The sequence below is a fragment of the Schistocerca gregaria genome, chromosome 1 (assembly GCF_023897955.1).
Source record: "Schistocerca gregaria isolate iqSchGreg1 chromosome 1, iqSchGreg1.2, whole genome shotgun sequence".
Taxonomy (NCBI): domain Eukaryota; kingdom Metazoa; phylum Arthropoda; class Insecta; order Orthoptera; family Acrididae; genus Schistocerca; species Schistocerca gregaria.
In genome coordinates this window covers 164,705,672-164,834,823 of record NC_064920.1, presented here as the reverse complement: position 1 = coordinate 164,834,823, position 129,152 = coordinate 164,705,672, and the positions used below count along the sequence as shown (strand labels likewise).

The window sequence follows — 129,152 nt, the reverse complement described above, 5'->3', positions numbered from 1 at the left end:
ATAGTCCATTTTCAATATTTCGCGTAATAATTGACCAAATTTAAAAATTTAACGTGCTATCATAATCTGCTCATTAAGAGTAAGTTAAGTTTAACACAACACGATAAGTATTAGAATTAAGTATTTGTCTTCAAGCCGATGGTGCTCAAATATTCTAACTTTGTTCATCCATTACTCGAAAATGATAACACTAAGCGACTTCCAACAAACTTCAAACCTTAACGGGAACTTTTTCTCAATGACAACTCCCATAAAATGATGGAAAGAAAAAAATTTATCGCTTACTACATTTTCGCTGTTCATGTGCTCAAACTTCAGCATCTTCCACGACATTTTGAGTTTTTACTTCTTTGCTACTAACGCCATTCGCAACAGATGTTGCGTGTAGTATCTACATACATCAATGAATGCACTTGTAGCATGATATCACTATACAGCAAATAGTTCAGGATACATGACGTCAGAAATAATGAGACGTGCCAAAAAGGCGCTTCTGCTTAAAATAGAGCGCCTGTCCTATAATCACCAAGAAATTCATAACGAAAGCACTTACCTACTTGCAACAAACTGTAAGCATAATTTCAGTCCTTTACTAGACTTTTTCTCAGTTACTTGCTTATCGTCAAGGAAGATGGAATCAGACCGCTATTATAATTGTTGCTGTACAATGCGAAGAACTCGTGGTCGACCTCAGCCGGGGCTCCGATCAGGGACTGTGTGTTGTGTTGTCCTAATCATCATCATTTCACCCCCATCGACGCGCAAGTCGTCGAAGTGGCGTCAAATCGAAAGACTTGTATCAGGCGAGCGGTCTACCCGACGGGAGGCCCTCGTCACATGCCATTATTATTATACTGGTACCACATTTAAATAGGTTACGTGTTAACTTCTCCTCATTTTATTGCTATTGATTTTTTATTTATTTCACTACGAAACAATTTATAAAAATTAAATGTAGTTCATAAAACTACATAAAAAGTTACTTCGGTATTTAATTACCATGGAAGGAGACTTAAAAATGGAATGCATCGCATCAGCAGCAGCAGTAGCATCCTCTGGAGGGTCAGGAACAGAAGAACTGGATTTGTCCGCCGCGAATATAATTGGGTTTTCTTAATGCTGGTGAGCTTACAGTTTTTTCAGTACGAACAAAATTTATGCAAGAGCTGCTGCTCCTCATACACTAGCTGGCAAGCAAACATCCATTAACTGTGGAAGTAACGAGCCTATTCCTATTTTTCACTTTTATAACATTCATCATACTAAAATTTCTTTCGCAGTCAGCATTTGAGTATGGAAGGGATAAACATGAGAGTACAAACTATTGTAGGGCTAGGAATTCTCTTTCGCCAAATAAACTTTTTATGTTGAGTATGTTACCCCAAAATACGTCCCCTGAACAGTTCTTTATATTTTCTTCTATTTTTACGATAGGACGTTTTCTCCAGTCATCATCGATGCTTATCATCATCTAGAGGCAATTTTCACATAGGAGGTACAAGAGAGAGAGTTTTTTTCTTTTTTTCTTTGTTTGAAACGTTCTGTGTAGGAGTCAAAACTGCAGGCAATTGCTATAAATCATCATCAAAGTTATATTCTTTTTCAGTTCTGAACATCCCGTCTACATGAGATGATCTGTGTTAAAACTCTTTCACAGCATCCCGTGTACTGTATATTTCTGCTTTCTGAATTTCCTTCAGAACTTCATCTCATAAATACATTTGTCTGTCAAAAAGAAAATAACCTGTTGTTTGCGTCATTGTCGACACATGTAGCAAAACAATATTTCCTTGTAACCTTCTACGATCTTCTCATCTAAGTCAGTAATAACAACTTTACCACTCTGGAAATACTTATTTAAATTTGTGAATTTCGGTAAATTTAGACAAAAAATAAATAACATATTTTTAAAAAATTATTATTGAGGGATCGGTGAATTTCTTCTGTTGCAACCAGCCTCACCTCTAGGTATTTAGAATTACAATAGAGACGCAAAGCTTTCCACCGTTCTGAAATTCTCGCTACAACAGCTCGCAAAAGTAACCGCCTAGTCTCTGATGGATGCAACAATTTATGAATTTTTATATCTAAACACGTTTGAAATTCATGAAGTTGTCTCTGTGTCTTGGATTTAAAATGGTTATGAATATTCCTATTTAGGTCTTCACAACGTCTGGGAAGACATTTACAAACTTTACTGGCACATATGTGAAGCGAGTGAAATAAGCATTTGCGAATCATTAGTCCAGGACATTCTTATGGTAACAACCGAGTGGCAACAGAATTTCTTAACACCATCATAGAATTACAACATCAGAAGCAAATTCTATAATACTGTTTTTAGAAACATTTTAATCAGAAAATGAAAGCATTACTTTGCCGCGCGGGATTAGCCGAGCGGTCTTGGGCGCTGCAGTCATGGACTGTGCGGCTGGTCCCGGCGGAGGTTCGAGTCCTCCCTCGGGCATGGGTGTGTGTGTTCGTCCTTAGGATAATTTAGGTTAAATAGTGTGTAAGCGTAGGGACTGATGACCTTAGCAGTTAAGTCCCACAAGATTTCCCACACATTTGAACATTTTTTTTGAAGGCATTACTTTAGAACAAAGGTTTTTTTCGTTGCACCTCTGTTTGCCTTATCGCATTCACTCTGCTTAAAAATTTCACAGCGATTCCAAAATTTAGTTCAGTTTTATTTGTGTCTTTATCAAAATATCTAACCACGACACACGACGTTTTAACGGATCCAACGTCCGTTGACTCATCACTAAGAACACTGAATTTTGTACGTCTTAGTTTTCCCGCAAGTTCGTTCTTATCACTCTCTCCTATCAAGTTGTTTACCATATGGGAACATTTAGTGCGACTCTGATGTATAGCGTTGGTGATTTTAGAATCAAGAAGGCAACTCTTTAACTACTCCCGCCAGGTGATCTGCAACATTGAAAAGAATATTGTGTTCTAACACGAATCCTGCCAATCTAATTTCAGGAATGTGATCCTGATTATTTAAAGACACATCAGTTGTAAGTGATTTCACAAACGTACTCAAATTTGTCTCGCTTTTAGATACACTTTTGACATGATTTTCACTTTTAGAATGTTTTTAAGACATCTCAGTTCAGACAAAAAGTTACATTACAGATTCTACATCTAGCTCTTTCAGAGCTCGATTCATTAGCTCACAGTCAACCTTCATATTCAGGATCAGTTTCCCAGATTTTTCTATATTTTTGTTTTCAGCTCTGACATTAAAACACGCCCGCTGATGTAGTTTTCTTGGGAGTACTAGAACCACTATCAGTGTATTCTTTTTCCATTGACACAATTTTGCACTACCGAGCACCATATAAAGCACCCACTTTCCTCACTTGAGCCAACATGTTAACTGTAATCGTTTTCACTTATTTATGAGCAGGGCGCAGGTCGCAAAGCAGTCTCTACGGTGATTTCCCCAGGGGATTCAACTCGGGGAATAATCTAAGTTGACTTACACAGCTGCTGCATAATGAAATTGGGGAATCCCATGGCTGGACAATTGGCATTTAGGGTGGTCAGAATAGTATTTGTGAAATAAATTGTCAAAAATTAAATAAATCATAAAAATTAAAGTAAAAAAGATGAAATATTAGAAACAGTAAGCGTTTCAAAAGCCCATACAACAGACGTGCAATCCGAAGGGTGAATCGTATTTTTTGCACCATCTTGAATTATCGTAAATGTACAATCCAGATCGTATGGTTAGCAATACTGTAAATTCATTTATTGCCCTTGTTGAGTTTAAGGACTGAAGATACTTTGCAGATGATGGTAAAAATCAAAATATATTTTTATATTACCAGTAAACAAAAAAAATTGTAAAAAAGTCGTCACAGAAATACAAAAACAATACGATTAGCACAGATGTTTTGTACAGGGCGTCCGAAAAGTCTCTCCGCTGCAGCGAGCTCCAAGTGTCTCGCCTTGCGGTGTATGTAAGGTTGGCAGCACATTCGTGTTGCTGTATAAGCTAGGCACCAAAATTCACTGTAGTATTAGTAGTAGTAGTTGTAGTAGTAGCAGCAGCTTTATTCATCCATAGATCTCTTTTTACAAGGGTATAGGACATGTCAAAGTATTTACAAGTTTAGGCCAGTTTAAAATAAGCTAATTTGTATACACATATATTTACAGACTTCTAGTTCGAGACAATCATTAGATTTTCTCCTGGTATACAATACTTTTTTACAAATAACTTATTAAATAATGTAATGCCACACTGTTCACTCATATCTCACTATCACTCACTGCACACACTATACACACATTGTTTCATAACACACACACACACACACACACACACACACACACACACACACACACACACACTGGTGACCTCTGGGCCATTTTCAGCACCGCAACTTCCCATTTGCTATCCTGAAAAACTAAGTCAGCATCCCTCCATAATGAGTGAGATGTTGAGCTCAGAGAGAGAAAGAGGTGTTAGTATTGTGCTATGTATAGCTTGGGGGTAAGTATCTCTAGAAAGGAAAAAACAAGGGAAAAAAACATAAAGTGAAGGTGTTATGTGGAATGTTGGACGTTGGATGTTTTATAGGCATTATTATTATTATTATTATTGTTTATTTGTATAGCTTTTTTTATCAAATGCCTACTTTGTTTTATCTAAGTAATTCCTCAATGTATAAAATGTATTGCATAACAGGTACTTTTTAGCTTCCTTTTTAAATAAGTGTATTTTTGCAGTTTCTTTAATATCTTCTGTTAATTTATTGTACAGTTTTATTCCTTGGTAGGAAATGCTGTTTTGAGTTTTATATTTATTGTTTATTGCAAGTGGTTGCAGTTATATTGGGAGATGAGATTCAACATTATTACAGTTAAAACAATAAAACTATTTAATTTTATGAATTACAATTAAATACACTATTCTCACTAATATCACAGTAGGTGCTAGAAATTCTCTTTCTTGAAAGCATGTTTCAACATGTTTACATTTATTTGCTAACACCTTTGCCAATGTTTCACGTGTAATCAAATGCAGACAATCAATTATCGCTGTCTTCAATTTATCTATTGTCTTTGGATTATTTTGATACACAAATGTTTTAGCTGTACCCCAAAGGAAATGGTCAGGAGGGCATATAAGATGAGCACGGGGGGCAGAGACCTTTTGTAATTACTGTGTTTCGAAAGATTTCATGTAAAAATCGAGGGACATGTATGTCATATGAGTAGCAGCATTGTCTTGTTAGAAAATTGAGTGAGTGTTCTCATTTTCATTCACCAGTGTCATTAATAGATGAATTATACTGTAGCAATCAACATTGAAAGTGATAGTAATATCACAATTCGCACTCGTGCTATGGCAACCCACACTCCTATTTCCTCTGCATGCAGTGGTGTGTCTCTTAAGTCATGTGGATTTTGGGAATCGATGCAGCCAGATAAGTGAAACCAAACCTCATCAGTGAAAAAGGTTCAATCTAAAACCCAATTTCCATGTTGATTAACATGTCGCTGAAAACATTCACAATACGCTATTCCTTTTGCATAGTCCATACAATATAATTGTTCCACAGTAGAAATTTTACATGGATAAACTCTCAGGTCTTTGATTATGGCGTTATGTGATTTTGTACAAGAGACTTTAACCTCTTGTGATCATCTCCTCGCTGATTTTATTACTCTCTGCAACATGATGTATGAAATGTCGTCAAGCTTTGGATGGTCTGTTAATATTGTGGGTCTACAAGTTTGTGGTGCATCATGAATTGAACCTGTATTGTCTAGAATTGGAGAATTAAATCACTTGCGCTGTCACGTGGACATCTTGAAGCAGGAAAATGCAATCTAAATTTCCGCCTCACATGCTCCATCAAGTTTTCTCCTGCATAGAAAACCTCTTGCACTAAAAATGCTTTCTCTGCAACAGTAAGCATTCTCACTACAATCAATTTACACAAGAACTAGGCAATAACACAACTAACTACTGCACTGCATACAGAACACTACCAACTCCACCCTACTACTGCAGGCCCACGGAACACATACAGGCAAAACTTGAATGTGCTGCCAACCTTATGCCCCCCGCAAGGCGAGAGTAGCAGGCAAAGCCAATCCTGGTGCGCTTTTGATATCAAATTGATGTACTAATTAATTAAATTCATCAATTAAAACACCCCTTCCACTTCCCTCTCCCTTACTGTTCTGCTAACTGCTTTATGGCCATTGAGGGTTGATTTATGACCCCTAGATATAATCAGACTTTTTGAGAAACCTCACTCCCTATCCTCCCCCTACCACTCTGGAAAAAGGGACACTAGTTCAGTTCTGAGCCCCTGGGAAATCCTGCAGCTCTTTCCTCCCCTCCCCCACTTGCCCCCTCCCCTCCCTCTTGTGGAAATTGGTGGTTACTGGTGCAGTTAGGTCAAAATCCTTACTGCATCGATCTCACAACCCACCAGTAGCACAAAAATAATGAGGTACTTTTGTAAGTAGGCTGTTTAGGTTTTCTTATTGGTAACGCCGCCGCCACGTAGCGCTCTGTATAAAAATCACTGGCTGTGCTGTGCGCAGTCTGTGTTTGGTTTGCATTGTTGTCTGCCATTGTAGTGTTGAGCAGAGGCAGCTGGATGCTAACAGCGCGTAGCGTTGTGCAGTTGGAGGTGAGCCGCCAGCAGTGGTGGACGTGGGGAGAGAGATGGCGGAGTTTTGTAATTTGTAAGACTGGATGTCATGAACTATCATATATATTATGACTATTAAGGTAAATACATTGTCTGTTCTGTATTAAAATCTTTCATTTGCTAACTATACCTATCAGTAGTTAGTGCCTTCAGTAGTTTGAATCTTTCATTTAGCTAGCAGTAGTTGCGCTCGCTGTATTGCAGTAGCTTGAGTAACGAAGATTTTTGTGAGGTAAGTGATTTGTGAAACGTATAGGTTAATGCTAGTCAGGGCCATTCTTTTGTAGGGATTATTGAAAGTCAGATTGCGTTGTGCTAAAAACTATTGTGTGTCAGTTTAAGCACAGTCGTGTATAAATTTTTCTAAGGAGACGTTTCACTTTTGATTGCTTGCTCGAATATTTTGCAGGAGATATCTCATCAAAGTGATTGACTATGTGGAAAATTGCAATTTACAGGAAAAACACTCATCATATGAATGTCTTGTGTGCATGAACACATGATTACAAAAGCACCCTCCTCAAACACCACAACACATGTCTGGTGAAACAAAACCTTCCAATCGCATCTTTGAATAAGCTGTAGGGAAGTTGCACTGACCGCCTCGTGTATTCCTGCATGCACAGGTTTGTAGAGAGGCCTACACACAGGGATAGCTCATGTGGTGCACAGACCAGAAGTTGCGCTAATCCCAGAACAAAGTGTCAGGTGTCAGCAAACATTTGTGCCTTTGTGCTGACAGATAAGAGGTGGCAGGAAGCACTAGCTTTCCAGGGAATAACATATCACAAAAAGGATCACTAATAATGACCTAAACATTACACGAGGATCACAAAAAATCCCATCTAACACCTATACTGCAAATACTCTATAAAATGTGCACCCACTAACAGCTCCAAGCAGATGCATGGCTCTGGAAAACTGCACTTTGCTGGGACTGTCAGAACAATATGTCTGCATCCGATGGTGTCTGGAAGCCTTTTGCCTGGGCCTGTGCACAACTAGCGAGAGATTCCAGTGCCCCAAGTGACATTGTTGGCAACTACTTACTAGTGATCAGATAACGAAGAGTGACATGGTGCATCCCCATGTGTATGAACATAGGAAAGCAAATCAAGTAATTAAATTTCAAGGACATTCACCATATATTGGGAGTCTTGTATGCAGAGATGATTGAGAATACAAGCACCACCCTCCATGCATTGTCTGTAACCAATGTAATCAGGAAGGCAGCGAAATGCATACTGAGCAGCAGTCTGCTATTCACCATCCAGGGGGCGCCTCGAGCTTCGCCACCTGGACAGTCCTGCGACCACAGACCAGAAGTCTGCGTCCTTTGATATTTGGTACCTGGGAAACATACTCTCAAGTGTCTACTTCCTGTTTGTGAGTGAACCCCCATGTCAAAACACGCATTTGGAGGTTTTCATTCCTCCACAGAATACCGCATTCCTATTGGTTAATGGTTAATCAGTGAAGGTAAATAAAGTCTACCGCCTCCAAATTCGGCCTCATTCTACTGTCATCCACAGTTTTGTTTCTTTCTTCATCATTTTGCTTGTTTCCATGTTACTCTGATTGCAATGAAGCACTTTTCAAGCAGCACCAACAGCAGCAACCAGTGGCTACACCAAATGCCAGAGGCAAGGATAATAACCAGGTTCAAAATGGCTCTGAGCACTATGGGACTTAACTTCTGAGGTCATCAGTCCCCTAGAACTTAGAACTACGTAAACCTAACTAACCTAAGGACATCACACACAACCATGCCCTAGGCAGGATTCGAACCTGCGACCGTAGCGGTCTCGCGGTTCCAGACAGTAGCATCTAGAACCGCTCAGAGACACCGGCCGGCAATAGCCAGGTAAGCACATATTTAATTTCATAGCTTGGGGTAGGATTTTGCAGAGTATATTTTCATAAAAAAACGTTTTGTAGTGTCAAATCACTGTGTGTTCAGATTTAGAAGTACATTTTCGTAAAAAAGTTGTGTAATATCAAATCACTGTGTCTTCAGATTCTGAAGTTAAAAAAGTGTTATAACATGTGTTCTGATTTCACTGCATTTATTCAGATTTCGGTGTTAATTTTTTCTTGTTGTTTCAGCCTACATCCACCAAATCATGAATCAGCTGGACGCTAAGAGGGTGCAGTGGCAGAAGCAGCAGCATCAACATCGTAAGTATATATATTTTCTTCTTCTTAGCACTGTGTATACGTAACATGTTGCGGTTATTTAGTGGTCAACGAGTCTGAGACATATCCTTTTCATTAAAAAAATTTCTTTCTAAAATTTCATCATATTCCTACGTATACATAATATGTTGCTGATACTCCACGGCCAACGAGTCTAAAGCATATTCTTGTTGTTGTAGATGAGTTTGAGGATCAGGAGCAGGGAGGGACAGAGGCTGTGATACAATCCACATCACATCTATCCTGCAAGTGTGCATTCTAACAAAATGTTCATAGTTGTATTTATGTGTACGTTTTTATTAAATAAATATGTTGCTGTTGTAGGTGATTTTGGAGATCTCAGCTGATAGATACACAGTGGTTTGGGTGAGGAGATGTCTGGGTGAATGGACAAGATGGAGAAGTAGGTGTGTCACTGTGAGAAGATGCTGGATGACCTGAGCGATATGTCACTAAGCGAAAGTGGTACAGCTAATTTATACATGTACTTGATCTACTTATAAATAATCAGTGTTCTCTCTTTCCTTGCAGCAGCAGGCGATGTCTGAAATGTTGTACTTATTTTTCGTTATTCATCTTTCAGTACCCGCATCTGTGGGATAAAGGCAGTCCCCACAATATGCTATGGCACCGATATTGGGGGCAGTGAAGAAAGAATCATACTGACGAGGTCCGGTGCAGCATGCTCCACTATCTAAGATGGACCTTGTCACTGGGCACGAAGCCGCATCAGCCACAGCCACAGCTAATGCCACTCCCTTGCCAGCTCCGCTTTGATGTCCATCGTCCAGCCTATCTCTAGCAACTGGTTCAGGGTTGTAGGAACAGCAACCATCACTGCAGCCGCAGCCAGGCTGTTCACACTGGGGCAATGCACAATTTCGCCCGAACCGCCAATGCAAGGTATGTACATCTTCCTGCTCCTCACCACAGCCGGCAGCAGCAGCAGCATCGTCATCAGCTACTTGAGTTATAGTAATAGTAGTAATAATCCTGCAGCTCGCACAATGTTCATTGACAAAAAACTGAAAAATAACTGTGCACCATGTGCGCCAACATAAAATTTTATGTCAGAAATGTATATATTCACCTTACATGTCATGTAAATAGTTTTAAGTTTCGTCTGCTGCTAGCCATCCAAGAATGATTAGTTTTTAAGTGCAGATGTAAATATACACATAGTTCACAGTCCACCAGAATTAATGTTGTATAACAACCACGTAACTGCTATTATTGGGACTGTTGCAATGTAAGAATAAAAGTATCTCTGCATTAGATTTTAGTATAGATTTATATATCTGAAAATTGTAAATATTTAAACCAGTAAATTTTCTTGTTCTTGTGTAAAAAAAGTATCTCTGTGTTGAATATTACAAGCAATTTGTACCTCAAGGACCATATGGTATCTCAAGTATCAAATTGGATCTGTGAGAATTGAAAAAATGAAAAAATCGTTACTGTACATTTTTTGTTGTTGTTTCTTATAAAAAAAACCTATCCCAATTGTATATATAAAGGATCTGCAAGACACAAATGTCATTTGTTTTGAACATGAAGGTGAAGTTTAATGTGGCAGGTAACAAAATATATAGAATGGTTGCATAGGATTGTGCCTATAGTCTACCACAAATTGGCTTATAGGAATAGGAGGCACATCACCATGTTCACTTCCAAAGACACATAGCAAACATGTCTAAAATTGTATCTCCAGTGCTTGAACCATAGACATAGTATGTGGGCAAAGCTGTATATAATAAAGTGGGAACAGGGTGAAGAGAAATTATACACAGATAGTGAAGTAAAAAAATCATTTGTTTTTCATCCAATTTAAAATTAATTTTACATTTTTATAAGAAGACAAAACACTATTGTTAAGAAAAAAACAAATAATATCTACTATTTCGATTCATTTATAGACATTTAGCCGCAAGAAGAGTTACAACAATAATTCACCCAAAGAAGACATGTGTCCTATCAAGACTGTAGTACCTACTTATGTGGGCATCTGCGATATATACAAGTAGCTGCATTAAGCATCCGCCCATCAGTTGAGGTTCAGATGCAATGTCGTTTATTCTGACTTTAAAAAAAATGATCGACAGTCTTACTCCCCAATTACTTCCCATCGATTTGTTTAAGGAATAGGGAGTGGAATACACAATGGCATTCTGAATGTCACAGAGGTTAACAATAAACTTCATCTGGAAATTAATGCTGGAAAAGAAAGTGCGGAAATAAACTTAAGAACCAAAGGAACTGGTAAACCTGAGTAATATCGTGTATGGCCCCCCACGAGCACGCAGAAGTGCCACAGCACCATGGGCATGGACTCAACTAATGTCTTAAGTAGTGCTCAAGGTAACTGACACCATGAATCCTGGAGGGCTTTCCATAAATCCATAAGAGTAGGAGAGGGTGGAGATCTCTTCTGAACAACATGCTGCAAGGCATCCCAGATATGCTCAATAGTGCTCATGTCTGGAAAGTTTGGTGGCCAGTGGAAGTATTTAGACTCAAAATAGTGTTCCTGGACCCATTCTGTAGCAATGATGGATGTGTGGGTTGTCGCATTGTCCTGCTGGAATTGCCCAAGTCCATCGAAATGCACAATGGACATGAGTAGATGCAGGTAATCAGACAGGATGCTTACGTACAAGTCACCTGTCAGAGTCGTATCTAGATGTATCAAGGGTCCCATATCACTCCAACTAAACACGCCCCACACTGTTACAGAGCCTCCACCAGCTTCAACAGTCCTCTGCTGACATGCAGAGGCCATGAATTCGTGAGGTTGTCTCAATGCCCATACATGTCCATCTGCTCGATACAATTTGAAACGAGATTCGTCCAACGAGGCAACATGTTTCCAGTCATCAACAGTCCAATGTCGGTGTTGACAGGCCCAGGCGAGATGTAAAGCTTTGTGTCATGCAGTCATCAAGGGTATACGAGTGGGCTTTCACTTCCAAAAGCCCATATCAATGATGTTTCGTTGAATGGTTCACATGCTAACACTTGTTGATGGCCTAGCATTGAAATCTGCAGCAATTTGCGGAAGGGTTGCACCTCTATCACATTGAACGATTCTGTTAAGTCATCATTGGTCTCATTCATGCAGGATCTTGTTCCGGCTGCAGCGATGTTACAAATTTGATGTTCTACCATATTCCTGGTATTCAAAGAGGTAGTCGACCAAAGAGGGAGTGAGTCCATTTTTTAAATACGGATTGCCTACATCAAGGCCTGGTATGCACTCAGGGGCAAACCTATTGTTCTCCTTTGATTAACAGGTACTTAATCTATTGCTCTCCTTTGCTTGACAGGTACTTAACCTATGCTTCTCCCCCACCCTCTCCCACTCCACCTCCCCCCCGCCCCTCAGGAAACCTCACCCCTCGCTGTTACAGGTCCACTTTCAGGTATGAGTTATTGGTTAGCCTCTCTCACTCCTATCAATTTTTTGACTACTGAATTCAATTGATCAATTAATTAACCTCTCGTCCTCTGGTAAAGCCCCTCCCCTCCCTCCCAGAAATTGGCAGGAAAAAGATTAAGTTGATCGGTCATTTGGAGAGCATTCGGTTGCAGTGTGTGGAATATTGTTTAAAAACTTTAGACAATATATAGAATTTTATTTAATTATTTATGACAGTGTATGGAATATAGTATATATATTTAGTTAAAGAATTTGTACCGAAATCGATTCCTGTGTATGGAATATATGGAAATTGGTGGAGAGGAAGGATCTCATACCATGTGTCTAATAACTGTGTATACGACACATGGACATACACAGACATACAGAAAACAGAGCAAACGCTCTGCAAATGTGGAATATGTGGGTGGAGGTGACTGTATGCATTCGAGTACAATGCTATACTATGCCTCCTGATCAGAAAAATAGTGAATTTGCGCTAGGTATTGGCAGCTGTACTGCATTTACAAGCAGTTTTAGAACATGGAATGAGGGGTTATATCATGATCACGTGGATAGAAGTGACATAAAAAATCGACAGAATTGCGAAAAATGGTAGAAAATACGTACAAATTGAGGGAAAATACGCTGAAATGGGTGGAAATTGAGGACGTGTTGGCGCAGGACAATTCTTGTGCATGGGGACAATTATGCGACAGCAAAAGGAATCTGAGAAAACGTCGTCATTGAAGGGGAGGGAACCAGGGAAACAGTTACTTTTTTTCTGTCAAGGTAGCATACTGTATGTCTATTGAGGTAACAGTGATACACACGAGTTGACTACTGTGTTTGTTATTTTAAGGAAAACAGAAAACCATCCGTCTCATGTGGATGCATGCATCTGCGTTAAAGGATAACGGAGAGTGGACGGGGTGATCGATTCAGATGGAACTGTAACGAGGTACGATTTAATGGCAGACTGATGATGCATTGTAGAGACGGAGAGAGATGTTGGCGCAGGTCGTTGGACCATTTTTTTCAGCTGTTCTATCAGGATGCATCAGTCATGTGACATAGCCTGCATCGGACTCACATACAACCACATGTTCGGTATTTAACTTAGAGCATTGTCTACTTGTGACCAGTAACAGCAAACCTCTCCATCATCACAGGACTTCCATCTCATGTGAGATGAAACGTGACCATCCTGCTTCGACACATTCCTCTAAACAAACGAAGATTTATGCGATGTACTCCATCCCCTTGTCACATCTTGGGTATATAATCGATACTTCAGTTTCATAACTAAGATGATTCTAAGTTAGCGATAGGTGTTTGTGAGATACTGCAATCCTCATGTATACATCTGCTTGACAATGTCCTGTTTACAGAGTTAGTGGCGGCGTGGCGTGTAATTTCACATTTCGGACGCCACTGTTATGTGTTTATCCGTGTCCTTGTAAGAGGTATTCTCCGTTACTGACAATCATTTTATATGGGTCTGATGCAAGCATAGCATAATTTCTGAACCGTGATAGGATGCGGACAGTGGATGCTATACAACTCTGGAAAGCTACATTGTGCATGTATCACACAGAATCGATATTTTAAGGACATAGTTTTTTCATTTTACAGTTTGTTAACATAGTTTATCGTAGAGAAGCCTGCAAGAAGGATGTATGTCATGCGCTGGAAATATATTTCTTACACTGGAATGTTAACAGCGCTGCATTCTGCATGACTGATGGGTCGGAAACTGAAGCGATCTAACATTATAGCCTGTTCTATCTGCAGAACCATGTAGCCGTAGAGTGTGTGTGTTCATGTTCCCACATACCAATACCCTCCTGGTACAGATCCCAGACGGTAGAACAATAAAGTTGATTGTGTAGTTGATCTAGGTAAAATGCTTCGAACTCCATGTATCTGGAGCTCCATCATGCATAAAAATCACCCATTTCTTGTTCTTGTTAACCGTCTGTATTACATCATGACATTTTCAGATCTATTACTATACACCGATAAGGAGTGCTAACCCTCTCAACATGGGTGGATCTGGAGAAATCTTGTGCACTTGGATGGGGGAGGACTCCGCAAGCTCCCTTCATTCACGAGATGCGGAATCTAGTGGTCTACTTCTGGTCAGCTGCAGATTAAATGAGTAACGGTTCTGCAGAGTGGATTGGTCAAACAAAGACAGTGCGAGAGGGTCTTTCAGTCTCTAATTCTATCCTAAGACTGCGAGAATGCTCTGTGACTCCCATCCATATAGAGACAGATCATAAATTAAGCATTATGCTGAGGTGCTAGAAATATACAGAGCACTGTCTAGTATACTTGGATAACGCATACGTTCGAGAATTAACAACGAATGGACGCACTGCACAGTCATCTATCTACATTCACAGTGATACTCAGGAAGTAGAGAAAGAGCAGTTTAGCTATGATTCTGAAATTGGGAAGCATGCTGTCACATCATTGGTCAGTGTTGAAATTACTGTAAAATTGCTCAAAATATTTGCACTGTCAATTGTGTTGCTTATTATAACATTACCTCGATGGTGTCTCTTCCATTCAATCTGTCCACTGGTACACTGCTGGTTACCACATAATGATTGGCTGACACTGCTTGTTTGAGTTGGAGAAAGAATTGTGGTGGAGAGGCAGCACCTTCTGGGGATGGCTAGCACCGAAACAGTCAACGCTTACATGACTGCAGTATGAGGAATCGCTTGAAACGGAACGGCAGCTATTCCGTCACTGTGACAGATGAGTTTAAATGCAGATGTCGTCAGTCACCCTCTGACAGCAGTTTGGAAACTCTCCACAATGCCACCAAACTCTTCCAGTTTACTGATGTTGTAACTGTCTTTTATTTAAAATCATCCGGTGTGTGTGTGGTGTGTTATGGTAGCAGCAGTAGCAACATGACTTATACTGTACGTTCTGTGAGAAGCAATGGATCAGAACGTGTTAATCTCAGTTTAGACATGGCCTTGTACAAAGCGTGTTACAGCAGAAAAAACAATGTTTCAAACAATGACACAGGGTCGCAGGGAGGGTCTTTTCGACTTATGGTATTGTTTGTGGGATACAGTCATCCTCCTAGAGGCGATACACCTTTACACTGGTCCATGCAATGGATCAATAGCTGTATATTTAATAGGGTTGTCACATGTGTTCTATGTCGGAAAGCAGATGGTATTTATTTTAGATATATGGGATGAGAGAGATGCGGTAAAATTCTTATTGAGTCCTCTATCGGATGAAGTTAGTGGAGCTTTTATAGTTCATAATTTTTCTCTGTTGGATGGTACAGAATAAAGAAGATATCATGTTGGGGGGATAGACATGAATGGGCCCTGAGGGATGTGGATCTGTAGTACTTGTATGTAGTTTGGGCATGCACCACAGTGCAGTAGCAAAATTGTCATCCTTGTCCCAGTACCCATTTCCATTAAATGGCAAAAACACATTCCTATCACAGGAACTCAGCTTAGCCGGTTTTTACATGGGTTGTAGAAGTTGGTACATATAACTTTCTCCAACTTCTACTCAGTTCCGACTTACATTGGAATGATCACATGCACAAGGCTGCAGGGTTGGTAGCGCATAGTCTGAGGGGCAGTTGCAAGATGCATAGGGCCACCTAAAACCACGTTGGGATCTTACTGTAGCAGACAGGTTCGAGAAAGGTGACTCGTTTCGAGATATGAGAGTTCCAGATATATGATTCACTAGTGACTGTAATCATTAAAGGACTTCTCCATAGCATGCAACACAAGCATATGATTGAATGGAAAGAATTGATTCCAAATCCCAGACAGCATTTCTACCGAAAGCATAGTACTAGGGATCTGAAAAGTTAGTGTACAATTCTTACGACCTCAATCAGCACACCATCCATTACCATTTGTGATCCTTCTCAATCAACCACCACCTGTAACCCAGTCGATACATCACCAAACCTCTGACATGGCATCGAGACAGAATGCATTACAAATACTGGAGAAATATCTAGTGGCGGCGGCGTGAGAGAATTGCAAATACCGGTTTCATACCATGCTCCTTAGCTGAATTACCTCCAAAATTCGGTAATTTTATTGTGAGGTTGCACCGCCGGCGACGTGTAACTGGACTGTTGGTCTGATACTGTACACTCCGGCGATCACTGTGTATAATCAGTGTCACAGTATTTGTCTGAAAAAAAAAAAACTTCATTCAGAGGTAATGCCATATGTATATTTATAAGGCTAATATAGCTTTTAACATAGATACTTGTATGCATCTGTAGAACCAAGGTCGCTTGTAATGGTAATATGGCTGTGTTTTCTAACATCTGGTGGTTTGTAAGATGATTGCGCCTCTCTTTCTAAGACACAGTGGTACAACTCGCAAGAATACTTATGAGACATGTTCACCCATCTATGATTTTCGGTCAGTATTATTTTGTACTGCCAGGTATCATTTATTGACGAAATATTATACTTAGTAGTAGGGGAGGTGTGATAGGTTCGCCTTGAGCGTCAGGCTTATAAAGTATGTGACTGTGTTCTGATATGTTCAAAGGAAATGATTATGTCCAGTCGCAAGGAAGGTATGGATTTGACGTGGAATACTGTGATACCAAAGGGAAGAGTGTGTCAAGTCACGAGAATGGTACAGATATTTCTATTTATAGAACCACTGCCATCAACAGGGTGTATTTCCGATACTTCGCTCATTGTCGAATGTAGTTGAACTGAGACCACAATCGTAGCATTTAATTGTAAGTATAGCGATCAAATATATATGTGACCAATGATGTAGGGTGATTCTGTCTATGTATGATTGGCGCGGTGGTCTGTGGTTGGAGTGATTCGAGTTTCTAACTAACAGCAGGAGCCATCCAAATGGAGAGGCCTGTTGGGATGCAGGAATGTAGTTAACTTAACCATGTCGTCCTCTAGACGACCGAATAGCAGACTAATACGTAGTATGTGTTGGACAGCTTTCCTGATCGTGTGGAAATTTGAGAAGCTTCAATATGGACATGTGTTTGCGTTGGACCATTATTCCCTTCCATGTAAATTGTCCGATTGACTGCTTCTTCACGTTTCCCATCTTTATTTGGTTGAGAGAAGATCGAGCGGGGTGTGTGTTGAGTGCATCTATCAGGTGAAAGACGAGTAGAGGATACGTTTGCTGGTTCTCTAGACATGAGAAACACCTTAGTTGACTTTATAAGGATGATTTGTAATCTATTATATCACCGACAACGGGATTCGCGAGTGAAAATATCAGTTTCCTCTATTTTTTTCGAGTTTTCAAGTAAAGGTCATCACAGACGGGGTAAGTTTCTAGTTGCTCAATGGCTCACAATGATTTCTTAGTTGGTGGAAAATTGCGTGATCTGGGTGGTGGAAGCTATGCATGGTATGCAATGACACCATTAAACCAAAAAGACTCTAACTTTTTTTTTAAACTGTAATTACATCCTTTATTCATCGACAAGTATGTGATGGCGGGAGGCATTCTTGCAGTGGTGCAATTGTGGATATATCATAAATTTTTTATACACCTGTAATTGATAGTCAGAAATGTTACACTGCTGCTTGAACTTAAAGGGGCTATGGCTTTAGTTCCAACATACGTTTCTGGGAAGTAATCAAAGTACTATTCATGTAAAAACAAAAAAAATACGTATGTCTAGTCATAATGGAGGGCTAGATTGGATATGGTGAATTGTGATTTCAATGCACTGAGGAGTATATCTGAACGTAAGTGATGATAGATTCATTTCGTAAACAGCTGTGCAATATAGCAATGCGAGTGTTCAACTGGACCTGCTATAGTGTACAAACAGGACGGGTAATACGGCTGTAACAATATTTCCCCTCATCGACAGCCCTAAGTGTACCCTCGCATTTTCCTTGTTGTTCTATCGATATTGATGTTGATTACAGTACACCAACCCACATTGGTGCTGTCTTTCCAAGCATTGCATCCACGGGTGCAATATTCATTATCACATAATGCCAGATGCCTGTCCTTCATAACACTTGTTTGAGAGAATATTGGCAGGGTGCAGCACCTTTCAGAATCGCTGATTCGAAGACTTTGTCAGATAATTTCCTAAGACGGCGGAGAATCGAGATATATAGCCGGTGTGAGTGTAGGCATACCATAAGTTTTTTGGCCACTGTACAGATATAAAAGATAAGTGCACTGTTTGTGTAAAGTATCTATACATTGCAGTGTAATGTTGCTGTGGCTTATGTTGTGGCATGACCACAAGGGTATGAGAGAGATTTTTATGTGGAAAATTATGTGCACTTTAGATACTGAGATTCGTTCTAGAACTCTGAAAATGAGCTCTTTCCCATCAGGGAGGAACCTTGTGCTCTTCAAACTTATTAAATAAAGAATATCCAGCAATGTATTATTGACACTAATCTGAATTTCGCTACCTAAAGTCCTTCCTCTTAAACACCAACTCAGTGTTTTTCCTGCCAGTTTCAAGCTGGAAAGGGGGGGGGGGGCAGAGAAAGTGAAGGGAGGGCTGTGGATTTCCTAGGAGGGGGAAAAGTGGCTCAGAATGGAACAATTGTCCTTTCTACAAGAGTGTGAGGAGGAGTGGGAAGGAAGGCATGGAAGGGTCCTCGGGAGGTCATAACCATTTAGCAGAACTATAGGTTAAGGGCTCAATTATCAATTTAATTAGTTAGCTTACTAATTTGATATCAAAAGTGCACCCCAGGATTGCCTTTGTCCTACTACTTACACTGACTTCACACTTTGCAGTGTCTGCACTACTGTTAGGAAGCCAGCTCACCCAAAGAAGATGCGGATACTGTCTGGCATGTTGGAGAAGTTGGTTGCCACTTGGGAGAGCCTCTCCCCAAAAAGTCTCAGAGAACACACAGTAACACATAAGTATGTCATTGTAACAGCGGCTGAACAGCTGCTCTGTGAACATTCTCTGTGTGTGTCTATATTCCCTTAAATCCAGAGTGGGTATTTTACACACTCTGAAGATTTTGAGTTGGTAAAACTACCCACTATTTCCATAGCAACTACTGGCCGGCCCTGAACAGGTGAAATTTAGGGGTCATGTGCTCTGGAGCTTCCTGTTGAACGATGTGCGCTGAATGATGTGCTCGACTAACTTGTGCCTACACCAACATTGTACTCTATTGCTAGACCCGCCACAGATTGCACCTTCCTAGTTTCTCCGCATTCTGTGATGAAGCATAGGCATCCAATGCCTTGTCACCTACTCATGGTTTCGTCATACTTCAATCACTTTACGCACAAGCCCACAACAGTGTCACGCGAACCTGTCTATAAGTAATACACCACATTTTTTACGCCAATTGCGGTTGAAAAAACGCGGAATTTGTTGTGGGACATCGTGCAATATTCCTGCTTCAGCTCCACTGTTTGCGAGATGCTTGGTTCCAGGCGCCAGAGTATAACAATCTGTCCTTTGCCAAAGTCACTCATGTAAGTGGATTTCTCCGTTGAGGGACCATATCGTCGATGTAATAACATCCTACTCCTCTCTAATCCGCTTACCCTATGAGGGCAACACGTTTTTTCGACCAACTGCGGATGAAAAAACGCGGAATTTGTTGTGGGACATTGTGTAATATTCCCGCTTCAGCCCTTAAAGTTGCATTAAGTTCGGATTGATAGTGATGTTACACAAAGCCGTCAAAACGAAGTCTGTAATGGAGGTGCATTACAAGCAGACAGCTGAGTTCTTTTTCTACAGAACACCAGAGCATTGCAGATATTCATAGGCGCTTGCAGAATGTCTGTGGAGACCTGGCAGTGAAGAAGTGCATGGTTAGTCACTGGGCGAGGAGTATGTCATTACCGTCACAAGATCACGCAAACCTGTCTGATGTGTCATGAGCTGGATGCTGACACACAGCTGTGACTCCTGCAGTGTTGGAACATGTGGACACTCTCATCTGAGGTGATCGAAGGATCACAATCAAACACATTGTTGCATGACAGGACGTCTTTGTTGGAAGTGCTTGCACACGTGTCCATCTGTGGGGTACCAAAAGTTGTGTACCTGCTGGGTTCCTCAACACCAAACAGAAGGCCGTAAAAAGCAACGAAAGATCGTCTGTGGGGAATTGCTTGACATTACAAGGTTGATCATGACAATTTTTTGTTGAACATTATCACAAATGATGGAACACAGGTTCATCACTTCGAACCAGTCACAAAACAGGAACACACAAAGTGACACCGTACCACCCCTCCTCCGAAGAAAAAGTTCAAAGTTGCACTGTAAACCAGTAAGGTCATGGCATCTGTCTTATGCGACTCTGAAGGGATTATTCTGTTTGATGTCCTCCCTCATGGTGCAATGATCAACTCAGAAGTGTATTGTGCTACCCTCAGGAAAATGAAGAAACGACTTCGGAGTGTTCATCGCCACCAAAATGAAAATGAACTTCTCTTTGTCCATAACAATGCAAGGTATCGCACAAGTCTGTGCATTTGAGAGGAGTTCGGAAAACTTCATTGGACTGCGCTCCTCATTAACCCTTCAACTCAGACCTACCTTCCAAATTCTATCTGTTTGGCTCAGTGAAGGATTCACTCTTTGGGAAGCAGTAGATGGATGATGGCGAGTTTACTGATGCAGCAAAGTATTAACTCAGACATCAAGCAGTATAGTGGTACCAGGCGGGCATACAGGTCCTCACAGTATTGTGGTGTAAGGCCGTCACACTGAATGGACACTGTGTTGAAAAATAGGGTTTATATCCGAAAGAGTGGAGAATAATATATGGAGCATTGGAACCCCGTGTAAAACAAACATGTCTTCAGAAAAAAATGTGTATCATTACTTATTGAACACCCCTTTAACTTATGTTACTGCATTATGTGCCCACAATGACCCTAGGCATGTCTGTCTCACAGTGGGTATAATGTGTTGCCTCATAATTATAGTTTCAACAACGAATATTCAACATGTACACAGAAGTGCTGCACAAATGGTGACAGATGGTGAATCATGAAAAAGTGTCGTTGAATTGCTGTAAAACCCGATCTGGCAGACGGTTGATGCAAACTATCTCATGAAAGCCTTCTTACTAAGTTTTGAGAACTAGTATTAAGGGAGGACACTGTGATTATTCTACTAACACCAATCTATTGGTTACAAAGTGTCCACGAATGCAAGGTTGGACTAATTACCATGAGTTCAGAGGCATACAAGCAGTCACGCTTCCTGTGCTCCATGTGTGAATTGAATGGGAAGAAATCCTAATATGTGGTACACTACCATCTGATGCACAGTCCGATTCACGAACGATGGCGGTTCATGCAGATCAAGGCATGGAAAAGATTGAATTGGTGCCCATTCCAAGTGACGGTTGCAGTACTCACATAGAAACACATTGCGTTTGAAGAAATCATATAAGCTAGAAATCATGTCTCTTGCTTAGTTATGCACAATCTATCGCTTACCACTGCCACCAAAGATGACAATTCACAACAAATTTTTATTTATTTATTTAAATGTCAAATTCCGTAGGACCAAGTTGAGGAGCAAATCTCCAAGGTCATGACGTGTCAGTACATGAACTTACAACATAAAAAGTAATAGCAGATAAAAATAAATGTTCATGAACCTGAAAGAAAATCAGTATATAAGTTTAAGCAAACGCTATCACTAATATAACGAGAATCATCTTAATTTTTCAAGGAACTCCTCGACAGAATAGAATGAGTGACCAATGAGGAAACTCTTCAGTTTCAATTTGAAAGCACGTGAATTACTGCTGAGATTTTTGAATTCGAGTGGCAGCTTATTGAAAATGGATGCAGCAGTATACTGCACACCTTTTTGCACAAGAGTTAAGGAAGTCTGATTCAAATGGAGGTTTGATTTCTGGCGAGTATTAACCGAGTGAAAGCTGCTTATTGTTGGAAATAAACTAATATTGGTAACAAGAAACGACAATAAGGAATTTACATATTGAGAGGCCAATGTCAAAATACCCAGATTCGTGAAAAGAGGTCGACAAGAGGTTCGTGAGCTCACACCACTTATTGCCCGAACCGCCCGTTTCTGAGCCAAAAATACCCTTCTAGAATGGCAAGAGTTACCCCAAAGCATAACACCATACGACATAAGTGAATGAAAATAAGCAAAGTAGACTAATTTACGGGTCGAAATATCACTCACTTTCGATACCGTTCGAATAGTGAAAATGGCAGTATTAAGTCTTTGAACAAGATCCTGAACGTGGACTTTCCATGACAGCTTCCTATCTATCTGAACACCTAGGAATTTGAACTGTTCAGTTTCACTAATCATATGCCCGTTCTGTGAGATTAAAACGTCAGGTTTTGTTGAATTGTGTGTTAGGAACTGTAAAAACTGAGTCTTACTGTGATTTACCTCCCCCAATGAACCATGGACCTTGCCGTTGGTGGGGAGGCTTGCGTGCCTCAGCGATACAGATGGCCGTACCGTAGGTGCAACCACAACGGAGGGGTATCTGTTGAGAGGCCAGACAAACGTGTGGTTCCTGAAGAGGGGCAGCAGCCTTTTCAGTAGTTGCAGGGGCAACAGTCTGGATGATTGACTGATCTGGCCTTGCAACATTAACCAAAACGGCCTTGCTGTGCTGGTACTGCGAACGGCTGAAAGCAAGGGGAAACTACAGCCGTAATTTTTCCCGAGGACATGCAGCTTTACTGTATGATTAAATGATGATGGCATCCTCTTGGGTAAAATATTCCGGAGGTAAAATAGTCCCCCATTCGGATCTCCGGGCGGGGACTACTCAGGAGGATGTCGTTATCAGGAGAAAGAAAACTGGCGTTCTACGGATCGGAGTGTGGAATGTCAGATCACTTAATCGGACAGGTAGGTTAGAAAATTTAAAAAGGGAAATGGATAGGTTAAAGTTAGATATAGTGGGAATTAGTGAAGTTCGGTGGCAGGAGGAACAAGACTTCTGGTCAGGTGACTACAGGGTTATAAACACAAAATCAAATACGGGTAATGCAGGAGTAGGTTTAATAATGAATAGGAAAATAGGAATGCGGGTAAGCTACTACAAACAGCATAGTGAACGCATTATTGTGGCCCAGATAGATACGAAGCCCACACCTACTACAGTAGTACAAGTTTATATGCCAACTAGCTCTGCACATGATGAAGAAATTGAAGAAATGTACGATGAAATAAAAGAAATTATTCAGATAGTGAAGGGAGACGAAAATTTAATAGTAATGGGTGACTGGAATTCGAGTGTAGGAAAAGGGAGAGAAGGAAACATAGTAGGTGAATATGGATTGGGGCTAAGAAATGAAAGAGGAAGCCGCCTAGTAGAATTTTGCACAGAGCACAACTTAATCATAGCTAACACTTGGTTTAAGAATCATGAAAGAAGGTTGTATACGTGGAAGAACCCTGGAGATACTAAAAGGTATCAGATAGATTATATAATGGTAAGACAGAGATTTAGGAACCAGGTTTTAAATTGTAAGACATTTCCAGGGGCAGATGTGGACTCTGACCACAATCTATTGGTTATGACCTGTAGATTAAAACTGAAGAAACTGCAAAAATGTGGGAAATTAAGGAGATGGGACCTGGATAAACTGAAAGAACCAGAGGTTGTACAGAGGTTCAGAGAGAGCATAAGGGAACAATTGACAGGAATAGGGGAAAGAAATACAGTAGAAGAAGAATGGGTAGCTCTGAGGGATGTAGTAGTGAAGGCAGCAGAGGATAAAGTAGGTACAAAGACGAGGGCTGCTAGAAATCCTTGGGTAACAGAAGAAATATTGAATTTAATTGATGAAAGGAGAAAATATAAAAATGCAGTAAATGAAGCAGGCAAAAAGGAATACAAACGTCTCAAAAATGAGATCGACAGGAAGTGCAAAATGGCTAAACACGGATGGCTAGAGGACAAATGTAAGGATGTAGAAGCTTATCTCACTAGGGGTAAGATAGATACTGCCTACAGGAAAATTAAAGAGACCTTTGGAGAGAAGACAACCACGTGTATGAATATCAAGAGCTCAGATGGCAGCCCAGTTCTAAGCAAAGAAGGGAAGGCAGTAAGGTGGAAGGAGTATATAGAAGGTTTATACAAGGGCGATGAACTTGAGGACAATATTATGGAAATGGAAGAGGATGTAGATGAAGACGAAATGGGAGATACGATACTGCGTGAAGAGTTTGACAGAGCACTGAAAGACCTGAGTCGAAACAAGGCCCCCGGAGTAGACAACATTCCATTAGAACTACTGACGGCCTTGGGACAACCAGTCCTGACAAAACTCTACCAGCTGGTGAGCAAGATGTATGAGACAGGCGAAATACCCTCAGACTTCAAGAAGAATATAATAATTCCAATCCCAAAGAAAGAAGGTGCTGACAGATGTGAAAATTACCGAACTATCAGTTTAATAAGCCACGGCTGCAAAATACTAACGCGAATTCTTTACAGACGAATGGAGAAACTGGTAGATGCAGACCTCGGGGAGGATCAGTTTGGATTCCGTCGAAATGTTGGAACACGTGAGGCAATACTGACCTTACGACTTATCTTAGAAGAAAGATTAAGAAAAGGCAAACCTACGTTTCTAGCATTTGTAGACTTAGAGAAAGCTTTTGACAATGTTGACTGGAATACCCTTTTTCAAATTCTAAAGGTGGCAGGGGTAAAATACAGGGAGCGAAAGGCTATTTATAATTTGTACAGAAACCAGATGGCAGTCATAAGAGTCGAGGGGCATGAAAGGGAAGCAGTGGTTGGGAAAGGAGTGAGACAGGGTTGTTGCCTCTCCCCGATGTTATTCAATCTGTATATTGAGCAAGCAGTACAGGAAACAAAAGAAAAATTTGGAGTAGGTATTAAAATTCATGGAGACGAAGTAAAAACTTTGAGGTTCGCCGATGACATCGTAATTCTGTCAGAGACAGCAAAGGACTTGGAAGAGCAGTTGAACGGAATGGACAGTGTCTTGAAAGGAGGATATAAGATGAACATTAACAAAAGCAAAACGAGGATAATGGAATGTAGTCAAATTAAATCGGGTGATGCTGAGGGAATTAGATTAGGAAATGAGACACTTAAAGTAGTAAAGGAGTTTTGCTATTTAGGAAGTAAAATAACTGATGATGGTCGAAGTAGAGAGGATATAAAATGTAGACTGGCAATGGCAAGGAAAGCGTTTCTGAAGAAGAGAAATTTGTTAACATCGAATATAGATTTATGTATCAGGAAGTCGTTTCTGAAAGTATTTGTTTGGAGTGTAGCCATGTATGGAAGTGAAACATGGACGATAACTAGTTTGGACAAGAAGAGAATAGAAGCTTTCGAAATGTGGTGCTACAGAAGAATACTGAAGATAAGGTGGATAGATCACGTAACTAATGAGGAGGTATTGAATAGGATTGGGGAGAAGAGAAGTTTGTGGCACAACTTGACTAGAAGAAGGGATCGGTTGGTAGGACATGTTTTGAGGCATCAAGGGATCACAAATTTAGCATTGGAGGGCAGTGTGGAGGGTAAAAATCGTAGAGGGAGACCGAGAGATGAGTACACTAAGCAGATTCAGAAGGATGTAGGTTGCAGTAGGTACTGGGAGATGAAGCAGCTTGCACAGGATAGAGTAGCATGGAGAGCTGCATCAAACCAGTCTCAGGACTGAAGACAACAACAACAACAACAACTGTGATTTAACGTTAGTTTATTTTCTACAAGCCATGTACTGAGGTCATGTACTGCTCTACTTGAAACCGAGTCAATGTTGCACACAACATCCTTTACTACCAAGCTAGTGTCATCAGCAAACAGAAATATTTTAGAGTTACTCATAATACTAGAGGGCATAGCATTTATATAAATAAGAAACAGGATCGGCCCCAACACCGATCCCTGGGGCACCCCCCACTTGACAGTACCCCACTCAGATCACACATCACAGCCGTTATCAACATTGTGAATAATGACCTTTTGCTGCCTGTTGCTAAAGTAAGAGGTGAACCAATTGTGATTTACTTCCCTTATTCCGTAATGGTCCAGCTTCTGGAGCAATATTGTGTGATCAACACAGTCAAATGCCTTTGTTAAATCAAAAAATACTCCAAGCGTTCGAAACTATTTGTTTAGCCCATCCAGTACCTCACAGAGAAAAGAGAATATAGCGTTTTCAGTTGTCAAACCACTTCTAAAGCCGAACTGTACATTTGATAGCAAATCGTATGATATAAAATGATCAATTAACCTTACATACACAGCCTTTTCGATAACTTTTGCAAACACTGATGGCATACAAATAGGTCTAAAATTATCTACATTCTCCCTTTCTCCCTTTTTATAAAGCGGCTTTACTACTGAGTACTTTAATCGCTTAGGAAACTGACCATTCATAAAGGAAAAATTACAAATATGGCTAAATACAGGGCTAACATGTGCAGCACAGTATTTTAATATTCTACTAGACACTCCATCATAACCATGAGAGTCCTTAGTCTTCAGTGATTTGATTGTTGTCTCAATCTCCCTCTTGTCTGTATGACAGAGGAGTATTTCAGACGTCAATCTCGGAAAGGCATTTGCTAAGAAATTTTTTATGATTTCCTGTAGATAATAATTTGTTATTTAATTCACCAGCAATGCTCAGAAAATGGTTGTTAAATACTGTACATATATCTGATTTATCAGTAACAGAAATATTATTACTGCAAAATGACTTTATATCGTCAACCTTGTGCTGCTGACCAGACACTCCCTTCACAACTGACCATATGGCTTTAATTTTATTCTGTGAATTAGCTATTCTATTTGCATACCACATACTTTTTGCCTTGCTGATAACATTTTTAAGCACCTTACAATACTGTTTGTAATGGGCTACTGTTTCTTGATTGTGACTACTTCTAACATTTTGATTTAATTCCCGCTTTGTTCTGCATGATATCCTTATCCCACTAGTAAGCCAACCGGGCTGTCCATTACTGCTAGTACCCCGTTTAGAATGTTCTAATGGAAAGCAACTCTCAAATAGCATGAGAAATGTTGTTATGGAAAGCATTGTATTTATCATCTATATTATCGGCACTATAAACATCTTGCCACTCTTGTTCCTTGACAAGTTTCGAAAACTCTCTATTGCTGTTGAAGTAACTTTCCTACGTAGTTTGTAATTAAATACGACATTGGTTATAGTACAAAAACCTTTTAGTGTTAAAATTTGTGCATCATGATCTGAAAGGCCATTCACCCTTTTACTAACAGAATGCCCATCTAGTAATGAAGAATGAATAAAAATATTGTCTATGACTGTGCTACTATTCCCCTGCACCCTAGTTGGAAAAAAACACAGTTTGCATCAGATCATATGAATTTAGGAGATCTACCAACATCCTTTTTCTTGCACAATCATGTACAAAATTAATATTGAAGTCACCACATAGAACTACTTTCTGATACTACCTACAAAGTTAATCAAGAACCCTCTCTAACTTAAGCAAAAACGCTCTGAAGTCGGAGTTAGGGGATCTATAAACAACAGCAATTAGAAGTTTAGTTTCACACCCCGCAAGGAACTCCTTGAGAAACAGCCAGCTAATCTGTAACCTGGTAAAGGAAGCCTCCGAATTATCAAATTATTTAAATGGTGCTCTGCTATACCAATAATTTCAGAGTTAACACCTATTAACAGTTCACTAACTTTATCTCTAATACCTCTTATATTTTGATGAAATATGCTAATTCCTTCTCCACTTGGAAACATTACATCCTCTGGAGATGAGCCCTTAGTTAGAGGTATTTCCTTTAAGCAGGTATACCTATCAGCTGACTTCAGTCTAAAAAAGGTGCAGCTCTAACACCAACTACTATAGGAATTTTTCCATGAGTGATACCACTACCACCACCACCCACTACACTGTCACCTATAAGCTAAGCCAGCCTCCCCTTCCCATACCTATTGAGGCGCAGGGATGCCTAGTGAAACCTCATCTACTGATTGACCCAACTGGCACCACAGATATGTGATCCATGCCCTCCGCCATCAGTGCCCTCCCCAGCCCCACATTAACGCGCCTAACAGCTGCATTAAGGTGTGGCCGATCATGACGCTGAAACAGCTGCACGAAATGCACATTAGTACCACCAGTTTGAGTAGCTATCTTAACCAAGTCACCACTGACATCATATTCCCCGTCCCTATCGAGACTGTTTCCTGCTCCACCCACTATCACTTTCTGATCCTCTTTCGTAAAATGTTTACATAACTCCCCTATGCTTTCAGTCACCTGAGCCAACCCTGCACTAGGCTTCACAATGCTGGTGACCTGGTACTCACTCCCCAACACTTCCTGCAACTGCTGGCCCACACCTCTACTGTGGGAACTACCTAGCAGCAGAACCTTCTTTCTGCTAGACTTTGCAACTAACCTAGGCCTCCTAATTGCTGAGGACTGCTGCAAGTTACCTACATCTACGGCTACACGAGGCTCCTCTTCACTCAACTCTGACAGTTGGTCGTATCTATTGCATGAATGCAAAGTAAAACTATCTGAGTACCTCCTCTTTCTAGCTACCTTCTTGCCAACTGCCTGTTCCCATTCCCCACCACCCTTCACCCTCCTCAAACTATCTAGTTCCTCCTTTGCGCATTGTAACTGCACCTGAAGGGCACAGATCTTACGCTCCTGCTCCTCTATTAACTTGTTTCTACTACAGATTCTACATTCCCAGGAGAGGATCTCGCTAAAACGACCACTGGCTTCCCCACTGCCTTCTCCCCAATGGAAATACTTTGAATAAATCCCACACCATAATCCACTACTCACAAACCTACGACAGAGCCCACACTTTTCACTCATGGTAAATGTTACAGTTACTGAAAAAAAAACTATATGTCTACGTTATCAAAGTTCAGTTACACCAGTAGAACTATTTAAGAACTAACAATAATGGTCTCGAAATTCTCTGCCTACTAAGAAAGCAGCTACTTGTATTAATATTACTACAACACAGCCGATACCAACACCAGCAAAACTTCACAAAATTATTAGCTACAACCAAAAAATTAAAACTACCACTGTAACACTAAGCGAAGTTAAAGCACTATATGTAAATTTTACTGAAATATTTCACTAGAAAGAATAATAAATGTCAGTTGAAAACTAAAGCACGAAAAATACTTAAGACTTCAACACACTGAAAACTCTCTAAAACACAGCGAGCGAACGATTACAAAAGTTTATTAAGTCGTTATTTCGCCACAAACGGCACGAAACACCGCTAAAAACTATTAAATTTAATAACTTTATTACAGAGCACAAATAAGTTTGTCAGAACTTAACTTATAACCGCTACAGCTGCAGTGCACGCCTCAAAAATGCATCAATATTTCATTAAACAACTCGCTACGATCACGTTTAATATTCTCACTGGCTACGACATTCACAGAAGAGCTGTCTGAACACTACTGATCGCTCATTGGCTCTAGGAGAATGTTTGACGTAGCTGCGCAGAACAAGCCATCGTTCATGACTCCAATTATTGTGTTTGCAACATACAAATGTAGACACAAGCTGTGGTTTCCTACAAAAATTAGTGGTCCTCCTTTCACCTGCGGTGTATCTCTCTGCAGCAGCAGCAGCAACATAAATTCACCATTAATGTTTCAAATAAACACTTGCATTAAAATGGTCCATATACGTACAACAGTAATGACCCAGTCTTTGTGTAATGAGAAAACAAACAGGGTAGACCCTAAGTCACCTAACAGTTCCTGCTAAGGCTGTGACAGTACACTATATTTTCTACCATGGTATTTTTACTCTTTGAGGTTCTGCTTTGCTGCCTCAGAGCTGGTGGAGTTCTTCTCCTAGGTAGACTAGATCAACATCCCACAGATCCCTGTGCATCCTAAGTTATGAAAAGGTGTGCAGAAGAAAGAATTTTGATGATACTATGAAAATTTTATTTACTTAGCTCACCATTAGCTAGTGTGATTTAGGAAATGAGGAAAAATGAAATGAAATGATTGTATGGTATTGTTGGCTGGAAGGCTCCATTTGGGTTCGGCCGCCAAGTACAAGTCTTATTTCACTCGACGCCACATTGGGCGAATTGCATGCCGATGAGGAGGACAACACAAAAGCCAGTCCACAAGTGGAGAAAATCTCCAACCGGGCCAGGAATCGAGCCCGTGCCCACTGCATGGAAGGCAAGCATGTTGCTCCTCAGCTAAGCAGGTGGACAGAGAATGAGGAGAATCGGGTACATTGAGATATTAAGCACACTTAGTTGTTACCAAATTATACCATAACAAAATGGAACATTTTAGTTTCTTATGTATCTGTACTGTAAAAGTGGCAGTTCTTATCATGATCTTTGTAGAATATTATGTACACAAGAAGCGATATTATAGTCATCTAGCCTATCATTTCCAAGTACCTTGAGCATGAGACGTCATCTCCTCAAGGGAAAAGAGTTAAAAATGAACAAGTTACGAAGAGCATAAAATGTTGTCACATACTGTTTTCTATTTTTTTAATGACCATCTTGTACATCATACATGCGAATAGTGACTCTAATTGGTATCCTAGAAACCGACAATGCAGGTATCATAATTTCACCACAGTATACTGATTTCCCCATAGTTTTTCCTGTATGTGCAGATAAGAATAAAATTGTGACATGCTGTTTCAGTTACCTTGGTCAATGATACAGGAGTTCTGGAAAACACGGGGAATACATTTCCCTGACTATCCTATACCTTGAGGGCACTTTTGCGTTTATACAATATGTAAAATGTTTTCTACAATGATATTTCAAACTCTTTTGTTTCTCCAGATGGGCGACTAGTAAATGAGCAGTGCGAACTGATTTTGGAGATAACGAAATTATATTATACTACAAAATTATGACGGTCCCTACAGTAGAACTTCGCAGCTTGAATTTGGCGGTATGTGACTGTTGCTATCTGTCGTTAAGCAGTTTCTATTTTGTGCTCGAATCTTCGGCAAAAGGGAATTGTGAGGCACCAACGTTGAATTACAGTCAATTTTTTTGGGAATCTGATGGTATCAAGTAAGAAAGGGTGATATTAAGGACAAGCCTTACGAGATTGACCAGAAAATGTGAAATTCTTAATCGCCGAGCGACTTGCAACCGTCACGTTTTGTTGTGTGCTTATTGGTCAGGAACAACTTTCAACAGTTGGCACTACACGTTTTCAATATTTTCGTACTGCTTGAAGTACATGACACTACTGTCGAAAGAGAAGATTAGTTTTGATGTTGTGAATGTGGGCTGCGTTACATTTTAACAATGGAATTTTCTGACATTCCGTCGTGTTTACAGGATTTTAATGATTTGGGTTCCGATTTTAAAGTACTAGAGGTAAGTTGTGTACTTTGTTCCGTTTCAGTTATTCAGTGGCTGTTTGGATGTATCGTTAATGTGTAGTTATCCAAGGCAAGACACTGCATAAAATATTTCCTAGTGTTGGCGCCCGATTAATGTATGTCAGCCCATCGGGATTTGTTTTATGAAACAACGAATTTTCGTGGTCTCAAGTCAAAGTCTTGTGGCTTCACTTTTTAGACTTTAATTGTAAGCTCTGCTAAGCTGTTTTATGCTTACATATTGAATTTTTGCTGAGATTCTTCATTTGTACAGCAATCCAACAACTGTTCGTGAGAAACACAGTCGCTATCGATTCGATTCAAATTAAATACCAAATTTTTTGTAGTTGTAGTCACACGAACGGTAAACATGGTTGATTAAACAACTGGGATTAACAAAGCTAAAATAATTGAAGCTGTAATTGCAGTTGTGTTTATTACTGTGTATAGTACATAATGAAATTACTACAGGTTCTTTTTCTAGGAACTTAATCGAGAATATCTTAAGAAGTTGGATGAGGTTTCAGACCTGCAGGCAAAATGTGTGAAAGAAATCAATCACCAGCGATACCGAATGAACATCATTAATCGCTCTCTAAAGAGGTAAGGATCTGCATTGAAGTGTGCACTACATGAAATTGTTAAAGGTTTTCATGTAATGCATGTTTGTCAGGAAATGAGCAATAGCAAAGTCTATTATGTGTGCCTTCAAATTCTTTAGTGACTATGAACCCATACTGAACTCAGTAATGTTTTGTTGTGAGTAGCTTACAGAAATGGAATACTGCCAGTCTGAGAGACTTGATGGATTGACGGGGGCATTGGAGAATCATACAGCTCTGTGGCTGTTTCTGTAACTGTTGGGTAGGAATGCTTCAAGAATTGTAAATAAATTACTTTTCCAAGAGCTCATAAGCAGATCAAATATAATTTTGAGGTATTTACTGTACAACTGCACGAACAGGCTTTCAAAGATTAATGTAAAGGTATATACAGATTACTTTCTCATGGCGTAGAACCAGTTCTCTGAGAACATAACAGGCCATAACCTTAGAAACACATAGCTTCATCTGCTACTACTTAAGTTTGGATGATAACTTTGAGAGCTGTAGGAGCAGAAGATAATTTAGTGGAGTTCATACAGTTAAATAACATTGAAAGAGAGATAGTAGATCTATCACAAATGAACAGGAAGAGATGGTGTGATCTGATGTCTGTGCTGACTTCATGATAAACGATAGACAAGACAAACCTTACAATCTTATGAGTATTGAAGGAATGTGGCATAATATCAAAACTTTTTTTAAAATGAAAGATTCTGTACACAAAGAGTTCACATATAAGAAGTAATAAGGTCCTATTCTGATAGAGAGGTATGGCATAGCAGTGAGCTGCTGTAAATACTTACAAATGAGAGCAATTCCCACTATAATTTTATAATGGGATATTTAATGCAAAAGGGTGAATAAAGAATGTTCAGTGGTTAACTTGGTGCACAATACCAGAAATGGATGAAGTAATGGAAGTAAAAATGCAATTTTGTCTAACAGTGGGGAAACAGAGATGTGATCTCGGACTAATAAAGGACGATGTAAAAATAGATATAAAGATAGAAAGAAGCAGATTGATTACACCATAAATCAGATATGTAAGTAATCAACAAACTCAGGTTATTTTTGTGCAAATGGTGGCTAAAAAGCAGTACAGTTTCTTATAAAATAATATTGAAACTATCGGAAGACAATTAAACTGAATCATTTCATTTTAACAATGATCTTAAGTTGTATACATGCTGCAGCTTTCATATGTAGTTCAGTGTTCTTTACTTTTTTGTATAGGTATCTGTGCTGGAGTACAACTTATTCAGCTTTTACAGGAAAAGTGGTAACTAGAACCGGCATATATATGTCATCAATTTAATAGACGATTCTTTGTGTTATCACTTTGAAACTTATTCTGTTTTGCTAAATTTCTAATGAGTTTCCTATGGAACATATAGGGGTTCTGCCACAGCTGCAGTCTTAAGATACAGTGATACCCATGACATAGTTGCAGTACTGTACCCCATATGCTAAAACAAGAGCACTAATAGCTGGCAGAGACAAGGCTCAAAAGGCTACCTTCATACTGCTTGAAAGCCACAGTTGCTTAGCACTGAAGTGTCATAGAAATGTAAATAAAATTTCCATGATTGGGTACGTTAGGTGTTGGTCTAGGGAAAGCGTCTTTGATTAAACATCTACGTGTCCTCGGTCCCAGGTTCAAAACCCTCCACCACATAAATTGATTACAATCAGCATTTGGCAGCCAAAGACTTCCGGCATAAGACAGACTCTCATTCTGTCAATGGCTTTGTCAAAGAGGGTTCAGGGCAACTCTTCTCCTTGGGATGGTCTGTAACTGAAAAAGTGTGGTGGTGATCTCTCCATTGACAAAAGATTCCTCGATAGTGCCCCATACGGATCTCCGGGAGGGGACTGCAAAGGGAGAGGTAACCATGAGTAAAAGATTGAGAATAATCATCGAAGGGATAAAATTCTACAATTTGGGGTATGGAATGTCAAGTTTTAATGTGATAGGGAAGCTAGAAAATCTGAAAATGGAAATGCAAAGGGTCAATCTAGATATAATAGCGGTCAGTGAAGTTAAATGGAAAGGTTAATATCGACAGCAGCAGAAAATGGTATAATTGTGGTAGGATTCATTATGAATAGCAAGGTAGAGCAGAGAGTGTGTTACAGTGACCAGTTCAGTGATAGGCTTGTTCTTGTCAGAATCGACAGCAAATCAACACCAACAATGATAGTGCACATATACGGGCCAATGTCGCATGATGAGGATGGAGAGAGAAAGTAAGCATATGAGGATATTGAAACGGAAATACAGTACATAAAAGGAGATGGAAAATACTTACGGGGGACTGGAATGCAGTTATAGAGAAAGGAGTAGAAGAAACAGTTACAGGAGAGTATGGGCTTGGGACGAAGAATGAGAGAGAGGAAAGAGTATTTGAGTTCTATAATAAATTTCAGCTAGTAATAGCAAATACTCCCTTCGAGAATCACAAGAGGAGATGATGCACTTGGAAGAGACCAGATGATATGGGAAGATTTCAGTTAGATTACACCATGGTCAGACAGAGATTCCAAAATAGGTTACTGGCCTGTGAGGCATACCCAGGAGCAGATACAAACTTGGATCACAATTTAGTAGTGGTGAACAGTAGGCTGAAGTTAGAGAGATTAGTCAGGAAGAATCAGTATGCAAAGAAGTGGGATACAGAAGCACTAAGGTATAATGAGACATGTTTGAAGTTTTCTAAGGCTACAGATATCTGTAAGTAGCAGCTCAATAGGCAGTACAGTTGAAGAGGAATGGACATCTCTTAAAAGGGCAGTCACAGAAGTTGGACAGAAAAGCATAGATACAAAGAAGGTAAGTGCAAAGAACCCATGGGTAACAGAAGAAATACTTCAGTTGATCAATAAAAGAAGGAAGTACAAAAATGTTCAGGGAAATTCAGGAATACATCAATACAAGTTACTGAGGAAGGAAATAAATAGGAAGTACAGTGAAGCTAAGACGAAATGGCTGCATGAAAAATGTGATGAAATCAAAAAAGAAATGGTTGTCGGAAGGACTGATTCAGCATACATAAGTCAAAACAACCTTCGGCGACACTAAAAGCGAGGATGCTAATACTAAGTGAAACAGGAATTTCGTTGTTAAATGCAGAGGAAAGAGGGGGTAGATGGAAAGAGTACAGTGAAGGCCTCTGAGGGGGGATGATTTATCAGATGTGATAGAAGAAGAACCGGGAGTTTAGAAGAGATAGGGGACCCAGGATTAGAATCAGGATTTAAGAGGGCTTTGGAAGACTGAAGATCAAATGAGGCAGAAAGAATAGATAACATTCCATCAGAAATTCTAAAATCATTGGGAGAACTGTCAACACAATGACTATTCCCGTTGGTGTGTAGAATGTATAGTCTGGGACATACCATCAGACTTTCGGAAAAATATCATCCACACAATTCCAAAGACTGAGAGCTGACAAGTGTGAGAATCATCGCACAATCAGCTTAACAGCCCATACATCAAAGTTGCTGACAAGAATGATATACTGAAGAATGGAAAAGAAAATTGAGGTTGTGTTAGAGGACATTCAAGGAAAGGTAAAGACACCAGAAGGGAAATTCTGACATTGTGGTTGATAATGGAAGCAAGATTAAAGAAAAGTCAAGACCTGGAAAAAGTGTTCGATAATGTAAAGTGGTTCGAGATGTTAGAGATTCTAAGAAAAATGGAAGTAAGCTCTAGGGAGAAACGGGTAATATACAATTTGTACAGAAACAAGTTGGCCGTTATAAGAGTCGAGGGGCATGAAATGGAAGCAGTGGTAGGGAAGGGAGTGAGACAGCGTTGTAGCCTGTCTCCGATGTTATTAAATCTGTATATTGAACAAGCAGTAAAGGAAACAAAAGGAAAAATTCAGAGTAGGAATTAAAGTACATGGAGAAGAAATAAAAACTTAGAGGTTCGCTGATGGCATTGAGATTCTGTCGGACAGCAAAGGACTTGGAAGAGCAGTTGAACGGAATGGACAGTGTCTTGAAAGGAGGATATAAGATGAACATCAACAAAAGCAAAACGAGGATAATGGAATGCAGTCGAATTAAGTCGAGTGATGCTGAGGGAATTAGATTAGGGAATCAGGTGTTTAAAGTTTTACAACATTTCTATGGAATGCAAAGTGACTTTTGCCAAGGTCTGCGTCTACCAGTTTTTCCATTTGTCTGTAAAGAATTTGTGTTAGTATTTTGCAGCCATGGATTATTAAACTGATAATTCGGTAATTTTCACATCTGCCAACACCTGCTTTCTTTGGCAGTGGAATTATTATATTCTTCTTCAAGTCGGACAGTATTCCGCCTGTCTCATGCATCTTGCTCACCAGATGGTAGAGTTTTGTCAGGACTGGCTCTCCCTAGGCTGTCAGTAGTTCTAATGGAATGTTGTTTACTCCCAGGGGCTTGTTTCGACTTGGGTCTTTTAGTGCTCTGTCAAACTCTTCAGGCAGTATCAGATCTCATATTTCATCTTCATTTACATTCTCTTCCATTTCTGTAATACTGCCCTCAAGAACATCCCCATGGAATAGACTACATACTCCTTCCACCTTTCTGCTTTCCCTTCTTTGCTTAGAACTGGGTTTCCATCTGAGCTCTTGATAATCATGAAAGTGGTTCTCTTTTCTCCAAAGGTCTGTATAATTTTCCTATGGGCAGTATCTATCTTACCCCATAGTGAGATAAGCCTCTACATCCTTACATTTGTCTCTAGCCATCCCTGCTTAGCCATTTTGCACTTCCTGTTGATCTCATTTTGAGATGTTTGTATTCCTTTTTGCCTGCTCATTTATTGCATTTTTGTATTTTCTCTTTTCATCAATTAAATTCAGTACTATTATGTTACCCAAGGATTTCTATTAGCCCTCGTCTTTTTACCTACTTGATCCTCTGCTGCCTTCACTACTTCATCCCTCAAAGGTACCCATTCTTCTTCTACTGTATTTCTTTCCCCCATTCCCGTCAATTGTTCCATAATGTACTCCCTGAAGCTCCCTACAACCTCTGGTTCTTTCAGTTTATCCAGGTCCCATCTCCTCAAATTCCCACATTTTTGCAGTTTCTTCAGTTTTAATCTGCATTTCATAACCAATAGATTGTGGTCAGAGTCCACACCTGCCCCTGGAAATATCTTAAAATTTAAAACCTAGTTCCTGAATCTTTGTCCTACCATTACATAATCTATCTGATACCTTCTAGTATCTTCAGGCTTCTTCCACGTACACAAACTTCTTTCATGATTCTTGAACAAAGTGTTAGCTCTGATTAAGTTATGCTCTGTGCAAAATTCTACCAGGCGGCTGCCTCTTTCATTTCTTACCCCCAATCCATATTCACCTGCTATGTTTTCTTCTCTTCCTTTTCGTGCTATCGCGTTCCAGTTCCCCATGACTATTAAATTTTCGTCTCGCTTCATTATCTGAATAATTTCTTTTGTCTCATTGTACACGTCATCAGTCTCTTCATCTGCGGAGCTAGTTGGCGTATAAACTTTTACTGTTGTGGTACGCATGGGCTTTGTATCTATCTTGGTCACAATAATGCGTTCACTATGCTGTTTGTAGTAGCTTATCCGCATTCCTATTTTTTGTTCATTATTAAACCTACTCCTCATTACACCTATTTGATTTTGTGTTTGTAACCCTGTAGTCACCTGACCAGGAGTCTTGTTCCTCCTGCCACCGAACTTCACTAATTCCCACTATATCTACCTTTAATCTATCCATTTCCATTTTTAAATTTTCTAACCTACATGCCCGATTAAGGGAACTGACATTCCACACTTTGATCCGAAGAACGCCAGTTTTCTTTCTCCTGATAACGATGTCCTCCTGAGTAGTCCCCACCCGGAGATCCGAATGGGGAACTATTTTACCTCCGAAATATTTTACCCAAGAGGACGCCATCATCATTTAACCATATAGTAAAGCTGTGTGCCCTCGGGGGGAAAATTACTGCTGTAGTTTCCCCTTGCTTTCAGCTGTAGGCAATACCAGCACAGCAAGGCCGGTTTGGTTAGTGTTACAAGGCCAGATCAGTCAATCATCCAGGCTGTTGCCCCTGCACTATTGAAAAGGCTGCTGCTCCTCTTCAGGAACCACACGCTTGTCTGTCCTCTCAACAGATACCCCTCCGTTGTGGTTGCACCTACGGTATGGCCATCTGTATTGCTGAGGCACGCAAGCCTCCGCACCAATGTCAAGGTCCATGGTTCATGGGGGGTGGGGGTATCATATCATAGTTCCCTTAAATTCTTTTCACGTATGCAGATATTTATTTGAAAACAATTGTCAGATTTCATGATTTGTAAGCCCAAGCAGTAATCTTCATTTCCTACGTAGATCTGATAATATTTATTGTACCGTTTAATAAATTTAATTGTTTTGTCAAGAGTACACAGTCAGTCCATCAGTGTAAAACTGTAATGCCAGGTTTTCACTACAGAACATGTATGGATCTGAACAGCTATCTCATCAATTCAGTTCTCTGAGAAACTTGGCTAGACATTCATAACAGCATTTTGAATCTTTAATTTGTATACTCCCTTCAGCAATTTACATACATGTCCTGTACCATCATGACTACTCTCTGAATTTCCTCCTTCAAAGTACCCTTTATAAATGCTGTCCTCACATCAAATTGCCTTATACATCACTCATGTTCAACCCCAACACTCAACAGGGCTTTCCCCATCTCAGATCTTGTGACAAGGCTAAATGTGAGTATAATCTGTTCCAAATCAGAGTAAACCATTACACCACCATTTGAGCCTTATATTGAACTATTTTGTTATTTGCATTTAATTTTCTAGCAAAAACCAATAGATTTTCAATTGCTTTATTTGTTTTAGTTTTGTTAATTCTCACATTTTATTTATCTTCAGAGAAGTCATGTTAACCTCCATTTCTTTATTCCATTCTTCAGAATTTTCTGATTGCGTTGCTTCTTTGTTATTCCTTGTCTCGCAAAGATGTATTACTCTTCGTTAATGGGCTGGATCTTCACTGTAAATTACACCGTTCACATAAATAGTGACTTCATTTGTCTTCATTCCTTGCCTCTAAGTTGCTCCGTTTGCCCCTCAGTGCCATACAACTGGCTGTTAACCTTTTTGTTACTTATAACTAAACCTTGGTTCATACAGTCCTGTTGTTGTCCTCTTCAGAATAAAAATTTTCATTTTCAGCATATGTAGCCTCTTGCTTTTTACTTACACCTGACATATTAACAACTCTCTTAGTCTCTTGAGTCAGTGATTTCTCTAATTCTCTGCTGTGGAATTTCACATCACTGCATGCATGTGTGTACATCTCTCTCTCTCTCTCTCTCTCTCTCTCTCTCTCTCTCTCTCTCTCTCTCTCTCTCTCTCTCTCTCTCTCTCTCTCTCTTATATATATATCAAGCGGGAAAGCGCCGGTAGATAGGCACAATAAATAAAACACACACACACACACACAGAATTTCGAGCTTTCGCAACCGACGGCTGCTTCGTCAGGAAAGAGGGAAGGAAAAGGAAAGATAAAAGGATGTGGGTTTTAAGGGAGAGGGTAAGGAGTCATTCCAATCCCGGGAGCGGAAAGACTTACCTTAGGGGGAAAAAGGATAGGTATATATACACACACACACACACACACACACACATATCCATACATATACAGACACAAGCAGACAAACCCACATCATTTCATCTTTCCTTTTCCTTCCCTCTTTCCTGACGAAGCAGCCGCCGGTTGCGAAAGCTCAAAATTCTGTGTGTGTGTTTGTGTGTTTTATTTATTGTGCCTATCTATCGGCACTTTCCCGCTTGGTAAGTCTTGGAATCTTTGTTTTTAATATATTTTTCCCATGTGGAAGTTTCTTTCTCTATATATATATGTATATATATATATATACTTCGAGAAAAATACACATGACACCCACAATCTTCGTAACCAACCACAGCAGTTAACCATATTTTGCGTGTCTCCCACCAGGCGTTTCCTACACTCTTTCTGTCAATGACTTTGCACCCTTTTGTTGTTCTCCATGGACTTGTCTCCTCGAGTGGCATCTTCGGCAATGTCTCGATCACCTTCACTCGTGAAGTACCAACAGTGGCTTCACTTTTCCAATGACAAACAGTTTGTATGAATTTCTGGAGTGCAATCGGTTTCTTCCACCATCTTTAAATCTTGGGCCTCTTGCTCTTCAGTTCGCAGAAACTATGAAATTCCTGAGGCTCATGCGTTAAAGAAAACTTTCTTGATCCTCCGACGTGTGTTACCTGGCCACACACTGTACCCGGTGTCTCAATATCATAGATGTTCTAAGGGTCCTCCTGAACTTGTGCCGAACCCTTGTCTTTTTGAAATTTGATTATGGGTGTTTTATTTATGCATCTGCACATCTGTCCCATCTTATGCTGCCTTAATATGATCCACCATTATGGAATCCCCGAGACCACTGATGCTTTCTACAGTAGCCTGATTACAAGTCTCTGTGCTGAAGCTGCCAGACTAATGCCGTCATACCAGCATGATGTTCTTCTCAGTGGATATGCGTGCCCTATGCCTACTATGCCCAGCCACCCATTCTATGCCTCGTTTATCAATGACCCCCTTGACTGCCAGTATGGGGTGCTTCCTTCTTCTTGTTACCTCCTGGAGTTAACTTTCTGCTATTGCTGTGGCAGCTTAACTTCTCACTACTTGCCACATTCCCGATGGGTGTTAATCGTGCACCACCTTGGCTTCGTGCAATGTCCTGTGTTCATCTTGGGACTCCATTTGCTCCCTAAGGAAACTACTCTGAATTTGATCATTGTTTTAAGTTTCTCAACCTTCGCATGGAACTTAGCAATAGTACCTTTGTGGATACAGATGGCTCTAAAGACTGACTGGTTTTGAGTGTGCCTTTGTTGTTGGCTCTTGACATTTTCGGTATCGGCTTCCTGTACACTGCTCAATATTTACAACTGAGCTCTTTGCTCTCCACCAGGCTACCAGTACATCCGGCAACATAGGCTTTTTAATTGTTTCTTATGCTCCAATTCTCTCCATGCCTTGCAGAGCCTGGGTGTGCTGTACACAGTCCATCTCTTAGTGCAACAGGTCCAAGAAAGCTTCAGTTTGCATGCAGTTGAGGGAACCACTGTGAAGCTCATGTGGGTTCCCGGTCATGTTGGTCAAATGGGAAATGAGGCTGCTGACACTGCTGCCAAGGCTGCAGTCCTACCTAGGTCCGCTAGCTCTTCCATTCCTTTGTATGATCTCTGTGTTGCCATGTGTTGGCAGCTGGTATCGTTTTGACATCACCCCTGGTCTTCTCTTTGCGGGGAAAAAGCTCCCATTGGCTTGGCCAATATCATCTGAGCTCTCTCACTGCAAGGAGATCATTTTAGCTTGGTTGCATATTGGGCATTGTCGTTTTAGCCATTGTCATTTGTTAAGTGGTGATCCCCCACCACTTTGTGCTCATTGTCATCAACCTTTGATGGTTTGCCATTTCCTGGCCGATTGCCCTTTTTGCTGACCACTTACATTCTCATGAACGTTTGCCATCTGGGTGATTGGCTGTTTTAAAGAAAGATATGCGGGCTGTCGATCGTGTTTTACTTTTTATCCGTCATAGCAATATGGCGAAGGAAATTTAGTCTTTAGTTTGGGACCTCCGCTGTCTCTACAGTGTATTTTGTGGACTTTTCTCCACGAGGAAGTGGATGGGTTAATGGTAGTCTCTTTTGAGTTATTTTACTACTTGGTGTGACCTTAGTTGTTTTTGCACCCTAAAACAAACAAAAGAAACAAATTTCCTCCTGTAACCTCTGCACAGAAGTCTGTTGTAACTTTAAATAATCCTTGCATATATATTCAGGTCCAGTTAGTTTCAATCAGTGGAAACATTAATGGGTTGGTATTTAATCAGGATTTCCCAGAAGGGCTATGAAAGTAAATTAAACTTAAACATTTACTGTACAATACACATTAGTATGTAACTTACAAAAGAAAAGATAATATCAAGTAATGTGTGTTGGATTCTTACTCTGGGAAATTCATATTTTGTTTGTTTCTTGATATCTCCTTAGTAGTTAAGTTTTCTGTTCCTTCTTCCTCATATTTACTTTGTATACACTCAATTAAACATTGTCTAGATGCTTCTTACCACACCAAATGGCAGGAAAGCTTTAAATTGAAATGGAATGCAGCTGGAGGTGTATCTGAAAGAAGTCAAGAGTTGTCATTGGTTTTGGAGCTCAAGGCAAAATTGAACTAGAGCGCTAATCCACCTACCATATTTCAGTTTTCGCTGTACGTTAAATCTTTTGGAACTATTGGCAGACTACAAGCACTTGTAGTGTAATGAAAATTGCAGATTGAGGAAGAAACAGTTAGCACATTTGGTTGGAGAAGTGACCATCATACTCTGAATGCCAATATTTTGGCGGTCCAAAAAGTATCAGACTTTTATTTACAAAATCAGTTGTTACTCAGATGCAGTTGTTCGACAAGAGTCAGCTCCAAAGTACTCCCTTTCAGGTTCTACACATCTTGTCCACCATTGCTGCTGCTGGAACCATCACTGCTCCATCGACTTCTACACAATGTCTTTCCTATTCTGAAATATGGTACCTTTAAGAGCCTTCTTTAGTTTAAGGTCAAGCCAGAAGTCACTCAGTGCTAAATAAGGGGAATAAAGGGGCTGGCAAACCATAGCCACGTTGTATTCAGCCCTCTGCATTAATTGAGAACGATGAGCAGATGTGTTATTGTGATGAAGGTGCCAACTACTCGCTGCTTTCATGTCTGGCCATTTACTTCCTGAAGTTGATGCAGAACCTCGTGGTAGAACTCCTTACTGACATTAGTGCATTCTGGGCCATGCTCGTGATGGACCACAGCATTGCAGTCATAGAAGGCAGTCACTGTGACAGAGATTGTTGCAGACCTTCTTTGCTTTTTTGTGTCTCAGGTATGATGCATACTTCCATTGTGATGATTGGAACTTGCTTCTGGTTTTTACCCATAAACCTGGGGCTCATCACCAGTGGTCAATGTGTTAAGAAAGTTGAGATTACTGTTCAAAGAATTTGGGATGCCCTGTGTGATCTCCGAGCAAAGTTGCTTCTGGTCAGTTGTTAGCAACTTTGGCTCAAATTTTGCTGAGGTCCAAATTGTGCACTAAAATGGAATAAATGTATCTAGTGCTAATTTTAACATCGTCTGTAAGTCCTCTGATCATAATTTGTCTATCTTGTCACCAGGATCCTTTCATGATCACTAACATCCTCATTTGCAGATGTTGAGAGCCTACCTGAACATGCTTCACTCTTGACTGATGAGTGGCCATCTTTGAAGTGTTTGTACCACTCCTTTATCTGTGTGGTACTCATTGCTTTGTCCCTCATACAGTTGCTGGATCTTTTGAATTATTCACCTAGAGAAGCTCCAAGCTTGAAACAGAAGTTAATGCAATAACTTTGTTCAACTTTTTCTGCCATTTTGTGCACAACACAAAATCCGACAACTACATGTGTTCATTAATCTACAGCTAGCTAATGACTAATTGTTTTCACAGTTGTGAAAAAAAAATCTGGTATTCACACTACAGATACTTACAAACATAGTGGTGTGTGTGTGTGTGTGTGTGTGTGTGTGTGTGTGTGTGTGTGTGTGTGTGCACCCTGTACCATTGTTGGTATTGACAATAAAAAATATCATCAGATACTTTTTGAACAGCCCTCATAAAATTGTATGAAATTTAGATCTTCATTTAAAGAACACATACAATAAACTGTTTTTGTCCAATCTTTAAGAATAACAAATTATTTTTTTATTCTGTCTTCTAATTGTTAAGTAGTTGTACAGTGGATGTGTGATCTCTTTGCTTTTTAGCTTTTCCAGAGAGAAGAGTTGTATTGAACCATATCGTATGACCAGATGGACCTCACTATGTTACTGTGCAGATACACATTTGTTTAAGAATAGAACGTGAATAATGCAAAAGAATGGGGGTAAGATGGGGCTGTGTTGAAACATTTCTTCTTATAGAGTTCCTCGATTTAGGGCTGCAGAAAGTTGTCTAACATGTCCCACGATAATGATTCACAGTTATTTTCAACTTCTGGAACTTTAAATCCATTAGGTACTCCAGACACGAAATTTGCCTTGTCGCTTACTTCAGGGTGTTATTCAAAGAGGCTAAAATTGTGTTGTGTGTGTTTTTAAATACATTTCTTGTATTTCTTGTTTGGAGTTTAATAACTCTTGAAAACTAGTTAGTCCTGCCATTTCTTGTGCCTCACGAGATATGGAAAATTTCAGAGTTTGTTTTTATGGTACATTTGTCATATCAAGACAGGTACTGTACTCCTATGATTCTAAACTGAAACTTGCTAGTTGCAGCCGGTGGTGATCAGTCACAGGAAACAGATGTATACACAAGGCATTTTAAAAGGGGAACTACAAAGTAAATCATTGTTCCACAAAAAATATTCAATGAACTTAGAGCTATAATTAATCTGTAAAATAGTCTGATATTTGTAGGCTCTTGTTATTTGAATAATGCAAAAGAAGTGGAAAAACTTGGCTGCTTGCAAAGAACTACTGTTACATAGCAGTTAGCATTGTTTTTGATTAACCTCGTCTGATCAGCATGTGCTGCCCTCCCTGTACGGTCTGATTCACCATTATTTTTCTATCTGTTGGAATATTTTATTTACTGTGATATTTCAGAGCTTATCTTAATAATTAAAAAAGACAAGTGTTCATCAATGAAGGAAATAGTTCTCTCCAGTTGACCAAAGATCACTGAATATGCGGTTAAAAAGATTAATTTTTGCCATAGTCAGTGTTTGAATCAACTAGTTCAGGGAGATGAGTGCATCAGTGCTAAGTTATTTTGACAGCACAACACATTATTAGCACTGGTTGTTAGCGATATAGAATGTTTCTTTCATGATATAACATTGCCGACTTGGAGGTAGTGTCAACAGATTGTTTTCTGTGAGGTTTTTGTAGTGTTTTTACATGATAATGTAAGTTTCAGATTTTTCTCCACTCCTTCACAATTGGAAATCGAGAATTGCCGTGTAGGGTATGGTTAAGCAGCCTTACATTTACACTCCCCCTCAAAGAGGCTGTATACGTTGTATATGTAAGAAATTTTAGGTTGGACCTCTATTAGTGCTCACATGATGATTTTTACTCAGGGAAAGGAAAGAGCTTAGCTTTTCCATCCATATTAAACCCAGACATTTAGTGGATGACAGTTTTGCTGGAAGCTTATTCATAGTTTGCCTATGAAGTTGACTGATCTGATACAGAAACAATGGCATATGTTTATTTCAGGTGCTAACACTGTTGCCATTAGAGTTAATGTTTTGTTGTTTCACTTTCATGTTACTGTTATGGACATTGGGATGTACAGTCAAGCTGTAACTTGTTCAAGATTGATGGAGACTTATTTGTTAAGTGTTAGCTGATTTATTGTTGGTTATTAGGGTACCTTGTGAGGATGGTAACACGAAAGTTTTAATGTTTTCTCCAGTGAAGACAATGTTTTTGTAGAGCTGTTGCAAATTATTGCTTAGGACCCTCAAATGTTTGCCAATATTAGGGATTTTATGATACCAATGGCTACTTGGCTAATATATTGATAAAGTAATCTTTTTCATCTTTATTCAAATAGAATCATTTCTAGGTATGACAGATAGTAACACAGTAATTGTATATTGATATCATACTAAGCAAAGGATTTTAGTCATCTTAGTATTGCATAATCTTGACCACAAGTAGCATCATTTTATTATTGACAAGTTAGGGATTCCATTTATTGGTGTAATATGGTAACCTTCTTTCATTACAGTCTTTTGACATGCAGTACAATTATGCCTAGTAGAAGATGTGGAGCTTAACTCAGCATCATTGTTTTCAGGTTTCTTTTTCATTCCATGGATGTATGCAAGATGCCTGTGAAGACCACAGGTAGATGATGCTTTCCATTTAAAAGTTAAAAAGCAATTTCACAATCAGTTTTCAATTCTCTAGCAAATATTTCTGGCTTCCTCTACTTTGTTTATTCTTAATTTTAATATAAATACACAAAAATACTAATACTATAATAAAAGGTACTAGGATCAATTGTAATATCTAAACAGTGATTTAAAAACCAAAAATAATAAGGTGAAGTCTGGAGTCATTTCTACTTAACAATAAATTGGCTGTAAAAGTTAAGTGTATCACCAATATATTAGCAGTAGTCTCTGAAACAGATTTTCAGAGAGCTAATAAGATGTGGAAAGATGCTAGAAAGAATTTCAGAGGAAGGGATAACATTTCAATAATAAGTCCTTGAATGAGAGTTACACGATTCATTTTTGGTACTACAGCATTAGTTTCTTACCTGTAGTTTCAAATTTTACCTCATAAAATGTACATGTTTGTCTATAATTTCATTATTAGAAAAGCTCTAGCATAGATGATTCTTTATGCTGTATGTTTTAAATTATTGTGATCACATTCAGCCCCAAATTTAATTTTGTAATTAAAAACAAAGTGTGTATGTTGTACCTGAAGGGTAAATACGAACCAGCTGAACTGTGGTTTTTCATTGCAAAACTGAGGTTCGTATTAAATGTATGTACACTCAAAGTATGAAGTTTCATCTTAGTCTGTACACATTTTTCAATGATTGTTGCTTGTTTTGAGATTAACTTCATTTTATGTCATTTCCCAAACATTCTTCATTGTTAGGTGTGAATCTGTTATTCCTCTCGTCTTTGGCACTTCAGGAATTGTGTAGACTGGAAACATTCTATTCAAAACTTTGTTGGTGCTGATAAGCGGTCAAGATATTAGGGAGAATCAGTAAATTTAGTATATTTGCTAATGCAACTTCTACTTCTACAGAATATTGTGTACTGCAATTAGAACAATCGAGGTGTACCACATTGAAATATGTCATTCTTCTGTGGGTCATGGTTAATAGCATGAATAATCCATATGTCTAATTTTGGCTGCTGATAAAGTCCTTAAAAATTGCAAAAACTGTTATTTTTTTGTTGTGACCCATGTAATGACAGGTGAAACCCTTGGATTGTTCATCATTTTAAAAGGGTGCCAGATGTCTGGAAAGTGTAGCAGTCTTAACATTAACACAGACTCACTGCGGAAGACCACCACTTCAAGGCTGGGTCAAAAACTGAAGTGAACACCATTCAATATTTTTTTTCCAGTTTTGGTTAATTGTGTGAAATGCTTTCTGACCAAAGTTGATTATTAAAAATAGATGTATCAGGTGCCTCATTGCAGTTAATGAGGGAACTTCTGAATGCTTTGTTGCTTGTTATGGGGATCTAAAACAGAAACCAGCTGCAACCATAAAAAATTAAAGCATATACAATTTTTTAAATGGTAGTTAAGTTTTTTAAGGAAAAGTTAAATAATTCAAATCTAATCTCTAAGAATAATTGAATATTGCAGACTGCAAGTGACTCATAGAGAGGCAACTGAAGAGTTAGTTCTGTTACTGAAGTATCTGCAAGGCTGTTGCCAAAACTGATCATCTCCAAAAAGAGCAAAAAACTTTGCATTTGTCAATTGAATTGCATGTCCCAGCTGCGTAACAACTTGGTTTGTTTTATCCACTGATACATCACTGGAGTTGTTGCTTGACAGCGGTTGAAATGTGCGTGCACTAAGATGTGGAGTGGGAATGGCATGCCTGTGTTTGTTTGTCCGGGCGTTTTGCTCCAGGTGGTGCAGTAAATGACCTTCAAACTGTCAACTGAAATTGTAGTAGAGATTCCATCAACATCTAACTTAAACTGCTTGTCTCCTCAGTGGAGCACTTTGTAGGGTCCATCATAAGTTGGCTGTAAAGGATAAAGCACCGCGCCATGCCAAACAGAAAACCTGCTTGCATTTTGTCAACTCGCTGAAAAAAATGGATGATGAGATTGCCGTACTCTCATTACTACCAGACTCAGTTGCTGTATGTGCGACTGCAGCATAATAACAATGTCAGATGCTATGATAACTTCACTGGAGTACTGCTGAAGAATTTGCCTGGTAGGCCAGTTTGTTGCCCTTAATTCAGGTCAGCTACCATTGTTTCTAAATCCTCCTTCATATATGCACAGATGCCCAACAGAACAGTAGATAGCATTTCTGGACAGAAATTGCTGTAAATTGATGTTTTAATGCTTTGACTTCCCAATATTGTGTTACCATCCATTCATTTGCCACTTGATGGTACACTGTGATTCTAATCATCTTTCTGCCAAACAGTGTAGTGAGAGAGTTGAATGGGTAGATTGAATTGTCTGCCCTGATCCATGGTGGTATGTAAGGAACACTGAAATGGACAATCCAGCTGCTGAAACAGGAGATAACTACTCTCACTACTGTGATATCTGCCATGTGGAAAGCCACTGGCCAGCATGTAAATCGATCAACATACTGCAGGATAGTATGTACACCCCTCAGTTGGTCGTAGTGATCCTATTATACTGAGATGTATGCATTTGAACATTATGTGGTACAAATGTACAGAGTAATTTTTTTGTGGTGTGTTGATGCGCTAAGTCTTGAAATCTATGCCCAAACTCAGCCACACAAAAATTCATTTGATTGATGAGGTAGTGTTGCAGATCCCTTGATGTGAAAGTTGATGTAGTGAAGTGACAGCTTGTTGGCAGAAACTAGTTGTGACAAAAGCAAATACCTTTGATTTCATACGTTACTGTATATTCATGTGTTTGCTGTTGGTAGTTGGATGTGACGGAATTGTAGGTCACGAGGTGTACTAAAATCTCGTAACTCCGGATAAAGTAATGCTGCTGCTAGTGCTTCATAACCCACGGCACTCATCATCTCTTGGATGCAAGGTAGGGCGTTGGCTTGCATGTTGCTTTCCTCGTCAATGTGTGTGATGTTGGTTGTAAATTTCCCAATGTAATCTAATTGATGGAGCTGGTGCAGCAAAGGCTTGTCAGGCTTTTGTTGTAACTTGTATGTGAGAGGCTTGTAGTGAGTAACAACAGTGAATTGTTCTCCATCAAGCATGTTTGAAAACATTTTAATGGCAGCATGCATAGTGTATAGTTCACGATTGTATGTGAACCAACTTTGTTGTGCCAGAGAAAGCATTATGGCTAAAGAATAACAGCTGCTAGCACTGATTCACCTGTTGCTGCACTACTGCACCCACCGCTGTTTTGGAAGTGTTGAGCATAAGGGTAAGAGGCATTTGTGGAACTGGATGTACCAACAGTGTGGCATGTGCACTAGAGGATTTCAGTTTAGCAAAAGCTGCTAGTGTATTGTCAGTCCACTCTATTTTTTTCACCGGATTTATCTCTGGTGGTGCATGAATTCCATTGGTGTTAACGGCGTGGCCCAGGATCTGCACCTCAGGAACGCTCTCTTGTGGTGGCCATATTCCATGGGATTAATGGTTTGCCCCAGGAACTAAATCTCTGTTGCTTCAAGAACACACTTTCCCAGATTAATGAGCAAGGTATACACGCAAAGACAGTCAAAAAGCTGGTGTAGATGTTTCAAGTGTCTTGCCTCTGAACTGGACATTATTAACACATCGTCAAAGCAAATGAGACAGAATTCAAAATCGAAAGTTCCTTTGTCCGCAAATATTTGAAAACTTCATGCAGCATTAGACAGTCCAAAAGACATCCTGGTGAATTCAAAAAAATGGTGTATGCGCAGCCGTTTTGGTGATGCGTTCTGGTGCAACCGATACTGTGTAGTATGCGCACACACACTAGATCTATGATAGGGAAGACACATTTACCATTCACATTATGTCTGAAGTCCTTGATGTGCAACACAGGATGTTGTCAGGTATAGTCAGGCTATTAAGTTGACGGTAATTGTTGCTGGGGTACCGTCCATTAGTTTTCTTTGGTACTACATTAAATGGCAAATCCCAGCTGCTTCTACATGGTTTGCAGATTCCATGTGGCAGGATGAAGACAAACTTTTGTTCAGTTGCTTCGAACTTTTTGGATTGCAAACATTGTGGTCGCACGTGAATCGGTGAGCGTGGAGGTGTCAGTATGTGGTGCACTGTATAGGGTGTCCATAAAGTCCTTTAATAACTTCTTTAATAACTTTTATTACAATGGCAGTTGTTGAAATATTTGAACATTTCTTTTATTGTAATAGACTTTTTGACAGTGTTTAATAGACCTCTATATGAGCACCTTTAGTTCCATGAAGCACATAAAGACTGTACTCGATTTCTTGCAATGTTCACTGTAGCATAGTGTCATCAATGGTGGCAATTGCATTACAAATACTTTGCTTCAAGTCAGCAGTGTCCTGTATCTGTGGGGATACACGATATCTTTTACATACCTCCATAAAAAAAAGTCCAAGGGAGTGATATCGGGCAAATGCGGTGGCCAAGGAATTGGGCCATCCCTCCCAATCCATCTGCCTGGAAATGTTTCATTGAGGAACTGTCGAACATGCAGTCCCCAATGTGGTGGTGTACTATCTTCCTGGAAAATGATAGTTGGTTGTAAGTCAATCAATTGTGGTGCTGCATATTTGTTCAGAAGGTCTAGGTAAACATGTGCAGTAATTGTTGACTCATTGAAGAAAAATGGACCAATTATTCAGTTACACCACATGTTCACTTTTGGACTATCCCAGTGAAGTTCCCTAGTCACATGTGGGCAGTCAGCTCCCCAGATTCTCACATTGTGTCTGTTTAATGTCCCAGAAACATGAAAAGTTGCCTTGTCACTGAAACAAACTCGCTCGAGGAATGCTTCATCCTCCGAAAGGCATTCCAACATGTTGAGTGCAAACACTATCCATTTTGGCTTGTCGTTTGGCTCTATTGTCTGTAACAGTTGCACTTTGAAAGCATACAACCGTAAGTTCTTGTGGAGGACCTTACCAACAGTTGAACGTGGTAGTTGCAACTGTCTGGCAGCAGTGCAGATAGACTTCGTAGGTGAAAGAGTGAAGACGTTTAAAATGTAATCAATGTTTTCCTCGGATTTTCTTGGTTGCCCGCTCCTCCCTTTATCTGAACACTGTCCCTGTCTCCATAAATTTTTTGTGCCATGACTGGATTGAAGAGCGCGATGGTGGATCTCTTCCATACTTCGTTCTGAAGTTTCGTTGAGTCTGAACATCCGATTTTGTCTCAATAAACCAGGACACATGTTGTGCTTTCTCTTGAAGTGTTGCCATTTTATAGAGGTTCGGTTCCTTCCATCAATGGAGTATCTGAAACACAAAATTTTAGTATATATAAAAACTTTATAAACAGTGATTACAATAAAAGAAATTTTGTTGAAATATTTTAACAACTGCCATTGTAATAAAATTGTGAAGTTATAAAGGGACTTCATGGACACCCTGTATTATTTTGCACTAATGCAAGTGTGGGTGACTGTCCCTTAATTTCTGGAAACGACCTAAGATGCATAATAATGCCAGAGCTCTTGTTACTGTTCATACTGCAGCACAGTCATTATGAGGAAATCAACCCAGGCTGCTTAGGCTGGTTGTAATGTCCAGAGATGGCAGTGTCAAAGATCTGTGAGCAGCCCATAAAATGATAAGAAATATGCTCCTAGTGTTAGATGCACCACATTGGCAACTATGAATTGCCCTTCAAACTTATGCCAGAGATCCAGATGGAGGGCTAATGTTACCCATCCACATGCCTTGAATGAATGATGGAGCCATTGGCAGCAAACAGATGATAATCGTCAGACTATGGTGAGGCAGGCAGGTGGCCAGATAAACCAGCACATCTGTTCCTGTGTCCATAAAAAACGGTTGTTTCACGTATCATTTGCTAACAAAACACTGATGGCTGTTATCTAGAGAATCACTCAGTCATTACTGACTTTCCACCCCCTTTTCCTATTTTGCACGGCATGTTTCCCTTCCTTCCTTCTGTCCCAAACCAGCCTTGGTACCAGCATAATTTGGTAGCTGATGCCAAGTGACTGTGACTCCTTGTTCTGTGATAGTGTCATCATCACCTGGTACTTGCCTGCAAAGCTACAACTTCTGTAGAAAGTTTAGTAGCTGTGCTTGAAGCAATGCAAATGTCACCATGGTGGTGGTGTCTGGTTGTGGGCTGACGGCCACGACACTCTCAAATGAATATAGTCCAACAATGCAGTCAGCGGTCTGTGCAAGTGCATCTAATTCTCCCACTCACACTGTGAGTGTCTTTTGCATATCTGATAGTGGGCGTGGCAACCAAAATAGTTTCACACAATGTCATCACTGACTGCACTATTCACCAGTGTTCAAGGACAGTGTTGCAACTGTGACTGTGTGTAGTTACCATGTTCTTCTGTCTGCAGTATCTTCTCTGATCTCTTGGTTTCTGGCAGCAGCACACTTTTGATCATTGCATTTTTATGCGCTTTGTATTATTCTGTAGCTGATAATGTGGCGAAAAGGTCTTGTGCTTCAGTGACCATCTCTTCATTAAGTGCTGTGATGACACAACTGTATTTGGTCTTGTTGGCAGTAATGCGCCAACACAAACTGGCTCTCAAACTGTGTGGACAAAACCACCATATTTTGTTGCCAGAATGGAAGTATACTATGCTCATTGGCTCCTCATCTGCAGTTGCTGATGCTGCCGTTGTCATGTATAGTGTTCTTTGTAAATCACTTAGGAAATATGTGGTGTGGCTGTTACACATTCACACTGCAGTGCAAATGCTGTAGCCAGCACAGATGCTTAAACTCATCAGACAGCGTGGTTGAGTCTTGGTGACATCATGTGGCGCTGTTGTTTCTTACTAATCACATTGTATCCAGTTCTATCCAATTAATGTGTCAGGATCACCAATAAATGTTGGGTCTTAAACAAGAAATTTATTTCTGACACTAAACAGGTGTAGCATACAGAAACATGAGTAAGCAATATCTGTAGATACAACATAGCAACCAAGGAAGTTCTCATGCTTATGGTCACGCTAACACTGTTAACATGCATTACAACACTTATGACTTTGAACACTTTGTGTTATGATAATCTTTCATTATGTACACCGTCACTGTAGTTCTTGCTACTGGTAGTCTGTTGCAGTGCCTGGAAGATGTACCAATGTTGCCAGTTCTCTGCCATGCAAGTGTGGGGTACTCGGCCCACTACAAAACTCCCCCTGCAGGGAGAAACAAACAATAGTTGTCAGTTTATGAAATTGACCATGGGTCCAGGTGGAATTTTACTCATCATCTGCATTGTTTTTCCACAGTTGCTCCTCTGGTATAGTATGATCCTCGACTGAATGATTTGTTAATTCCGCCTAAGTTGCTGGGGGTGGAGGATGTTCATGAGCCAATCTAGTAATGGCAGACAGTTTTGCTGTGCCTTCGAAACTTAGATAGGCTAGTTTACATATATTGATGGAAATGACTTTCTTTCCCCCTTTTAACTGAAGAGTCAGTGTCCTTTAATCCCATTCTTCAGTCAGATACAGGTATTAGTAAGATGGCTCTGAAGTTTAATGAAACAGGCCTTGACACAAATAGCTGTGTTATATTATAGGTGGATCTGTGAAGATACTGATTGTAACTTTCCCTCCTTCTTCTGGAATTATATTATATTTAGGTGTGCAGAACATGTCGTGAGTAGCAATTTTTAGAGTGGTAACTGTACATAGCTTATTGTTTTGCAACTCTCACACACTCTTGGGGTCCATGAGCAAGCCGTTTTGCATGCCAGGCAATTCAGTGTTTTGTCACCAGTGCCCTCATAATGCAGAGCTTGCACGACTCAGTCCGTGCAAGGACTTGAATATGCAGTGACATAGTGATTCCAGTACATGGCTTGGGCAAGCATGTAGCTCCTGCATTGGTTTCTGGATGTGGCATGTACCATAATTGAAGGGCTGATAGTTCTTGAAGCAAACCTTCAGTTGTGCCACTGCCAGCTCTTTCAGGTCTGTTGTCTGAGATATGGTGCCAACTCATAGCAGTGCACCATGACTCATGTAATCAGTGCTGCTGATGTGCCAGATTTGAGTCATGAATCGGGTGTTGAAATTCAGGTGATTTTGTTGGGCTGGCTGATAATTGTCTGAGGTTTCGTGTTCCAGTTATATTGGGTTCATCATTTGTGGGGTTCAAATAAGTGTAGATGATATTTGTGTAATTATGTGCAGAGTTGAGCTTTAAACTGCAGTCTGGCCAGGTCACTGCCTAAGTGTAGATACTGGCAATCTTACTGCAGGTAGTTGGCTAAAGTACCTGGTAAATCCCTGCACTCATGTTTTCTGAGAGTATGGGGGAGTATGGGGTGCTGAGACTGCCACAAGTAAAATTATGATGCACCACCTTCCATTCCTTCTTTGTTCACAGAATCATCTTTGCTGAAAAACAGCCAACTATATTTTAGTTAGTGCATTGGAGGGTATCTGAGGTAGAGATACAGGTCTCCTCCACCTTGTTAAGTCCAGGACTGCATAAAGTGATATGAATATTGTTGAATATCTTTCATGTATTAACACATGCCTACAGTTGTACAATAATTTGGTAAACTGAAGGGGTTGGCAAGTAAAGTGCTAAACCACAACAGCATATTTAGTAGTTCTATGTCATGTGTTTGGTTTAATTCAAAGGAAAGAACATAATACAAGATAAAATAATTTGAAAAGTAGACACCACTTTCCAGCAATGCATATAGAACTGCTTGCTACCAGCATGTGATGAATTCGAAAATGCAAAGATACTATGATCAGACTAATCTTTACGAAATTGGGGTTAGCACTTCCTTCTGCTAACCGCTTCATTTCATGTTGTTACCATGGGAGATTTAATGTGTACTTTAAAATTTGCTTTCTGTGGATGCTATTTGCTTGTAAATATTTTATGACAGCTATATATGCACCAGAATCAGTTCTACCATTGACATTGTTCCTTGCCGTTATTACATTGTTCCTCGCCCCTGTTTTGTGGCATTGTTCCAACTTGGAATAGGTAAAGCAATACAAGTTAACAGATGTATGTTTCATTGGGAAGGACAACGGAAAACTGTGCAGTTGAGGGCCTTAAACCATCTCTTCTTCTCCTCCTCCTCCTCCTCCTCCTCCTCCTCCTCCTCCTCACACTGAACTTTCAGTGTAACAGGAACCATTAAAGTTCACATCACAAAGAGACGTGACATGTGATACACAAATTGGAAAGACCATTTTCTAATATCCAGTCATTCACTGTGAAATGAGATGCTAATTAAATGTTGGTGAAAATGGTTGCAATAGCTTGACTATTGTTTGACAACGTTCTTCTGGTTTTGAGGGATTGGGATCTGTTCAATCTTGTTGATTGATTTACCTTTCCATTACAAGCAGCTTTGTTTAAATATATGTAACCCACTTGCACTATCCAGTACTGTAACCAGTTAAATGTGCACCAACAATAAGCATACATTGGAAATTAGGATTTTTCACTATTTTCATCACAGTCTGACAAAGTACCTGAGAGTATTAATAATGTCCTTGTTTTGTGGCATCCAGTTGGATTTCCATTGTATTTCTGTCAAAATTATGAGTGGGGAATTGTCTTAAACTTGATTGGTCACAATTTTCTCACACTCCCAGCGTAAGCTTAAAAAACAATTTTTTTTTCTATTTGTGGAGCAAGTGTTCAGCTTAAATCAGTGTATCACTTCACAAACATGCTATGTTACATAACAAATAAGGTTACATTATTTTAAACATGATTGCACTCTAAAATTAAGATGTTAAATACTTGAATTGTCTTTTGAGTTTGTGTTGTTGTGGTAATTATAAGTCTACTCCTCATGTTTCTGTAACAGAAATCTGAATGTTTTTTAATGAGTCTGTGTGCTACTGTACCTTCAACGAGTAATTTAATTATAATATCCTGCATTTATTACAGGATGTTAAATTTTTTTTCTTAATAATCTTAAATTTTCAGATTAAGAAAAAGAGCTGAGGAGAAAGATGTGAAGACTGTTTTGGACCTGGATAAAGATTTGCAGCGGAGAGAGGTTAATTTAAATGAAATAGAGCAATGTTTACCAAAGCCGAATGGTCTCTATTTGAGAATTATTGTGGGAAGTGTGAATGTTTCCATTCTCAACAAAAATGACAAGTATGACAAAATTTCATCTTAATAAATTTTACAGATCTGTTATTAACTAAATGTAATAGTTTTTAGCAGCGCTTCTTGTTAGTAAATAATTTTTCGTTACTGTGAAATGATATGCAACTGTAGGACAGGATCAATGTTAGGTGCATCATTGTTCTTATTGCTGAAAGAGTCAGTTAAAGGAAAAGTAATAAAGCAATCATTACTAGTGAAGTGGTGTGCCTTGATACCAAATTTCTAGGTTTTTAATCTAGGGAGGCAGGTTTATATCCTGACTACAACTTTTCAGATTTGAAATTGCAATGATTTCTCCATCCTCCAGATTGGTACGAGGATATGTGAGTAGCCTTTCTCATAAAGCATGCTTTTTTGTATATTTCTTTTACAACCTGATTTAGAGATCAGATGTTACACTGTGGCCAAAATTTTGTAAAATGCTTTGACATCTTGTTCCAAGAGATTTTGGTGCTCACATGTCTGGACCATAATCAGTTAACTGCTTTGGATCCAATGTCTAAACAAATGTAGATTTGCACCTCCCAATGTAGGGTAGATGTTCAGTTTCATAACAATTAATGGTTTGTTACTGAAGCTCTTAGATATAACATTGAGTGGTTTTACTGAAACTTCAAGAATTTTGAGGTGTACTTGCTTGTCATCATCAGATGATAGTTTGTTAAAGTGCTTGAATGAAGCAGTGCCATACTTTTTTGTAATCATTATAGGGGATGTAACAAGGATGCATTGTTTATCATTAAGAAAAGATACACTGTATCCATTGTTGAAGAAATACAGAAACAGTTACATTCATAAAGAAAATATCTTTAGTAGTGGCCTTTTGGGAGCTTCTGCCTAATTAAGTCACCAAGGGAGTGACAGTCTACGCAGCGAGCCATTACAACACAGTAAAAGGAATGTAGCAGGTAATTTACCAAAAAGACTAAGAATTGCTTCCTTCTGCTGGTATCAGATATTTGCATGACGGTGGCCAAACACTAATTCAACTGTACATTGTAGCATGGATGCTGCAGGAGGTACTGAACCATTCTTGCTACAGCTCATTAGTTAAGTCCTGACAGTAATTATATTGTGAGGGAACACTAATTTACAAGAAGTCGTTTTGTATTTGTTGAGCAAGAATCGTCATTTTTGGTTGCAGGTCACTCATCAGTAATGTCAAAGCTATTCAATTTCTGATATGTTTGTTGCTATCATTTAATCCAGGCCTTGGAGTGAATGTTCACTGCATTTACCAATGTATATCTTTCTTATTCTTCCTTATTTTCTGTATTAGCTAACTCTTTTTTAAATGCAGAAATTGTGTGGTTTTATTTTCCACATCATTAGCTGTTGTGGCTGCTGGTAAGATGATACTTCCCCTTTTTAATGGTTATTATTATTATCACTGATGACTTTAAATCTGGGATTTTTTTATTTATTACTATGTTGTTCTTTTTCAGGTTTAGATACAAAGATGAATATGAAAAATTCAAACTGGTGTTAAGTATAATTGGATTTGTTCTCGCTGTTCTCAACCTGCTAGTTAATTTCCGGTGAGTATTGAGTTTCATTTTCAGTTTCTGTAGAAGTAAGAAGTGGCAGGCAGAAGTGCCAAAGTCGAAGATAAGGTTATTGCATTGTGTGCATTTTAAGGTGTCTGTAGTTTGATGCAGTTATCCTTCAAACATGCATGCATATCTGAAGGAACAGACACTGCTGACACTCTACAGCCATGTTAAACGCATGAAAATTTGTGCTCGGACTCATATTTTCTGCTTCTCACGAGCAGTGATCTTAACTACTTTAGCTATCACAGTGTGCCTCCAGAACCGATCTGTGTTGCAGGGATACTACGACATAATGGACTTTGGATCAGTCTTGGGGACATGCTCAGATAGCTCAAGTAATTAAGGAAACTGCTTGCAGTAAGCTGGAAATCCAGCTGCACATTTTTGTGTGTTTCTATTAAACGGTACAGCTGGATATAATTGTATCCAAAAATTGTGAATGTTTCATGTATCAAAGGTAGGGAACAAGAATGAGAAAACAATTCTAGTCAGAAATGGAGTAAAGAGTAAGAAACCAAATAGAGAAAGGGGGGGGGTGATTTCAGAATTGAGGGGAAGGGCTGAGAAAAGTAGAAAACAATTGAAAGGGATCTGTTTAATTATGCTCAAGTGGTTGGTCAGAACCTGGCACTTGAGCTTGGTTTGGGCTTCCCATACTGAAGTTGTAAGTTACTGGAGACTGGAAGAAGCATCAAAGTTAGTGAGTACTGTTGTTAGTGGGCAAATTACAAAGAACCCTTTCCAGCATTGATCAGTCTCAATTTATCAACCAAGATGAAGCAATGTGGCTACAAAACGGCACACTTACACCAGTGGTGTGGTCAGATTGCCTTCTGACAAACCTGATTCGATGTGATTTTCTATGTCATTTAACACAGGTGCTAGATTAATTTCTTCAATAAAGACATAACTGATTTCCTCCTTTCTCTCCTTTTGCTACTGAAATACTGCTCTCTGTTTAACATTGTTGGGCGTTGAATGAAAGCCTACCATATTGTTTAACCATATGCCAAGGAAATAGTTTGTGAAGGTATTAAGGGTTTGGTCAAGACTGGAAGGATGATCAGTGTGTGCTATGATTGATATTAAAATAACAGGCTAAATGGTTATGAGTATACACACACACACACACACACAGTTTTAGGGTGAATTTTTAGCTTTTTTGTGTGATTAATTAAAATAAATCTGCATGTGTACTAGGTTAACATTTTTGTTGTGATATGTCGAAGAATCTGACTTCATATATATATGTCAGATTCTTCTACATACCAAAATAACAATATTAACCTAGTACACATGCAGATTTATTTTCTTATGTTTTCAATTTATTTCTTTTTCATTCTATATAGTGGAAAACATGGTAGTGGAAGTAACTCCTGTATTTGCCTCTTTTTGTTTTTTTTCCTCTTCCTGACCACTTTTCTCACCTGGCTTTCTCCATTCTTTGCCTTCACTTTCCTTATCTGTGACTAAGATTGAACCCTGCCATTCAGTTCCTCAGATGTTCCGATCTCATCTGCCCTACCCTCTGCATTTTGTGTTTTATTGATCCTGTGCAGTTTGTTAGGATTCATTTGATAACGTTCGAATAGTCTCATATCCTCCAAAACCCTTTCCTCACCTTTGCCACTTAAAAGTATCTTTTGTTTTAAAACTTAGTTTTTGTTAGCTTTTTTTACATGTTGTCTCTGTTTGCTTAGCAGGGTTAGATTCCGATTATATTTTACCACTATTGCAGTTACTCAGTTTGTAGCTTGATTTAATACAACTTGGAAATATGAGTTATCAAGATACAACTTAATGTTATGTGAGACAGGGTAGTGGAAGTGTGAAGTTACAGTACAGAAGTAGTAATATTATTGTTGAAGATTTCATAACCTTAACTTTTGTATTATGTATGTAACACATATTTTTCCTTGCTCCACCTCCTAACCCCCTCCCTCCCAACTCCCTGTGGACGCATGCTCAAGCGCACACAACGAAACTATGAACTCGTTGGCAGAGGAATCATATCTTACTAATGTGACATCTCCCTGAAACTTGATAAGTTGAAAACTGCTGTGACTTCAATGAAAAAAATTCTGATTGTATGTCATCAAGGTCCAATCATTCCTGCCACAACCCACACAGCTTGGTCAGATTGTGTGGACTCTGTCCCTGACATTCAGAACATTTTTCCTGGATGTCAATTGGTTTCAACTCCGTGAACTTTGCAAGCCATTAAATATCTTTGGTTCACCATAAATATTCTTAATGTCATGAAGTCATAATGGCATATGAGGATTGTAACATTGGGAAGTATGGCTAATGATGTTACACCATTTATGTAGATGATAAATACGAAACCAGTATTCTTTTGTACCTCTATACTCATTCTGATTCAACATTTGGGTAACCCCAATGAAAAGAATCATTTTCTTGTGATTAAAATATCTATAGAACGCTTTCCAAAATATATGAAGAAGTTGTTATGCAAACACTCACATACAGCCAGAAGTGTAACTTTCATGATCACATTGCAATTACCCAATCCCGTACGTACAAATGTTGATCTCTTTACTCGCTATAATTGGCAACTTTATAGGCAAAAGTAAACAAAAAACTCAAATACAACTTTGTTACAAATATTGCAGTGATAAAATTTCCTATGGAGTGTGGACTCTGAAACAAATTGGAAAGAACCAATGTAGATGTACTGCAGCAATTTGAATCAGGCAGGAAAAGAACTTTTCCTATAAACTGTGACAAGCTCCTAGACTGGCCCCAAAAGACACTCTTGGTGTCAATTTTTCTGGGAATTTCTGAGAAACAAGGATGTTTGCCACTGTCAATATGAAGAATAGCATTTAGTGTTAAATTTGCAAATTTTGTGCTGCTTTTTCAATGTATGACTGTTGGTATACCTGGAAACAGTCGCACTCCATCAGAGCAGCTGTGAATGAAACAAGACTTTGTGCATTTTTGTGCAAGACATCTGCCACACTCTGGACACCTGGACACAATTGTATAATCTACATGCAGCTGCCACATACTCTACTTTGTTCTATATCGTGCAGAAGCACATGAAATTAATGAGCTTCAGAATGCTAGGCGACATTTTTGAGTTTATGTATTTTAACTTCCCCCATCAATCCAGTTTTCCACACTTTGCATCCATTCATCACATTGTTGTGCTCATCAGGAGGGGGGGGGGGGGGGGGGGGGGAGAGAGAGAGAGAGAGAGAGAGAGAGAGAGTGGGTGGGTGGTAAGGTTTAATCTTAAGTAATTCCTGGAAAAATTTAACTAATGAGTAAATTCAACAGTTAGCTAATCTATTCATAACACATTGTTTTGTACGTAATAAAAGTGACAATTTTCCTATATTGCATTTGTAACTAGTATTTTTGTTATACAGATTGAGATGTGCAGACACATTTACTTTAACATCATTCTTTTTCAGGGTTTTGGAGCTTTGTTTGCTTTTCCTGTTGGTTTGGTACTACTGTACTCTGACTATAAGAGAAAGTATATTGAAAGTTAATGGATCCCGCATCAAAGGATGGTGGCGACTACACCACTTTATCTCAACGGTTGAAGCAGCTATTCTCTTGATATGGCCTAACAACAGTGCTTGGTATCAGTTCCGAACGCAATTCATGTGGTTCAATGTATACATTAGTAAGAAACTTGCCCTTTATTATCCACCTACCTAAACATTTTAGTAACAATCTTACATTAAATTGAATATGTACTCTATTTCTAATGGGTTACTCATTTCCTTCTTTTACAATTATTGCATGTTTTATATATGTTTCGATACTAATGTTGCTTTTTCGTGTCATGTTAATAATGAATGACATCCTGCATAGCTTGTGCCTGCTTTTAAAACTGGGTATTGACGTATCACATGGTTGGAGAATTTTCAGAATTTAACATTACTGTGTTATTTCATTTATTCTGTTACATATCTGAAGTTTGGTTTTGGGAGTAAAATTAGGTTATCCTGTTTAATTTTGAGGCCATTGCTATATTAAGCATGACTAGTAACGTATTTGTTAGGACACTATTTATTTTTGATATATATATATAATTTTTTTGGTACGAGTCTCACTCTTGAGATATAATCAGTAAAAAAAAATAATCAGACAGTGGAAACTATCTTCCACAACAGATTTTCCACAAGATAAATTAAATCAAAATCAAGACTGGCAGCTTCCAAATGTTTTTATATATGCATGAAAAGTAAGGTCACTTTTTTAATAGCCTGTGGTTTATGCCAATTGTACACCTGGAATATGCAGTTCTTGATCACTGTTAAGATAAAACGTTGCTGCAGACCTTACATGGCGAGTTACCGTGATGTGTGAAAAATTGGATAAAAAATGTGAATTGCTAGTAGGAAACATGTATGCCATAGTTTTATACTACTGTTCTCTGAATTTCTCAATTTTGTAAAAGCCCATGAAAAAAGTTCTGGGTAGTATAAGCTAAATACCATTATTTAATATGTGGAGGAATGCGTGTTCTTGGTTTTATGCCCATTGCTTGGATAATCCCTGTTATGAAATTACAGAATTATTACAAACAATAGTGAATACAAGAATTGATTCTGCAGTACAGTATCTGCTTAATGACTGCAGATAATATGACCATTTTGTTATGTTCACTAAAAATATATTTTTGCTATTTCTAACACACATCCTAATCTCTAGTCTGGCAAGCTTTCTCACACAGTCCTTCAATGTGGTAACTATGCATACAAGTGTTCAGAAAGCCACACCTTTAATGCAATTCCCCAGCTTTTTGATCGGTGATCTGTTACAGTAACTTACAGTTCTTTTTCCAAGTTGATCTTTGTTTTCTTTTCATCTTTTTGGGCCATTCAAGCTTTCAGGAACTGTTGATTATGTCTGTTAAGAAGCAGCATTACTTTCTCACCCATGAATTGTGCGTCTCCACTTTAAGGTATTCCTCAACATTCTTCCTTTACCACTGCATTTACATCTACATCCATACTCTGCAAATCAGATGAAGTACATGGAGTGTACTTCCTGTCGAACAAGTTATCAGGGCTTCTTCTTGTTCCATTCATATATGGAGAGCACAAAGAATTGGTGCTTAAATGTCAGTTAATGCTGTAGCTGGTGTACTCTGTGTTGTGAGCGCTATGGGAGTGATAAGTGGGGAATTGAAGCATACTCTTAGTTTCATCACTTAGAGATTGAGTCGCAGGTTTGGTTCCCAGCTGAGTTGGTGACTTTCTCTGCTCGGGAACAGTGTGTTTGTGTTGTCCTGATCATTTCATCATTATATGTGAAAGTGGCTAGATTGGACTCTGTATACTTTAGATCTTTGTAAGGGTGCTGATGACTGCACAGTTGAGTGCCTCACAAACAAATTATTTCACGGGATAGTTTGTGTCTGTTTTCAAGAATTTGTGAGGTCAGTTTTTCAGCATGTCACTGATGCTCTCTTATGGGCCAAACAAATTTGTGACCATCTGTGCTGCCTGCCTTTCGTACATGTCAAATATACCCCACTAGTCCTATTTGATTTGTCTTCCACATGCTTGAGCAATATTCTGGGATGTGTTATGTAAGCATTCTGCTTTGAAGACTGATAGCGTTTCCCTGGTACTCTACCAATGCGTGGAAATGTGCTACCTGTGTTACCTGCAAAGGAGTCTATGTGATCCTTCCATTTCATATCCCAAGTATTTGTATGAGTGGACTGATTCCAATAGTGACTCATTGACGATGTAGTCATAGGATACTACATTTTTTATTTTTGTACAGTGCACAGTTTTATATTTCTGAACATTTAAAGCAAGTTGGCTATCTTTGGACCACTTTGAAATCTTATCAAGAGCTGACTGAATGTTTGTGCAGCTTTTTTCAAACAGTACTGATTTATAGATGATTGCATCTTATGCGAAAAGTTCGAGGTTGCTCTTAATATTATCTCCAAAGTCATTAATATACAAAATGAACAGAAATAGTCTCAACAAACTTCCCTGGGGCACATCTGAAGTTATTTCTACATCTGTTGATGACTCTCTGTCCAAGATAACATTCTGCATCCTCCCTACAAAAAAAAATCTTCAGTCAAGTTGCAAATTTTGCTAAATAGCCCATATGATCGTACTTTAGGTAAAGCAGTTTGTCAGATACAAAGTATGCTGAACACACTTATTCTGTAGCATATAAGCATTGACTAGCATTCTACTGATCTCTTTCGTATGCACTCACAATTACTGTGTAGATAGAACCAAATAAAGTTTCTTTCTCTTACAATGCCAGGTCCCTCAGCTGACTCTTACATTGTTATGTGTAATATGTATGTTGTAGAGATCATCCAGCTATCCAACAATTGACATGGCACCAGATCATAGCTTAGAGCACTCTGATACATTGCTTTATTTGTGCACAGGTGCGCATATTATTTTGGTCAGATATTGCACAGTGTTAGTAACTGAAAACCTGATCCTTATTTGCAGCTAATGAAACTATATCGAAATTCTTGAAAGGGCCTTGATACAGCTCTGCACCATTGTTTAGTGAACAAAATATCAACTTACCAAGTATCAAACCAGATTTGTGAAAGGTATGGGTCATCCTTGCACATAGAACTCAACACACTGTCCTTAATAGAACAAAATCGCAAATATAATTTTGGGAGTACCGCAAGGGAGTGTTGTAAGAGTGTGTATTTACAATTTGTATTGGTGATCTAGGCGATAATATCCCATGCTCCTTGAAGCTGTGTGTGAATGATGCTGTTGTCTGTAGGGAAGTTTCAGTCCCAGAATACAGTTGAATTGGAGAAGACCTGCAGAGGACTAGCATTTGTAGCAAGGATGGGCAGTTGACCCTGAACTTGAATAAATGTAACGTATTGCCCAGGAACAGGTGAAGAGATTCACTACTGGCAGCAAAGTACAGTGTTGGTAACAGATCAATGGAGACAGTAACTACTGTAATATATATAGAGATAACCACCCAGAGTGACCTTAAGTGGAAAGACCACATAAAACAAATAGTAGGAAAAGCTACTGCCAGACTGAGATTCATTAGTACAATCTTAAGAAATTTGTCATCCATGAAGGAAGTGGCTTATGAAACACTTGTTAGATTGATTCTTGAATATTGTTCCTCAGTCCGGGAATGTTACCAAGCAGGTTTTACAGAAGAGATGGAGAAGCTCCAACAAAGAATGGCATGTCTTGTCACTTGAAATGGGACCATTATGGAGGTGCTCAAAAATTCCAGTGGCACACACTACAAAGAGGCATTAGAAATCACGGACAGGTCCACTGTTGAAGTTTAGAGAGTACATGTTCCAAGAAGTCTGACAACATAATACTTTCTCCTGCATATGTCTTGTGAAATGATCACATTGAGAAAATAATAAAAATTTGTCACACAAGAGTTATATCAACAGTCATTCTTTCCATTGCCATTCGTGAAAGGAACAGGAAAGGGGAACACGCCTTAAGATTACTTGTAGGTGGGTACATGTCACTTTTAAAATCGCTAGTCTTGATATAACTCAATACAAAAGGCATTTATTAGGTAATTTCTGAGTTCGAGCTGGAACTTGCATCCCTATTCATGTTTGTCACAAATACAAATTTTTAGGTCCCAAAAAACTTGCTACAGCAACACATGTTAATATATTTTATTCATTACATATTCAGGATTCTGTTTGTACCATGTGAATGCACAAGGTTTTGATGGAGGCAATAATGATTGAAATGTGAGAGTTTTCTAAAATGAAGAGAGAGATTGCGTATAAGATTATCCTAACCAGAGCGAAAAAGACTACTTGCACCGTTAGTGTGGTATTATAAAAGCAAATGCTTGACATACTGAGAGCAGTCAGTTATTTCACATTCAAACTGTGATACATTTGGGGATGTGGTCATAAGAAATACACACGTAGACTCTGGTACAGTTTAATTGTCTGTGAAAAGAGGAAGGTTTCACAGCAATGATATTTTATGTGTGCAGAATTCTTAACATACCCTTGTTACTGAGCGAGATGGTGCAGTGGTTAGCACACTGAACTCACATTTGGAAGGAAGACAGTTCACACACATGTCCGGCCATCCTGATTTTTGTTTTCTATGGTTTCTGTGAATGACTTCAGGCAAGTGCTGGGATGTTTGCTTTGAAAGGGCACAGTTGATTTCATTCCCCATCCTTCGCTCATCTGATGGGACTGATCACCATGCTGTTTGGTCCCCTCCTCAAAACCTACCAACCAATAGCTTTATTTTGCATTGATATCAGTTGCACTCCATTGCCCTTAGAAAAAAAAAGACTGAATTTTTATGTTTATAAGGATTGCTGTTGTTTCAAACTTCATTATTTTGTGATCAGTGATCATTTTCATTGCTGCAGTTGCAAAATTAAGTTCTTAATCAGTGAGATATATCTTAGGTATCATTTTTAGCAAGATTATCAGCCATTATAAAATTAAAGTGATAAACATTAGAGACCTCCTAAAAAGTACAAACTCAAGGTTGGAGAACATGGGATACCTGTCTTGGCATGGGATGTTACATCTACATACATATACCTCAAACCACTATATGGTGTGTGGTGGAGGGTGATTTGTACCATTGTTAGTCATTCCTTTTCCTCTTCCACTTGCAAATGGGGTATGGGTAACAGATTTGCCTGCATTACTCTATTAAAGCCATCATCTCTGTTACATTGTTCTTAAGATACACATTTGTTTTGCAGTCTGTCACAGATGCTAGTTTACTAAACTTTTTTAATAGGATTTTGTAAAAACAATGTTTTTTTTCCCTACAGTTATCATACTGATAGACCTGACCCATTACCAGTCTAGCAGTACACTTCTGAATTGTTTTGATGTTTGCCTTTAATCTAACCTGGTCCGGATAAAACATTTCAGCAGTTTGCAAAGTGTTCAGCATGTGGTCTCCTTTTTAGGCTGACTATTCTTTTTAGAATGTTCCCAATAAATGAATGCTGACCACTCGCCTACAATACAACTGACATAACATGCTTGTTCCATTTAATGCCACTTTTTAATGCTACACATTGATCTTCAGTACGACCGAGAGGCATACCATTAATATTGTACTTCAACATTACAGGAATAGTGTTAAATCCATCCTAGTCATAGTCAAAAGTATGGTGTCCAGGAAACCCGCTTTCTCAGGTCACTAGGCAACATTCAAACAAATCGTATTAATGAGTTTTATTACAGAAGGAAAAGATTACTATATTTTACTTTGACTATTACACAGACATGTCACAAGCAAAGAGCGCCATACGAAATAAACAAGCTTCCTCACTATAAGATTCCTTAGTCGCTGCTATAAAATTGCGTAATCTTGAAGCTGCTGTTCAACTGGGCCATGACCAGTTGGGCACAGTGCATATGTCCTCTTCACATAGGGGCCACTGCTGTTGCGTTGTTGTCCTGGAGAGGAGTTGGTCTGCGTGCTATTGGCTGATGTCTTCTCACAGCCATCTCTTCTCTCTCGTTCCCAGTGATCGAGTTTATGCCATCACAAATATTTTTACAACCTATCCACAGTAACTTACATTTATCCACGTTTAAAGTAAGCTGTCATTCATGGTACCACATAGAAAATCTGTCACTCAATGGTGACAGTTTTCTGTAAATACCACCATCAGTGAACAATCTGATTGTTACTCGCCACATGGCAGATGGACCATTAAAACTTACTTTAAACAGTATGTTAAAAATGGATATTAGAAGTGGAACTTAACATAACAAAGTTGTAAAACCAAATTGGATTAACAAAAACTTTGGGAGTGATTAAAATCAACTTTGTGGCTTTTGAGGATGACATTACAGTACCATTGGACAGCCTGAAGAAGTATCTAATCTAGTACTTACCTTTTGCATCTTTGCATCACTGCTAACTGGAGCCATGTCATGACGACACAATCACTCCCAGGCCACCTTTGCTTTCTGTGGTTCTGTTTTCTTTTCATAAGCAGTGTTTTAGTGGAACAATACCTTACAGGTCAATCTTAAGCTGCTGCTGGTTTCTTAAGGATTGATTAGGAATCCCAACTCCAACAGTTTTCAATTACAGTCTTACATTCTGCAATTACCATTGTAATGATTGTCTATTAATAATGAAGTAGAGACATAGTATTTTCCTGACAATCTTTGCTGTATTTACTTTTACTAGGTAAAGCACAATCTAGGAAGCCACAGATACACAAGTGTTGCTTTATATTCAGTTGAAACTTTACAAAAATTTTACAACTTTACCTATAATATAAAAATACTGATTTTGAGCTACTGGAAAAATCCATCAATTACCTGTCTCGATAGCTTCAAACACTGCAATTTCTGTTCTGCTTTAGATACTATGGTATATCCAGCACACATTTTAGAGTTCCTGACAAATAAACTCTTAAGACTTTAAGTATGTGGCTTTATTCTAGTCTCAAGAACACATTAAATTTGCTGGTGGCTGCAGTTAGCATTTCCATCAAAACCTATTTTTGCTCATTAGTGGCTACTGTTGAGTGCTCTAATTGGCTTTGTTTTTCAAAATAAATCCCTGAAATGTTGAAGAAACTAATAATGTTTACCATGGAAGAAGAGCTCCAGAGCTCCCAAGAGCTCAATCTCTTATCCACTTTTCCCTGTTTACTCCTTGTCCTCTGCCTTTTGCTCTTATTTTAATTTTGTTATCTGACTACTTCATTCCTTTTCACTTCCCTTTCTCATTTTCTTCCACTAACTATGGACTCTGTGATTATCTCCTATTTTGACCTTTCCTTCTGTATTTGTCCTCTCAGTTTCTTCTGCTACCTTTTACATATATTGTAATTACAATTAGAAAAGATTTCTACCTTAACAGTGGCAACAGTTACATAAACACGCAAGTGGCCACAAATGCACTAACTTTTGTACCCAGAGAGACCTCCGACTGGCAAAGAGAAGAAACGTACTGAGCAAGTAACACTTGCCAAGTAGCTGACATCCATTGAGAATTCCAGAGAAACTGAAGTAACATAGGGCAAGATGAGACAAAAACTAACAATGCAATTCTTTTAACAGAGGACTCGGAAAACCACATAGGTTATTAGCTGAAAAACAGACAAAAATCATGTAACAAAAGGGGATGTATTGCTAGTGGTAGACTGCTTGGCAGTACTAATATACAAAGGAGATATTTTGGTGTTGGAATATTTGAATTCAAAATCTGTAATTATCTGAAAATTGTGCAGCCAGTGAAATTGAGAAGATTGCATGCTGGCATCTTGTTCATGAGGATTTTGTATAGAGAAGCATAATGTAAAAGTATAGGAAGATAGCAGATTAAGAAAATATATGAATCTAGTTTCATTGCAGCTAAATCTGTAGGCTTGTGCTTTTCCAAATAATGTCTTGAATATGGTGGCAGGTGGCTCGCCCAAATATGAATTGTCTTGATTTTGGGATCCAGCAACAAACCCAAAGACACTACCATTATTGAATGTTCCTGTTGTATATACATCAGTGCACAGTTTCAAATGGGAAATTCGTATAGAACCACAATAATATGTTAAAGAATATGTCTATTGAACAATTAATGTAAATTAAAATAAGTCAGGAAAAATAAAATAAGTCAGCTGATGCATTTTCCATTGTATTCAATGAAAACTTTGTTTAGTGAAAGACTTTTGTTAATGCTTATTTTATTAACTTATTGGTTAAAACAGGCAGATTTTCTCTACAAATCGTACCATTTCTATGTTAATGTATTATACTTCGCGTGTGCATTCATGTATTTGAGAATGATCATATGACTGAAACTAGTCGTGTAGTAAAAATTATATTCTCTAATAGCTTATGGCAACCCAAAATTTCACATTCAGAGTTTTACACCTTTGCAACACTGCTTTAGTAAAATAATCAGGAAATTTTGATTCCATGAAAACTAAATTCTCTGTGTAAGGCGTGTGAATAGTAATAAATTCTTAATGAAGGCACGCCAAGAAAAACTTTCCCAGGAAAGCTTATATCTTGTTGTGCACCTCATTATTTTCTTACTTGGAATGATAGATAAATTCATGCTGTGTTAAGGTGCAATGAAGGAAAACTGCTAAGTAGGTTAAAAGACAACTAAATATTTCATGAAAGTTTTGGTATACACTGGAATGATTTTATGAAGAATTAAAACTTATTTTTAAATTTAGTGGTATTTAGAAATAATTCATCCAGTGCCATGTCATGTTTCCTCTCACAGCATGAAATAAAAATTAATATAACTTTGTGATAAAGTTTCTGGCCTTTAGTATCTTCATGGAGAAGTAATTGTCGGACTTTTTACTTTAACCTTATGTTGTTTGAGGTACACAATCAGCAAGGTCTAGTTCAGTTACTGTTCTTTGCATCTTTTTAGCTGTATATGATGACACAATTGTTTCCATTTTCTGCTGAAACAGGGATTTCTGAATGTCACACACATTAATTGCACTACATCACATTTGCAAAGTTTCCTTCAGTATTTCTTCTGCTTTTCAGACTTTTCACTGCTTTTTGATGTATTTTCACTTGCTTTCAATGTTTTTTTGTGCTTAACTTTTTGTGAGTTAATGATTCATTCTTTTTCTTCTGTGTTTAATTTTTCTCTAACTTTTTCTTATCCATTTGTAGATTTTAACAGTGCCATTTCATTGGCATTTCTCTTCATTTCATTTCGGGATACAGTGTTGTGCAACTGTGATACATTTACACACTTTGTGCTTTCTGATTTTCCTCTTAAGTTCTGCAAAGTGGGCTCCTTTGTATCTGGAAGTCAGACATCTTTGCTATAGTGATTTTTCAGTTTGATTTATTATTCACACAAATTAGTGAAACAGATACTGTAAAACTATACTCTTAATATGAATGCCTTTTGCAGGTATTGTACAGTACTTGCAGTTCAGGTATCAGCAAGGAATTCTTTACCGTCTGAAAGCTCTTGGGGAACGACATAACATGGATATAACTATTGAAGGCTTTCATTCATGGATGTGGCGTGGTCTGGGATTTCTTCTACCCTTCCTTTTTGTTGGATATGTTTTCCAGCTTGTTAATGCATACACATTGTACAACTTGTCATTCCACCCTGAAGCAACTTGGCAGGTAAACTATACAATTTACATTGATTATTATTGAAGATAAATGTCTAATTCAATACAACATTCTATGGCCAAGGGTGGATCATGATGTTTTGGAAGCAATTAAGTAATTTTTTTTATTTCCAGGTCCCCGTGTCTTCGGGATTATTCTTTGTGTTATTCATTGGCAATGCTGTCACCACATCGCTGGTTATTCCCCAAAAGCTGAGAGAGCAGTACAATAGTGGTAGTAAACCCATGGGGAGCCACAGTAAGACCCAGGTAAGACAGTTTTAACCCCTTAACACACCCCTCACACTCTAATATAATTCAGTTGCCACTGTTATGAACTGTAAATGAAATGTAATTAAATGATTTTAAAGACTAATAAAATGGACAATGTATTGTAATTTCCTAAATTTACATCAAAGAGCTCCATAAGTAAAAATAATTGTGAATAAAAATGGTGCTTTCTTTTTCTGTATGCTTTACGTTAAAATGAATACCAGTATCAAATAACATGCAACTTGGAAATTTAAAACCCTTTTAATCTCATGCCAGACTTTGATGAGTCTAACTTGTGATAACAATTTTGGACTGAACATGAATATCTCGAGTCACTTGAGGAAACAACTTTGGACCTAATGTAAACATTAAGAAGTCACACTCATGGGGAACGAAAGTTGGTTCAAACATAAAACATTGTGAGTCTAACTTGAGACACACGTGTCATTTGAAATTGTGGTTTTGTTCTTACCATTACACTACAAGAATTAGTCACAATGCATTAAATCTGTGTTATAAAGAAAGTTTACTAGTGATTTTGTACTTAAGTTTTTGAAGAAAAATTTAGTAAGACCCTGCATAATGTTAAGAGTGAGTGTGTTGTGAATGTAGTGATGGAAGAATCTAGTGGTAGCAAATGATTGTACAAAATAGAAACCATGCAGAATTTAATAGAAAATAGGAAATTTTAGTACCTAAATAATGTGTGTCTTGGGTTTGGCAGGAAGAGAAACACACACCAATAATTTGGAAATTTTCTGAGACTCAAATGTGTTAGGTGAACACCCAGGATTATTAGAACTATTTTCAGTTATGTTTGATGAAAAATTTTGAGAAATAATTTACAGAAACAAATCTCTCGACACGTCGGATAATAGACAGAGTGGAAAAACCCGAAAGAGAAGAACACTTATTACTTTGTTACTTTTGATGAAATGAAGGTGTACTTTTGATGGCTCCAGTCAGATAACCAAGTATTCAAATTTATTGGTCTAAAAGACTAGTAGTAAACCACCATTATTTAATAAGATAATGCCTTTTAAAAGACCAAAAATTTCCTATTTTTTCTAAATTTGTTTAAGTTCTTATAGGACCAAACTGCTGAGGTCATCGGTCCCTAGGCTTTCACTCACTCACTCACTCACTAACTCACTCAGTCATGCAAATGCAATTCGCACACATACATATGACCATTGCCTGCTGTGTGTGTGTGTGTGTGTGTGTGTGTGTGTGTGTGTGTGTGTGTGTGTGTGTGTGTTGCTCACAGTCACCTGATTAAATTTGACTACATTCCTCCTTTCGACACTGCCCATTATGTTTACTCTTCCAAGTCATTTGCTGCCTGTGAACGAATTACAGTTTCATTGCAAACCTGAATTTTTATTTCTTCTCTTTGGACTGTAATTCCTACTCCAAAATTTTCTTTGGTTTCCTTCATTGCTTTCTCATTGTAGATTGAATAAAATCAGAAATGGTCTACAACCTTGTCTCACTCCTTTCTCAACCACTCCTACCCTTTCATTCCCCCCCAACTCATACAACTGCCATTTGGTTTCTTTAAATGTTGTAAATGGCCTTTTGCTCCCTATATTTTACCCCTTCTACCTTTAGCATTTCAAAGTATTCCAGTCAACATTGCCAAAAGCTTTGTCTACAAACACTGAAAACATAGGTTTACCTTTCCTTACCCTGTCTTCTAACAAAAGTTGTAGTGTCAGTATTGCCTCACATTTTCCTACATTTCTCTGAAATCCAAACTGATCGTTCCCGAGGTTGGCTTATAACATTTTTCCATTCTTCTGTAAAGAATTAGTATTAGTATAGTCACACCTGTCAGCAGCTGCTTTCTTCAGACTTGGCTTTATTACATTCTTCTTGAAGTCTCATGGTATCTTACACATCTTGCGTATCAGATGGAAGAGTTTTGTCATAGCTGGCTCTCCCAAGGCTATCAGTAGTTACAGCTGAATATCATCTCCTCTCGGGGCCTTTTTTCAACTTAGGTCTTGGAGTGCTCTGTCAGATTGTTATCACATTATCATATCCCCTATCTCATCTTCATCTGTGTCCTCTTCCATTTTTATAATATTGCCAATTTCATCTCCATTGTATAGACCTTCTGTATACCACTTTCACCTTTCAGGTGTCCCTTCTTTGCTTAGGAATGGTTTTCCATCTGAGCTCTTGATATTCATACAGATGCTTCTCTTTTCTACAAAGACATCTTTAATTTTCCTGTTTGTAGTATCTATCTTTCCCCTTTTCATATATTCTCCTAAATACTTAAATTTGTCCTCTAGCCTCTGCTGTCTAGTTATTTTTTAGACATTTGTATCCCCTTTCGCCTGCTTCATTTGCTACATTTTTATGTTTTCTTCTTTCATCAGTTAAATTCTGTAGTTATTGTGTTATCAAAGGATTTCTACTAGGCCTTACCTTTTTACCTATTTGATCTTCTGCCGCCTTCACTATTTCATCTCTTAAAGTTACCCGGATTGTTCTACTTTGTTCATTTCCCCTGTTCCAGTCAACTCTTGCCTAATGCTCCCTCTGAAACTCTGAGTGACCCCTAGATCTTTCAGCTTAGCCAGCTCTCATCTTAATTTCCTACTTTATTGCAATTTCTTTGGTTTAACTCTACAGTTCATAACCAATAAATTGTGGTCAGAGTTCACACCTACCCCTGAAATGTCTTAAAATTTAAAATCTGGTTTATGGCTCAGTGGCACATTCAGCTTTGAAATTGTTGGATCCAGACCAACCTCATGGGGTAAGAATGGCCATTGGCGCCTTCCAGAATAGTCTCATAGTTTGCTTGCCGAAGTGGGGATGTTCCCTCCTCATTTCCAACAATACCAACATTTGCTCACTTATGCAATCATCCAACAATTTCTTAATCGTCCAGCTACTCAAATGGTTTTTTTTTTTTTCTGTACAAGTGGCAAATACAGTATTACAAACAATACGTCAAAATATAAATATAGAATTTTTATACCTAAACAATATTGTAATATAAATTATCTTCTTGGATGTCTTCAGGTGCAATTTCTTCAGAAGGCATATAATAACACACAACACACAGTTTCAGAGCCTTACAGACAGTAGATCACATTTCGGTGCACTGCCCCTCCTCCTGGCTCTCCATGTCAAGCATGAACTCAGTTCTTTGCCTCCAATATTGGCAGAAGACGTATGAATTGTTGAACTGGTTTTTATTTTCCTCCAAGAAAGTGGTTTTTATTCTCAGATATAACATTTTAAACTGCTTTCTGGGTGGGGCAGTTAATGTTGGGGTGCGTCTCACAAAATTCTTGGCCCAGCGACCCATTAACACTACCACCTCTATCAATTGTCTTTGTGCCTCGCTGTTAGTCTGTTTTGCTATTAGAGGCAGTTAGCCCCCTTTTCTGCAGCACTTTGTTTTACTTTATAGGGCTAGCATCCCAGTGCAGACAAGCCTTCAAGGATTTGCTACCCTTGATATTAACTCTTGACAAAATAACAGTTGAACAGCTTTTTGTGCTGCTTTAGAGAGAGTGAGTTCTATTCCGCATCTGTAACATTTTGACTCCAGCTGAGCTGTGGGAGATACTAGAGTGCACCCAACCACTTACTGACATGATTATTTACCTCATCACGTTTTACTGTTGTTGGTCCAGTTGTTGCTCATTACTTTTTTTTGGACTTCTCACTTTTACTACTACAAATCTCATTGCCCCCCCCCCCCCCCCCCCCCACAGCCTGGCCACTTGGGGACAATGTATCTGCAGTTACAAGAACTCTCTTTCCCAGTATGCTGAAGGCCTCACCAAGGCTTTCACAGACAGGCCCTCCGTCCCCTCTGTCCCCTGTCCCCCTTGATGTCACTGTTTAGTCATTTGGATAACTAAAGCACCTGAAATCCATTTGAACCTCTTTACTGTAGTAAAACTTTGGTCTCCCTCGGCAATTTTTAGCCCCCTACACTTCCCTCCATTACCAAATTAACTGTTCCTTTATGACTGATAATGCATTCTATCCATTGATGCCTTCTTTTATTTGACTTGTACCATAGATTCCTTTTCTCACCATTTCAATTCAGTTCCTCTTCATTAATTATCTGATCTAAGCATTGTTTTGTATCACTACATTTCAAAGCTTCTGTTCTCTTATCATCCGTGCTTCACTTCTATGTAAAGATTCTCTCTAGACATATAATTTGAGGAAATACTAACAGTTGCAACTATATTAAAAACATTGTTCTTTTTCCAAACACCTTTCCATGCTATTGCAAGTCTACAATTAACATCCACTTTTCTTCTGCTGTTGAGTTATTTTACTCTCCAAATATCTAAATGCAGCCATTACTGTCTGTGCCTCATTTCCTAATCTAATTCCCTGAGCATCACCTGTTGTAATTACACTCCATTCCATTATCTTTGTTTAATTTTTATTGTTCATTGTATACCCTCTTTTCAAGACACTATTCCATACAACTGATCTTGTTAGCCCTCTGGCATCTCAGACAAGATTACAATGTCATTGGCAAACCTCAGAGTTTCTGTTTCTTCTACTTAAACTTTAATCCCTTTTCCAAATTTCTCCTTGCTTTCTGTCACACACCATTCATTGCACAGATGGAATAACATTGGGGTAGGCCACAACCCTGTCTTCTTTGCATGTCCAACTGTAAAATGATTACTGCAGTCCAGCTTCTGTACAGGTCGCAAATAACCTCTTACTCTCTGAATTTTTCCTTCCTTTCTTCAGAAGTTCTAGTCAACTTTATCAAAAGCATTCTCTAAAACCTAAGCCTACATATACTAAAATGTAGGTATGTTTTATGTCATTATATCTTCTAAGATTAGTGGAATCAGCACTGCCTTGTAAATTTGTACATTTCTTTGGATCCCAGACTGGTCTTCCCTAAAGTCAGCCTCTACTGGTCTTTCTGTTTCTCTCTAAATAATTTGTGTTAGTATTTTGCAGCCAAACTCTGCTATTTATTGAACTAAAGGTTGTGTAATATTTACATCTGCCTTCTTTGGAATGGCAATTATTATATTCTTCAAGTCTTATGGCACTTCACTAGTATCACATCATGCAGACTAGGTGGAATCCTTCTGTAATTGTTAGTTCTCCCAAAGATCTCAATAATTCTTAGGGATTTCATCTACTCAATGTGCCTTGTTTGAGTTAGGTTTGTCAGGGCTCCTTCCAAATTCTTCTCGCAGTGTTGTATCTCCCACATCTGCTTCCTCTTCCCATTGATTCGCTTGTATAGCGCTTCTGTGTATTCATTTCACCTTTCAGCCTTCCCTTCTCTGCTTATGCCTATATTACACTGTAAAAGAACTATGTCACATCTTTTATAAAAAGAAATTTTATAAAATCAGGGCAGTGTACTGGAGTACTTTTAACAGATCTTTTGTGAAAGTTTAGAGTGGTGTCCTATCTTTCATAAAAGATTTTTGAAAAATGTTTGATAGTGCAATATGGCCCTTATTACAGACTTGTCATCTGAGCTCATGTGTACACCAGCTGTTCTCCCCCCCCCTTACAGTCACACATGCGTCTACAGCTTTGTATTTATCCTCTAGCAATTCTTGATTTGCCAATTTTGTATTTCCTGTCACTTTAATTTTTAGATGTCTGTATTCCATTTTTCCCTGATTTATTTGTTGCATTTTTGTATGTTCTCTTTCATCAGTTAAATTCTTTATCTAGCAGAATTATGAAACAAATTGCTGGCCAGTACCAGTCTTCAGGAGAAATTTTGGTACTGCCAATCGACATCCATTAAAGTATGTGCACTAGTGTAGCTTTAGGAACTAATAGTTCCTTAATTTAGGAGGAGAGATGGAAGGAACTATTAATTCGGAAAGGTAGGTTAGTGTATGTACTTTAATGGGTCCGTCGACAGTACTAGCATTTATGCTGAAGATAGGTATTGATCAGCAATTCTTCCTCATAATTTTATCATTTTCTTGGGAAAACTTTCCTTCTAATTCAAACTGTACATCTTGGGTAGATAAAAAATCTAATCACCAAACGGCATCAGGAGACCACGTATATAAAAAAGGTTTGTTATGCAAGCTTTAGGAGCCAGTGGCTCCTTCTACTGGCAGGAGGGTTGAAGGGGAACAAAGAAGGGTGAAGGTAAAGGAACTGGAGAGCTTTAGGAAAAGGGGTAGAGTTTGGAAAAGCCATCCAAAACCCTGGATCAGGAGACTTACTGGTTAGGATGAAAAGGAAAGACTGACTGTTGGGGATTGCACCAGACGAGATTTGAAAACCTGAGAGCTTATAGTTCAAAGACTGGATAATATGTAGGCCAGAGAGCACTGCTAAAACATTGTGTACAACTTAATAGGAGTAAAAAAGAAAGTGCATATGTAATAGAGGTGGGAGGGAGTGGCGAAAAATAGATATTTCAGAAAATGAAAGATGTAGAAAACTAAAATGGAGACATGAATAGTTACTGTGAAGAAATGCTGGGACAGAAGAAATTAACATAAATTAAGGCCAGGTGGGTGGCAATAACTGAGGGCATGTTATAGCACTAGTTCCCACCTGCAGAGTAGTGAGAAAGTGGTATCTGGGGGAAGAATTTAAATGGCACATGTGCTGAAACCGGTACCAAGGTCATGACTGCTCTGCAGCAAAATATTGTGTGTTGCCCTCTGGCTATGCCCATTCATCCTAACTGATAAGTTGGTGGTATTCATGTAAAAGGCTGAACAGTGTTTACATAGCAGCTGGTATATGACATGTCGATTCACAGGTGGCTCTCCCTTTGATAGTATATTTTGACAGTTACGCGACTGGTATAGGTCTCAGTAGGAGGATGTATAGGGCAAGTTATGCAATGGGTGGCCAAAAGGGTGGAATCCATAGGGTAGGGAGATGGGTGCAGAAGGATCATAGGGTCTGACACAGATATTGTGGAGAATGGAAGGGTGACAAAACACTATTCTGTGTATGGTGGGCAAAAACTCAGGCAGAATGGACCTCATTTCTGGGCATGATTTTAGGAAGTCATAACCTTGTCAAAGTAGCTGGTTAATACATTCAAGACCGGTATAATACTGAGTGACATGTGGTGTGCTCTAAAGTCATTTTTTGGAGGGGATCAGTAATTCCAGGATTGGATGTAATGGCCTTTGAAATCTGCTTTTGATCTAGGCTGATGGGGTAATTACATCCAGTGAATTCTGAGGTGAGAATGGTAGTGTATTGCTGTATAGAGTCTGCATCCAAACAATTATGTTGTAATGTACATTTTCTAGTATGCCTTCCCTTTCTCTTTGGCCAGTCTTTAAAATTTTCTCTCTCTTCATGACTTTCCCTATAGATTTTTTTCTTTTCCAATCATTTTTTCATAACAGACCATCTTTCTTGTAAAAAAAATTCTCACCCACTCAATACCTCTTGTTAACCATTGTGTTCTCACAATTTTTGTACAAATTTTTCTGAGTTTTCAGAATTTTTTCCTTGTTTTTCTTCCATTTTTCTATCTTTTTCAACCTATACTTCTCTTTTTTTGCCACTTCTACCATTTCTAACACTCCAAACTGTTCTGTCACATATTATATTCATTCTTTTTGGAAATATGCGTTTGCACTATCAAAACTATGGCCCCATATGCTGTTACTTGAAAACTGCTTCACCCTTGAGCTACTCCCAAAGGCCTAACATTGAAAGTCCTACTCCACCATGGTCTTTTACAGTTTCAAATACGGAAAACTCTTGCACTTACTCTGCTTACCTGTGACCATATGCCTCATCTGCCAGTTTTCACTCCACCAGGCATATCGCCTCCTACAAAATCCTGCTGTTATCTGCCCCTTATGTTTCCTTGGAGGTATTAGCCACCAAGCCAATTTCAGACACAACAGAATGCCAGACTGCACCTCTAAAAGCTATCCTGCCTTCTCCTAAACTACCTCAACCTTGGTGTTTCCTGTAGTGTCCCTCTTCAGCTCCCTAAACAGCCACTCCATCAACCACCATTCCTTTCCTATGAACTGAGCTCGCCCAACCTCTTTAACATCCCACCGTCTTTACCACTGCCTCCCAGACCAATAACAACTCATCATAAGAACCAGTCACAACAGTACATTCTTCTCAGCCTCTTGTCTGAAGCACTCTCCCCTCCTGAATTATCTGTACTATCCAAGGGTCTCACTATCAGCCATAAACCTCCCTGTAATCATGTTGCTTGTGTGAAGGACCTACTTTTTCACCCATAATGTCAGCTGGAAATACCACTTTCGAGCCTGTCATTCAACCCTGCCTTAAACAGTTTTGACCACAATCCCAACTTCATCCACAACCACTACCTCCCCCTGCGGGTTCGGGGGTTAGAATAGGCCCGCGTATTCCTGCCTGTCGTAAGAGGCGACTAAAAGGAGTCTCAAACTTTTCGGCCTTGTATGATGGTCCCCTGTTGGGTTTGACCTCCATCTCTCAAAATTTTCCGAAGAGCGAGCCGATTGGGAAGGGCGCCTTACTTGGTACATTGTGTCCATCTTGCGATCAGACCTTTCGCCAGATTATACACCGTTGAACTGCAGTCCTGTCCGCTCTCCATCTCTTGGGCATTACTCTTTTTCTGCGTGCAGATAACACCTTGCAGTGTGCAGTGCCTCTTTCTGCACCACGGCGACCATGGACCACATGAACATCCAGCACAGTAGCCAGTCCGTTGTGGTGGGGCTGCCATGTACCCTGTTGGTTGTAGCCCCCTGACAACACAGGGATTGCTCTACTGATGCCTGCACCGTTAACTCCCCATGTATGCCAAGGAGTAGATGCCTATCCTCCTGGTGTATCGGGACTCCCGGCAACGGCCATCCTGCCAGGTGGCTCTTGCCGTGGCTGGGTGGCGCCCGTGGGGAGGGCCCTTGGTCGGAGTAGGTGGCATCAGGGCGGATGACCCGCAATGAAGCGTGGTACATCGTCTCTCACTGGTGGCCAGCCGCGTTCTCGGGCTCAGTTTAACGCTCAGAAGTACGATCAGAAAACGTTCCCCTCCCTGGCCACACCATGGGAGGAACGTAAGTCTCAGGATGGCAGTAGCAGTTACTTGCCCCGCTTCTTAGTTTGTATGAGGGTTGATGGGGAGTCTTTTCTCTCCACAAAGCCTCAGTTCTTCATCGAGCATTTAGAGGACAAGTTTGGGGAGGTGGAGGGCTTGTCAAAAATGCGCTCTGGGTCAGTCCTGATACAAACGGCATCCTCTGCCCAGTCACGATGGTTACTCGCTTGTGACAAGTTGAGGGATGTTGCCGTTTCGATCACACCCCATAAGAGTTTAAATATGGTCCGGGGAGTTATTTACCATAGGGATCTTCTTTTGCAGTCTGATGAAGAGCTGCGCGCTAATTTAGAGCGCCGAGGTGTACATTTCGTCCGGCGCGTTCATCGGGGTCCGAAGGAAAATCAGATTGCTACCGGTGCCTTCATCTTGGCCTTCGAAGGGGATACATTACCAGAAAAAGTGAAGGTGATGGTCTACCGATGTGATGTTAAGCCCTATATCCCTCCCCCGATGCGGTGCTTTAAGTGCTGGAAGTTCGGCCATATGTCTTCTCGCTGCACTTCCAGCCTCACATGTCGAGATTGCGGACACCCATCACATCCCAATACTCCATGTGCCCCGCCTCCCATCTGTGTCAACTGCGGGGAGCACCATTCACCTTGCTCGCCAGACTGCCGAATTTTCCAGAAAGAGCGTAAAATCATGGAATACAAGACCCTGGACCGACTAACCTATACTGAGGCCAAGAGGAAATAAGACCGACTCCATCCTGTGAGAATGACATCTTCCTACGCTGCTGCTACAACACCTATGCTGGCCCCGTCTGTTTCTCCAATTGTGGCCGGATCGACGAGTGGGGGGGCTCTACCCACCGGGTTGCTCCTGGGGCCCGCTACCTCAGGAGCAACACTATCCCACCCATCGGGGACGTCCGTCCCCACTTCTAAGCCGGAGAAGTGTCCAACTTCTTCGGCTTCTCACGCTCGCAAGGGGTCCCTTGGGCCCCTCCCTCCCCAGGTTTCTGCCAGCGAGAAGCCTGACGACTGACAATGGCGTAAGTGCCCGCAATCAGCTGGTCGTAGGGCTTCGCGATCCTCCTCCGTCCCGGAGACTGAATCGGTGAAGCCCTCCCAGCCGGTGCGACCCAAGGAACAGCGTGAGAAACCCAAGTAGAGCTTTCAGCCCAAGGAACTCGCGGTGGCAGCCATCCCATCGCAACCTTCTAGCTCTGCGTCTGAGGATGCGGTGGAGATTCTGGCGTCCGCTGAGGACCTCGATCTCGCCGGTCCATCAGATGCCATGGAAAGCACTATCACAGGTGCTAAATCGGAGGCAGCAGGTGACCCAGCAGTGTAATCTCCCTTCCCAGTCCCGTCAAGCCTTTCTCAGCCATGGACAACACCGTCCTCCAGTGGAACTGCAGCGGTTTCTTCCACCATCTAGCTGAGCTCCGCCAACTTATCAGTCTTCACCCTTTCCTCTGCATTCCTCTGCATTGCTCTGCAGGAAACTTGGTTCCGGCAATGCGAACCCCCGCCCTCCATGGCTATCGGGGTTATTATAAGAACCGGGCAGCTTATGAAAGAGTGTCTGGTGGCGTCTGCATCTATGTCCTGAACTCTCTTCACAGAGAGTCTGTACCTCTCCACACACCTTTAGAGGCTGTCGCTGTTCGGGTGTGGATGCCACAGGCTGTTACCGTCTGCAGTCTTTACCTTCCACCGGATGGTGATGTCGCGCAGCATGTCCTGGCTGCTCTGATAGCTCAATTGCTCCACCTTTCCTGTTACTGGGCGACTTTAACACCCATAACCATCTATGGGGTGGGTCAGTGGCAACAGGTCGAGGTGCCATCGTTGAGCATTTATTGGCGTAGCTCGATCTCTCGATCTTAAATGATGGTGCCTTCACACACTTCAGTGTGGCGCATGGCACATACTCCGCCATTGACCTTTCCATCTGTAGCCCTAGCCTCTTACCGTCTGTCCAATGGATAGTGCATGACGACCTGTGTGGTAGTGACCACTTTCTGATTTTTTTGTCACTGCCACAGCGTCAGTCTTCTGGGTGCCCTAGCAGATGGGCTATGAATCGGGCTGACTGGGACTTGTTCTCCTCCACTGCCGCTATTGAGCCTCTCTCTAACGATGCCATTGATGCAGTGGTTCAATTGTTCACCACCGGCATCGTTACTGCCGCCGAATCTGCCATTGCCCGTTCTTCTGGGTCCCTTCGACGGCAGACTGTGCCTTGGTGGTTGCCTGAGATCGCTGAAGCGATTAAAGCTCACCGGCGGGCACTCCAGCGTCACAAGCGACATCCCTCAATCGCCTTCACCTTATCGCCTTCAAACGGATGCGTGCGTGAGCCTGACGCATTATCCGCCAACGCAAGCAGGAGTGCTGGGAACGGTATGTGTCCACCATTGGTCTCCATGTCACTCCATCGCAGGTCTGGGCCAAGATTCGCCACCTCTATGGCTATTGGACACTTGTCAGTGTCCCTGCGCTCTCACTGAATGGAGCAGTTTGTACTGACTCTGACGTCATTGCAAACCGCTTGGCAGAGCACTTTGCTATGAATTCCGCTTCTGCCAACTACCCCTTGGGCTTCCGCTCCATTAAGGAGCGGATAGAACATCGGAGTCTTTCTTTTCGCACTCACCATCCTGAATTGTAGAATGTTCCATTCAGTGAGTGGGAATTTCGAAGTGCCCTCGCCGCTTGTCCTGATACCGCTCCTGGGCCAGATAGCATCCACACTCAGATGCTGAAACACCTTTCAGTGGACTGCCAGCGACGCCTCCTCGATCTTTACAACCGCTTTTGGGTTGAGGGTGAATTTCCGTCGCAATGGGGGAAAGTCTTGTTGTCCCCATTCTGAAACCAGGGAAGAACCCTTTGGAGGTGGACAGCTACTGTCCCATTAGCCTCACCAACGTTCTTTGCAAGTTGCTTGAACGGATGGTGAGCCGGCACTTGAATTGGGTACTGGAGTCTCGAGGCCTTCTGGCTCCGTCTCAGGGTGGGTTCCGTAAAGGTCGCTCCTTCGCCGACAATCTGGTGAGCCTGGAGTCGGCCATCTGTACTGCCTTTGCCCGCCGTCAGCATCTGGTTGTCTTTTTCGACATGCGGAAGGCGTATGATACGACATGGCGTCATCACATCCTTTCTACACTTCGTGGATGGGGTCTTCGGGGCCCTCTGCCGATCTATATCCGCAATTTTCTGTCGTATCGTACCTTCCGCGTGCATGTCTTGGCCTCATATAGTTCCTCCCAAGTCCAGGAGAACGGTGTGCCACAGGGTTCTGTTCTCAGTGTGTGTCTGTTTTTAATAGCTATTAACGGGCTCGCTGCGGCCGTGGGAAATACTGTCTTCGCTTCCCTGTATGCTGACGACTTCTGCCCTTACTACAGCTCTATTGGCATTGCAGCTGCTGAACGTCAGCTACAGGGCGCAGTCCGCAAGGCGCAGTCTTGGGCTGTAGCGCATGGTTTTCAGTTTTCCGCAGCCAAGACCTGCATTATGCATTTCTGCCGGCGACGCACTGTTCACCCGGAGCCGCGGCTTTATCTTGACGGCGAGCTTCTTAAAGTGGTGGAGTCACATAGGTTTTTGGGGATGGTTTTTGATGCCCGGTTGACTTGGCTGCCTCATATTCGGCAGCTTAAACAGGCGTGTTGGTGGCATCTAAATGCTATGCGATGCCTGAGCCACACTAGGTGGGGCGCCGACCGATCTACTCTCCTACGGCTTTACCAGGTGTTAATCCAGTCCCGTCTGGACTATGGGAGTCTGGCTTACGGCTCAGCATCCCCATCTGCGTTGCGGGTGCTGGACCCAATCCTCCACAGCGGGATACGCCTTGCCACTGGTGCCTTCCGAACCAGCCCTGTGGACAGCATACTTGTGGAGGCAGGTGTCCCTCCACTGCGGTTAAGACGCCAACAATTACTGGCTGCTTATGCTGCCCATGTTTTTAGCTTGCCCGGGCATCCAAATTATCGTGTCCTCTTCCCGCAGTCAGTCGTTCATCTGCCAGAACGTCGGCCCCGGTTGGGTTGTCCGATTGCCGTACATGTCAAACAGCTTCTTTCCTGGCTTGGGTGTTTCCCTGTTCCACCTCTCTAAACCGACGGTTCGATAGTTGCTGGTCTAGTCGGTTATACACTAACTCTAGGGGACCATTCTGAACAACGTTCGTTGCCGGCTGGCTGCAGTGTTTACACGGCTGAGCTGGTCGCCATCTTTCATGCCCTAGACTATATCCGCTCCTGCTCAGGTGAGTCCTTCGTTATCTATAGCGATTCCCTGAGCGGTTTACGAGCTCTCGACCAGTGTTTCACTCGTTCTCGTCTGGTGATGGCTATCCAGGAGTCCCTGCATACTCTCGCCCGTAGCGGCAGGTCTGTGGTCTTTGTTTGGACCCCAGGCCATGTTGGTATACCCGGCAATGAAACTGTTGACCGCCTGGTGAAAGAGGCCACCAGTGCGCCATCTCTGGAGATTGGCCTCCTGGCGGCTGATTTGCGGGCAGTCTTACGCCACAAAGTTATCTCGTTTTGGGATGCTGAATGGTGCAGTCTGACCACCCCTAACAAACTCCGTGCCGTCAAGGACACAATGACTGTGTGGCGGTCATCCATGCGAGCCAACCGCAGGGACTCAGTCGTCCTTTGTCTGCTCCGCATTGGCCACACCCAACTCGCGCACAGTTATTTACTGTGTCGTGAGGATCCCCCCCTTTGTCGTTGTGGGGCGTCCTTGACGGTGGTCCATATTCTGTCGGAGTGCGCCCTTTTAACCGTGCTCAGGCAGACTTTTGCAATGCCTGACACGCTCTATGCTCTTTTATCAGATGACTCTGCCATGATGGACTTGGTTTTGTGTTTTATTCGGGCAGGGGTTTTTTATCCTTTAATCTGAGTTTGTTTTTTCTTTTTTTTAAGCCTCTGATTTTAAACTGTTTTTAAAGTGTTCTTGGTGGTTGGCGTTTCCTCTTTTTCTCTACTGTCGGCCAACCACCGTCACACTGTGTGTTTTAATTTGTTTTGTCTGGTCTCTGTCAGAGTATTTCATGTCCTGTTTCGTCTGCTGTCTTTCCTGTTGTTCGTTTTTTATTCTCTTCGGGTGGTTTTAGTTTTTATGGAACAAGGGACCGATGACCATAGTAGTCTGGTCCCTTTAATCCCACAAACCAACCAACCAACCACAACCACTACCTCAAAATCATCCCTTACAATTCTTTCAAGAGTTCCTCACATCCAGTGTTGTTTCACAACGTTTCCTTAGGTCCCTACAATGTGACCCTAACCTGTTCTCTGCAGAACTCCAGGCCTTTGTTCCCAAAAAGCTGATGACTTCATCATTATTCTCCCAGGAGACAAAGGATTAAGACTGTGGTACTCGACTGACAGGAGTATGTTAGTGAAGGTCTAAACCAGTTGTCTGACTCCTCTACATACAGCATCTGCCATAAAGATCCCTTGCCTGTGATTAAAACTGACCCACAGTCCCTTCACAAGGACTAACACTTCAATCCACAGAACTTCTTACACCACACAAACCAAGCACCCTCACCTTTTACCTTCTTCCTAAGATCCACAAACTCAATAATCCTGGCTGACCAATAGTTTTGGGCTTCAAATAGTTTTGGGTTTCAAAGAACCCATCAAACATATATCTGCCTTAGTTGGTCAGCATCTGCATCCCATAGTATGAAGACTTCCCTCCTATATTAAAGACACCAACAATTTCCTAGTTTGTCTGAAATCCTTGCTCGTCCCACTCCCACCACACACCTTGCTTGCCATCATTGATGCCACCTCTGTCTACTCCAATATCCTCCACGTACATGGGCTGTCTGCTGCTGAACATTTCCTCAGTCTGCATACATCTGATTCCAAACCTATGACATCTACTTCTCCTTTGAGGGGCAGACATACAGACAGATCAGGGGTATGGTCATTGGAACCAGGATGACTCCTTCCTGTTGTGTTGTTGTGCTCTTCAGTCCAGAGATTGGTTGACGCAGCTCTCCATGCTATTTCTATCCTGTGCAAGGTTCTTCATCTCCCAGTACCTACTGCAACCTACATCCTTCTGAATCTGCTTATTGTATTCATCTCTTGGTCTCCCTCTATGATTTTTACTCTCCACGCTGCTAAATTGGTGATACCTTGATGCCTCAGAACATGTCCTATCAACCGATCCCTTCTTCTAGTCAAGTTGTGCCATAAATTCCTTTTCTCCCCAATGCTGTTAAGTACTTCCTCATTAGTCACGTGATGTACCCATCTAATCTTCAGCATTTTTCTGTAGCATCACATTTTGAAAGTTTCTATTCTCTTCTTGTCTAAACTATTTATTGTCCATGTTTCACTTCACTACAGGGTTACACTCCATACAAATACTTTAAGAAAAGACTTTGTCACACTTAAATCCATACTCGATATTAACAAATTTCTTCAGAAATGCTTTCCTTGCCATTGCCAGTCTACATTTTATATCCTCTGTACTTTGACCATCATCAGTTATCTTGCTTCCCAAATAGCAAAAATGCTCGTACTACTTGAAGTGTCTCATTTCTTAATCTAATTCCCTCAGCATCACCTGATTTAATTAGACAACATTCCATTATCCTTGTTTTGCTTTCAAGACACTGTCCATTGTGTTAAACTGCTCCTTCACATGCCAACATTTTCATAGGTTGCTTGGAGGGGGCTTTCCCGGGATCCATAAGCCTTCAGCCCTTGGTTTGGGTTAGACACATTGATGACATCTTTGCCATATGGGTTCGTGGTGAGGCTGACCTGTTAAAATTAATTGAATCTCTAAATACCTTCTCCCATTTAAATTTCACATGTTCCTATTTTGAATACCATGCCACTTTCCTTGATGTTGATCTCATCTTCATCGAAGGCCAGCTACACACTTCTGTCTGTGTTATGCCTACTAACAAACGACAGTACTTAAATTTTGGCAGTTGTCATCCTTTCCAAGTCAAATGCTCCCTCCCATAGAACCTTTGGATTTAAGGCAAATGTATTTGTTTGGATGCAGACTCTTACAGCAGTACACTACCATTCTTGCCTCAGCCTTCACTGGTTGTAATCCCCACCAGCCTAGTTCAAAAACAGATTTCCTAAGCCATCACATCCGGTCCTGGTATTGCTGATCTCTCCAAAAACAATTTCGGAGAACACCACCTATCACTCAGTATTATCCTGGGCTTGAATGTATTAACCGGCTACTTCGACAGGACCACGACTTCCTAAAATCGTGCCCTGAAATGAGATCCATTCTGCCTGAGTTTTTGCCCACCACATGTAGAACAGCTTTACGTTGCCCTCTCAATCTCTGCAATGTCCCTACTCTGTGGCTCCTACCTCTGTGACCGCCCACTGCGTGACTTGCCCAATACACCCTCCTACTGCCACCTATACCAGCCCTGTAACTGTCAAAACATACTATCAAAGGGAGAGCCATCTGTGAATTGACACATCATATACCAGCTGTTACATAAACACTGTTTGACATTTTTACATCAGCATAACTACCACTAAGCTGTCAGTTAGGATGAATGGGCATAGCCAGAGGGTGTATACAGGCAACACACAATATCCTATGCTCTACAACTTGAGAGTTGTGACCTCAATGCATGTTTCACAACACGCGCCATCTGGATTCTTCCCCCAGACACCACTTTCTCAGAACTCCGCAGGTGGGAACTAGTGCTATAACATATCCTTGGTTCTAGCCACCTGCTGTCCTTAATTTATTTTAATTTATTCTGTCTTAGCATTTCTTCACAGTAACTACTTCTTTACTCACTCCATTTAAGTTTTCTACATCTTTAATTTTCTGACCTGTCTAGTTTTCGCCACCTCCCTCCCACCACTCTTGCATACAGTGCTTTTTCAATCTTATTAACTTGTTCACGCTGTTTCAGCAGTACTCTGTCTTACATATCATCCTGTCTTCCATCTTTAAGCCACCAGGTTTTCAAATCTCTTCTGGTGCAGTCCCCAACAATAAGTCTTTCCTTCTCATCCTGTCTGGTAAGTCTGCCCTGACCCAGAGTTCTGGGTGACGTTTATCAAACTCTACCCCTATTCCTACACCTCTCCAGTTCTTTTCCCTTCCCCTTCAACCCTTCTGCTGGAAGAAGGAGCCACTGGCTCCGAAAGCTTTCATATGTAAAATCTTTTTTTTAAATATATGTGTGTTCTCGTGCTGCTGCTTGGTGAGTAGATTTTTTTATCTATCCAATTACATTATATTGTCAAAAATTCTATACTAATGTGTGTTGTTCAAGGAGTTCTGCAGAGACTTGCCTTTATGCCTCTATTGTTCCTTTGCAGCCTTCACTCTTTCATCTCTCAAAGGCATCCATTTGCTATCTATTGTATTCCTTTCCCCTCTTTGTCAGTTGTTGCCCAATGCTCCCTCTGAAACTCTCAACAATCTTTATTTCTTTCAATTTATCCTGGTCCTATCTCGACAAACTCCTATCTTTCTGAAATTCTTCAGGCTTTATTTGCTGTTCATAAACAAAAAATAATGTTCAGTCCACATCTGCTCTTGGAAATGCTGTGCTGTCTAAAATCTGGTTTCAGACTCTCATACCATTATGTAACCTATCTGAAACCTTGCATTTTGTCCAGATTTCATCCACATACACAGCCTTCTTTCATGATTTTAAATAAACTGTTGGCAAAGTACTACCAGGTGCCTTCTCCTTTCATTCTTATTTCCCAGTCAGTTCTCTTGCTATTTCCCATTTTTTTACTTTTCCTACTATTGGTACCAGTCCCCTATAAGTTAAATTTTCACCTACCTTAACTATGTAAATAATTTATTTCACTTCCTCGTAATTTCCTTTACATTGTCACACTTTTGTAAAACTGTGGTGTTGAAATCTCTCATTATCACATAGTTTGTTTAATTTTCATTGTGTTATGAATAACTGAGGAAGACAGACATTAGAAATTTTAATTAATTGCAGTGTGGTCTATCATCTGGTTAACCTCTGCTTAGATAAATTATGGTATATTTAATTATTGCTCATGTTAACTGTAACCAGTGCAGTTATTTGCCTTTATACTGACCTTGTTGATGTGACCACCCCTCTGATGATGTGAGTAATTTCAGTGTGCAAGTGACGACATGTACAGCTGTTAACTGTAAACCAGATAATGTTACCAAATGATGCACATTCAACTCTAATAACGAAATAATTAATGATAGAACATCTGGAGCTCAGTTGTTTCACCATCAGGTAAATTGCTGAGCAGTGCATTAGTGGAGACTCCCAGAATTTATGGTTCTTTGAAATACTGCAGATGGAAAAAAGGAAACTAATTATTACAAATGAGAATCCTAAAATGCAGAACAAACATATTATTATTCAGCATTTAATTAATCATACAGTGAATAATACAATAAGTCTAGTGTGTACGCTGATAACTTACATCCTTCACCTATGAGTTAAAGGAGAAGACAGAGCAAAATCAGTGGTTTATTATATAGGTAATAATCTAATTACAGAGATGATTGCAATAAGGTTACATAGATACCGTTGTTATGTTCAGTGTCTTGAACCTGCTGTATAGGTTTACAGATCAGTAATTTTTTTAACGTGCGAGTGTGAGTGCGCACGTGCATGGGTTCCCCCCCCCCCCCCCCCCCCCCCTCCCTTCAACTTCTGAAAAAGCACTCTGTCTGAAAGCTGAAATATTCCAGCTTCTTTTTCATTGTGCCTGTCTGCAACTCAGTGCCTCCTCTGTGGTGACTAGCAATCTATCCTTCTCATATTGTTGTTATCCCATCCTGGAATTTCCATTGTTTGTTTTTAACCTCGTCCTGCTCATTTCCCTTCTTAATTTCTCTAACCTTGCTACCTGATTGTGGATCTTACATCCACACACCAACCTAAGGCAAATCAAACTTCATTGTTTCTTAATATTTTTTATGACAGCATCCTCCTGAGTGGTCTCCACCTAGAAGTATAAAAACAAGACTATTTTACCTACAAAATATTTTACCCAAGAGGATGCCATTGTCCACAAACCATACAGTTGAGTCCTGTGTCCTCAGGAATATGTCTGTAGCTTCCTCTTGCTTTCATCCATTCACAGTACCATGTCACTTAATATCCCAGTTTGTTGTCTCTGCAACTAATGAAAAGGCTGCTGCCCCGCTTTGGTAATTATTTCTTAGTCTGGCCTCTTCCCTGGTACCCCTCTACTGGGGTTGCACCTGGGGTATGACTGTATTGTTATGGCACACAAGCCACCCTACTGCAGCAATGGTTTTAGTATGTTTCGTCAAAACTAATAGTAAACTGTTTCCAGACAGGGTTAATGTAAGCCAGTTCAGTTTGAGGCTGGTGGAAGTGTCTTTACTGTGCAAACAACACTTCACAGCTGTCTTATTGGACAGGTAGAAAATTTACCCAATAATCTTATTTCCATAAGTAACATCGTAATTTCACAACTGGCATCCACAAATAACAGCCAGCATTTTACAATATGTTTTGGCAGAATGGTTCTTCTATTATGGAACTGAAATTGACAGATTTGTTTAGGAGACTGCTCCTTAAGGAAAGTTTCCACTTGAGGGGCATTTTAAGATGAGGAATCCCGAAGCTCTAAAGTCTCCAAATCCCTCAATGATAAGACGTGGGACACGCAAACCCTGCGTGTCACTGATAAATAAAAATTTCTCCCATCCAGATTAGTTATGTGTACAGATAAGAGAATTCCTCCCCCCTTTTTTTCCCTTCCCTCCCCATCTTTCTTTTTAGTCTACAGGTAGCCACTCATTGTGTGATGTTTCCTATTTAAAAAAATGTAATTGACACCAATGTAGACTGCAAATAAATATTGCACTGCCTCTTCATTACATCAGTATTACAGTTTTGGCACTTATTAACGGGTGTGTGCTCTGATAAGAATGTCTGTTCTTTGTATTTCAAAGGAAAATGTCTTAGATTTGTTGCTGACCACAGATGAAATTGTCAGACTGTCAGATTAATGTGATATCTTTCACATTCAACAACAACATTAACATCTGAGCATATCTTGTTTTATACAAAATATTAAAGCTTTCAGACAAAATCCATCGAGAGGCGTGCACTATAGACGTCTTCTATCACACCAATCACCCTTCCCACTTTTCCCTTCCCCCAGCACAGGCTCTAGACACTGGACCTAGCAGATATGTCCCCACCAATTACCTGCATGCTTTGCAGGTAGCACTAGCATCTGCCCCCCTCGCTGGATCATGCTGCCTCCTTATACCCACTACCCATTCCAGCAGATTGCAATTGCAGGTCAGTCTCTGTAGACAGTGGCTTTGCAAAAATATTAGAGCTTTCAGACAGTCTGTCATTGTGCCTGTCTGTAACTCAGCACCACCTGTGTATAGCATTTGCAATCTCTACTCTTAATATTGTGCTTATTTCATCCTGGACTTTCCTTGTTTGATACATGAAATGGTCCAAAAGAAACATGAGTCTCTAGAATAATCATGTTATCTTAACGTATCATAAATGCATTGATTTTGTTTCAGATGCCCAATGATATGTCTGCTCAAAATGAAAAACTGCATAATAAAATGAATGCTGTTATAGAAGAGACAATGGCTACAGGAGCACAAAAATCAGTTAAATCGGATGATACCAAAAAGGATGAATGATTAAACTTTGTAAATTTAGGTCAGTGTGTTAGTTGTCAGCCTATTTGTGGACCCGGGGATATGTTGTCTTTTCTCTGTGGCTCTGCTGGATACATGACGACTGTATAGAAATGTTGTTGATTTAAGAGTCTATGTATGAAATTGATTGTTAAATTTGTAAAAGACGCAGTCCGTAGATGTGTGGTAACATTTTACCTTCACAATAATTCTGTAAAAATGCATGTTAGTGAAAAAGCATGTGTATGAGTTAATCATGAAGTACAATGTACTGGTTATTCGTGGTGTGCATATATCACTGAGATTTGAGTTGTAAAATGTACTGTGAATAGGTACAAAAGAACTCACAAAGTGTTAATAAATATTATTGTTTTCAATTTGTAGATTTATTATTTTAGTGTCCCTGCCAGTACTTGGTGCTGAACATTTTTTCTTGCTCACTGTTGACAGTAACACTCACTCCGTATTAAGTTTGTATTGTTCATGTACCTTTTTTTAACTAGAAGCTGGATTCTTTAACCATGTACAGGGCTAAATTTTGTAAAGAAAAATTTTAAGATTAGTGTGAATGGGCATCTTAACGTATGCTGCTATTCAGTAAAAATGCAGTTGCAGTTGATATATCTTGTTTTATACAAAATATTAAAGCTTTCAGACAAAATCCATCGAGAGGCGTGCACTATAGACGTCTTCTATCACACCAATCACCCTTCCCACTTTTCCCTTCCCCCAGCACAGGCTCTAGACACTGGACCTAGCAGATATGTCCCCACCAATTACCTGCATGCTTTGCAGGTAGCACTAGCATCTCCCCCCCTCGCTGGATCATGCTGCCTCCTTATACCCACTACCCATTCCAGCAGATTGCAATTGCAAGTCAGTCTCTGTAGACAGTGGCTTTGCAAAAAAAGGGACTGTGTCTTGAACGTGCTGACAGTAAGTGCAGCACGTAATCGGTTTTCATTGCTAGTGTGGTAAAATTTCCAGTCATTGGCATTTCTTTTCTGGAGTTTCACTTACAAATATTATATAACAGGCACAATACATATATTGCTGTGTGGTATTACATAATGATAGTAGTGTTAGTGTTCGCAGTTCTGCGTCTACATCTATACTCTGCAAACCAAAATGAGGTGCGTGGCTGAGGGTACGCCCCACTGTATCAGTTACTAGGGTTTCTTTCTATTCCATTCACTATTGAGCACGGGATCAATGATTGTTTGAATGCCTCTGTGCCTGCAGTAATTATTCTAATCTTATCCTCACAATTTTATGTGAGTGATGTTTAGGGGGTTGTAGTATATTCCAAGAGCACTCATTTAAAGCCAGTTCCTAAAACTTTGTTAATAGCCTTTCTCGGGATGGTTTAAGTCTGTCTTTAAGAGTCTGCCAGTTCAGTTCTTTCAGTATCTCTGTGTTACTGTCCCACAGATGAAACAGACCTGTGACCATTCATGGTGCCCTTCTCTGTATACATTCATTATCACCTGTTAGTCCTATCTGATACATGTCCCAAATACTTGAGCAGTCTTCTAGAACCGGTTGTATGAGAGATTTGTAAGCAATCTACTTTGTAGACTGATTGCACTTGCCCTGTATTCTACCATTAAAACAAAGTCTACCGCCTGCTTTACCCACAACTAAACCTATGCGATCATTCTGTTTCTTATCCCTAAAAAGTGTCACACCCAGGCATTTGTATGAGTTGGCCAATTCCAGCAGTGACTCATTGATATTATAGTCATAAGATACTACGTTTTTTTTCATTTTGTGAAGTGCAAAATTTTACATTTCTGAACATGTAGAGCAAGTTGCCAATCTCTGCACCATGTTGAACTCTTATCAGAGTCTGACTAAATATTTATGCAGCTTCTTTCAGATAGTATTTCATTATGAGTAACTGCATCATCTGCAAAAAACCTGATTTTACTATTACACGGTCTATACGACCCGGGACAACTGGGAAATCCGAGAAAAACATGGGAATTTTTTCATCCGGGAAAAAACCAGGAAAAACCCGAGAATTTTTCGGAATTCCGGGAATTTTTCATTGTTTTAGCTTTCAGTTAAATTTTTATGATTTTGACTGGTAAGAATTGATTCTCTAGTGAAGAATGTTACTGTATATTGCTACTGGAGAATGATATTACAGAATAAAATATAAACGAGAGGGGAAAAAATAAAACTTTAGTGGCAAAGGAAATGCGCAATTTACAGCAACAAAACAACGAGCACACACAAGCGTCTACAAATAGCAAAAATATGTCGAAGGCCGTAGGGCGAAGACTGTGTAATTCTTCGTAACAATAAACTGCTTGCTATGAGCATGACGTCACAACTGTTCACATTGGGTTCGTTTGACCACTTGCCAGCTGGCTGATGCGCATGCACAGTTGACTCGCATATGAGCACTATTTTTCTCCCGCTTTCGGCTACTTGAAGTGTGGCTGTTAACTGTACTAGCAGTATCCTCTGATGCCCTGTTTCTTTTATTGTGTAATGTAAGCTCTCTTAGTGCTTTATTCATACGAACATGCGGGCTTCCTACACCACTGCAGCTACATATGCGCAATAATGCCCGTTTTCTGGCACTCTCTGGCAACTGATAAATCGAACCTATTTCTAACAGTCTCTGGATAGTATTGCGAAAGATGGTTCGAAAAGCATTACTTTCAAAATAAATTTCTTTTTATGCAAGATGAATTATGTTGCGTGTGAGAAAGTGGGATGAATTTCTAAATCACAGAGCGTTTAAAACTGAACACTTTGAGGACCAGCCACTTACAATAATTTCGAGCCCAGATGTTTATGTGATAATTCTAAATATAATGGCGTATTTTTGTGATGTATCTTAAAATATAACACACACAAAAGATCAATGTCACATGTGAAAGCTTAGCTTCTGTTGTAGCTTGTTAATCTTAGAAACCAATGTTATATGTGAAAGCTTAGCTTTTCTCGTAGCTATACTATGTATATTAATGTAAACCGTTAACTTTTCCTCTTGGTGTGTTCGCGCTATGTAACCAGTGATCTTGCTATTGGCTGACGATAACATGTGTGTTCTATGCTCTGAATATCTGCTGTCATCGGCTGGCGTGAAATATGATTAGCTTACAAAAGGACATCGCAAGATCGATTTCAATGCTCCGGAAACTAACTTGCTGTGTTTGATGCAATTCGAATTTATACTTTCGTAATACGAAAATATGCAGCATACATGTTGCTGCAAATCAAAAGTCTATCGGAAACTTCTCTCCTTCTCTTTTCATTAAAAGTCGTTCCAAAACTTCTCTCCCCCGTCTTTACTTTTCTTCCGGGAAGTTCTACGCGAGTGTATAAAATGTTAAGCATTCAAAGGATTGATAAGTTTTACAGTTTCGAGGGACAATATATGGAAAACGTACTGTCACTTAGCACGGAAAAAGTCTATTTTTGCCCGGGAAAAAGCATATTTTTAAACAGGATATCCGGGAATAATCTGGGAATTATTTTTCCTTGTCCCCGTATACACCCTGTGTTAATATTGTGTGCAAGGCTGAACAGCAAGCAAGGTGACCAACACACTTCCCTGGGCACATCCGAAGTTACTTCATCTGACAATGGCTCTGCATCCAAGATAACATGCTGTGTCCTCCCTACCAAAAAGTCCTCAATCCAGTCACAAAATTCACTTGATACCCCATATGATCACACTTTTAACAATAAGAATAGGTATGGTACTGAGTCAAATGCTTTTTGGAAGTAAAGAAATATTGCCTCTACCTGTTTGGTTTGATCCAAAACTTTCAGTGTGTCATGAGAGAAAAGTGCGTTTTGTGTTTCACGTGATCGATTTTTTTTTTTTATCCAAGCTGGTTGGCACAGAGGTCATTCTATTAAAGATACCTCTTTATGTGCGAGCTCAGAATATGTTCTAAGAACTACAACAAATTGATGTCAAGGATATTGGACAGTAGTTTTTGTGGATCATTTCTACTATTTTATTTGTAGATGGATGTGACCTGTGCCTTTTTCCAAGAACTGGGCATGATTTTTTTAGGGCTCTATGAGAGATTATAGTTACAAGAGGGGCTAACTCGGCCAAAAATTCATTATAGAATCTGAAAGGGATTCCATCAGGGCCTAGAGCTTTGTTTGTTCAGTTTTAATAATTTCAGCTGTTTCTTCAACACTACTGACACTAAGTTATTTAATTCGTCTTTTCAGTGGTATGAGGATTAAATTGGAGCAGTTCTGGGTTTTCCTTTGTAAAGGAACATTTGAAAACAGAGTTAAGCATTTCAGCTTTTGATTTGCTATCCTTAGTTTCAGTTCCTGTCTCATTCACCAGGGACTGGACACTAACTTTGGTGCCACTAACAGCCTTTAGAGTAGAAATTCAATCCTGCGAATAAACAAAATGTATGTTCAGTCACATCAAAATAGGCTTTCATGTTTAGTCATTGGTAAGTCAAACAAAGAAAAGACTAACTATGCTTACCTAAATCAATTCTACTTTGCAAAATGACTTGACTAAGGTGTGTTTGGTAGATACAACTGTATATGTGCTTTTCATGATAGCTGTTGTAAAGCTACCATTCCTTTTCTTTTGATTAATCCTTTCTTAACTAGGAATGACCTGCATTTGACCATGAGGCATCAAACTCTAAAACGATAATGATCGCGTGCAGCAGCTGCTCAGTTTTGCTTTTACCAAAGTGCATTTTGTTATTCGACTGTGCATGCAAGCTACCACACAGATAATTATAATAAATTATAATTGTAGGTGTGTAGATCAAGAAATGGTATCCGATCTTTCTTCACTTTGAGCTGACTGTTGGAGGGACCATAACATAACCTATATATCAATTTAACCACAGAACAACTGAATCTGTCTGCACTGAAGAACATACACCATAACAACAAAAACTTAAAAATGCACACTTAGCATAAGTAATTAATATTGAGAAAGTAATTCTATAATTAACCTGCATTGGTCTGAAGGCTCAGTGTGCACTGTGGTGGCTGGAGTTTTAATCAGAAACTTGCAACACATTTATTTATAAGTCATTACAGTGTGCAGAAGTAAGCATAACTTCACTTCATCATAATGATATGAGAACAGTTAACTTACTGATCATAATTTTAACAACCTGCATCTGTATTTTAAGAACACTAGAATTTTATCACTTGTAAAGAATGTACGGGTTCTCTATTTTTAATCACCAAAGTGCCTAAGCTGTTTTAATAGATAATTTGGCACACTACCTTTTGATGTCAAATTCCTGGTATAGTGCAAGCTAGATGATATATTAGATATTGAAAGCTAGAAACTTATAAACATGATTTCTTAATATCTTTTGATGTTGGAAATTGCTTAATAATTTGCTCTATATAAAGATTCCTTTGAAAAAAAAAAAGAAATTTTTTTTACTATCACTACTACTATGCTAATTACTGTTTAGCTTACAGTACCTAGTATTGTCTCTATGTGTGTGAGTAACTGTATGTTCACTGTTGTGGGTAAATACATACAGCGTACACAGGGGGATGTGTGAAACTGATAGCGATTACACGCTTCCGCTGTTGTAGAAATCTGCTCCAGATGCTGCACATACTGTGTTGAGCTGAAAGTGGTAACCAAAGTACGGAGAAATATTCTTCGGGGCTCTGTTGCATAGCAATCAGATTGCTTTCAGTTCTGAGAAACGTCCAGGTACTTTTGTGGATTTGAATGATCCATGAAGTGACTTCTTTTCCGAAGAAAACATAGAACTATTTCACTAGAACTGAACGCTCCCGTCGGAACTGTTCTCAAGCTGGTGTTTATTAGTAAATCACAATAGAAGTATATCACTGGGTGTATAATAACATGTACCTTCTTGAAATGAACAATATTTTATTGTTCTATTAACTGATTTCCTGCAATATACACTTATATTTTACAATGTGAATCAAAAACTCGCAAAGGTGTCGATTTTTACATCACAAGAATGGCTCTCCTCTCCTAAAATTTTTACTCTTGAGAAGAACAAAAGCTCTATCTCCTAAGAATAATTATGTGAGCACTGACCGCAGCCACAGAGTAATAAACAATATCTCTCTCTCTCTCTCTCTCTCTCTCTCTCTCTCTCTCTCTCTCTCTCTCTCTCTCTTTGTGTCACAGCAAGTTACGCTGCATGATACATCATATCTAGTAACTGTTGAACATGGAAACTATTTTAACAAATGGAAGCATAAATTTAAAATAGGTCACGCTTTGTGAATAAAAACACATGACACGCTATTCTGCTAATAATGAAGTAATAATTAAAATATCTTTCTAGAGAGATTGTTTCACAACTTAACTTTAAGTAATGGCTGCTTTCCAATTGTTCACAAATTCTAAAAACACTCAGAATATAAATACTTAAATGTTCAGTTGCAGTAGTGAGCTTTACTTTTGCCTCCATCAAAAAAAGCTACATAAATTCACAAAGCTGTTTCAGTTACATATGTGAAACAAATACTAACAAAGAGAGAGGGGCTGGCCAGTACTTACCTCAGCTCAGTACAGCCGATAGATACACAAAAAACAACCTAAAATTTACGTTCCTAACTTTTGGAATAAATGTTCCTTCATCAGGGAGGAGAGAGGGGAAAGAAAGGGAAGAAGGGAAAGTGGATTTAGTTACTCACAACCCAGGTTATGAAGCAACAGGGAGGGTAGCAAGGATGGAGGCATGGTTGTCAGAGGGAAGCCAAAGATATTCTATTGTAAGTACTGTGCTAGCTTCAAACCAAAGAGGATACATACAAAAGTAAAGAGGTATATAGTATAAAGATGTAGGATGAAAAGATGTATGAATGGCTAAAGAGGAAAGAGAAAGAGGAGAAGACTGAAGAGTAAATGGGAGTGAGGTTGTTTAACATGGGTCCAGGGGGATGGCGAGATGAAAAGATGTGTTGGAGTGCAAGTTCCCATCTCCGCAGTTCAGAGGGACTGGTGTTGGGTGGGAGAAGCCAAATGGCACATACGGTGTAGCAGGTTCCTAGGTCCCTAGAATTATGCTGGAGGGCATGCTCTGCTACTGGGTATTGGACGTCTCCTAGGCGGACAGTTCGTCTGTGTCCGTTCATGCGCTCAGCCAGTTTAGTTGTTGTCATATCAATGTAAAAGGCTGTGCAGTGCAGGGATGTCAGCTGATAAATGATATGTGTAGTTTCACACGTGGCCCTGCCTTGAATTGTGTATGATTTACCAGTAGCGGGGCTGGAGTAGGTGGTTGTGGGGGGATGCATGGGGCAGGTTTTGCAGTGGGGTCGGTACAGGGGTAGGAACTGCTGGGTAGAGAAGGTAGTCTGGGAATATTGTAGGGATTAACAAGGATGTTACGGAGGTTAGGGGGGCGACGAAAGGCAACTCTGGGTGGTGTGGGGAGAATTTTGTCAAGGGATGATCTCATTTCAGGGGTTGACTTGAGAAAGTCATATCCCTGGCGGAGTATTTTATTGATGTATTCAAGGCCAGCATAATATTGGGTGACGAGGGGAATGCTTCTGTGTGGTCTGGGGGTAGGAACATTGTTGTTGGACAGAGAGGAATGTATTGCTCGGGAGATCTGTTTGTGGACAAGGTCTGCAGGAAAGTTGCGGGAGAGGAAAGCACTGGTCAGGTTATTGGTGTAATTGTTGAGGGATTCGTCACTGAAGCAGATACGTTTGCCACAAATACCTAGGCTGTAGGGAAGGGAGCGTCTGATGGAGGGAATGGGAGTCTGTGGGTCTACCCTCCATCCAGACTGAGCTGCAGAAAATCCTAAAAAATCCAAGGTCCCTCACAATGCCTCACAACAGCTTCCATAGTCTTACTCACTCCACCTGAGCCACATACCCCTACGTTCTACCTATTATCCAAAATCCACCAAGAGAACCATCCTGGGAATGTTTCTCTAATATATATATATTCCCGGGATTGGAATGACTCCTTACCCTCTCCCTTAAAACCCACGTCTTTCCCTCTCCTTCCCTCTTTCCTGAAGAAGCAGCCATTGGTTGCGAAAGCTAGAAATTTTGTGTGTTATTTTATTTTGCCTGTCTGCCGGCGCTTTCCCGCTAGGTAAGTTTTGGATTCTTTGTTTTTAATATATATACATATTCCAAGACTTACCAAGCGGGAAAGCACCGGTAGACAGGCACAATAAAATAACACACACACACAAAATTTCTAGCTTTTGCAACCAACGATTGCTTCTTCAGGAAAGAGGGGAGGAGAGGGAAAGACGAAAGGATGTGGGTTTTAAGGGAGAGGGTAAGGAGTCATCCCAATCCCGGGAGCGGAAAGACTTACGTAGGGGGAAAAAGGGATAGGTATATACTCGCGCGCGCGCACACACGCACACGCGCGCGCACACACGCACACGCGCGCGCACACACACGCACACGCGCGCGCACACACACGCACACGCGCGCGCACACACACGCACACGCGCGCGCACACACACGCACACGCGCGCGCGCACACACGCACACGCGCGCGCACACACACGCACACGCGCGCGCACACACACGCACACGCGCGCGCACACACACGCACACGCGCGCGCACACACACGCACGCGCGCGCGCACACACACACACACACATACACACACACACACACACACACACACACATCCATATACAGACACAAGCAGACATATTTAAAGGCAAAGAGTTTGGGCAGAGATGTCAGTAGAGGCAGAAGTGCAGAGGCAAAGATGATGTTGAATGATTGAATGACAGGTGAGGTATGATTGGCGGCAACTTGAAATTAGCAGAGGTTGAGGCCTGGCAGATAATGAGAAGAGAGGATATACTGAAGGGCAAGTTCCCATCTCCGGAGTTCTGACGGGTTGGTGTTAGTGGGATGTATCCAGATAACCCGGATGGTGTAACACTGTGCCAAGATGTGCTGGCCGTGCACCAAGGCATGTTTAGCCACAGGGTGATCGTCATTACCAACAAACACTGTCTGCCTGTGTCCATTCATGCGAATGGACAGTTTGTTGCTGGTCACTCCCACATAGAAAGCGTCACAGTGTAGGCAGGTCAGTTGCTAAATCACGTGGGTGCTTTCACACGTGGCTCTGCCTTTGATCGTGTACACCTTCCGGGTTACAGGACTGGAGTAGGTGGTGGTGGGAGGCTGCATGGGACAGGTTTTACACCGGGGGCGATTACAAGGGTAGGAGCCAGAGGTTAGGGAAGGTGGTTTGGGGATTTCATAGGGATGAACTAAGAGGTTACGAAGGTTAGGTGAATGGCGGAAAGGTACTCTTGGTGGAGCGGGGAGGATTTCGTGAAGGATGGATCTCATTTCAGGGCAGGAGTTGAGGAAGTCGCATCCCTGCTGGAGAGCCACATTCAGAGTCTGATCCAGTCCTGGGAAAGTATCCTGTCACAAGTGGGGCACGTTTGTGGTTCTTCTGTGAGAGGTTCTGGGTTTGCGGGGATGAGGAAGTGGCTCTGGTTATTTGCTTCTGTACCAGGTCGGGAGGGTAGTTGCGGGATGCGAAAGCTGTTTTCAGGTTGTTGGTGTAATGTTTCAGGGATTCCTGATTGGAGCAGATTCGATTCGGTTGCCACAAAGACCTAGGCTGTAGGGAAGGGACCGTTTGATGTGGAATGGGTGGCAGCTGTCATTGCTTGTTGGTGGGTTTGATGTGGATGTACCAGTGAAGCTGGCCATTGGACAGATAGAGGTCAACTTCAAGGAAAGTGGCATGGGATTTGGAGTAGGACCAGGTGAATCTGATGGAACCAAAGGAGTTGAGTTTGGAGAGGAAATTCTGGAGTTCTTCTTCACTGTGAGTCCAGATCATGAAGATGTCATCAATAAATCTGTACCAAACTTTGGGTTGGCAGGCATGGGTAACCAAGAAGGCTTCCTCTAAGCGACCCATGAATAGGTTGGCGTACAAGGGGGCCATCCTGGTACCCATGGCTGTTCCCTTTAATTGTTGGTATGTCTGGCCTTCGAAAGTGAAGAAGTTGCGGGTCAGGATTAAGCTGGCTAAGGTGATGAGGAAAGAGGTTTTAGGTAGGGTGGCAGGTGATCGGCGTGAAAGGAAGTGCTCCATCGCAGCGAGGCCCTGGACGTGTGGAATATTTGTGTATAAGGAAGTGGCATCAATGGTTACAAGGATGGTTTCCAGGGGTAACAGATTGGGTAAGGATTTCAGGCATTCGAGAAAGTGGTTGATGTCTTTGATGAAGGATGGGAGACTGCATGTAATAGGTTGAAGGTGTTGATCTACGTAGGCACAGATACATTCTGTGGGGGCTTGGTAACCAGCTACAATGGGCCGGCCGGGATGATTGGGTTTGTGAATTTTAGGAAGAAGGTAGGGGTGCAGGGTGTCGGTGGGGTCAGGAGATTGATGGAGTCAGGTGAAAGGTTTTGTAGAGGGCCTAAGGTTCTGAGGATTCCTTGAAGCTCCGCCTGGACATCAGGAATTGGATTACCTTGGCAAACTTTGTATGTGGTGTTGTCTGAAAGCTGACGCAGTCCCTCAGCCACATACTCCCGACGATCAAGTACCACGGTCGTGGAACCCTTGTCCGCCAGAAGAATGACGATGGATCGGTCAGCCTTCAGATCACGGATAGCTTGGACTTCAGCAGTGGTGTTGTTGGGAGTAGGATTAAGGTTTCTTAAGAATGATTGTGAGGCAAGGCTGGAAGTCAGAAATTCCTGGAAGGTTTGGAGAGGGTGATTTTGAGGAAGAGACGGTGGGTCTCGCTGTGACGGAGGACGGAACTGTTCCAGGCAGGGTTCAATTTGGATAGTGTCTTGGGGAGTTGGATCATTAGGAGTAGGATTAGGATCATTTTTCTTCATGGCAAAGTGATATTTCCAGCAGAGAGTAAGAGTGTAGGACAGTAAATCTTTGACAAGGGCTGTTTGGTTGAACCTGGGAGTGGGACTGAAGGTGAGGCCTTTGGAAAGGACAGAGGTTTCAGATTGGGAGCGAGGTTTGGAGGAAAGGTTAACTACTGAATTAGGGTGATGTGGTTCCAGATTGTGTTGATTGGAATTTTGAGGTTTTGGAGGGAGTGGAGCTGGAAGTGGGAGATTGAGTAGATGGGAGAGACTGGGTTTGTGTGCAATGAGAGGAGGTTGAGGTTTGCTGGAAAGGTTGTGAAGGCTGATTGAGTTGCCTTTCTGGAGGTGGGAAACCAGGAGATTGGATAGTTTTTTGAGGTGGAGGGTGGCATGTTGTTCTAATTTGCGGTTGGCCTGTAGGAGGATGCTCTGAACAGCCAGTGTGGATGTGGGAGAGGAAAGACTGAGGACTTTTGTTAAGGATAGGAGTTGACCGGTGTGTTCATTGGCTGTGTTGATGTGTAGGTGAGGGATTAGGTGGGTGAGGGCAATGGATTGTTCAGTTTGGAACTGGTATAGGGACTGATGGAACGAAGGGTTGCAGCCAGAGATGGAAACTGTAAGTGTGAGGCCTTTGGGGGTAATGCCAAATGTCAGACAAGCCTGAGAAAATAAAATATGGGAGCGTAATCTGGCTAGGGCGAAGGCATGTTTGCGGAAGGAATGTAAATAAAACTTAATGGGGTCGTTGTGGGGGTGTTGTGAGGGTGACATGATATTAGAAGGTGGAAAGTGTAACATGAGGCTGAAATGAAAATGAAAATAAAAAAAATATTTGGGGAGAGATAAAGGTGAACTAGAAAGAAACTGGAGATCTGGTGTGAAAAAAGGCGAAAAAGTGTTGGCTAAAGCTGGGCTATGTTGATCCTGTGGTGAACTTGGGTTGGTAGACAACGATGTGCATAAAGGTTAGGTGGTTGTGTTGCCGCCAAAATACGTTAAAGGGTGGAGAAATTCGGGAAAATTTCAAAAAAAACTGCGTGTAAATGTATTAAAAGGAGTGGTTTTGTGGTGGCAGATTATGAAAATGAGGTTAACACTTGTCTGACGAAGAAATAATGACGTTAAAACCTGTGGGAAATGGCTAAAAATGATCAGTGATGTGGGAAAAATGGAAATGGAAATAAAGCGAAAGTTATTAGAACTAGCCGAAATGGTTTTTTAATGGGTGAATGGAACTGTTTGTGAACTAGAAACGGTGGATTTTATAGCAGCGGTAGTGTATATATAGGCACAATAAATAAAACACACACAGAGTTTCGAGATTTCGCAACCGGGGGCTGCTTCGTCAGGAAAGAGGGAAGGACCTTCCCTCTTTCCTGATGAAGCAGCCGCCGGTTGCGAAAGCTTGAAATTCTGTGTGTGTGTGTGTGTGTGTGTGTTTTATTTATTGTGCCTATCTACCGGCGCTTTCCCGCTTGGTAAGTCTTGGAATCTTTGTTTTTAATCACACACAAACACACACACAGAATTACTAGCTTTCGCAACCGATGGTTGCTTCTTCAGGAAGGAGAGGGAAAGACGAAAGGATGTGGGTTTTAAGGGAGAGGGTAAGGAGTCATTCCAATCCCGGGAGAGGAAAGACTTACCTTAAAGGGAAAAAAGGACAGGTATACACTCACACACACACACACACACACACACACACACACACACACACACACATATATATATCCATCCGCACATACACAGACATGACCAGCAACAAATTGTCCATTCTCATGAATGGACACAGACAAACAGTGTTTGTTGGTAATGAGGATCACCCTGTGGCTAAACATGCCTTGGTGCACGGCCAGTACCATCTTGGCACAGTGTTACACCGTCCGGGTTATCTGGATACTTCCTACTAACACCAACCTGTCAGAACTCCGGAGATGGGAACTTGCCCTTCAGTATATCCTCTCTTCTCGTTATCCGCCAGGCCTCAACCTCCGTTAATTTCAAGTTGCCGCCACTCATACCTCACCTGTCTTTCAACAACATCTTTGCCTGCGTACTTCCGCCTCTACTGACATCTCTGCCCAAACTCTTTGCCTTTACAAATGTCTGCTTGTGTCTGTGTATGTGCGGATGGATATATGTGTGTGTGCGAGTGTATACCTGTCCTTTTTTCACCCTAAGGTAAGTCTTTCCGCTCCCGGGATTGGAAGGACTCCTTACCCTCTCCCTTAAAACCCACATCCTTTCGTCTTTCCCTCTCCTTCCCTCATTCCTGAAGAAGCAACCGTTGGTTGCAAAAGCTTGAATTTTGAGTGTATGTTTGTGTATCTATCGACCTGCCAGCACTTTTGTTTGGTAAGTTGCATCAACTTTGTTTTTAGATATATTTTTCCCACGTGGAATGTTTATATATATATATATATATATATATATATATATATATATATATATATATATATATATAACTCAATTTCTGTGTAACAAGTATCCAAGAATTCTGTTAGACTGTAGTATGGATTGTCTATTAACGATTTGTGCAGTTTACTTTTACAATTATTGAAAGATGTATTGAATGCAGTATGTGGTAATTAGTTAAATAATTTCAAACAGTTCACTTTGTGAGAGTTGCCAGAGAGAGAGAGAGAGAGAGGAAAAGCAAGCAAGCACACCTCACAGGACCTCTGTCTCTAACTAGAATGGTCGGAGCAGACGCAGATTGCGGTCATGTGTGTGTAAAGTGGGTTTGCTTGTGTGAATGTTCATTTCTGAAAAAAGTCATGTCTAGTGAAAAATCAACTGAGTAAATAAAGTTTAATGTTTCAGAAAACTTTAAATACTTTAAGTAATTTCAAAAATATGTCCTGGGTTGGAACGGAAAAAAAAAAAAAAGGTGCTAATAAGTCCTGGATTGGACTCAAAAAAATATGGTAAGTATGTATAATGTACGACCATTATTGTCTACTTCTGGTACTAACACATCTTTTCATGTCTGAAATCAAACAATATCAATCTTTGTGGGATTAAGATTAAATATTTTGGTTTTGTACCAGTTGTACGTTTGTTCAGTTATTATCTGAACTGGGGCTGGTAGGGTTACTTTAGATCCTAGATTAGTATCCTTGTGTCATCAGCAAACTTTACATTTTTTGAACCAGTCTTGAGTCACTGCAATATTGTTTATACATAGATTAAGAACAAGAGTGGATCCAATATCCTAGAAGATTACAATTGTTCATGTAATTAAATAATTGGTCAAGCACCAAAAAATGAAAATTTGAGTTAGCGGTGAAATTTTGCTACGAATACCAAGGATAATAAATAACATATATTCTGACACAAGTGCCAGAACAGTGGGAAATAGTGTTTACAGCTGTTACAAGATGCCACTTGTATCCAACACTTAGTCTTCAACTAATGTCACATGCACCAACTCTCCGTTAGTGCCTTGGCATCACTTGTTTGAATTGCTGATACCTGAAATGACTCTGTGGTTTGTTTGAAACAATAGTGCAATTTTGAAGTAATTATTACAGATAAATAATACACAATAGAACAAAATGAAAAGGAATACTGTGCCAAAACGGAGGAAGAGATTGGAGGGTAATGATCAAAGTGAAAGGAATGAACTACACAGCGAAAGAAAGGATCATACTCAAAAAGACAATAATATGGTTCCAGCTAAAGAGGCATCCAAGCACACTGTAGGCACACACTGCCATTTTAACATTTATTATAAAGCTTGGAATCAACATAAGTAATGTTTAAGTTTTTTAATGTGTTTTATTTATTGTTGAAACAAATTTCTTACCGACAAAAATCATCATTCTGTTTATGAGGTTATTGTTAACTACTTGCATGTAATCATTTACTTACCTGCAAAAAGACCAACGTACAGAAATTTAAAAACGTTATTATATGTACTTTCTAACTCTTTCAGGTTTCCTGTAAATGTCAGTTTAAATGCAGACTGCTTTCATATGGCCAGAAACGTGCATTGTTTAATTATTTCTACTCACTAAAAGATACAATGAAGCAAAATACCTATGCAACGTCTCACATACATGTTTGCAAAGTGAAGAAGTGGAGATAAAAAGTAACAAAACTTCAGCTTTCTACTGAGCTATGTGCTGAACAGCCAGTGAGACCAAAGAAGAAAGTAGTAATTATGTACTACACATTGCCTGCTGGTGAGGGAGATGTAATAAGAGAGTATGTAAAGGAACATTTTGTGACATTCTCTGTTTGACAAAAAGTGAGGAAATAAGACAAAACATTGGAAATATACAGAATAAGATTGAAAGCTGTTTGTTGGTCATATTAACGCCATACCAAAACAAGAAAGCCACGATTCATGGGAAAAATCATGGAGACACTAAAATCACATACTGCTTCTATAGTGCAGTTTTTAAAGACAAAGTCCCCAAACTAAAATTTCATTGTTTGTCAAGTGATACGTGTTCTACAAGTGATCTCCTTAAAGCCAAAGTTAGATGTGATCCAAATAATAAAGGGAATAAACTCTATCACTGAAAAGCAAAGAATCCTATGGTTTCCATGAAACTTGACACAAATCAAGAGACAACAGCCTAACCCAGTAGTGCGTACAGCAGCAATGGATTTAAAGAAGTGATTTCTCTTCCTTCATCAAGGTGCAGTGAAATGTACTATTTATGGCAGCTCTGAGATCACAACTTCTGCATTCATTTTGTTATAACACAGCCGCATGTTTCTCTGATGTGTGACAGTAAGTGACAGGAATAGGAATGAAATTGCTTCCTGTGTGCACAAAGGTTTTTACATCAAAGCTTACTTGCAAAAAGAAACTGATAATGTGGAGTGACAACTATCGTGGGCGGTACAAAAATAAGATGATGTTTCTGTGGATTTACCTAACTGCAAAGGGTTACTTTACAGAAACACAACATACATTTTTTGGTGAAAGGACACTCTTTTTATGTCTTGCAATCATGACTTTGCCCACATTGAGAAACAAGAGAGGGTAACTATGTGTGAGGTTCTGAAAGATTTAATTTGCCTCATTGATGAAGCCACCCACACAACACTGTTCACAGCGGATGTTATGCAAGAAACAGATTTATATGAATATAAGTCAGCTGCTGGAAAATGTGTATTTCATCCATGTGCATATTTCAAAAGCATAGTGCATCAGACTGACTGTGAATGGCTAGGAGTACTGCAAGTTCAATCAACTCTCAATGCAGTTGAAGAGTTCAAAGAACATTACATCTGGAAGAGGAATGTGAAGCCTTCTAATTTTAAACATGTGCAGCTGGAAACACTACACTGTGAACCTAGGTTATCTGATGAAAAGAGAAGGGATTTGGCTAAAATGATTCCATTTGTAAAAGAGAATAATAAGTGCTTTTATGAGAACCATGTGAAATGAGTGAAAATGGGCACAATGGCAAGTGTGTCATTCTTTATGTTAAAGCCATTGCATACACGTTTCATTTCCTTCAAATTCTGTATCATTTTGCACTTAAACCTACTACCACAGAATAAAAACAGGTATATGATGAGAAACCTGTATTGTTTTTGCATTTGTGTTGCAATCCCCAACTTTTATACTACTTTTGTATAGCTGCTACACGCATTTTGTTGATTATTTCTGAATCAGATGTTTGGTGCTTGGCTCAGTACTTACCTACATGCTGCAGTTGGACTTGAATCAGAGGATTCTATGGCAGAGAGATTCTTGTTCAGTTTTTTGACAAGACCCTGTTTCTTGGCTGTTGGGAAAAATCATTAAGATAATCTGTTAGGTTCCATAATAAAATGCACTTATTTGTACAGTAATGCTATTAAGCCCAGTAGCTTCTGACCCGGCACAGGTGCCAAATTTTTTATGGTTCTGATAATAACTCGTTAAAAAAAAATTGTTGTAGCAATTGTTGATTGTCCCCACAAACTAGTCAGTGAGCATTATTTTTCTTTGAGTCTCAATGATGGTCAGTGGTCAAGTTCAATGGGTTCATTAGCAACTTTTACAAGGGGAAGTCAAAAAGTGTTAATTATCACCTCAAAAAATAAAATCACACCATTACTTTTTTGTTTGTTTGCAGGCATATGTCTGCAGTCATAGTACACATTGAAATCCCCAAACTGCAGTTCCATAGCATGCTGACAGGGGGAAAAATGTGATGCAACCCAGTTTCACTTCATCAGTGGGTTTACACCATTTTGCTTTGGGTCCTCTGGCAGCATGCTCCAGTATCGTGACACAGCTGCCTGAGACTGTGGTCATGTGCATGTGAGAGGCATTTGCAGGTGTGTGTGTGTGTGTGTGTTTCTCTCTCTCTCCCTCTCTCCTTTTTTTTTTTTTTTTTTTTTTTTTATTACAAAGGCCTTGTTGGCGGAAATCTAACTTTCCAACAGTCTTTTTGTTGTGCCTTTCTGCCACTCAGAATCTCTGTAATATGGTGAGTAGGAACTATCCTTTTCATTATATTGTTACATTCCATCCTGAATTTTCCATTTAATAGTCAACTGTATTTTTAAGGTTACATGCCTCTATCTGTAAAAGTGGGACCCTTATAGGATCGCTTTGTTGTCCGTCCACCTGACTGTTAAGAAATTTTTTCTCAAGAATGAGTAGTCATAGCAAGTTCAAATTTATGTCACATATTAAGGTCTATGGTCCATCGGGGGTGTAAAAATTTTAAACTTGTGTGTAATCAAAACCTACAGCCATTTATGTCACATATTTTTGATACGTGAAAACTTACTCATTTATATTTCTTTTTTCATTTGCCATCCAACTTCGGACTTGACATAAAACATTCTTGAAAGTCTTGGAATCCCACAGACCAATATCTTGCCAATATCAGTGTCAATAACAGGTAAAAATCGTCAATAACTTCAACTCCCATGACGGATAAAATGCCTATATACATAATTAAGTTTGTACGGAACCCTCAGTGCACAAGTACTGCTCACATCTGGCCAAATTTAAAAAAAAGGTAACTGTAACTTTATGACAACCCTTTGATTGTTCCTGTATCTAGACCACACAAATTTATATATAAGAAACTATTGTCAGGTGTTATATGGGGAGTGAGTTTCGCATCCCTCACAGACAGTCTGTTTCAGTTTCGCATCTACTGGTTAACGATATGCGTTTCCAGGATAGGTTGTCATCGTTTGTATGTTCTTTGTCCGTGTCAGATTCATGAACCATCGTAGCTCATCCATAAGCTAATAAGCGGATTTTTGTGTTATTTTTCCAGCTTTAGAGGAGAGCATTTAACACCTGATCACATGTGGTTTATTTCTTTGTCATTCTAGCAAGTATGCTATGAAAATTATGTTATGAGCAAATATCTGATTCGTTTGAATTTCTCTGTTTTGCATCTATATAGCTATGACTGCTCAGAGTGGGTTACATATATGCAAGATAAAGTAGCATCAGATCTAAAGTAGTTCTCATAGGCACTGCTGAGCAGAAAATTTACACTGGTGGCACTGGAAGTATTATATATATGTATGCTGATTAGAGACCCAAAGTAGAAGTGCAAAACAGGTCATCCCACTTGCTGTAATACATTTATGGAGGACAAAAATGAGGCAGTTTCTGTTACCAGGTACCAGTAAACATACATTCAATATATCTGTCCTCATTTCTGTTAGATATAATGTGGTAGGTAACAAGTACATGTGTCTGTAATATAGATAGTCATCTGTCACACCCACTATGTCTTGGAAAGACTTATCAATCTAGATTTACAAAACTGGATGGAATGACTCACATTAGCCAAGCATCCAGCAGCTGCATTACATAGGTGATGTGCCAAAAGGATAGATAAGGAAGGGTCATACGATAGTAATTGTTGGCCAGAGCATGCACTTTTAGTGTCTCAGAGCAGTGGTCCTCGTGTTCTTTCAGACATAGTTTTGTAAATTTCCTTTTATTCTGAAGATTTATGACATTATCTGATAGAATGCAATTTTTACAGTGGTAAACAGCTCAGTGGTGACAGACTGAGGATCCAAATGTCCAGATTTCAGTCCTAGAATTTTTATCTGTTACTTATCATTGCTTTTACCTCTGAATATGTTTGTTAAAAATGAAAGTGCTGAGTTATGCTGTGGTCCAGAGCCTATGTTGAACTGTAGGTCCATTAATAACTAAATGCATAGGCCACTTCAAAGGCCAGAGAAAAACAAGGGTCTACGATCTTCAATAGTACAATGTCTAGAAATGTACTAAGGTGTTCAAACCAACCTTCAGACACATGGCAACATTACCTAAGTTTCAGTGTACTGACCGTAAGGGTCCTATGTTGCAATCTATTTTCTGTCATTGCATTCTCTGTCACCTATGCACTTAGGCCAATGTCCTAACCCCAGCAGTAACACCACTTCCCATCATATCACCAAAGTTAAGCATTGTCGAACATGGGTAGCACTCGAATGGGTGACCGTTTGGATCTGCCAAGTGCTGTTGGCAAGCCCTTGTGAAGCCAATTGAGTATCTACTTGGCTAGAAACTGGTGGCTCTGGTCACAAAAACCGCCAACGCCTGGAAGAGCAGCGTACTGACCACATGCCCCTTCATATCCGCATCCACTGACACCTTTCGGCTGAGAATGACACTGTGGTCAATTGGTGCCATCGTGCCATCCGAGGCATGTTCGGACAGAGAGTTTTATATACTTAGCACTTCTTGGGCACGGTTAATCACTACGTTGTCCTTGTTCTCACCACTGTTCTGGCTCTCCAGAAAATCGTAAATTATTTTGACTTTGATGTTGTTCTAGCTCATCAGATGTTTCATTAAGCTTGTGTTCATATCAGCTCCTTTCCAGTGGTCCCAATTAAGTGTTCATTTGATCTCTTCTGGCAGTACTCCTGTGGCAGCATCACTGAGAAACTAGACAAATGAATCTCAGTACATCTTGTACCAGTTGTCCTACTCCTATCCGAGTCCTTGAAAGATAAGAAATGTATGCAATACTGAGTGGTGTGTTTGCACCTTCTCCTTTCACTCCCATCAGCATGGGCGTTGGAAATGTTTCATCCTGTATCTTAATTTTTCATTTTACTTTTCAGTTTGAAGTTAAAGATGCTCAAACAAACTGAAATGTTAATGTGACAGTCAATATGTGATACACAATTTAAAACAAATGTACTGCTTAATAACAACTCCAAAATTCAAGTAAACTGGTAAGCCGAATGAATATGGATTACTCACAAGCTACCACCCAAGCCATGTAACTACACTAAGTAACAAAAAAAAATTATGAAGTACCCATAAGAAATGATTGGAAGTCAATATAAGTTTACACACATATATGAGGGTTGGAACTTTAGTAGTGGCAACTATCTATTTACAGCTCATACAAAATAGATACGTGTTTCAAAGTTTCACTGACCTACAAAGAAGTCACAAGCAATTGCCAGTGATGTGGAAGTTGTAGGATACTCTTAGCAGTGCCAGTTGTGTTCACAGTTCAAGTGGTGCAGTCTATTGCCCAAAAAATTTGTAGCAGTTCTGAAGCAAATGCCGTGAAGTGTTTCCTTCAGTTTAGAAATCAAGTTGAACTCACAAGGGTTTAAGTCAGGGGAGTGCAGTAGGTGGTACAGCACTTAGCAGCCCCATCAGTCAAACAAATCAGTAACAGCTTTCACTGTATGTGCTTCAGCATTGTTCTGCAAAATGATGGTCAGGTCCTGCAGAAAGTGTAATCACTTCTATCTATGCTGTTCACTTTCGGAACACAACCTATGACCATTTGGCAACAAATGGATGAAAATATGAAAAAGTCTACAGCAGAGGCCTATAAAAGATCAACACCACTGCCAAATATGTGTGTCTGTTGTTGAGCACATTTCATGTAAAAACCAGTACTGCACAGAGATCTTTATCAATCTTACAACATCGGAAGACATAGCTTCGCAGCAGGATGACAGATCATTTAAATGGACTGGCACCAATGCATATCCATCAAGATATTGCATCAATGATGAATGCTCAGGAAGTGTTGGATATCTTCTGTAGGAAACACAAGAGGATACTTCCATTGCATCATACATAATAATGACTGATAAAATTATGACTAATAAATGTAATAAGTGTAGCTTGTGTGATAATGATGGTAATAAAATTGATTTATACACACACACACACACATATGTCATCACCAACCACCACAGCATGCGACAGTTTACATCTCTCTCTCTCTCTCTCTCTCTCTCTCTCTCTCTCTCTCTCTCTCTCTCCCCCTCTCCCTCTCTCTCTCTCTCTCTCTCTCTCTCTGTGTGTGTGTGTGTGTGTGTGTGTGTGTGTGTGTGTGTGTGTGTGTTTTGAAATTAGACTCATAAAGTCTATAAGGACATCTTCACTCTTCTAATCCTTGTGCCCCACTCCCCCCTGAAGAAAATTTTGTATCTGCCCCTGAACACAACCACGAAAACTGAGTCTCCTGTATTCACAAGATTTGTGACATTGCTTACTCAGACAAAGACAATGACGATGACTATGACAATGATGATAATGATCAAGAACCTCACTGCCAGAAATAAGTAAATAAATAAAGTGAGACTTAACATAATGAACCGAATGACATGCAGTATCAAGCACTGCATTTCTCTGGTTTTCTGTAATCCCTATAAGTTACCACTTTCGCTATGGCTGGTACCTATAAACATCAACAGGAACCACTAGTCCTATCTGGCTAACATTTTTAAGCATGTGGCAGTATTATGAAAAGGATAGATAGCTGCTCGGCATATAGTGGAGGTGCTGAGTCACGGACATGCACAACAAATAGACTAATAAAAACAAAGCCAGAAGGCCTTCTTCTGAGAGAGAGAGAGAGTGTTTGTGTGTATTTCAGAAGAAGGCCTTGTGGCCAGAAGCATACATGTTTAGATGTGTTTTTGTTGTGCCTGTCTGCAACTCAACACCTCTGTTATATCGTGAGTAGCATTTTATCCTTTACATGATATTGTCGTTATTCCATCCTTGGTTTTCATCTTTTGATTTTCAAGCATTTTCGTGACCAAAACACCAGATACTTAGAATAAGGTGCATCCACAGTTGTATTATTAATTCCAATTTTGCAGCTTTGCATTCATTGTTGAGCAAGCAACAAAGTCTCAGGGAACATACCTGCCTACATTTTTGCCTGCTTGTGCTTAATTCTCTGTAACATGCATTGCTTGAACTGGCCCAGAAGATCCCAAAGAATGGAAAAGTTACTGATGATCAGTTACTGAACATGTTGGAAGATAGTGATTATGAGAACAGAAACAATGAGTTAGAGAAAGACGCCTGGAATCTCAAGATAGCAGAAACTTTGCATAAAGATCATATTGTCAATGCAGAAATTTCAAATAAGATTCGTGATGTTGTTTACAGACAATGATGATGACTGATGATGACTGATGATGATGATGATGATGATGATGATGATGATGATGGTGATGATGATAATCAAGAACCTGCACTGCCAGAAATAAGCAAATAAATCATGTGAGACTTAACATAATGAACCATATGACATGAAGTATCAACTCACAATGTAATTTAATTTTTGTTAATTTCTTTGGTCTCAGCATTCCTCCTCTGTAACTACTGCTTTCTTCACTCCATTTTAGTTTTCTATGTCTTTCATTTTCTGAAGTATTTATTTTTCCCTGGCCCTCATCTCTACCACATATAATGCACTTATCTTTCCATTCTTATTAACTCTTGCCCAATGTCTTGTCAGTATTCTCCATGTTGCTTATTGCCATAACTTCCACCTCTAAGCTCTCAGGTTTACAAATCTTGTCTGGTGCAGTCCCCAACAATCAGTCTTTCCATCTCATCGCATTTCATTTGGTAAGGCCCCCCCCCCCTCCCCCCAACTTCAGATTCTGGGCAACTTTTCCATACTCTCCCCATTTCCTAAACCTCACCTGTCTTTTATCTTCATCTGTCATCCTTCCCTGTCAACTGTTCTGCAGTAAGGAGCCTCTCGCTCCAAGAGCTTGCAAATTTCCTTAATCTTTATACATGTGTGATCTGCTGTCACTTGATGAGTAAATTTTTTCATCTATTCAGATACATTACATTTCCAAAAGTTAATTAATTTCATTGATAAATTCACTATACAAAAATGTTTATATAGTCATCCTGTTAGCAAGACATCAACAAATTTATTTGGGCTACTGTTTTACTGATGATTTACTTCAATTTGTAGTTGATTCAATGAATGACTATGCTGAGTTTTCTGTATTGGTGCAACATGCCACAAGGGCGTAGCAGCAACCAGACGCTCACTGCAGGTAAGAATTTTTACTGCCCGCCCACCCACAAAATGCACGGCCGAACTGGCTGGGACCAGGAGACGGGCCGTGACCGCCAAGCAGCACACATGCATCTGTAACTGTGTCTCGCAATGTAATGTCCAAATACAGTCCACTTTTATCAGTCATGTACTTTCATTTTCAACCGCCTTTCCTTTGCAATGAGCGATATGAATTCGTTTGGACTATCAAAAGAGTGAGCCAGTGCAGAATTTACCATGCATTTTGGGGCTGCGTACATTTTGGCCCTTCAGGCTGGATATAACTAGTCGAACATGTTGCAGCACAAAAGTTATGTGCTTTGATCTGCACATACCGCGAATCACAAGTATCCCGTTATCATGGGTTTTTGTGTGATTCTTTGAGATTACCATACACACCGCATGTCTCTCAAGCATCAGCAGTTATAGACATCCGCGATAGTACTCTCCAAGGTACAAATGCCATGAGAATCATGTTGTGAAGTGCACCTCAAGCCAGCAGACATCATGAAACAGCCAAGAAGTTCTGACAACACGATCGCTGTCTCCGCCAGCAGCTGCAGCCCAGTCAGCGCTTTACAGGTACTGTTGTCCTGCTCTGTGAGCAGCCTGGCTATATTTCCTTCATCTATTATCCTTTGTGCTAAACCCCCGAAGCATGGATCCTGTTGAGAAATGAAATTTAGTTAAGAAAACAGCAGTAATCAAGTCATGCGTGACTAAACTCTCCACATTTGTTAATAGCCTCCAATAAGAATCCAATCTCAATGAGATCAGAGTAAGGCAGACACTGGTAACTACAAACAAAGATGAATACAACAACATCCAAACTCACTTAGAGATTAACAATGTAGAAGAATCTCATGATGCAGACAGGGAGTCGTTTGAAGACTTGTGCTTAGATTTAGAATCAAAGATAGTGACGCTGCTCCAGTCAAATGTTGTCTCACCACCTAAGTCTGCAAGTTCATGCAGTTCACGTGAAATAAAGCTCCCAGAAATTTCATAACCAAAATTCAATGATAACGTAGCAGAATTCATGCACTTCTTCTGTACCTTTTAAGGCCTTCGATACATTTAAAGCATTAGTTATTAGCAATGAAGCCTTAACTGATGTCCATTGATATTATTATTATTTATTGTCATGTGTGTATGGTGAAACTTGTAAGCTGGTTGAAAAATTACCGGTCACAGAAAGTAACTTTAAGATTGCATGGGATTTGATTGTTCAAAGGTATAACAGTCCCAAGTTACCTGTTGATTTGCATGTAAAAGAACTTCTGAATTTGCCCAATGTCAAAGTTGAATCTGCTAAGGACTTACACATGTTAATTAATCAGCTAATGAGAAACCTGAACGCTATTGAGTAAATGCCGGTCAGCATTCCATTGCATGAAATATGGCTCTCGCACATTTTGTTGGATCATATTAGTGTGATTCCAAGAAAACAGTGGGAATGTAAAACAGCTGACACCCCACTCCCACGTGTGAAAGATCTGTTGGCATTTCTAGAAACCAGCTGTCAGACATTAGAGCTCATTCATCCAGACAAAATGCTTCCCCAGTCCCAGCAGCTGACCGCGAAGCATACTACGGTAGAAGGGTACAGTTCTTGACGTATGTTTCTTGCAACTGCTCCTGACTGTGCGTTCTGCAACTCAGCGTGTAAGCTAAGTAGGTGTCCTAAGTTCAAAGAGAGTGACACTGCTAACAGAATAGACTTTGTGAATGGACAAAAACTAGTTTCATCTATCTGAACTCGTATCATAGGCAGAAGGAATGCCTTGCTGGCAACTGCTGTATTTGTAACAAGCACCACAACATATTATTGCACAAGGAATAAGACAGTAATAGTGCCAGTAGAAACCAAGACATGGATATACAACAACAGCAAACATACTGCACAGTGAAAGGAGACCACCAACGTGCACAAGTATTATTATCTACTGCACTTGCAAACATCGCTGACAAAAACTGGAAGGTGTACAAATGCAGGGCACTTCTTGACAGCGCTTCACAAATGAACTTTATGGCTAGGAGCTTAGCAGGTCAGATGGGACTACAGCTCAGTCAGCATCCGGTACCAATAATTGGCATCAGCGATGTTCAAACGGTAGAATCTTTGCAAGTTTGCAGTGTGTACATTTCCTCAAGAGTTGCTGACTATGGCACACATACTGTCTGTGCATTACTACCACGTATAACAGGGCCACTCCCAACAGCAGCCCTTGAAAACTCCACCTGGCAACTTCCTAAGCATGTAAGGTTAGCAGATCCATCACTTAGCAAACCTGGTGAGATTGATCTTCTGCTTGGTGCATCGATCTTTTTTGATGCATTGCACCCTGGACAACTGAAAAGGGGTAACCACCCAACCTTACAGGAAATATCGTTTGGTTGGATTGTGTCAGGAAAGATGCCTCATTCTGTGTGATCTAATGCTCGAAGAGTACTGTCATGCCTTACATGCAATAGCAACCTTAACATTCAGATCGAAAGGCTCTGGCAGCAAGAAGAAGAAGTGAAGTCTGTTTCTGTCCACACAAAAGGGTATTTATGTGAGGAGCATTTTGCAAAAACCATTCAAAGGAATGCAAATTGCATATTCGTGGTGAAACTAACAGTGAAAGATAATCATGAAGGACTAGAAGAGTCCGTAAATAATGCTAGATGCTGCTTACAATGCTTAGAGACAAGGCTAGAGTGACAGCCAGAATTAAGGGCGCTGTATGTCAGTTTCATGGGAGAATATGAAGACTTGGGTCATTTGGAACTGGTGACCACAGATATGCAGAACTGCACATATTACATACCACATCATGCAGTACTACTACACTTCGAGTAGTGTTTAATGCCTCAGCAAAGACATCATTGAACACTTCCCTCAATGACATCTTGATGGTTGGACCAACAGTACAAGATGACTTATATTCAATTGTCCTGCGGTTCTGTACACACAGATATGCTTTCACTGCTGACATTACAAAAATGTACAGACATATTGAAGTTGGAAAGGAAGATAAAGACCTATAAAGAATTCTATGGCGTGAGTCTCCCAATAAACCAATGAGGGCTTATATTTTAACTACAGTCACTTATGGTACAGCACCAGCGCCCTTTTTAGCAACAATTAGCAGAAGATGATAGAACTACATATCCATAGCTGCAAGCACATTAGAAAGGGATTTCTATGTAGACGATGTTTTGAGCAGAGCTGTCACCATAGAGGAGGCACTCAGTCTGCAGGAGGAGCTTATTAGATTACTTCACAGTGGAGGGTTCCCTCTGCGTAAATGGTGTGCAAACGATTCAAGATTTCTGGAAAACATCCCACCTGAACATCGTGAAGTGCAAATACCATGGCGTCTGGGCAACAAGCAGCAAGAAACATGAAGACTTTGTGTCTGTTGTGGCATCCTCATAGCGATACCTTCCAATTCCTAACCACTGAGGCAAAAAAACAGTAACGCAACCTGGACTAAACGATGTATACTTTCTCAGGTTGCCTCTATATTCGATCCATTGGGACTTCTGGGACCAGTGGTAGTTTACTTGCAAGGTGCTCCTGCAACATCTCTGGCAAAGAAAAATAGAATGGGACACACCGTTACAGGATGACCTGAAGACACAGTGGGACCGGTGAATAATCATCTACCATCATTGAATAACATTCATATCAAACAAAGAGTAATCAGCAATGGAGTTAAGTGGCTGGAGCTACATGGATTCTCAGATTCCTCCGAGCAAGCATGTGGAACCTGCATGCATTTACCATAGAAGTGTCAGTGAAGAAAATAATTTCTCAATCAAGCTTTTAACTTCGAAATCCAGAGTAGCACCAATCAAACAAATATCATTGCCAAGACTTGAATTATGTGCAGCCCTACTACTGGCTAGATTAAAGGAGAAGGTCAAATCTGGGCTACACTTAAACATCCCCAAAACTTACTTTTGGACAGATTCTACTGTTGCCTTAGCAGGTTTGGCGAAAGACCCAACATCATGGAAAACGTTTGTTGGAAATCATGTCTCTGATATCCAGCAACTCTCTGCATTAGAAGACTGGAATCATGTACCCTCTAAGAGTAAAATGATATCATTTTGAGAGGAATTACACAACAACAGCTAGGTGACAGTAAGCTATGGTGAACAGGTCCTTGCTGGCTCCATCAGCATGGCCTGTTAACACCCAAAAGTATGGAGATGAATCAGTTGATGCACCAGATAAATGTATTCGACATGTTTGCTTACTCGCAACTACTTGCACTGTGAATGAGATAGCTCAACATTATTCTACATGGTCAAAACTGCAAAGAGTTATGGTGTATGTGCTGAGATATGTAAACAATCTTAAACCCACTGAGAGGCATAGTGGAAACATGGAGAACTTCACACAGCATCAAAGGCAGTCATTCGCATGGTGGTACAGTAAGATTATTACAAGAAAATTAAAGAACTACAACATGGCCGACCAATCCACAAGAAAAGCAAACTGAACTCACTTCACACCTTTCTGGACGAGGAACAGTTGTTGAGGGTGGGTGGCAGATTGGAACAATTTAAAGTTTCTTACAGTGAAAAGCACCCCATTATTCTTTTCCCTAAGCATCATGTCACTAAATTAATAGTCATGAGCGAGCATCTTTGTTTGTTGCATGCAGGATCTCAGCTGCTGTTATCAAGCCTCAGACAAAGGTACTGGATACCCAATGGAAGATCTGTAATCAGACAAATACTCCACAAGTGCCTTCCTTGCTACTGCTTCAAGGCAACCACTGCAACACAGCTCATGGGACAACTTCCTTCGGTGAATGTAGAGCAAAGCAGACCTTTCCTTAATTGTGGGGTTGACTACGGAGGGCCACTACATAAGGAACTGAGGAAGAAGGAGCAAAACAAGGACAAAGGTCTACATTGCCTTGTTCGTTTGCATGACAACAAAGGCAGTACACATCACACTTGTTACTGATTTGTCCTCCCAGTCTCTCATTGCTGTTCTTCAAAGATTCATATCATGACAAGGCATTTGCACAAATGCGTACAGTGACAATGGGAAGATGTTTCTGGGTGCAAGGAATGAGCTGAGTGAACTGCATAAACTGTTCAGCTGTCAGTTTCAAACAACCAAAATCCAGAACAATGCATGACAGAATGGTATCCACTGGCATTTTATCCCACCTCATGCCCTGCATTTTGGTGGTCTGTGGGAAGCAGGCATAAAATCCATCAAGACACACTTAAAGAGAGTCATGGGAAAACAAGTGCTGATGTTTGATTAATTCTACACACTTCTAACACAAATTTAAGTGTGTTTGAATTCCCAGCCCATTCCACAACTTCCTGACAACCCAGATGAATTCTCATACTTTACTCCAGGCCATTTTCTTATTGGTGAACCATTAACAACTATCCCAGAGCCAGGCTTGCCTTCAGAGTCATAATCCAGGTTGTCAAGATGGCAGCTCATCCAGCAGTGCAAGCAGCACATCTGGAAACAGTGGTCAAGGGATTACCTATCACAACTACAGCAGAGAACTAATTGGTCATCAACAAAGGACGATCTACAGCCAGGTACATTGGTTCTACTGAAGGAAGACAATTTGCCACCCCTAGTGTGGCAGTCTGAGGTCATTGTTGGAACGGACCCTGGTCCTGATGGTACGGTATGAGTTGTTTCAGCGCACACAGCAATGGGAACTTATAAACGACCACTGTCAAAGATCCTTGTTGTTCCATAGGAAACATAAGTCTCTAGTGCACATAACTATCAAATTATTACCTGAAGTGTTTCTTTTGTTTACACTGGTCACAATTTTTTCAATCATTTTATTTCCTTGTTTGTTAGGTGTAACTTGTGCTGCATGTTATTATTTGTATTTGCGTAATTTATATAAATTAGATGGGCGGAATGTTCTCTATTGCTGTAACGTGCCACAGGGGCGCAGCAGCGACCGGACGCTTGCTGCAGGTAAGAATTTTTTCTGCCCACCCGTCCACACAATGAACAGCAGAACTGGCCGAGGCCCGGGAGATGGGCTGTGACTGCCAAGCAGCGCACACACATATGTAACTGTGTCTTGCAATGTAATGTCCAAATACAGTCCACTTTTATCAGTCATATACTTTCATTTTCAACCGCCTTTCTTTTGCAACGAGTGATATGCATTGGTTAGGACTGTGGAAAGAGCGAGGCAGTGCAGAATTTACTGTGCATTTTGCGGCTGCCTACACTGTGAATGTATTCATAAGCAAAAATATAAGGGATGAGGGATGCTGTAAAAAAATGTAGAAAAAATTCTTGTCTTCTTTACAATGTCATTAAATATAGATAATGGGAAATCCTTCTGATTCCATCACTACTTGGAGAAAGGACCACTGTTTGAAAATACAGAATCAGCAGAGTCAGATTTATGATCACCTTTGACTCATTATATTTTGATTAAAATCCACAGTCACAACATCTGAAAGCAGATGACCAATTATACAGTTTAGTTTAGTTATGTCATGTTCCGTAGATCATTTTTATGATCCTTTTATCGATATGATGTCAAACAAGTCAGATTACAAGATAGAATAGTGCTACTATTAATATTACTGACATTTTTAGTTCTACACATGCAACTAAAAGAAATGATTTTAAGGTAGATTTAAAACTTAATCTGCTACCTGCCATACACTTTTTGTTGTTGGGCAAATGATCAAATATTTTTGTTGCTGAATAATGTACTCCTTTTTGAGCAACTGACAGCTTCGATAACTGATAGGAAAGGTCATTTTTTCCTCTAGTGTTGTATGTATGAACATCACTGTTCTTCGCAAATTGTAATGGATTATTTATAATTAATTTCATTAGCGAATACATGTACTCTAATGGTGCAGTTAAAATACCTAACTCCATAAATAGGTGCCTACATGACGGCCTTGGATGAACAGCACTAATTATTCTCACTGCTCTCTTTTGCGCAATCAATACTTTATGTCTAGTGGTGAGTTACCCAAGAAAACTATTACATAAGACATTATTGAGTGGAAATATGATAAGTACATTAGGAGGCTGATCTGTTTATTACCAAGACTAGCGATTATACGAACAACAAAAGAAGCTAAATTTAACTGTTTGAGAAGTTCAATAATATGCTTCTTCCAGTTCAAGTTGTCATCAATGTGAACACCCAAAAATTTGGAGAAATCTACCCTGTTAACTGAGCCCTGTTCATATGCCACATTGATTGTTCGTATGACACTATTCAGTGTACAAAACTGGACACAGTGGTTTTTTTTTTTTAGTTAAGGGAGAGTCCATTTTCTGAGAACCACTTAATAATTCTTTGAAAGACATCCTTAACAATATCTTCAGCTGCTTTTTCTGGAATGGGATTTATTATAACACTCATGTCATCTGCAAAAAGTACTAGTTGTGCTTGCTCAAGATTAAGTGAGAGGTCATTCACAAGAATAAGGAACAGCAGAGGACCCAAAATTGAACCCTGTGGGACTCCCTCTGTGATAACTCTCCATTCACTAGAATTTACCACCTTCCCAACATTATTTGTGTTATTCAGCACAACTTTTTGCTTTCTGTTTGTTGAGTATGATTCAAACTAGCTGTGTGTATAGCCTTCAATTCCATAAAACCTGTGTTTTTCTAAGTGTGTGACATGATCCACACAGTCAAATGCCTTGGAAAGATCACAAAAAATACCAACTGGCAATAATTTGTAATTTCGGGCTTGTACTATTTGATGGGTAAATGTGTAGATAGCATTCTCAGTCAAGTTATCCTTCTGGACTCTGAACCGTGACACGCTGAGTAAATTATTTTCACTTGAATGTGAGACTACTCTTGAATACATAACTTTCTCGAATATTTTAGAAAATGAAGTCAGCAATGAGATTGGTCTATAATTATTTAAGTCACTCTTGTCCCGTTTCTTATGAAGATGTTTGACAATTGTGCATTACAATCTGTCTGGAAAACTTCCCTGTGCCAGTGAAGCAATACATATATCACTAAAACTCCCCTTACTGAATTAGAACTACACTTCAAAATTCTGTTATTACATTTATCAATAAGGACTCCGCTTACTGAATTAGAACAACACTACAAAATCCTGTTAGAGACTCCATCAACACCACATGAGCTCTTGTTTTTCAGTATATTTATAATTCCCTTAATTTCAGTATTTATAATTCCCTTAATTTCAGTGGGGGATATTGGTGTTATTTCTAAAGGCCTTAAGTCCTGGGGAATGACATTTTTAACATATTTTTATGCTTCTTCAACTGAACCCTATAACCCTATTTTTGCTGCTACATTCAGAAAGCGATTGTTAAAACTACTTGCAACTTGTGAATTATCGCTCACAACATCATCATTTAGCTTTATTGCTATGGTATGCTGTGCACTTTCAGGCTGCCCCATCTCCCATTTGACAATATTCCATATAGGTTTAATCTTATTGTCCGCATTAATAATTTTTGTCAGAACACATAAGCTTCTCTACTTCTTAATGACTTTCCTTAAAATATTACAGTATCTTTTGTAGTAAACAAGTAACGTTGGATCCTGATGTATTCTGGCTTGTCCATATATTTCCCTATTCCTCTTACATTATATCTTAATTCCCTTAGTAATCCACGGCTTACTTTGTAACAGCTTTTTTTGAAAAACATTTCAGGAAAGACACACTCAAATATTGAGACAAATTTATGGTGGAATAAACTGAATTTAACATCACCATCATTTTCTGTGTATACTCCATTCCATTCTACCTCTTCTAGGCTGCTCTTAAAACTGTTCACATCACTAAGCCTTCCTGTCTTGTATGAACCTGCCTGAAACCTGTAAGGTGCTATATGTGTTATTTCCATTAACTGTGTATCATGATCAGATAGCCCATTAGCAGCTGCATACACATTAATTGTTTCTGCGTGAGCACTATCTATGAAAATGTTATCAATAAGTGACCTAGTATCCTGCTGTACACAAAGTGGAAAATTTACAACAGATATTACTAGATTGAAACAAGGCAATGGCCTTGCCGCAGTGAATACACCGGTTCCCGTGAGATCACTGAAGTTAAGTGTTGTTGGGCGTGGCTGGCACTTGGATGGGAGACCATCCAGCCGCCATGTGCTGTTGCCATTTTTTGGGGTGCACTCAGCCTCGTGATGCCAATTGAGGAGCTACTCGACCGAATAGTAGCAGCTTCAGTCAAGAATATCATCATAACGACCGGGAGAGCGCTGTACTGACCCCACGCCCCTCCTCTCCGCATCCTCCTCTGAGGATGACACTGCGGTCGGATGGTCCCGGTAGGCCACTCATGGCCTGAAGACGGAGTGCTTTACTAGACTGAAACAACCAAACAAAGATCCTAGATCATTTTTCCTATCAGTGTCTTTTAAGAAGTCTACATTAAAATCACCACAGACCACTAACTGCTTCTTTTTGTCTGACAGGTAGCTTAATAATTCCTCTAATTTTCCATGAATAGCTGTAAGTACCATGAGGGGATCTGTAGATTGTTACAATTACAATAGAAATAGATTTCAGTAGCTAAGGAAAAAAAGTCCAATGATGTTTTGTGAGCACCGCTTGGGTGCAGTGAGGAATTTGTGATCTCTCACTCACCTCTGATGAATGTGTTCACATGTTCCAACATTTCAGGAGGCACAACTGTGTGTGGCTGTCACGTGGGAGGTGGGACAGGTTTGTACGACCTTGTAGAGACAATCACAGATGCTTCAACCAATGACTTCTTGTGCTTTTGTTCACTGGCAGGTCTCTGTAGACATTCTGCAATCACCTATGAAAATCTGTAATGCTCTGGTTTTCCGTAGAAAGAAACCTGATGACAGTCCTCTGCTTGGAATGCCCCTCCATAGCAGATGCCATTTTGAAGACTACGTACAGCACTGCTACCTATTAGGACTTCATGAAACTATAAAGGCTGAAGCAGCAATATTCCACAATGTCCCACAACAAATTCTGCATTTTTTAAACCAAAATTGGCCAAGGAACAAAAATTATTTTGCATTACTTATTGAATGTCGCTGTAGTTGTTGTCTTCTTCAGTCCTGAGACTGGTTTGATGCAGCTACTCTATCCTGTGCAAGCTGCTTCATCTCCCAGAACCTACTGCAACCTACATCCTTCTGAATCTAGTGTATTCATCTCTTGGTCTCCCTCTACGATTTTTACCCTCCACACTGCCCTCCAATGTTACATTTGTGATCCCTTGATGCCTCAGAACATGTCCTACCAACCGGTCCCTTCTTCTTGTCAAGTTGTGCCACAAACTCCTTTTCTCCCCAATTCTATTCAATACCTCCTCATTAGTTATATGGTCTACCCATCTAATCTTCAGCATTCTTCTGTAGCATCACATTTCGAAAGCTTCTATTCTCTTCTTGCCCAAACTATTTATCGTCCATGTTTCACTTCCATACATGGCTACACTCCATACAAATACTTTCAGAAACGACTTTCTGATGCTTAAATCAATACTCGATGTTAACAAATTTCTCTTCTTCAGAAACGTTTTCCTTGCCATTGTCAGTCTACATTTTATATCCTCTCTACTTCGACCATAGTCAATTATTTTGCTCCCCAAATAGCAAAACTTCTTTACTACTTTAAGTGTCTCATTTCCCAATCTAATTCCCTCAGCATCACCTGACTTAATTCGACTACATTCCATTATCCTCGTTTTGCTTTTGTTGATGTTCATCTTATATCCTCCTTTCAAGAAACTGTCCATTCCGTTCAACAGCTCTTCCAAGTCCTTTGCTGTCTCTGACAGAATTACAATGTCATCGGTGAACCTCAAAGTTTTTATTTGTTCTCCATGGATTGTAATACCTACTCTGAATTTTTCATTTGTTTCCTTTACTGCTTGCTCAATATACAGATTGAATAACATCGGGGACAGGCTTCAACTCTGTCTCACTCCTTTCCCAGTCATTGCTTCCCTTTCATGCCCCTCGACTCTTATAACTGCCATCTGGTTTCTGTACAAATTGTAAATAGCCTTTCACTCCCTCCATTTTACTCCTGCCACCTTCAGAATTTTAAAGAGAGTATTCCAGTCAACATTGTCAAAAGCTTTCTCTAAGTCTACAAGTGATAGAAATGTAGGTTTGCCTTTCCTTAATCTATTTTCTAACATAAGTCATAGGGTCAGTATTGCCTCACGTGTTCCAACATTTCTGCGGAATCCAAACTGATCTTCCCCGAGGTCGGCTTCTACTAGTTTTTCCATTCGTCTGTAAAGAATTCGTGTTAGTATTTTCCAGCTGTGACTTATTAAACTGATAGTTCAGTAATTTTCACATCTGTCAACACCTGCTTTCTTTGGGATTGGAATTATTACATTATTCTTGAAGTCTGATGGTATTTCGCCTGTTTCATACATCTTGCTCACAAGATGGTAGAGTTTTGCCAGGACTGGCTCTCCCAAGGCCGTCAGTAGTTCCAATGGAATGTTGTCTACTTCCGGGGCCTTGTTTCAACTCAGGTCTTTCAATGCTCTGTCAAACTCTTCACGCAGTATCGTATCTCCCATTTCATCTTCATATACATCCTCTTCCATTTCCATAATATTGTCCTCAAGTACATCACCCTCGTATAGACCCTTTATATACTCCTTCCACCTTTCTGCTTTCCCTTCTCTGCTTAGAACTGCGTTTCCATCTGAGCTCTTGATATTCATACAAGGGGCTCTCTTTTCTCCAAAGGTTTCTTTAATTTTCCTGTACGCAGTATCTATCTTACCCCTAATGAGATAAGCCTCTACATCCTTACATTTGTCCTCTAGCCATCCCTGCTTAGCCATTTTTCACTTCCTGTCGATCTCATTTTTGAGACTTTCCTATTCCTTTTTTCTTGCTTCATTTACTGCATTTTTATATTTTCTCCTTTCATCAATTAAATTCAATATCTCTTCTGTTACCCAAGGATTTCTATTAGCCCTCGTCTTTTTACCTACTTGATCCTCTGCTGCCTTCACTACTTCATCCCTCAAAGCTACCCATTCTTCTTCTACTGTATTTCTTTCCCCCATTCCTGTCAATTGTTCCCTTATGTTCTCCCTGAAACTCTGTACAACCTCTAGTTCTTCCAGTTTATCCAGGTCCCATTTCCGTAAATTTCCACCTTTTTGCACTTTCTTCAGTTTTAATCTACAGTTCATAACCAATAGATTGTGGTCAGAGTCCACATCTGCCCCTGGAAATGTCTTACAGTTTAAAACCTGGTTCCTAAATCTCTGTCTCACCATTATATTATCTATCTGATACCTTCTAGTATCTCCAGGATTCTTCCATGCATACAACCTTCTTTTACGATTCTTGAACCAAGTGTTAGCTATGATTAGGTTATGCTCTGTGCAAAATTCTACCAGGTGGCTTCCTCTTTCATTTCTTCCCCCCCAATCCATATTCACCCACTATGTTTCCTTCTCTCCCTTTTCCTACTCTCGAATTCCAGTCAGCCATGACTATTAAATTTTCGTCTCCCTTCACTACCCGGCTAATTTTTTTTATCTCATCATACATTTCATCAATTTCTTCATCATCTGCAGAGCTAGTTGGCATATAAACTTATACTACTGTAGTAGGCATGGACTTCGTGTCTATCTTGGCCACAATAATGCGTTCTGTATGCTGTTTGTAGTAGTTTACCTGCACTCCTATTTTCCTATTCATTATTAAACCTACTTCTGCATTACCCCTATTTGATTTTGTATTTATAACCCTGTATTCACCTGACCAAAAGTCTTGTTCCTCCTGCCACCGAACTTCACTAATTCCTACTATATCTAACTTCAACCTATCTATTTCCCTTTTCAAATTTTCTAACCTACCTGCCCGATTAAGGGATCTGATATTTCACGCTCCGATCCATAGAACACCAGTTTTCTTTCTCCTGATAACGACGTCTTCCTGAGTAGTGCCCGCCCGGAGATCCGAATGGGGGACTATTTTACCTCCGGAATATTTTACCCAAGAGGACGGCAGCATCATTTATTGAATACCCTTTGTATTTCACAGCTGTTCTGTGACACTCAACAGAATACTGTATTTACACTAGCTTTTTACCTCTTGCTCTTTTGTCTTGCAAAAGTTCACACCTTCACATAAACACAAAACCACACAGATACCTAAACACTCACAAATGCAGGTGCACTGAGACTGTCTACCAATTATCAATTACCAGGGCAGCTGCCTGGATAGATAGAGGTGGCGAGAGTTAGGGAAGGATGCACGAGGCCATGAGAAGATAGTGAGGTCGGTCTTCAGAGAGATGTATCAGTTACTGCACAAGATGACGAAAGGGATTCAGAGGTTAGATCATATAAGAGGTTGATGGGGGAGGAAAGGAAATGGCTTGTGAGGCCCACAGCAGTGCTTATTTGAACCCTCTGCCATTAGATTCTTAGATTAATACCCTACTTAGTATGTTCAGTGATGTGTTTGGAGACTTTCAGTTAAACAGTGTATTTAAACAATGGCACTCACATATGATGTGCCGGAATAAACATGTGCACACTATTGCTAATATCATGTAGCATGGACCAACGAACGGAGGAAAATTGTCTTTGTCCCATTCACCTTGGTTTATGTCAGATAGATAGTAAAGATAAAGCAAAAAACTGATGATCATGAGATAGTAAAGAAAGCTTAAGAGCTACTTTGTCTGCTTCTCATACAGATGGCTTTGCAATGGTGAGAGGGATAATTTCATGGTAGTCTGCCTGTCTGGTACTAGCACCTACAGGCTAATAATAACCAAGGATTATATGGACGTTAAAGGTGAATAAGTATATTCTAACAAAGTTGCAGTCTTCCATCCGTACTGCTTGCTATTGAGGTGTGGTTTGATTAACATGCACGTGAACTCCTTCACAAGCTAGCCCAGTTATCTAACGTAGAT

At 40.0% G+C, this 129,152-nt stretch overlaps 1 protein-coding gene across 1 annotated transcript; it reads left to right on the top strand.

Annotated features, from left to right (window-relative positions):
- The first annotated feature begins 31,128 nt into the window (after positions 1-31,128).
- LOC126336039 (transmembrane protein 120 homolog) lies at positions 31,129-92,469 on the top strand. Its single transcript, XM_049999522.1, has 8 exons — positions 31,129-31,697; positions 32,187-32,305; positions 56,256-56,432; positions 57,890-57,982; positions 61,438-61,655; positions 70,888-71,111; positions 71,234-71,368; positions 91,970-92,469. The coding sequence occupies exons 1-8, from the start codon at positions 31,626-31,628 to the stop codon at positions 92,093-92,095; spliced, it is 1,164 nt and encodes a 387-aa protein (XP_049855479.1). The 5' UTR covers positions 31,129-31,625; the 3' UTR covers positions 92,096-92,469.
- The last annotated feature ends 36,683 nt before the right edge of the window (positions 92,470-129,152 follow it).

Coding starts and splice junctions, on each gene's coding strand:
- LOC126336039 (XM_049999522.1), top strand. CDS start 31,626: ATGGAATTTTCTGACATTCCGTCGTGTTTACAGGATTTTAATGATTTG. Junction 57,983..61,437: donor AACCTGCTAGTTAATTTCCG/GTGAGTATTGAG, acceptor ATTCTTTTTCAG/GGTTTTGGAGCTTTGTTTGC. Junction 71,369..91,969: donor GGAGCCACAGTAAGACCCAG/GTAAGACAGTTT, acceptor ATTTTGTTTCAG/ATGCCCAATGATATGTCTGC.